The 144179-nt window shown below is 43.5% G+C and overlaps 1 protein-coding gene across 4 annotated transcripts; it reads left to right on the top strand.

Annotated features, from left to right (window-relative positions):
- Positions 1 to 7450: 7450 nt before the first annotated feature.
- Positions 7451 to 94546, top strand: brip1 (BRCA1 interacting helicase 1). 4 transcript variants are annotated; one of them, XM_061681635.1, is made up of 20 exons: positions 7451 to 7663; positions 13146 to 13257; positions 22986 to 23192; positions 25237 to 25364; positions 26677 to 26787; positions 28943 to 29209; positions 33191 to 33412; positions 37830 to 38029; positions 38119 to 38251; positions 43342 to 43496; positions 49924 to 50101; positions 55141 to 55281; positions 61977 to 62138; positions 70968 to 71127; positions 71378 to 71499; positions 82394 to 82506; positions 82592 to 82674; positions 87775 to 88017; positions 93788 to 93871; positions 93958 to 94546. In XM_061681635.1, the coding sequence occupies exons 1-20, from the start codon at positions 7571 to 7573 to the stop codon at positions 94446 to 94448; spliced, it is 3405 nt and encodes a 1134-aa protein (XP_061537619.1). In that variant the 5' UTR covers positions 7451 to 7570; the 3' UTR covers positions 94449 to 94546. The 4 variants fall into 4 exon arrangements, with proteins under 4 accessions (XP_061537619.1, XP_061537620.1, XP_061537622.1 ...); XM_061681636.1 differs by lacking the exon at positions 55141 to 55281; XM_061681637.1 differs by lacking the exons at positions 7451 to 7663; positions 13146 to 13257 and adding an exon at positions 24069 to 24295 and having other exon boundaries at positions 23103 to 23962.
- The last annotated feature ends 49633 nt before the right edge of the window (positions 94547 to 144179 follow it).

Genomic DNA, 144179 nt, shown 5'->3' on the forward strand with positions numbered 1-144179 from the left:
ATGCCTCCCGGACGCCTCCCTGGTGAGGTGTTCCGGGCACTTCACACCGGGAGGAGACCCCGGGGATGACCCAGGACACGCTGGAGAGACTACGTCCTTCGGCTGGCCTGGGAACACCTCGGGATCCCCCCGGAAGAGCTGGATGAAGTGGCTGGGGAGAGAGAAGTCTGGGCGTCCCTGCTAAAGCTACTGCCCCCGCGACCCAACCCGGATAAGCGGTAGAAAATGGATGGATGGATGGCTGGAAAAACTTAAGCTAAATTATCACCTAGCTACAGTATCTCTCTCTCTCAGCAAACTCTCGAACACACGGTTTTGGTTGTGACTCGTAAACATGCGTGCAGCGAGCTCAGGTACCGAACATCCTTCCGCGTCCCCTTACGTCCAGCGAGGCTCTAGCTGGCCAGCGTGACTTTTCTGCATTACACAGCGGTCGACAGCGTCGCTGACACCAGCACCCGCCACCCGGGCTTTCTGCTCACTCACCTTATTGTCATCTGCTTAGTGTAAAAGATCTTTGAGTGTCTTGAGAAGCGCTATATAAGTTTAATGTATTATTATTATTATTATTAAATGAAAATATTTTATCATTGCATTAAAGACACAGAGGGAATGATATGTATATGTATGTGTACGTTTATACATTTATTATTCATTTACATTTATTTTAAATATGTGTGCTTGTTTTCATGTTCTTGACTTACTCAACATTAGCCGTTAGCGTGAAGAAACGGGTGCTAGAGTAAACTATACCCAGGAGGACGTCAGGCCTTGGGATTAAAATCACTCATGAAAACGTTCACTGCCTAGTACGTCGTTCCTTGCGCAAACAAATCACTCATCGTACTAGTACATCGCTCCTTAGGGGATCACAAACGAAGAAGTTCAACGAATTAATCACTCATCTTATAAAGACTTGCGAACGAAGAAGATCAACGAACAAATCACTCTTCAGTTCTTCAGTACACCAGTGCATTCAGTTCAATTAAGTCCCTCCCACGCCTGCACGGTGCTGCCTGACGCTGGCTGCTCATTGGTCATTCGCGGAAGTGAGTGATAAGGCTGGCGAATCACAAATCACATGGCAGTATGTTTAATGAAGTCCCGCCCCCACCTGCACGGTCATTCGCCAAAGATTCAGAAGTGAGTGACAGCACACTTCAGCAGTTCTGTTTCCGCTCCCAGCCGACTCGCTCACCTCACGGAGGCAGCCCAGCTCAAACAACAAATCATTTCATAAACTGATTCAGTTCAGTCCGTTCACTAAAAACACAACGTTCGCGAACAAAACAAAACTGATTGAGTGGTTCCTCCTGAAACCAAACCGCATTGGGGTGGAGCAGGCCTTCAGACTCTAGATGTTCTTTCAGCTGTTTGCCAACAAACCTTTCCACAGCTTTTGAGAGGATCAGGAGAGTACTGATTGGTCTGTAATTGCTGATTTCTACATTATCTCCTGCTTTGTGTATGGATTTAAAATGGCAGGTTTCAGGGCACTAGGAAAAGTGCTTTGCTATGTTGATTATCACCTTTATGGTGGACCATATAGATTGTCTTTGTTTTATTGTCTTTGAATAAAAACAGTCTAGTCCCTGTAGCGGACATGCTCCACGCAAACTGAGATGTCACAGTGACTCCCCCATGACTTGATAAACTGCTTTCTTCCAAGAAGCCCTGCTGCGAGACTACCACTAAGAGGACGCCTGGCATACTTTAAGTGGACCATAAACTAATTAACATCTACCCTAGAAATCTGAACTCCCAAGCATCAAAGGCCCCCAGATGTTTTCACCGGACCATTTGTCTTTGAATAGGAACAATTGCTGGGACAAGGCGACACCCGCTGCCGTTGAGAGGAACTGCAAAGCCAAACCGTGGACTCGCATTTGATGTTTAACCAAAGACAAATTTTTGTTTTGATATTTTACAAACTCTGCAGAATTATTCCAAATGTATGCCTTGATGTCTGTGTCAGTGTGTCAACTTTACAAGGGCAGCTGCAAGATTTTGAGAACTGTTTGTCTTGATTTGACTCCAAGCAGCATGAAATGTGATTTGAACCATAAACAGTTGATTTGCCAAGACTAAAGTTTAAACAATCATTCTATATACTTGGCCTGTGAGTAAAGAGTACAAAATTGGGAGTATTTTATATTAATGTATGATTTTAAACCCATTTTATGGGTCAAAATTGTAGACTAGATTAGAGCTGATGGGTGTGGTTTTATCTGGTCCTCGGTCCTCTTCGACACGCCCCTGGGGTATTTAACCCCTGACTTTTGATTGCCAGCCTCCTCTCTTGGCTCCTGTTGGTTCTTTGCTCTTGCTATCGGCTCCCCAGCTCCCCTTCGGCCACCCCTCTTTCCTTTTGTTCGGACACAGACTTCGCCCAACGCGAATGCCAGGATGAGAACAGACTCTGCTTCCCAGCCTCTACGTGGACCACCGCTACGTGATCAGAGCAGCTGCCACTAACAGTACTCGGTATGCTTCCAGCCAAGCGTGATCGCTGTGAAATAGCTAGCAAGTCCCAGAAAAGGCAGGAAAAGAACCTCTCACTGACCGCTCACTGAACGTGTGAAGAACAATTTCTTTCCCTTTTTCCGCCTGTTTTATTTTTGGGCATCTTTTTCGTCCACCAAACCTGTCTCCGTGCCTCCTGAGAAATGCGCAGAAATGCTAATCCCAAAGACCAGGAGCCTCATGTACAAAAGGTGCGTACGTACAAAAACGTGGCATCCGTTCTTTTTCACTGCAAAGTTCAGATGTATCAAGAGTGGCATGACCGTGGAAATGTGCGGTGCCTCACGCCAACTGCATGGCTGGCGTACGCACGTTTCTACAGCTTTTGGTGCTTTGGCAACACTTAGAGGTGATGCTGGGAAACTGTTCTCATAAATCGGCACACCAGAGACACATGAATAATTAGCACCGATGAACAATTCATGCCCGGCAACATTTGATTTCAACAATGCAATTGAGGCAAGGACTCAGAATTAATTTGTTAACCAGTGTATTTAATGAACCCCTGATATTTTTGAGGATTATTATTGTCATCTGCTTAGTGCAAAATATCTTTGTAATAAGATGATAATAATTTGTGGAGGAGCTCACAGTGCAGCATATAAAGGATGCAAAGTTTAGAGGCAAGCAAGAGAAGCCCAGAGAATTTAAATCATGGAAAAGGTCTCATTGCAGAAGCGGTCAACCAAGTTAGAATCTTCTTCTTTTCCTTTCTGCTTGTCCTGTTACGGGTCGCCAAAGCGTGTCGTCCTTTTCCATGGAAGCCTATCTCCTCCATCATTCTCTCTAACACCAACTGCCCACATGTCTTCCCTCACTACATTCATAAGCGTTCTCTTTGGGCTTCCTCGAGCTCTCTTGCCTGGCAGCTCCATCCTCATCACCCTTCTGCCTCTCTCCTCTGGATGTGTCCAAACACCGAAGTCTGCTCTCTGTAACTTTGTCTTCAAAACATCTAACCTTGACTGTCTCTCTGGTGAGCTCATTTCTAATCCTATCCAACCTGGTCACTCCAAGAGAGAACCTTAACAACTTAATTTCTGCCACCTCCAGCTCTGCTTCCTGTTGTCTCTTCAGTGCCACAGTCTGTAATCCGTACATCATGGCTGGCCTCACCACTGTCTTACAGACTTTTCTCTTCATTCTAGTAGAGACTTCTGTCACATAACATACCTGATACCTTCCTTCACCTGTTCCAACCTACTTGGACCAGTTTCTTCACTTCCGTACAACACTCACCATTACTCAAGACTGTTGACCCCAAGTATTGAAAGTCCTCCCCCCTCACTATCTCTTCTTCCTGTAGCCTCACTCTCCCCCCTCAAACTCTCTCATTCATGCACATACTGTATATTTTGTCTTACTTCGACAAATCTTCATTCCTCTTCTTTTCAGTGCATGTCTCCACCTTTCTAACTGTTCCTCCACCTGTTCCCTGCTTTCACTGCAGATCACAATGTGGTTTGAAGTTTTAATCATGGTTTTACATATACTCCAATGGAATGCCAGAAGCTTAATAGCAAATGGTCAGGAGCTAAAAAAGTGGCTGTTAGGCACTGGGTCCCTACGGCCTCCTCTGGGTGGTCGGTTGTCATGGCGTCTTGGTGGGGGCGGCGGACCGCCCTGGGTCCCTCAGTGTGGGATATGTCCTGTCCGCTGGGCTGCTCTCGGTGGACTCCTGGGCCCGATCCCGCCTCTCGATTGATTTGTGTGGGTTCCTCAGCCAACGCAGTACAGGCACAGCAATTACAGGACACTTGTGTCATTCATTGTGCATGCAAAATGGTGTCCATTCACTTGCATGTCTCCGCAGGCACACATCCCTGGGACTTTTTCGCTAGGTGTGGAGCCACTCATTTATTGTGACAAATAACTCATGAATATGCGAATTGCTTGGGTTTCCCCTCACTCACACTCTCATCCGATAGACTTTGATAATTTACACAGTCACTCCCACCACACTTCAGTTGTACAGCCGGGTTCACGACCCTTGTCCTGCAAGCTTCTGCTATTGTCCTTGTCCTGTCCTATCTTGTCCTGTCCTTCCCTCACAGGGTGTAGCACTACAACACTCATATCTAATGTTTCATTGTTCTAGATATATAATTTACTTTTCTCATCTTGTTGACAATTAATGCTTTGTCTTTTGTCTTCTTTTCTCACTCCCCTCTAGAAACCTTTTTCTGTTCGACTGATCGACTCTGATTCTCAATAAATATCCATTATAATACTAAGAAACCACAGTGGCAGCTTAAAAACTCCACTGTGATACAGTAAAACTGTTCCGGCATAAAAGGGATACAGATCCTCCATTTTGCATGACCTAACAGCCGAACAGGACAACAAAAAACAAAAAAGATTTGCTAGAGATAATAATCTGGGATAGCCTACACAGAGATCCCAGCACCTAATGAGATGAAGTGTGTTGTAGTGGAGATTTGGAGCACAAGGAAAAATGGAAATATTATGATATTATTATGATAATAAATTACTGTAATCCATGTAAAAATATACCAGGAGAAAGATTAAAGAAAACAGCTGGCACAAAGTATAAAAGAGATATGGTGTGGAGATTTTAATGTTCATTATAACTTATGGGGCAGCAATCATACAGATAACAATGGGAGTATAGTTGAAGAAATGATGGATGAAAGAGATTTGGGTTGTATTAATGATGGAAAAGGAACTACAATAAATGTAAATAGAGGCACGGTAACAAGCCTGGATCTCACACTGGTGTCAGATAAAATAGTGAATAAATGTGAAAAAAAAATTTCAGAGAAAACAAAAGGCAGCGGAATATGGTTCTATATCAACGAAAAATGATGTACCAACATCTCAGAGCTCAACACACACTGCAGCCCGGACTTCGAGTCGCTGTTTTTGAACTGTAAGCCATTCTATTTGACACGCAAGTTTGCCTATTTCATCCTCGCGGGTGTCTACATTTCTGCTGACACGAAGGCCGCACTGCTAATGCTCGGTGATAAAGTAAATGACCTTGAAAAAAAGCACCCAGATTCACCTGACATTATTCTTGGGGAGTTTAACAAAGCTAAACTCAACCACAAACTCCTTAAATACAAGCAACACATTGACTGCCCCATCCTGCCTCAAAGTCTGCCCGGACCACCTCGCTCCAGTCTTAACACAGATCTTCAATAGATCTCTGGAAATGTGTGAAGTACTCCATTTCACCCTAGAACACCTCGACTGGGGCGGGGACCTACGCCAGGATCCTGTTTGTGGACTTCAGCTTCAACACCATCCCCGAACTCCTCTTCTCCAAGCTTCTCCAGCTCATCGTCTCGCCTGCCATCTGCCAATGGATCTACAGCTTCCTGACGGCCAGGACACAGCAGGAGAATCTGGGGGACACCACCTCATCCACACGCATCATCAGCACCGGGGCACCCCAAGGATGTATCCTCTCTCCACTGCGCTTCTCTCTCTTCACGAACGACTGCATCTCAACGCACTCGGCTGTCAAACTCCTGAAGTTTGCAGACGACACCAGAGTCATCGGCCTTATCAAAGAGGGTGACGAGTCTGCGTATCGACAGGAAGTGGATCGGCTGGAGCTTTGGTGCGGCCGACACAACCTGGAGCTTAAAAAGCTCAAGACAGATGATCGTGGACTTCAGGAATCAACCTTCGCCACAGCTGCCCCTCACGCTGTCCAACTGCCCTGTGTCAAAGGTTGAAACCTTCATGTTCCTGTGAATTACAGTCTCTCAGGACCTGAAGTGCGAGACCAACATCAACTCCATCCTCAAAAAGGCCCAGCAGAGGATATACTTCCTACGGCTTCTGAGGAAGGACGGCCTGCCACAGGAACTGTTGAGGCAGTTCTACACAGCAGTCATCGAATCAGTCCTGTGTTCATCAATCACAGTCTGGTTTGGTGCTACTATAAAAAAAGGACGAATTCTGACTGCAACGGAAAATCAAAACTGCTGAAAAGATTGTCGGTACCCCCCTACGCACCCTTGAGGACTTGCACGCTGCCAGAACTAAGACAAAAGCATGCAAGATCTTCTTGAACCCTCCACATCCAGGTCACCACCTCTTCCAGCTCCTTCCCTCAGGTCGGCGCTATGGATCAATGCAAAATATAACCAGCTGACATTCCTACAGCTTCTTCCCTCTTGCCATTAAATTGCTAGAGGCTAGGTGATTCTCCGTAGTGTGTTTGTATGTCTCAAAAGTATTTATTGTCAAAATGGCTGTCTACTGTTGTACTAGAGCGGACTACCGGCGACAAATTCCTTGTGTGTTTTTGACATACAAAAAGATTTTGATTCTGATTCATGTATCGGAAGAGAAACTACATTATAATACGGTTGGCGATAAACATAGGCAGAAGAAAGTAATGGCAAAAAAGATGGGAAGGTAACCAGAAAGGAAAAAAATATTTTAACTTACAAAAATCCGTAATGATAAAAAAATAATTAAAGAAAGGAATAGAAGAGAGGAAGTTGCCATTACAAGTCTTGGTCATACGGGTTGGAATGATATAATGTATATACTTTGGAAAAATAGTGTGAGAGATGTCGACAAGAAAATGTGGATCATGTAATTATGCACTGTGTAAAGTACATATCGGGGAGAGATAGGCTGCACGATTGGAGGAGATTAAATGTGTGAGGAAAGCATTTTTCATTTTTTTGAGGGAAACTAAATTACCTCTTCCGCACCATAATAATAGATATATTTATTAGTGTCACAGTTTCCGGGGCACTTTGAATGATTGAAATTGCACGAAGAAGCGAGGGAGTTACGGTAATGTGAAATACACGTGCGCCGCAGTATCACCGGTGATCCCCCGTCGTTTTAAAACAATTCAGGCGGTGACATGAGTGATGCAGACACTTGTACAGTAGGTGGCGGTGTGCACCTAAACGTTGCTTGCTCCAATAATTGGAAGACGAAGAAGAAGAAGAAGAAGAAGAAGAAGAAGGGGAAAACAAGAAAAATAATGCGAGAGAATATAAAACGTTGAGCACATGCGGGTGCGTGTTCAACTGACTTCATAAAGACAAGCAACATGACTGCATCCTCGGTGGAGTACACTATTGGAGGAGTTCGGATCCAGTTCCCCTGCAAAGCGTATCCATCCCAGCTGGCCATGATGAATTCAGTATGTAAAACGTATCATTAACAAACGCGTTCAAGTTAGCTCAAAACAAAACAAAAACAGTACTCTTCACAAGTATTTGGTGTCTGCCTACGCATTATGTTTTGCGTTATTAGATTCACACATGATCAACAGAACCGTAACTTAGAAAAACACGTTTATGTTAACAACTAAATAGTACACAAGTGTGGAGACTCGAGGGTGACATGGAAGAAAAAAAAGTTTGCATTCCCTTGCAATTTGTTTTTGGTTTTTTTGCGCGTATTATCCTTCGGCGTTATTAGGAATCCCACGCGAATTCCTGGCAGGACACACCCTTCTCCAACATTATTGGCTTCAGGACACTGATTGGCTGTTGTGTCCGCTAGAACACGCCCTACTGTTTCCGGACGGGGAAATATTTGTGATTTAAGGCATTGATACACTAAGCAATAGTGATGGCGAGATGAAGCTTCATGAAGCATTGTAACACTTCCGCCATTGGTTGGAGTAATGGTTCATTTCTTGATGTATTACAAAACAATGTTTGACCAAGTAATTACCCAACATAAAGTGTAAAATTTAATTGAATGTATTCTGTGTGCTTAAAATGTTCCTCATCCCTGGTATGACAGGTTGCATAATGTTTTTCTGTCACTTCGGGATAATGGCATGGGCTTAAGAGGGCAGAGGATTTTGAAAGTGCTTATTTAGAAATCACAGTTTATCATCATTTTTGTCTTAAGTGATTCATTCAAGAGCAATATTTTTAAATTGCGGTACAGTAATTTCTCCTCTCCCAGTGAGGTTTTATTTCACCTTACTTTCTGTGAATACAATAACTACTTTCCCCATGAGTAAAATAAGAAACGGTGGAAAATGCCGTTTTTGATAAACAAATGTAATGGACAAACCTCAATTATAATTCAATATGCAGTGCAGTCCCACTTGGGGTTTGAACTTAGGTGACCACTGTACCCCAGGTTGAGAGTGAGAGCACCAACGGCAGCGCGGCTTCGGACGTCATCGCTTCCGGGTCCGCGCCCCTAAATGAAGCAAGCCTCGATACGCGCTTTGCGGAAACGCCCCCCTCCATTCCTCGGCACACGCTTCGAAGACTTGGCACATCACGTAACATCACGACAAAGCAAATGTTCGGACAACATGACTACATTCATCCGACTGTCGCATCGGCACGTCTGCTCGTCAAAGTCGACCGTGACGCCAAGTACCTACGTTCTGCGCAAGCGTGGCTAGTAATATCTTTCCAAAGAGTTGGCACTGGCGTCGTCAGCCCGTGATCATTTGCGTGTGGAAAAAGAAACAACACTGATGCAAAGGAAGCAAAGCACCGGCTACTGTGACTGTATATCCGTGGGAGAACGGCGCTTCTTTACAACCGGTAAGCCAGTTAAATGTACTAGTTTCAAATCAAACCTCTATATAGTACATGTACCTGTACATCGGTTTCTTTTTTGTTGTTTTTCTGCTTTCAGTGAAACACCAAATGCTATTTGATGTCTTTGGCACCAGTTCTGAATACTAGGATGACCAACAATTCATTCTTAAAACTTGTGCAGCGATGTGATAGGTTAGGACAGAGACATTGCTGAAGCTATGTGTGACTCTAAAGATATATAGGCCTGATAAGTTGCAATAATGTTGGTGTCTTTGTTTTTGGTAGAGGACAGACTGCACCAGCAAACCACGTTGATTCTGAAATCAAACAGTGTTTTACATTGTACTTTATTTTTCCACAGAAGAGTCGCAGAAGGTTGCTGATGAATTCTGGGCTCAGTGGAACATTTGCCACCCAGCAGGAACTGATGTGATGGTCACGCTACGCTTGTCTTGGTCAAATGGGAAGTGAGATTAAGGATTTGATACGTTTAAAATGAAACATTTATTTATTGATAGACTTTTTGTTGTTTTCCTCATGTGAAGCACCAAATGAGGTATTAGTTTTAGTAAAGTGTTATATAGATGGATGAAGATATAGAAGTAGAATCTTTTGTCATTGCACAGTGTACAGTTACGATGCACAAGCAGGTGACACATTGGAAAATATTCGATGTTTGTCATTTGCGCAGTAACAATGTAACACTGAACAATGAAATTCTGACTTTGCTAGTCTCCCTCCACTTACACAAAGAGTACAAGAAATCGCAGAGTAATTGATTTTGACAGAATTGTTTTGTTCGTGCAAAATATACAAATATTTACATTATATATAAAGATGTCGGCATTCAACTATTCAAGCATTGTGAGTTGCAAGATTACAAAAATACACATTGCAGAGTGTACAAGAGTCTTGATGGATATGATAACTGAGTTACAGTATGTGCTGCTTAATATTTACAAGGAAAATCTTCAGAAGCCTTCGGACTATTTCTGATTCTGAAATAAGCCTTAATGTGTTTGACACTGTATTTTCTTTGGTTTCAGTTCATGGACATGTTTTGAAGAGTGTCAGAAATGCTGCTGATTGATTCTGCGCTCAGTGGAATGTCCCTAACTGTCTTTGTGTTCTGGATGAAGCAACATTAACATGCGCCACCCAACAGAAATTGGATCAACATTCTACAGTTGCAAGCACTCATTTGCCAAAAATAAAATCTTTTTTTCCCCTGACAATGGTGTGCTGTAATCAAGGACTAAAATGGTATCTTTCAAGACTTGTTTTCTTGTATAGGAAATAGATCATGTATTCTTATCAGTCAGAATCATCTTGATTTGCCAAGTATGTCCAAAAAACACACAAGGAATTTGTCTCCGGTAATTGGACCCGCTCTAGTACGACAACAGACAGTCAATTGACAGAGAACACTTTGGAGACAGAAAGACATAAAAAAACACAGTCACTGAGCAATAAAGGGTTGCTCGTTAAAGCTGTAAATCCACTGGCAGATGGCAGGTGAGACGCTGAGCTGGAGAAGCTTGGAGGAAAGGAGTTCAGGGATGATGGTGTTGAACGCTGAGCTGAAGTCAACGAACAGGATCCTCGCGTAGGTCCCTGCACTGTCGAGGTGTTCTAGGATGAAGTGCAGTCCCATGTTGACGGCATCATCCGCAGACTTGTTCGCTCGGTAGGCAAACTGCAGGGGGTCCAACAGGGGATCTGTGACGCTCTTAAGGTGGTCCAGCACGAGACGTTCAAAGGACTTCATGACCCCAGATGTCAAGGCGACAGGCCTGTAGTCAATTAAACCAGAGATTGTAGGTTTCTTGGCGAATGGAATGATGGTGGAGCCTAACAGCATACAATAACAATAGTTACCTGCTTTTCCATACCGGATCGGGTGTGGAGTGGGTTAACAAAGTCTACCACTGGAGCCGTCCACCTGCAGGGCGAAATTCAGCTGCTGTGGGTCGAAGATGAAGGAGAGTTGATCAGCGGGTTCTTAGGCAGAAGGAGAAGAGGAAAGCACAGAGCCTAGAACTGAATGTGGGGACTTTGAATGTTGGGACTATAACAGGATAATCTCGGGAGTTGGTTGACATGATGATTAGGAGAAAGGTTTATATATTGTGTGTCCAGGAGAGCAGGTGGAAAGGCAGTAAGGCTAGAGGTTTAGGCAGTTTTTACCACAACGGATCGATACAAAGTCCGCATCACTGCAGACGCTGCACCGATCCGCCTGTCTATCTCCCGTTCCATTCTTCCCTCACTCGTGAACAGGACCCCAAGATACTTGAACTCCTCCGAACTGCTCTAATGAGAGTTTGAGGTCACTGCTTGATGAAGCCAACAGAACCACATCTGCAAAAAGCAGAGATGCAATACTGAGGCCACCAAACCGGACCCCCTCCACGCCTCGACTGTGCCTAGAAATTCTGTCCATAAAAGTTATGAACAGAATCGGTGACAAAGGGCAGCCTTGGCGGAGTCCAACCCTCACCGGAAACGAGTCCGACTTACTGCCGGATATGCGGACTAAACTCTGACTCCGGTCGTACAGGGACTGAACAGCCCGTATCAGGGGATTCGGTACCCCATAGTTCCGAAGCACCCCCCACAGGACCACCCGAGGGACACAGTCAAACGTCTTCTCCAAGTCCACAAAACACATGGGCGAACTCCCATGCACCCTCGAGGACCCTGCCAAGGGTGTAGAGCTGGTTCACTGTTCCACGGCCAGGACGAAAACCACATTGCTCCTCCTGAATCTGGGATTCAACTTCCCGACGGACCCTCCTCTCCAGCACCCCTGAATAGACCTTACCAGGGAGGCTGAGGAGTGTGATCCCCCTGTCGTTGGAACACAGCCTCCGGTCCCCCTTCTTAAAAAGGCGGACCACCACCCCAGTCTGCCAATCCAGAGGCACTGTCCCCGATGTCCACGCGATGTTGCAGAGGTGTGTCAACCAGGACAGCCCCACAACATCCAGAGCCTTGAGGAACTCCGGGCGAATCTCATCCACCCCCGGGGCCCTGCCACCGAGGAGCTTTTTAACCACCTCGGTGACTTCAACCCTAGAGATGGGAGAGCCCGCATCAGAGAACCCAGACTCTGCTCCCTCATGGGAAGGCGTGTCTGTGGAATTGAGGAGGTCTTCAAAGTACTCTCCCCACCGGCTCACAACGTCCCGAGTCGAGGTCAGCAGCGCCCCATCCGCACTATACACAGTGTTGATGGTGCACTGCTTTCCCCTCCTGAGACGTCGGATGGTGGACCAGAATTTCCTCGAAGCCGTCCGGAAGTCTTTCTCCATTGCCTCACCGAACTCCTCCAATGCCCGAGTTTTTGCTTCAGCGACCACCAAAACTGCATTCCGCTTGGCCAGCCGGTACCCATCAGCTGCCTCAGGAGTCCCACAGGCCAGACGTTACAAGACGTTATTTATTCATGATTATAAAGAATGGTTGTGCAATTGAACAGTATGAAGATTAATTTTTATCCTATTACATAATATACTGCAACAACTGTCCTGTGGTAATGTTCTTGACAAAATGTTTAAAATGGGGAAATTCAAATTGCTCTGGAAGTGAATTTCTATCAGTTCGGAGCACTGTATACCGTCTACAGAGTATACTGTTTTATACCAAGCACCCCTAATTTCATCTCTTGTTGTGACAGATGTTGTTTTGTGCATGTTTCCAATGTGAATTAATGTGGAATCAATGATATCGTCACGAGGTAAAGGGGTAGGTCCTCAAGGGTACCTCGACAGTTGTCAGGGAGGCAGACGAGCAGCTCTCCAACAACATGTTGGGATTTAACATTTGTCCGCAACTCGACTCAGTTCGTGACCCTCCGGTTTCAAAGCCCAAATACCGTACATACAAATGAGGTGCTGATGGCCGTTGGTGAAAATTGTCCAACATTTGTCAAAGTAACTTCTAAACTTCTGATACTTTTCCGATTTAAATGTTTTGAGTAACTTTTCAATAAAGATTTAGCTCTTTAGATGGACAGCAGGTCTGTTAATTATCTTCTTAATCCCCTTATGATCAACAATGTTTTATTGCAAACAGGATAAAAAATTTAACTTGTCAAATTTACAGATCATACGAGGGTTGAACTATGGGCAGCATTGTTTGCTGGAAAGTCCTACTGGAAGTGGCAAGAGTTTAGCCTTGCTGTGTTCAGCACTGGGATGGCAGCAGGCACAGTTTGGTAAGTAAAAAATGGTCTGCTGAATTTTATTTGGGTTTAATCAGGTTTACTTTAATTGTGGGCAGGTTTGTACTGAATACTAGGGATGTCCCGATTTACTCGTCCGATCTTCACTTTTCACGTTTTCACTTCCGATCTGATACCGATATTGCAGCCTTGAGTTTTGGCCGTTACCGATATCGGTTTACTCCGATATCGGCAATAATCATACATAATTTACTTATTTTGTAGCATGGTGTGTTAGAAAAGGCTTAAGTGATATTACTCGAACAGAACAATAATCAGCAACGGTAGGTATGAGGAAAAACTGACCCATTTATTATTTACCAATTGGTTACAAAAAATAAATGTGCGGTGCACATCTTGATCTCCTAAGGGGACAGTATTGTGCACACAATGAGAGGGAAAGAATGTAGACGCAATGATCGAATTGTTAATAGAACTAATTTTTCACACAGTTTGAAGAATATATGCCTGAGAGTATTGTTATATTGCCAGTTTGTATGTGTTTATACAGCATTTATGTACCAATATTCATTATTTTGCGAGATTTGTGCCGCAAGTTCTATGCTAATTTTCGTTAGCTCGTGAGTGGTGTTTTTATTTCTTGTGTGTTAGCTTTGAGCTGGCGATTTTTGTGAACAAAAACGAAAAAACTATATCTGTAGCGTATTTGAACCTTTAATAGGTGTAATTCTTTTCCGTGTGTTTAGTTTTACAGTGAACTTCAACTGTGTCAATAAACGACTTTAAGCAAACGAAATTCACTCTTACTCCTTACTACGATGTTAGCACCTTAGCAATCAGTTGTTGTGATCACGTGGGATCTGCACTGCTAGATAGAAGTGCTGAAGCGGAGCATGGAATGGATAATAATCCTTAAATGGAAGACATTTGGGACAACCAGAACCCTTCCTAGAGCTGTCCGTCCGGCCAAACTGAACAATCAGGGGAGAAGAGTCTTGGTGAGAGAGGTAAAGAAGAACCCAAAGATCACTGTGGCTGAGCTCCAGAGATGCAGTCGGGAGATGGGAGAAAGTTCTAGAAAGTCAACCACCACTGCAGTCCTCCACCAGATGGGGCTTTACGGCAGAGTGGCCCGACGGAAGCCTCTCCTCAGTGCAAGACACACGAAAGCCCGCATGGAGTTTGCTAAAAAACACCTGAAGGACTCCAAGATGGTGAGAAATACAATTCTCTGGTCTGATGCGACAAAGAGAACTTTTTGGCCTTAATTCTAAGCGGTATGTGTGGAGAAAACCAGTCACTGCTCATCACCTGTCCAACAGTGAAGCATGGTGGTGGCAGAATCATGCTGTGGGGGTGTTTTTCAGCTGCAGGGACAGAACGACTGGTTGCAATTGAAGGAAAGATGAAAGATAAATGCGGCCAAGTACAGGAATATCCTGGACGAAAACCTTCTCCAGAGTGCCCAGGACCTCAGGCTGGGCCGAAGGTTCACCTTCCAGCAAGGCAATTACCCTAGCACACAGCTAAAATAACGAAGGAGTGGCTTCAGAACAATTCCGTGACTCTTCTTGAATGGCCCAGCCAGAGCCCTGACTTAAACCCAATTGAGCATCTCTGGAGAGACCTGAAAATAGCTGTCCATCAACGTTCACCATCCAACTTCCAACCATCCTACATCCAACTGAGAACTGGAGAAGATCTGCAAGGAGAAATGACGATCTCCAAAACCCAGGTGTGAAAAACGTTTTGCATCATTACCAAACAGACTCATGGCTGTAGTAGCTCAAACGGGTGCTTCTACTAAATACTGAGTAAAGGGTCTGAATACTTATGACTGTGTGATATTTCAGTTTTTCTTTTTTAATCTGCAAAAAAATCAACAATTCAGATTTTTCTGTCAATATGGGGTGCTGTGTGTACATTAATGAGGGGAAAAATTTATTTTAACAAATGGCTGCAATGTAACATAGTGAAAAATTTAAGGGGTCTGAATACTTTTCATACCCACTGTAAAATCTATCAATAATTAAACAGCAATCCAGCCCCTTGTCAGTGCAAATGAATATTTGCTGGTTCAGTCCTAATTGATGGCATACAAAAAGGTCTCATTGCCAAGGTGTAAGGCAAGACATTTCTCATGATGGCAAAGAGCAAAGACCTGTCTCAAGACCATCGCAAAGTAATTGTTGCAAAACATAGCGATGGCATTGGTTATAGGCGCATATCCAAGCTTCTGAATAGTCCAGTGAGCCACGGTCGAGGCCATAATACCTTAGTGCATAGCCAATCATACCACCATAAATTTGCCTCGATCAAGATTTCTGACAGAGGAGTGCAAAGAATAATCAGAAGAGGTGTCCAAGAGCCAAGGACCACCTGTGGAAGCTTCAAAAAGGTAGCAGGTACTGTTGTCACTAGGAAAACATTGAGTAATGCACTCCGCCGCCATGGACTGTATGCACGCTCGGCACACAAGACCCCATTGCCGGAAAAAAAAAGTGTGTTAAAGCTTGCTTAAAGTTTGTTGAATACTGGGAGAATATAGTCTGGTCTGAGAGCAAAATTGAACTGTTTGGATGCCATAATGCACACCACGTTTGGAGGAGAAATGGCACTGCACATCACCCTAAAAACACCATACCAACAGTGAAATTCGGAGGTGGTAACATGATGGTAATGGGGCCGCTTTTCTGGAAATGGTACTGGTAAACCTCACATTATTGAAGGAAGGATGAATGGGCAAATGTACCGTGACATTCTTGACAAACATCTGCTGCCATCTATGAGGATGATGAAAATGAAACATGGGTGGACATTTCAGCAGGATAATGATCCAAAACACACTGCCAAGGACACTCTCAATTGGTTTCAAAGAAAAAAAATAGTGATTGTGATTTATTTTATTTTTATTTATTTTTAAAATTTTATTACGAGAGAGAGAAATCTTTGGAAAGAGAGGAAAAGGTACAATTTGTCATGAGTTGTTACCCCTCACTGAAGAGCAAGCAGAAATCATGTTCCTTATACAGAAATGAGAGAGACAGGAAAAAAATACATCCCTCTCATTCCCACAACATTCTCACACAAACGGCTTCCCAGCGGCACTCAAACTTATATTTATGGGAATGGGTGTATGCATAGCATGAAAAAGAACGAGAAATCCAGGAAGTAGTCAAAATAATCCTGAGCACATTTGCAAGGACGCACAGAAGTACAGTGCTGTCTAAGAGCTATGGAACATCCATCCATCTATTTTCTGAGCTACTTCGCCTCACTAGGGTCGCGGGCGTGCTGGAGCCTATCCCAGCTATCATCGGGAAGGAGGCGGGGTACACCCTGAACTGGTTGCCAGCCAATCGCAGGGCACATACAAACAAACCACCATTCGCACTCACATTCACACGTACGGGCAATTTAGAGTGTTCAATTAACATGCATGTTTTTGAGATGTGGGAGGAAACCGGAGTGCCCGGAGAAAACCCACGCAAGCACGGGGAGATGGAGGTTTGTGGGCATTGTGATGGAGGTTTGCACTGCAATCTGGAAAGTGTTGCAGCTTGAATTCGTCCCTCGGACCGACTGGAGCTCAATGGGAAACAGTCGCAGTGGATTTCTGGAGGTTGTAGAACTACCCAAATTGTGTTGGAAGTGTGGACGGGAAACATGTAAACATTCTGGCCCCGTAGCACGTACTACAACTACAAGGGAAGTCATTCTATTGTTTTAATGGCCATTTGCGATGCGTGGGACCGATTCACAACGATAGATGTCGGTGCCTACGGTTGGGAGAGTGATGGAGAGGTGTTCAGACAGACCAGTTTGGGTCCATGCTCCTGCGACATGAAGCCAACTTCCCTCTGGCAGCCAGTCTCCCAGGGACTGAAGTCATGGTGCCCAATGTCATTGTCAGTGATGCGGCATTCCCCCTCACCAAGAACTTAATGCGTCCCTATCCTGGTAGGTGATTGTTTTTTTTTTCCCTCCATGACCTTGTACTATTTGTCTTGTCACCAGTGACATCTCTACACTTCTGTTTACTTAAAACACTGTAGCTTGTTATGTACTATGCAACAAAACCGCATACTATTTCATGCTTGTATGAGTGAGAAGTAGACTTTACACCGTTCTGATCGGCCGATAATTCGCCTTTGTCATAATCCGCCGATCGTCATTTATCGACAAAAGACATTTACTCCACACCGCCGTCATGTACAGTATATTCAAATCAAAAAGCTAGTTTATTTTTAGCCTTGTCGCCTGTCGTTTGACGTAGTACTGTAAATATCTGACCACCAATAATAATACGTAATGCCCAGATCAGACTACGACAAATTTGGTCTTTCACAATTGTCAGACGACTGCAATAAAATCTTGTTCCGATACCACCGCATCCCTCTTTTCACCATCACTGGGCTTCATCTTGTCAACTCAAACGCGACCGGATACACTCGTTACCATAGCGAAGACAACAATAATGGATCACGCCGTGTGTTTATAAGAAGAAAGAGAGGAAAATGTGTGTTGCTGGTCACCGGTGCTCGGGAGAGGAGGTTCTTTTAAGGCTTGCTTGCGGTATGTTTACGTACTTTTAATACGATACCGCTCGCAAGCAGGCAACAAAACGTTATGTAGCCTAGCAAGCTAGTGCTAGCCGTAACGGTTTGCAAACATGCAGGCGTTCTGTCGAATCATGCTCTGTTTTGGTGTGTGTGAAGTAATTTAATTACAGTAAGTTAGCACCCATTATTTCTGTCATCTTGTAATGTTGGTTTGACCTGAGTACCAAGATGGTGCCTACCAGTGTGGTCGCCTCGGTTACGCGCTCTCTAGTATTGTTTTTTGGAGACATTACACGACTCACTTAAACAAGAGGAGACTTGCTAACCATCAAGGAGGCTACTCCGGAGTTTCTTTCACCAACTTTCGCAATTCCGCTCAGTTTTTTCCCTGAGTTACTCATCGGAGCGGCGTCTGCGGTCTTTGGCGCATGGAAGCGGCACCACAGAGGGAAGCGAGCCGGCATCCAGGTGAAACTCACTCAGGATACAGATTGGCGTTCCCGTCGATCCACCTCGCGAATGTACGCTCCCTACCCAACAAAATGGACGAGCTTCATCTTCTGATAAAGACCAGTAAAGACTTCGGACGTTCCGCCGCCATGTGCTTTACGGAGACCTGGCTTTGTGACGCTGTACCCTATGGCGCAGTCTTGCTTTCCGGCTTCCATCTTCACTGAGCAGACCGCGACATGGAATCATTGGGGAAAACAAAAGTCGGCGGGATATGCTTCTATAGCAACGAAAAATGGTGTACGGACGTCACTGATCTCAGCACACACTGCAGCGCGCATTTGGAGTCACTGTTTTTGAACTGTAAGCCATTCTACTCGCCGCGTGAGTTCGCATCATTCATTCTCTCTGGCGCCTACGTTCCGCCTCAAGCTAACACGAATGCCGCACTGCTAATGCTCGCCGAACAAGTCAACGAAATTGGGAAAAAAAAACACCCGGACTCACCCCTCATTATTCTCAGGGACTTTAACAAAGCTAAACTCAACGACGAACTCCCTAAATACAAGCAGCACATCGACTGTCCTACCAGGGAAAATAACATTTTAGAACACTGCGATACTATGCTAAAAAACGCATACTGTGCCCAAATTTGTGCACCACTGGTCTCGTCTGATCACTGCTTAATTCACTTAATACCGACGTACAGGCAAGAACTTAAATGGGCGAAGCCTACAGTGAAAATAGTGAAAAATTGGACCAATGAAGCAAAGATGGAACTTCAAAGCTGTTGAGACTGCACAGACTGGAGTGTCTTTGAAAATTCAGCTGGCAGCCTGGATGAATATACGGACACTGTTGGTACACACACATCTTCACAGAAACCGATGTAGGATGTGACAAAGTCATTTCGCACATTCGACAACAACAAGCCGTGGTTCACTGCTAAACTTACGCAGCTTTGCCAAGCTAAGGAGGACGCATATCAAAGTGGGGAGAGGGCCCTGTATAAGCGAGCTAGAAACCAGCTGACTAAAGAAATTAACATTGCAAAGAGGAACTATGCAGCAAAGTTGGAATAACAGTCTAGTGCTAACGACTCTAAATCAGTCTGGCATGCATTCCAATCGCTGACAAATTAAAAGCGACGATCCCCACAAGCTGAGAACAATAGCACACAAGCCAACGACTTGAACACCTTCTACTGCAGATTTGAAAAGGACACTTTCACACCCCACACCCACCCAGCCACAGCACCGACTTCTGCGTTAACCATGCGCGAACAGGATGTGAGACGCATCTTAAAACAACAAAAGATTAACAAAGCAGCAGGCCCAGACCATGTGTCCCCATCCTGCCTCAAAGTCTGCGCAGACCAGCTCGCTCCAGTCTTCACTCAGATCTTCAATAGATCTCTGGAACGGTGCGAAGTACCATCCTGTTTCAAATGCTCCACCGTCAATGCTCCACCGTCATTCCAGTCCCCAAGAAACCTGCAATCTCGGGTCTAAATGACTTCAGGCCTGTCGCCTTGACATCTTTGGTCATGAAGTCCTTTGAACGTCTCGTGCTGGACCACCTCAAGAGCGTCACAGGCCCCATGCTGGACCCCCTGCAGTTTGCCTACCAAGCGAACAGGTCTGCGGATGATGCAGTCAACATGGGACTGCACTTCATCCTAGAACACCTCGACAGTGCAGGGACCTACGCGAGGATCCTGTTCGTGGACTCATCATCCCTGAACTCATTTTCATTCAAGCTTCTTCAGCTCAGCGTCTCACCTGCCATCTGCCAGTGGATTTACAGCTTCCTGACGGGCAGGACACAGCAGGTGAGGCTGGGAGAGTCCACCTCATCCACACGCAGCATCAGCACTGGGGCGCCCCAAGGTTGTGTCCTCGCTCCGCTGCTCTTCTCTCTACGCGAATGACTGCACCTCAACGCACCCGGCTGTCAAACTCCTGAAGTGTGCAGATGACACCACTGTCATCGGCCTCATCTAGGACGGTGACGAGTCTGCATATCGACAGGAAGCGGAGCGGCTGGAGCTGCGGTGCGGCCGACACAACCTGGAGCTGAACACGCTCAAGACTGTAGACATGATTGTGGATTTCAGGAGGCATCCTTCGCCACAGCTGCCCCTCACGCTGTCCGGCTGCCTTGTCTCAACCGTAGAGACCTTCAAATTCCTGGGAATTACAGTCTCTCAGGACCTGAAGTGGGCGACCAACATCAACTCCGTCCTCAAAAAGGCCCAGCAGAGGATGTACTTTTGTATTACACAAAATGTAATGTCTTTGTTACGGCAATAATTCAAATTTGCATGTCACAATGAATTGTGGGAACTGCGTGGCTTTATCGTCATTATGCTAGCCAGCGGCTCGTCCAAACTGCAGCTTCTCTAATGTCGACAAAACTTGCTGCTTTCCGCTACTAAGGTGCAATGCTTGTTGTGACGCCCCAGCTATCTACGAGCTACAACTAATGCGGCCAAATAAGATGCTGAGCCGTGGAGGCGAATGCGGCTAAATACGATGCCGAGCTGCCGAGGCGAAACTGTGCGCATTGCGTCCGTTGTCAACGCAGCGTCCCTAATCATCGCCTCCATAACCGTGAATAAACTACATTTATTTATCTACAATTATCCTTTTCACGAAGGACGGAGGGAGTATAAGACAGCAGACAGACGGCGGGAAAGCGAGTTGCTAAGCTGTTGTGAGCTGAAGTCGCAAAATAAGTGATACATAAATGTGGGACAGTACACTTGCCACATTGGTCTGGCTGGAACCACTTTATAGCGGAGATTAGCAAATTGTGAGGATCAAAATACAGTAGCATGCAAATTAGTGTCGATAGAAGGAAATACTGAAATGTACTGTACGATAATGCTAGACAGCGACATAAACACAAGGACTGGAAATCCAAACTGAACACGTCACCACTGCGACGTCATTTGAGAAAATGGGCCTATAATTATGAAAGTACAATTAATATAACAAATATTTAGAGTAAACTGTATAAGGTAATGGCGCCACGGTGGGCGACTAATTAGCACATTTGCCTCACAGTTCTGAAGACCCGGGTTCAAATCCAGCCTTACCTGTGTGGAATTTGCATGTTCTCCCCTTGCCTGTGTGAGTTTTCTCCGGGTAATCCGGTTTCCTCCCACATCCCAAAAACATGCATGATAGATTAATTGAAGCCTCTAAATTGCCCGTAGGTGTGAATGTGAGTGCGAATGGTTGGTTGTTTATATGTGCCCTGCTATTGGTTGGCGACCAGTTCAGGGTGTACCCCGCCTTTTGACCAGAGTCAGCTGGGATAGGCTCCAGCACGCCCGCGACCCTAGCGAGGATAAGTGGTGCGGAAGATGAATGAATGAATGCATAAAATAACCTTTATTGGTCCCACAATGGGAAATTTGTATCATTTCAGCAGTAATTTTGGGGACAGGAAATGCAAAAAGAGTTTTCAAGAGAAGACATTTGGCTGCAAATACTTCCACCATTACAAGATTGATGCAATAAATACAGCAAAATAACAAATATTGAATCCACAATTTATTAACTATAACAATTATAAGGTAATTATTATTTGGTGAAACTGAACATTATGCATAATAATTATTATTTTTTATCCTACCACAAAACACACTGCAATAATTGGTCCATGGTAATGTTCTTAATAATAATTTTTAAAAATCTGGAAGTGAATTTCTATAGGTTGACAGCTTTGCAGTCATAGCCATAAATGCAATTTTACTTACGGTTGGCATAGTTTCATAAATAATAATTGGATTAATTTTATAATAATAGTTTGATTAACTTTTATATTTTAATTAATGGAAAGCATTTTGTGTCGAATTCTCTGCATGCGCTTAAAAATGCAATTTGATTAATACGGTGTTTTTTCGGTTTTCAGCCTAAGGCTCCCCAGTTTCAGTCAAGAATTTTCATTTCGGTACGTCACTAAAAATAAGTGAATTAAACTTTGTTATTTTGCACACTATAAGTATAATTTGTGTTTATTATTTATAGAGATTCTTTTTCATGCTTTCATGCTTCTCATTTATTTTTTATTCTATTCAAATGTAGAATATGCTTAAGCAGTGGTTATGTTACATTTAAAAGTGTTTTTGTGACTGGTTTTATTGAAGTTATTTTTCAGGATTTCCTAATATCATTTTTATTAATTTTATTATTGTACATTCTTATTTTTATATTACCCGTTGTTTAACAATAAATGGGTCCATTTTTCTCGTACCTACTGTTGCTGATTGTTGTTCTCTGTTTGAGTGATATTACTTGATCAAGCCTTTAGCACTCCATACTACAAAATAAGTATGAACAGTAATTGCTGATATAAGATCGGACTGATATTGGTATCGGCCAAAATTCAAGGCTGCAATATCTGTATCGGATCGGAAGTGAAAAAGTTGGATAGGGACAACCCTAGTGAATAGCCACAGTCAGTCAAGTCATGATTTTTGAAGGGGTGGCATTACTTTTTCACACAAGGTCAGGTAGCCTTGAATATTTTTCCCTTAATAAATAAAATCACTATTTAGAAATTGCATTTTATGTTTACTTGGGTTATCTTTGTCTGACATCTTAAACATTGAAGTGGGGAACGATGCAAAAATAGAAGAATTTGAGAAGGGAGACAATACTTTATGGCACTGTATACACATAGAAACTGATGAATTGCTGGCGCAGTTGAATACATTTTTGTTTCAATGTGTGATTGCAGATAAAATGCAAAGAGAAGAAAGCTCTGGAGATGAGAGCCACTCTTGTACAATCTCTGATGTTACAAATTCAAATGTGACCATTCCATGCCAGTGTCTGTGCCATAGCAAAGTCAGATGGGCCTCAAATGCCACATTGACCAAAGCTCCTGTTGTTGACCTTACAGTTAAAGAGATGTCAGAACAGCTGCATACCGGATATCAGACCAGTAAGTATCTTATCTATGTTCAAGTCAATTGTTTGAAGAAACTATAATAATGTATATTAATGTATATAAACACAACACAATAATTAAGGACGTGTGTTTGGTAGATTTATTGTGTCATGCTTCTTCAATATATTTTACACCGTTGGAAAACCTGTTTGTTTCCCTTTTTATTTTGTGCCACATATGTAAAGAATATGCATTTGCGATATGAGCAGCGGAGATGAGTATGTGCGCCCATGCCAATTTTGTGAAATCCTCTCTGCCAAGGCCAAACAGCTTTTGTTGCCATCGACTCTTGTTTTCAGCCATTCAGGCACCTGATTGACAACACCTTTTGAGCATGGGTCCTTCTACAGTGGTCAATAGGTGTCTGCTCCAAGAATTGGCATGCTGCATTTGACTGATGTGTTTAGGGGCCTCACGATAGGGCGACTTTAAACTGGGGTTTTGCAAAACCAAGTTGCAGCATTGTTTGATATGAGCCCTAGTACCAGCTCCACACTGAAGGCCAAGTTCCCTCTGATGGGGGGATGTCAGAGATAGGCGGTAAGTGGGTGTCCTAAGAAGACAGCGCCCCAAGAAGTCAGTTTCCTCACCCGGTCAGTATTTCGGTACCGTAGACTGTCTTCAACAGTTTTGCAGTCAAGGTTTGCAGGACGATGTGGCCAAGGGTTCACTGCCAATTATCCGAAACAGCACACAATCTCCGGTCTTAGGGCTGCCAGGAGTCCTGCCATGACATCCCATCACTGTCAGGTCCGTTTGCACAGGTGACGGCAACGTGCACTGGAACCTAAATATGTGATGGCACATTATGTTGAGCAAATGCAAAAAAAAATAATAAAAAAAAGCAATGACAATCCCATATCTCTACAGTCTGAGACCAAACTCTACCCTCCAAGATGACAACGCCTGCCTCCAAAGAGCAGGGTTTATCAGAGACTTCCTCCAAAATTTTGGATTGGTGACGAGGGAATGGTCTTACCTTAACCCCATTGTACCATTGCGGGATCTTGGACATACTGTTCGTGCCAGAGTGATCAACACAACCACGATTTGCAAGAGAATACTGGTTGAAGAATGGGATGTGTGTAACCAGACAGGTGACAAGCATGAACAGGAGGTGCCAGGCTGTTTTGGCTGTGTCTGGTTCATTTACACGCTACTGACTAAGGCTCCTGATTGTTAAATGAATAAATTGTTAAATTGCCAATATGTCTTGTTTATTCAAACTTCCGACTTCAACTTCAGAATACAGATAAACACATGCATGTCTGTGGTTTTGCTTTGTCTTTAATTGGAAAACATTTTTGCTGTCTTTTAAAATTATATTAGAGAGAGAACCTGTTGAGGAAATGGGGGGGACGAGAGTCAAATTACTCGAGTTTACTCATTGCCACTTTTATGACTTGCAACTTGCTTGCCAAATACTTCAGACTTTCACTTTGACTGAGTCGCCAAGAGACTTGACTTTGACTTGAACTTCATAATTCGACATGTCGTCTCGTTTAGAAAATCTGGAATTTTTTCAATTCAACCTTATCCAGGTAAGGTATTTGTAATGCCAACCTGGCTGCAGACAGCAGAGTAAAACAAAGCGAAATCGAAGCAAATACATACACAAACTGTACAATGTAATATAGTAACAAGTTAAATTGTGTTGCCATTGTCTGACCAAGATACGGCAAGATCTCATGGCAGTGGTCTGACACGGTGCAATTGTGAAAGACCAAATTTGTTTTATGGCGTGATCCAGGCATTAGCAGTTAGCACTGCTCATCCTCATGATATTGTTGCTTATTTACTGCAATGGATACTTAGATTGGTGACTACGCAAGCGTGAAATGCTAGTTCCTCGGCGGCTTTTCCCCCACTTTTCACTTCTCAATATTCACAATATTATGTTAGCCAAAAATTAGAGCGGGAAAGAGATTATCGATTGTTATAGTACTCTTACCAGGTTGCCATTCAACAGCGACAATGCAAGATACACACATTCCACAGTATATTTATCAAATATACTCTCTTCATTTGTGTCTTTCAGCCAAGTCAGTTCCTGGAAAAAGGTTACTCTCTGAACTGGGTGACACAATCCAGCTTTCCAACAACACTGACCATGACAAAGCAGATTTCCAGCCTGAGAGGAAACTCATTCGCACTGCTGTAACCAAGGTAGCGTTAGTATATATATTTTTTTTAAATTACACTGTTACCTTACATTTACAGCATGTTCAGTTACTGACTCAGAACGCTATTTTGGCTCCTGCAGCCTTTTGGTTGTGCCTGATTTTGTTCTGTAATTTTATCAGACCCTTTGTTTATTTTTCTTTTATGTAAGTATACCTGGTGATTGTTGTGCACCAACTCGGGGAGTGACTGGTTAAGTTACAAATACATAGAGGCACAACGTCCGGTATTTTGGACTTAAACGAGATCCTTACATAAAGAGTGTCATGAAAAACTGTTTGCCCTTTTCAAATTCTTCATTTTTTGCAGTTTCCCCACTTTTACATTTAAGAACATAAAACAAATGTAAATATCAGACAAAGATTACCCAAGTGCAGTTGACAAAACAAGACCAAATGCAGTTTTGAAATGGTTTATTTATTGAGGGTAAGAGAACTTCCAAAGCTATGTGACCCTGTGTGAAAACGTAATTGCCCCCCTGTTGATGAGGGTGGCCCAACCAGGTTTCAAAGATTCATAACTTTCTCAGTATTTATCACAGGAAAATGACACTTAGATAAAATCGTCTATTAATGATCAGTCTGATAATGCTAGTGCTTATGTCACTGAATCTTTGAAATTTGCCACACATACCTACTTTAAGTACTACTCTCTTTATCCTCTGGCTGGAGCTCCTCCTGCACCATACTGAGTCGGCTTAAATGCATTGCCTGTTTTGAAAATGATTGCTCATTTGCTCTAAGATACCTTATATAATTCAACATCATGAATTTGTAGCTGTTTTATTGTTACTTACACACCGACGGTGGCTTGCGAAAGTATTCTTACACCACTTTTTGTCACGTAAATTGATTTATTGTATTGGGAATTTTTGGGTGATAGACTAACACAAAGTGGCACATCATTGTCAAGTGAAAGTAAAATATGTGGTTTTCAAGTGTTGCCACAGATTCTAAATGGGATTTAGCTCTTTACTATGACACACTTTTTATTTAGGTGTGTCATAGTAAAGGGGGCTGAATACTTATGCATACCACAATTTTAAGATTACAGATTATTTAAAAAAAAAAAAAAAATTAAAAATCTTATTATTTTTCTTCTCACAATTATGTGCCACTTTGTGTTTGTCTATCAGATGAAGTCCCAAATAAGATTAACCTACCTTTGTGGTATGTGGAAAAAATGAGGATACATTCAACGGCTATACTGTAAATCCTTTTGCAAGCCAGTCTGGTCCTGCATTTCTGATAGTTTGACACTTATTCTTCAGATGAGTAAAACACAAGGTCTGTTGTAGGGAGTTGTATTTTCAGAAGACGTGCCAGAGCTGGAAAATCACCCTACAAGCCCTCAGAGTTCAATTATGGAGTCAAAAGTCCATGGAGCTGGATTATTGTCCTCGTGCCTTGTGAGTATAGATGGGGTAAATGCCCCACCAGCCATATTACATTTTATTGATTTCTTTTAAGATGGGCAAAAATGTCATCTTCATTTGGAATGAAGTTAAGACAAATATTTTTCTCATATAAACTAGAGATGACACATGACATTTGCATGTCACAATTATCATGACCACGTGTCGTGGTCAGTATTGTGTCAATTACTTGAATTAATTAGTTATAGTTAGTAATTAATATATATATATATATATATATATAACATATATGACCACATATATGTACATTTGTGTGCATACGTTTACATACCCAGGCAGAATTTGTGAATGTTTTTTTTTTAATTGAATTTTTTTTTTTTTAATATATATATATATATATATATATATATATATATATATATACACGACTGATGACTGAACAACAACCAACATTCATTTCTTTATGGTTGTTTTGTTTAATGTTAATGCTTTTCTGAAATGCTTGACAATTTAATTTGAATCCCATTAAAATAAAATTCAATGTTTCAGAATTGTACATATCTTACAAATTCTGCCTGGGTAATCAAACAAATGAGCACAACTGTGTGTTTTCTCATTTACGAAATAAAAGTAGGCCTTTGAATTTCAAAATGAGAGCAAGTAAATAGAAACCATTTAGTGTTCAATTAAAGTGCTTAACTTCAGAATAATTATTTGAAAAAAGCTAACAAAATACAGATAATACTTTGCAGGTTTTTCCAAAGTATTCATAAAAAAAAAAATAATAATTTTTTAAAGTACAGCCATATCGGCAGCCATATTGCGGAAAGACGCGTCGTTTCATGTTGATGCGCGTGAGAGAAGGTTTCCCTGCATGCCAAACAAAGAGATGAGTTGACTCAGAGGCTTTGTACATCCCTGTACTGTACGGGCACTCATACAAGGTGCGTGATTGGCTCCCGGCGCGACATCGACCAATGAGAGCATGAGTGGATTTATCCTGCGAACTGATTGGCTGCGCATCATCGCAGCCTCACCCAGCATCTTCCGTTGTTGTGTCTCGCCAGTCTCGTCCACGCTGTTCTGTTCGCAATAATGTTTTTGTTTGAGCGATCATTTTTTTGATTAGTTCAGCAAGCCCTTACATTGCCGCCTAAGCGCTGTGCCCCTGTGAAAGTTTCCTCCAGGGGACCCAAGAGGAAGAAGATGATGACCATCAGCGAAAAAGTGAAACTTTTAGATTTGATCAAAGAGGGCAGAAGTTATGCAGCTGTGGCACGCCATTATGGCGTGAATGAATCTACAGTGCGGTACATAAAGAAAGAGGAAGCAAACATCCGCAAAACTGCTTCAATAACCTTCAATAAGGAAGCGAAACGTGTGATAACTCCGTGTAATAAGAGAATTGTGAAAATGGAAGCAGCATTGGCATTGCGGATTGCAGGGAAAATACTGAGTTTGGAGACTAATATTATCAGGACAAAGTCAATGTTAATTACTGTATAAGGTTTGATAATGAAATATTTCAGTAAATACGTGTACTGTTGTAATCTTTGTCTCAAATATGTAAAATATAAACACTCTTTACATATTTTAAACATTCTGGTACCCACATACATGAAAATTCCTGATGGGGGGGGCAAATCCTGCTTTGCGGTTTTTCACCTTTCGCAGGGGGTTCTGGTCCCTATTAACCGCGGAAAAACGAGGGAACACTGTACTTCGTTTTGATCGTATGGGTAGAAGCAAAATCATGCATTGTAAAAATGCATTATACATAGGTAGAAGGGTTTTCCAGAATTTTGAGGTCCACTTTGGGGGTGCGTTTTATACATGGGTGTGCATTATACACAAGAAATTACAGTAATTCCTTTGAGTTCATACGAAGGTCGAATACTAATCAATGCATTGTGGCCTGTCTAGCTACTAAATCCATTGCCGCACTGTCAAATTTGATCCCCCCCCCAGATTCTTGGTCATTGGGTCAGGTCCGCAGAAAAATTTCTTTGTTGGGGGAAACATTAAAATGGCCGGGAGGAGGACTTTTAACTAGGTCACCAGCTCTTGGGGGTGCTGTCGACCAATGTATTTTTAAAGGGCGTATTCGTTACAGGGACCCACCCTGATGTATCTTTTTTTTTTTTGTACTCTAATTCATTATTTTCTTTTTCTTCAAATTTTATTTCAGTCCCCTGAATCATGCATCCAGTGCCCATGTGCATCAGCCAAGGACACTGTGAAGGATAAAGATGCCAAAAGGAAGATCCCCAAGATTTACTTTGGCACACGCACACACAAACAAATAACTCAAATTGTTCATGAGATGAAGCGTACTGCATACTCCACTGCTCCAATGACCATATTATCCAGCAGAGATCATACCTGTATCAACCCAGATGTGGCGCCTCACTCCAACCGGAATGAACTCTGCAAGGATCTACTCACGGCCAAAGATGTGAGATCTCACCAGCACCCCATACACATAACAGCCATCTTTTCAATTATTATATGTAAGCGGGCTTTCCATTACCACCTGAGCTCAGTGGGAGTCTCTACAATAGTAGAAGTGAACATGTATGTGTATGCACACACAGGTTTGGGTAGGTGATAGTGTTACCTCCTTTGATACAGTTGTAGTATAGACAATACAAGCCTTGGTCCGTAGACTTGATTACTTAAACCTTGTCAAATAATATAAATAATACAACAACAACAACCTCCATCCATCCATTTTCTGAGCCGCTTCTCCTCACTAGGGTCGCGGGCGTGCTGGAGCCTATCCCTGCTATCATCGGGCAGAAGGCTGGGTACACCCTGAACTGGTTGCCAACCAATCGCAGGGCACATACAAACAAACAAACAACCATTCGCACTCACATTCACACCTACGGGCAATTTAGAGTCTCCAATTCATGCATGTTTTTGGGATGTGGTAGGAGAAAACCCACGCAGGCACGGGGAGAACATGCAAACTCCACACAGGCGGAGCCGGGGATTGAACCCGGGTCCTCAGAACTGTGAGGCTGACGCTCTAACCGGTCGCCCACCGTGCCGCCACAACAACAACTAGTTGATAATGTAAAAAAAGCTCATAGTCCATTCGGGAACCTTTTTGGCAAAGAGAGCCATGTAAGCCACATATTTTAAAATGTATTTCTGTGAAACCCATATTTTTTAACCCTGAATACAACTAACAGCTTGCATTTTTAAGCAAGATCAACAATTTTAGAATATGTCTCCGAATATATTCTTTTTAACAACATTATTATACTGTAGCTAACCAATAATAAATATTTCTTCATCATTAATGCGACTTTGGTTCTGCACGGTTTTGCTGATGGCTATTTAGTCTGGTTGATACAAGGTGAGGTTAAGCTTAATGCAGGCGTTGAGGCTTCCATCCGTTAAACGTGATCGTAGGTTGGTCTAGATCTTTTATAGATGTGAGAACGACTGCTTACATGCATACGTAGTGACAAACATGGTCAATACAGCAATACTCACGCTGTAGTGTGTGGTATGTGACAAGAAGCATGTTCTAGGTTTTGACAATCAGCTGGTCTGCGGGTTGATGTTTTTTCATTTCTGTCCACTTGTTTGTTAGCCAACTCTGCTTAGTGTTGTGCAAGTCAATTTAGAATGGAATGATAACTTGGGAAGGGTCTATTTTCATGAAGAAGCGCAACAAATCCAGAGTTTATCCATTGTTAGACTTTTTTGTAATTGTATCGCAAGCTCAATGAAAGACTTTTTGGCAAAACAGCAAGATTTTCCTCATGCAGTGTCGACCGGTTAGGCTTTCATCCATCCGTCCGTCCATCCATCCATCCATCCATTCATTCATTTTCTTTCGCTTATCCCTGGTGGGGTCGCGGAGGGGCAGCAGCTTAAGAAGGGAAGCCCAGACTTCCCTCTCCCCAGCCACGTCGTCCAGCTCTTCCAGGGGGATCCTGTGGCATTCCCCCTGTGCCAAACTTGGCCTTACCTCAGCACCTTCTTTACCACGACAGACCAATGGAGTATCCGCATCACTTCAGATGTTGCACCGCTCTCCTGCTCCTTTCTTCCCTCACTTGTGAGCAAGACCCTGAGATACTTGAACTCCTCCACTTGAGACAGGATCTCTTCCTCGACCCGGAGAGGGCACGCCATGCTTCTCCGACTGAGGACCATGGCCTCAAATTTGGAGGTACGGATTTTCATCCAAGCTGCTTCACACTCTGCTACATCCTCTGCTGGGCCTTTTTAAGGATGGAGTTGATGTTGGTCTCCCACTTCAGAAGAGAAGAAGAAGAAGAATCACCTTTTATTGTCATAAACATGCATGCATGCAGACGAAATTTGTTTTCTGCATTTAACCCATCACAGTAAACACATACACATGTTAGTGGAACACACTGGAGCAGGGGGCAGCTGAAGCGCCTGGGGAGCATTTTGGGGTATCAGTGTCTTGCGAGTCCGGGGCATATTGGCGGATGGTCCAGTCGGGGTCTTGAACCCACGGTGGCAGGCGACGATTTTAACCATTTGGCCACGACTGCCCAGGTCCTGAAAGACTGTAATTCCCAGGAACTTGAAGGCCTCGACGGTTGTCACAGGGCAGTTGGACAGTGTGAGGAGCAGCTGTGGCAAAGGATGCCAAAGTCCATGATCATCTCTACAGTCGTGAGCGTGTTCAGCTCCAGGTTGTGTCGGGCACACCAAAGTTCCAACCACTCCACTTCCTGTTGATATGAAGACTTTGATGAGGCCGATGACTGTGGTGTCGTCTGCAAGCTTCAGGAATTTGACAACTGGGTGTGCTTAGGTGCAGTCGTTCGTGTAGAGAGAGGAGAGCAGCAGAGAGAAGACAGATCCTTGGGCACCCCGGTGCTGATGGTGCGTGGGGATGAGGTGGTGTCCCGCAGCCTCACCTGCTGTGTCCTGCCCGTCGGGAAGCTGTGAATCTACCGGCAGATGGCAGGTGAGACGCTGAGTTGGAGAAGCTTGGAGGAGAGGCGTTTCAGGGGAGATGGTGTTGAACACAGAGCTGAAATCCACAAACAGGATCCTCGCGTAGGTCCCTGCGCCGTCGAGGTGTTCTAGGATGAAGCGCGATCCCATGTTGACCACATAATCCACAGACCTGTTTGATCAGTAGGCAAACTGCAGGGGGTCCAGGAGTGGTTCTGTGACGCTCTTGAGGTGGTCCAGTACGATGCGTTTCATGAACACAGATGTCCTGGCGACAATCCTGTAGTTATTCAGACCAGAGATTGTAGATTTCTTGGGGACTGGGATGATGGTGGAGCGTTTGAAACAGGATGGTACTTCAGACAGTTCCAGAGATCTATTGATCTGTGTGAAGACTGGAGCCAGCGAGTCCACACAGACTTTGAGGCACGATGGGGCCCGCCGTTGTGTTGAACGCTTGACAAAAAACTAGCAAGGTTAGCCTAAAAATTGACCCTTATCCACGCTCCCAAATGTAAAATGTTATTAATTAAAAACAAAGGTTAAATGTAAAAGCGTAGGTAATAAATGAGAAAAGTGGTACGAGTCAGTCTTCTCAGGCATGTACTGTGTGTTATGACTCACGTCACAGACAAGATTATCTTGCATGGTGGTGAGTGATAAAACTGGACATTTTATAGTGGCCTTTTATTATGGGCAGCCGAAGGCACACTTGTGCAATAATCATGCTGTTTATTCAGAATCTTAATATGCCACACCTGTGAGGTCAAAGGAATATCTTGGCAAAGGGTAAGTGCTCACTAACAGATTTAGACAGATCTGGGAAGAATCTTTGAGAGAAATGAGCCTTTTGTGTACAAAGGGGGAAAAAAGAAGTGTTGAGTTCAGCTTATTAAAAATGTGAGCAAAACCAAGTGTCTTTGTACTTTTAAGTATATGTATTTGGGGACACAATTATTGCGCAGACATAACCACAACATGGCATGAAATATAAGACTATTTCAATACAATGAGTTCCACGACTGATAAGACAGAGGCTCTATGCTCAAGGTGGGAGGGAGAATACTGTATTAAGAGTAAGGACAACCCCAATTCCAATGAAGTGGTGTCCTCAGTTTATTGAATGTTGTTAAAAGAAAAGGTGATGCAACACAGTGGTAAACATGACCCTGTCCCAGATTTTTTAGAACGTGTTGCAGCCATAAAATTCTACGTTAATGATTATTTGCTAAAAACAATTAAGTTTATCAGTTTGAACATTAAATATCTTTTCTTTGTACCGTATTCAATTAATTATAGGTTGAACATTATTTTCAAATCATTGTATTCTGTTTTTATTTATGTTTAACACAACCTCCCAACTTCATTGGAATTAGGGTTGTAAGTAAGTTATGTCTCAAGCTGTGCCAATTAAAAAATATAATTCGATGTGAATGTCTTACTACTTACTTACCCATATCACAAAATTGTTTTTACATCTTAGGCAAGATCATGCCGTTACTTCCATGCAGTACAGAAAATGGCCAACCACAACACTCTGCAGTTGATCCATGGAATGTGCCAAGCTTGGGACATTGAGGATCTGGTTTCATTGGGCAAACGGCTTCGCTCATGTTCATACTATGCTGCTCGTGAACTCATGCAAGGCTCCTACATCATCTTCTGTCCATATAACTACCTGTTAGATCCAGTGATCAGAGAAAGTGTGAGTAGATGTTTGGAAATTGAGATGTTACTATTCCATGCGCAATGTTTAAGCGTGAAATATGCAAGTTTTCAAAATGCGAGCAAGATTTGTGTAGCCTCATTTCAGTCCCCACCCCCACCGCCTCACGTGTCTGCCCAAAGAAACGCTCCCAGCTCACTCAACGAAAAAGAACCAGGAAGAGAGCACGGTCATCCTGCTCGCCTGGCCTCTTCAGAGTGGACCACTAGAACGCAACGTTACACAAAATTTTACTGATATGGTTTGCTAATTTTCTGGGAATGTACAATCATAAATATGAGAGCTGATCAACTTACTTGACGACTCAGTGATAATGGTGACGTGACATACAGTATACAGCGGCTGAAATAAGTACTTATGAGATCATAATTTTTCTCACTAAATATGTTTCCAAAGGTGCTATTGACATGAAATCACCTGATGTTGGGAATAACCCAAGTACGGTATTTTCACGACCATAAGGCGCACCGTATTAAAAGGTGCAGTCTCATTTACGGGGCCTATTTCTGTATTTAACACACACGTAAGGCGCACCGTATTATTGGGCGCAGGCATGGTAAAACATACGCTAGCTTAAAACATACGGGAGCACGCGTGCACGCTAAAACAATGTTTTTAAAAAGGCAGCAGGAGCTAAACTGAGTTCGGTTGTATTTTATGGAAGTATTTAACAATGTACCCACGTTATTTTTTTTTATCAATCCTCATCCACAAATCCATCAAAGTCCTCATCTTCTGTATCCAAAATGAACAGCCGGGCAAGTTCTCAATCAAACACGGCAGGTTCCCTCTCGTCATTGTCGGAGTTGGTCTCGTTGCCGTGCGGCTCCTCAGAAATGATGCCGGCTTTTGCGAAAGCTCGAAGAACAGTGCAAGCAGACACGTGAGCCCAAGTATCCACAATCCATTCACAAATTGTGGCGTAACTCGCCCGGCGCTGCCGCCTAGTCTTAGTATCTGTCATCCATCGCTCCCACGCCGCTCGCAACTTCACTTTGAACGCCCTGTTTACACGGATGTCCAGCGGTTCGTCAAGCCTCCCAGAATGATGGCAAGCTCCAAGTTATTGCACTCAGTCGAAAAGTGACTGTAGAGACGCTTCTCCCGGCTGTTCTTTGCTCATTAATCCATTGCTCGAGTTGGTCATCCAACTCGGGCCACTTCGCCTTGTTTCCGCATTTTGTTTTTCTTTTTTTTCCACGGAAACTCAGCTTTGTCTTCTTGACTTGGCGAAGCTCGTTTTCCTGCTTCCTCCACTTGCGAACCATGGATTCGTTGATCTTGAATTCTCTCGCGGCTGCTCGATTCCCATGTTCCTCTGTCTAACTAATAGCTTGCAGTTTAAACTGTGCTTCATAAGCGTGTCTCTTCGTTGGTGCCATTTTCGGGGGTCCTTAGCCAAACCAATGCACATACCGGAACTATATACCTACTGGGGGCGTGTCTTTAGCCTCCTCTATCACGCGCACCCTTCCCCCTTTACGTCCGCATGCTGTCCTCAGTCACAGATTTTGGAACTCGGTGCACACATAAGGTTCGCCGCATTATAAGGCCCCCCGTCCATTTTGGAGAAAATTCAATACTTTTAAGTGCGCCTTATGGCCGTGAAAGTACGGTAATCCATACATACAACGAAAGTAGAACAAATAAGATCAGGAATTAAGTTGTGTGTAATAATGTGAAATGACACAGGGAAAAAGTATTGAACACATGAAGAAAAGGAGGTGCAAAAAAGTCATGGAAAGCCAAGACAACACCTAAAATCTATCAATAATCAAACAGCAATCCAGCCCCTTGTCAGTGCAAATTAATATCAGCTGGTTCAGTCCTAATTGATGGCCTACATAAAGGTCTCATTGCCAAGGTGTGAGTCAAGACACATCTCATGATGGGTAAGAGCTAAGCGCTTCCTCAAGACCATCGCTAAGTAATTGTTGCAAAATATAATGATGGCATTGGTTACAGGCACATATCTAAACTTCTGAATGTTCCAGTGAGCACGATTGGGCCCATAATATGTAAGTGAAAAGCCAATCATACCACCATAAATTTGCCTTGATCAGGTGCTACTCGCAAGATTTCTGACAGAGTAGTGCAAAGAATAATCAGAATAGTTGACCAAGAGCCAAGGACCACCTGTGGAGAGCTTCAAAAAGACATGGAATTAGCAGGTACTGTTGTCACAAGGAAAACGGTGAGTAATGCACTCCGCCGCCATGGCCTGTATGCACGCGCATCACTTAAGACCCCATTGCTGGGGAAAAAAAAAGCATGTCAAAGCTCGTTTAAAGTTTGCTGAACATTTGGACAAGCCAGTGAAATACTAGGAGGCTATAGTTGAACTCTGTTGATGCCATCATGCACACCACGTTTGGAGGAGAAATGGCACTACACATCACCTTAAGAGCACCATACCAACAGTGAAATTCGGAGGTGGGACCATGATGGTGTGGGGCTGCTTTTCAGCAAATGGAACTGGAAAACTTCACATTATTGAAGGAAGGATGAATCAGAATCATCTTTATTTGCCAAGTATGCCCAAAAAACAAACAAGGAATTTGTCTCCGGTAGTTGGAGCCGCTCTAGTACGACAAGACAGTCAATTGACAGAGAACACTTTTGAGACATAAAGAAATTGAGAAAAACAGTCATTGAATAAAGGGTTGCTAGTTATCATTCTTGAAAAAATCTGTTGCCATCTACGAGGATGATGAAAATTGAACGAAGGTGGACATTTTAGCAGGATAATGATCCAAAACATACTGCCAAGGAAACTCTCAATTGGGCTCAAAGAAAAAAAATAATGCTGCTAGAATGGCCCAGCCAATCACCTGACTTGCATCCAATTGAAAATGTATGGAAAGAACTGAAACTCAAGGTACATAAAAGAAGCCAATGGAACTTTCAAGATTTGAAGACTGCTTGTGTAGAGGAATGGGGCAAAATCACACCAGAGCAATGCATGCAACTAGTTTCTCCATACAGAAGATTTTTGTACAAAGTATTCAATAAATACCAGTTGGCATGCTCAATACTTTTCCCCTGTGTCATTTCACATTATTATAGACAACTTAATTTTTGAGCTTATTTGTTCTACTTTCTTTGTATGTATGGATTACTTGGGTTGTTCCCAACATCTGGTAAAATCTTCATCAATAGCACCTTTGGAAATATATTTATTGAGAAAAATGGTGACGTTAAATACTTGTTTCAGCCGCTGTATATTTTTAAGTACATGCGCTGTGGCAGAATTGCAGTTCTTGTCATAATAAATTGTACAATATTCTTTGATTCATGATGATTTGAATTATTATATTATTATCGGCTTTTTTTTTTTTTTTTTTTTTAATGCACCACCGAGTCACCACCGATTAATTTGTTGCCCTACTGTCAGGTCATAGTAACAGTATTAACCGATGGAAAAAAAAGTGTTGTTGTAAACTCCAGCTTTAATGCATGTGCGAAGTAAATAAAGTACCGTAATTTCCCGTTTATAATGCACATCCGCCCCCCCCACCCCAAAAAAAAGTAAAAATGTCAATGGTGCGCATTATACATGGGTAAAGGAGAAAAAAAAAAAAACTTTTATAAATAGATGCCGCCATCAAGAGGGTATGAAAAAGCTGCACACTTTCATTCCAATATGCCACCGCCCCCTGGAGGTTATGAAAAAGGTGTAGCCTACACTTTCATTCCAATATGACAGGGCTACATGTGACTGCATAATACGTATAGTTGTGCTCATAAGTTCACGTACCCTGGCAGAATTTGTGAAATATATGCTATTTGGGAAATATTGTTTTTTTAAATAGGACTGATGACTGAACAACAACCATCATTTTCTTTATGGTTATGTTTTGTTTTATGATCATGTTTTTATGAAATGCTTGACAGTTTAATTTGAATCCCATTAAAATAAAATTAAATGTGTTTCGCCTGGCCCTTAATGTTTTCTTTAAAGAATTGTACACGTTACAAATTCTGACTGGGTAATCAAACATATGAGCACAACTGCGTGTTTTGTCATTTACAAAATAAAAGTATGTCTGTGAATTTCAAAATAAGAGCAAGTAAATAAAAATAAAGCATGACTTCTTCAAATAAAGTGATTAACTTCAGAATAATTATTTGAAAAAAACCAAACAAAATACAGATACTTCATATTTTGATCATATGGGTAGAAGCAAAGTCATGCATTGTAAAAAATCATTATACATGGGTAGAAGGGTTTTCCAGAATTTTAGGTCAACTTTGGGGGTGCATATTATACATGGGTGCGCATTATAAACGAGAAATTACGGCAGCAGTATATGATTGGAAGCAAATACCGGTTATAGCAGCATCGTTTACAGTCAATATTTGACAGTCCCTAATCCAATTTTATGATGTCTACCAGATGGAGATTGATCTTGCAGGCCACATCTTGGTGCTGGATGAAGCCCATAATATTGAAGACTGTGCTAGGGAAAGTGCCAGCTTCATTTTAGACCACAATAGTTTGCTGATGTGCAGGGACGAGTTGGACAGCATGGTCAACAACAACATACGGAGGTTGAAACATGAGCCTCTGAGGGATTTTTGCTATTGTCTAGCCAAGTGAGTAACTTGGAAATGTGTTTATTTACGTCTCATGTCTCTAATCATTTGTGCACCTATTTTATTGTGATGCATTTTTGTCCTTGTAGCTGGATCCAGGAAAGCCAAAGCCTGATGTCTGATAGGGGATATGAAGAGGCATGTAAAATTTGGAGTGGAAAGGAAATACTGAGCATTTTTGACACCCTGGGTATTACTTCTGACAGCTTCCGGATGCTGAAGGTACGCTATTACTGTTGTACATACTGTACAGTTGAAACCAGTTTACTTACACAATATGAAAAGACGTAACCTTTTTTTCCTCACCGTCTGACATGAACTCAGATAAAATCTTTCGTGTTTTAGGTCAATTAGTATTACCAAAATTATTTGAGAATATTTTTACACGTTTCATTACTTTCTTCAAAGTAAGAAGTTTACATACATTTCATTTTGTGACGCACCACAATTTCGGCCACTGAAATGTCTCAGCCGAAGATAGCCAAAAATGCTATTTTTGGTTTCGGACAGAGACTTTTTTTTCACTGAAATAACATCACATGTTGAACACTGACGGCTGGCGCGCGTGTACACTTCAGAGTAAAGAATCAATTACTATAACTCAATAATGCCCTTCAGATCATTGCTGAAAGTCCAGTTGAATTGACTGGGAGGTCACTTTATTACACACAACCTACACTCACGGTTTGATAATGACCATACTGCCATCAATGAACCATAAATGTGAACAAAGCATAAATGTTAAATAACACATGCATTGAACAATCTACTGGTAACGTAAACACATAATAACAAAGATACTGTAATAATTCAAATTTCCGTGTTGCAATGATTTATGGGAACCGGCTGGCTTTTCCGTCATCATGCAAGCACCTACTAGCCCAAAGCATATCCCTATCGTCGCCCAAGCTCGCTGCTTTCTGCTGTTCTTGGGAGGTGTCATTGTTGCATGCTATTTTGAGGCAGCTGCCCTCAGCTACCTGCGAGCTACAGCTAACGCGGCTAAATACAATGCCAAGCCGCGGAGGCGAACGTGCAGCATATGTCACTATTCATCACCTCCATGACAGCGTATAAACTACACTGAGACAAAGTATCATAATAACAGAAGACAGGTGGAGGATAAGACAAGGAAAATGAGAACACCATGCTAATCAACAAGCTTATCACAAGATGTCGCAACACACCAAAATAAGCGATTGGGTGGTACAGTACACTTGTCACATTGGTCTGGCTGGAACTGTGTTATAGCGGAAATTAGCCAACTTTGAAGAGCAAAGTAGCAGGCAAATTAGTACACATTTATGGAGGAAAATACTTTTATATTCAGTGCTAAACAGCCGTACAGGGACTAGAAACGGGAAATGAACTAGTACGTCACCTGCTGCATCACTTGAGAAAATGAAACTGTCATTTATAAATCTTCGTAATATAACCTTTATTAGTCCCACAATGGGAAAATTAGCATAGTTTCAGCAGCAATAGTGGATACAGCATATACAAAAAGAGCATGCAAGAGAAGACATTTTGCTGCAAATGTGTCCGGCATTACAAGGTTGAATAATAACAACCTTGTAATAATATAATAACAATAAATACATTGGAATATAAATATTGAAGCCATAATTTAGTAACGATTATCGAGGAATAATTTTGTTGGGAAATTGAACAGTAAGTAATTTATTTTTCCGATCACATAGTGTTGTTGTAATTGTTGTAAGGTGTTTGTGACTGTTGTTGTTTTTGTCTGTTTTTTTATTTTTATTTTTTTTTAATGGTGTATTGCAGTGTAAAGATGGCAATGGTGAATGTGGACTCCAGGAAGAGTAGCGTTGGCGTTAGCCAAAGATAATGGGAAATAATATACTGCAATAACTGTCCCGCAGTCATGTTCTTGACATGATTTATTTAAAAAAAACGAAATTTAGACAAATTGTTCTGAAAGTCAATTTCTATAGTTTGGCAGCTCTCCAGTCATAGCCATAGATGCATAGTTTTATCATTAATAATTTGTGGATTTGATTTACTTGTATATTTTAATTAATGTTGGCAGCTTTAGCGCTCTCTGTTGCATTTTTTGTATGAAAATAATACACCAAATACAAATAAAGTTCGATTGATTGATTGATTATTTCTTTCTGTGTTTTTGCTTTCGGCCGTGGTTTCTTCAGTTTCAGCCTAAACTTTTCATTTCGGTGCATCACTAATTTCATTAGTATTTGGTACCATAGCCTTAAAACTGAATGTCTTGGGTCAAACGTTTTGTATATCCTTCCTCCAGCTTCTCACAATAGTTGCTAGGAATTTTGGCCCATTCCTCCTGACAGAACTGGTGTATGCCATGCATTTTATGGTCTGCCGATAAATTTTCTATAGGATTGAGGTCAGAGCTTTGCGATGACCACTCCGAAACATTGACTTTGTTATCCTTTTTAACCAGTTTGGTAGTATGTTTTGGGCCATTGTCGATTTGAAAGGGCCATTTGTGCCGCAGCTTTAACTGACTGGCTAATGTCGAGAGATGTTGCTTCAGTATTTCCACATAATGTTTTCCTCATAATGCCATCTATTTTGTAAAGAGCACCAGTCCCTCCTGAATCAAAACAAGCCTACAACATGATGCTGCCACCCTCATATTTCAGAGTTGGGATGGTGTTCTCTGGCTGGCAAGTGCCCCTCTTTTTCCTCCAAACGTAGCATTGCTCATTATGGCCAAACAGTTCAATTCTAGTTTCGTCAGATGTCTCATGTCTCACATGTCTCCAAAAAGTATGGTTTTTGTCCCTGTGTGCATTTGCAAACTGTAGCTTAGCTTTTTTATGTTTCTTTTGGAGTAATGGCTTCTTCCTGGCAGAGTTGCCTTTCAACTAGTGCTGGGCGATATATCGAGAATCTGGATTCGATCAATGTTTTATTAATGCTCTTTGGAAAACAGGGATCATTGATTTTATTTTATCGCTATTCCGCGAGGTTTGGTTGCCCCGCGCCAGCTCTTATTGCACGGAAACAATATGGATGACATGCTAGTGACGAGCGAGCAAGAACGTCCCAAAAAAATGGCATTCAGCACATGGTCGCAGAGAAGGAGGCTCTTTTTCTCGGTCGTTGGAGAGAGAAATGAGGCAGTTGAAACATTCAGGAAAAAGATGGGCAAACGGGAGGAAAACAGGGAAAGACCAAAATTGGAAAATTGGTGGTCACACGGAAGCGTAAAGTTGCGCTCGTAGATCTTCCTGCCGTTTGTGCTTGTTGGTGGGCCACGGTTTTACACTTGGTTGAGAGCGTAACTTGTGGGAATGCTACCGATTCCTCTAGTTGCCTGACAAATTAGAAAGGCTGGGAAAAACAAAAGCATCACTGCACTCTTGTTGCCAGACTGAGTCTTTCTCGGGGTCCGGGCAACCGCGTGGCGACCACAAAGGCAAAGGGGGGGGAAACGGCTGGAACCAGGAGAGTCAGATAGACGAGATTGTAGCAGCAATAGCAGGAACAAGAGAGGGCAGACAAAGTATGGGTCTGCTTTTATACTCCTGAGACGTGGGAGAAAAGAGATCACACCTCTGACTTGGATTTCTGTTCTTATACAAAACGAGTTTATTTCCATCATATTTCTGGCCCGTCAAATAATATTGTTCAACACGTTATTTTATATTTTTGTCTTAAAACACTTTTGAACAGTCCTCATGAACAGAGTCATCGACAAACCTGCAGAATCAACACATTACTGTTACGGTAATCAAGGCGCACATTCAGGGTACTCATGCATGCCTGTGCCTGTTCGTACAGACGTGGGATTTCCTTAACACATTCACTGTCATTGACAGTTTTAGAAATCAAGTATCCATGTTAACTTTGAGGGCTAGCAGTGATTAATTTCATTGTTCATTCTCGACACATATGACATAAGGAGACAAGGGGTCCATCTTGCAGTGTTTTCGATCACCACTGGGGGATGTCCGTGTTCCATCAATGAGGGGTTCCCACTCGTCCTAAGAGTTGGGAGTCTGGCATTGCTTAATCTGCTGAGAGAGCCTTTCAAAGGCTGATCAAAAGGGGAATTGTTCTGTGGTGAACAGTCATTACTCAATCTTGTTTAATTGTCCTGGTTATCAAAGACAGGCATTCTGCCGGCCTGTGGGCCCCATCCAAGGAATGCTCGGGGACTTGCAGAGTGGACTGAGAAAAGCAGGGCAGGCCAGTCTTATGTAGTCGTTCTGTTGAGAGTCGATATCCATTACATTAGCAAGCTTCATAACAAAGTTTTATATCTTTTCCACATGACTAGGTCTTTTTTTTTTTATAAGGAGTGAACTGGAAAAAAAACATCAAACTTTACACACGCACACATACTTGTAATTTTGTTACGATGACGTCATGACCGCAAAACTATTTTATTCCCGGTGACAAGTTTAGCAGCAGGTACAGATGTTAACTGTCACGTGACTACATCCAGGTAACTTTCACCATCGGTGCCATACTGGATGGCTGGAGCCTTCACATTGCCACCACAAATACAGCTTTACAGTGACAAATAATGGCTCGTATGTTTTTGGGAAGTTATCAGAGAGGATTTGTTCTTATTTCAGATGTGATGTCGTACAACTTCCGCTTTTAAAGCCGGTCTCCGTATTGGTTGTGTGAATGCAAGTAATCGGCACAAAGGCTGCAGTACCGAACACCAATCAGCTTGGTCCAACCCGACTGAGCTGTCGCGCAGTGTGCAGGGTTTGGCAACTGTGTCCTTTAGTGGCTGATGAGTCTGACACTGGTTTTGGGCGCACACTGTCGCAGTTTACAGCCAATGCAAACTCACTCACACTGGAAAATACATTTTCAGCCGTGCCGCCTCAAGCCAGCTAAGTATTATATAAAGCATCAAATATTGTTTTACATCAATAATTAACTATATTCATAATGTATTATGTGCCTGTGGATGAAAAAGCGAAGCTTGTGACCAAAATGTACAAGACACGCTGGGTACGTTCAAATGAATCAGTGAGACGCCTTTCTGTGAGTATATCAGCTTTGTGTTCAACTAAACAGGCCGGAATTACACACTAAAGTCAATTTTTTTTGTGAATTGAGATGCCATCTCTATTTCAGTGCTTTTATTTGATAGTGTGTCCTGAAAATGTTCTTATGTGGAATCGGTGCCTTGGCTCATTAAAGGTTGGGAAACAATATTTGAATGTGTTAGATTCCCCATGGGTGGTGCATTTGCATTTTTTCCAATTAGATGTATTCATCAAACTGTTATCAGCAAAATCACATTGGTCACAGATTGCAATTAATATTTATGTCTCACACTGTAGCAGCATATGGCTGCAGTGCTAGCAAAGGAGGAGATTGCGGGAGTACTAAATGGTAAAGAAGAAATTATGCAAGTCCCAACCATCAGCTCATCAACATCCAGTATCCTGAAAGGCCTCTTCATGGTTCTTGACTTCCTCTACAGAGACAACTGCAGGTTTGAGGCAACTTCAAAACATAAAAACAAAATTACTGTATTTTAATCAATGTATTATTTTTGTTCATATTTTCATATGCTTAAAAGTTAGTGACAATCCACATTTTCATATATATATATATATATATATATATATATATATATATATATATATATATATATATATACAGTGGGTACGGAACGTATTCAGACCCCCTTAAATGTTTCACTCTTTGTTATATTGCAGCCATTTGCTAAAATAATTTGTTCAGTTTTTTTCCCTCATTAATGTACACAGGACCCCATATTGACAGAAAAAAACGGAATTTTGCAGTTTTATGAAAAACGAAAACCTGATATATCACACAGCCATAAGTATTCAGACCCTTGGTTGTGACACTCATATATTTAACTCGGGTACTGCCATTTCGTCTGATCATCCTTGAGATGGTTCTACACCTTCATTGGAGTCCAGCTGTGTTTGATTATACTGATTGGACTTGATTAGGAAATCCACACACCTGTCTATATGAGACCATCCAGCTCACAGTGTATGTCACAGCAAATGAGAATCATGAGGTCAAAGGAACTGCCTGAAGAGCTCAGAGACAGAATTGTGGCAAGGCACACATCTGGCCAAGGTTACAAAACAATGTCTGCTGCACTTAAGGTAAATCTGTAAAACCTTCAACAATTCTGTTTTTTTTTTTGTCAATACATTAATGGATAAAAAAATGAACTTAAGTGATTTTAGCAAATGGCTGCAATATAACAAAGAGTGGAAAATTTAAAGGGGTCTTGAATACTTTCCGTACCCACTGTATATACACACACACACACACACCCACACACCCACACGCACTTTTACTTGAGGACAATGTTTGGCTCCTCTACCCACCTCTGGAGCGGACATCCTCCTATCCTCTTACATTTAAGAAACATTTTTGCTCATCAGATCAGCCAGTATGGTATTTGTTGCGGTGGTCTTTTGTATTTTCGCGTTGAGGTGCTGTAGGTCAGGGCCCTGGTTGTGGTCCCAAGTGGAACCGCGAAGCACACGTAACATCGGCAACAAGAGCTGATCCGCTTGTACATTTTGTATTTATTAGGAAACGGAGCTACAATTGTCCAATTAGTTTACTCATGTTAATGTTAAATGTATTAAGCGATGGAGTGCTGTTAAGGATTATTACACAGAAAGAACTAACTTCAAATTCAGAACTGGACAATGAAAACAGAAAAATATTGTACTTAATATTTTCCTGGAGGATGCAGGCTAACCCCAAGCCTTTGAAGTTGGTAATCGTGAAAGATGAAGTGAAACTGACAATGATTTTAGTCAATTATTTTCCACAATGAGAGTGCTTAAAGAGGAGGATGCTATTCATGTGGCACAGCTTGAAGCAGGGATCAGGTGCAGGTGGAGATGGGCCTGGCTCAAGTTGGAGGCCAGAACAAAAAAATCAATAAAGAAATGAGGCAAATTTAATTTTAATCTTAAATTTGTACATCAACATGTACTTGAGCGGTGTAGATAAGTTTTTCTGCGTGAAGAATTCATTTATTTATGTATTTTTTTGCCGTAATCTTTAAGAGTCTTCCAGATTGCTTACTTTATGTTAAAATTAAAAACAATTCTCTGCGGGGCATCCCCCCAGAACCCCCCCCCCCCCCCCTAATATTTTATTGTATCTTTGGTCACCTTTTTCATGCCTTTGGTGTTTGATTGTCTGAAAATAAAGTTTTCATCACTCCTACATATTGTATTCACTGTTGTGGCAGTGGTGCACACTATTGTTATAGATTTGATATATATTTATATAGGTTTAAATGCAGGTAATCTCCACTGCCACAAGTCATTGACACTAGCCACATACTACCCTTGGTAACAACGAGGCAGGTCATCGGTTTCGATGTGAGACTCACTATTTACTGTTAGCACTATTTACGGGGTAATTAACACGAACTGACAGAACACAGCATTCTGAACAACTATTCACAAGGACGCTCAGAATGCTGGGAATAGCTTCTGCGCTGAGCGGTGACATAATTGTTTATGTACTTGAAAACATGGCGAGTCACAATCAGAGCTGGTCTGCGGCGAAGATGTTTTTACCTACTTGTTACTTGTTTTTATCGATGTCAACATCACGTAATTTATCAAGATGGAGGTTGTGATTGGTTTAGAATATTAGTTCAAGTAACAACTTGACCCCTCCTTGAGCCGTCACCTTATCGTGGTGGAGGGGTTTGTGTGTCCCAATGATTCGAGGAGCTACGTTGTCTGGGGCTTCACGCCCCTGGTAGGGTCACCCATGGCAAACAGGTCCTAGGTGAGGGACCAGACAAAGCACGGCTCAAAGACCCCTTATGAAGAAGACAAATTATGGACTCAGGTTTCCCTTGCCCGGACGCGGGTCACCGGGGCCCCCCTCTGGAGCCAGGCCTGGAGGTGGGGTTCGAAGGAGAGCGCCTGGTGGCCGGGCCTGCACCCATGGGGCCCGGCCGGGCACAGCCCGAAAAGGTAACGTGGGTCCCCCTTCCCATGGGCTCACCACCTGTGGGAGGGGCCATAGGGGTTGGGTGCAGTGCGAGCTGGGCGGTGTCCGAAGGCGGGGACCTTGGCGATCCGATCCCTGGATACAGAATGTGGCTCTAGGGACGTGGAATGTCACCTGTCTGGCAGGGAAGGACCCCGAGGTGGTGTGTGAGGTCGAGAAGTTCCGACTAGATACAGTCGGACTCGCCTCCATGCACAGCTTGGGCTCTGGTACCAGTCCTCTCGAGAGGGTTTGGACTCTCTTCCACTCTGGAGTTGCCCATGGTGAGAGGCGCCGAACATGTGTGGGTATACTTATTGCTCCCCGGCTCGGCGCCTGTATGTTGGGGTTCACCCCGGTGGACGAGAGGGTAGCCTCGCTCCGCCTTCGGGTGGGGGGGACGGGTCCTTTGTGCCTATGCACCAAACAGCAGTTCAGAGTACCCACCCTTTTTGGAGTCCTTTGAGGGGGTGCTGGAGAGCGCTCCCGCTGAAGAATCCATCGTTCTGCTGGGGGACTTCAATGCTCACGTGGGCAATGACAGTGAGACCTGGAAGGGCGTGATTGGGAGGAACGGCCCCCCGATCAGAACCCGAGCGGTGTTCTGTTGTTGGACGTCTGTGCTTATCACGGCTTGTCCATAACGAACACCATGTTCAAGCATAAGGGTGTCCACGTGTGCACTTGGCACAAGGACACCCTAGGTCGCAGTTCGATGATCGACTTTGTGGTTGTGTCATCGGACTTGCGACCGCATGTCTTTGACACTCGGGTAAATAGAGGGGCAAAGCTGTCAACTGATCACCACCTGGTAGTGAGTTGGCTCCAATGGTGGGGGAAGATGCCAGTCCGACGTGGCAGGCCCAAACGTATTGTGATGGTCTGCTGGGAACGTCTGGCGGAATCCCCTGTCAGAAGGATGAGAGAACTCTGCTCATGTTCTGGGGGAGGCTGGGGACATCGAGTCCGAGTGGACCATGTTCCGCGCCTCCATTGCTGCGGCGGCCGCCCGGAGCTGTAGCCGTAAGGTGGTTGTACCTGTCGTGGCGGCAATACCCGAACCTGTTGCTGGACACCAACAGTGAGGGATGCCGTCAAGCTGAAGAAGGAGTCCTATCGGGCCTTTTTGGCCTGTGGGACTCCTGAGGCAGCTGATGGGTACCGGCTGGCCAAGCTTCGACCGGCTTCGAGGAAATTCTAGTCCACCATCCGACGTCTCAGGAGAGGAAAGCAGTGCACCACCAACACTGTGTATAGTGGGGATGGGGCGCTGCTGACCTCGACTCAGGACGTTGTGAGCCGGTGGGGAGAATACTTCGAAGACCTCCTCAATTCCACCCACACGCCTTCCCATGAGGCAGCAGAGTCTGGGTTATCTGAGACGGTCTCTCCTATCTCTGGGGTTGAGGTCACCGATGTGGTTAAAAAGCTTCCCGGTGGCAAGGCCCCGGGGGTGGATGAGATTCGCCCGGAGTTCCTCAAGGCTCTGGATGTTGTAGGGCTGTCCTGGTTGACACGCCTCTGCAACATCGCGTGGACATCGGGGACAGTGCCTCTGGACTGGAGAGGAGGGTCCGTCGGGAAGTTGAATCTCAGATTCAGGAGGAGCATTGTGGTTTTCGAGGGTGCATGGGAGTTCCAGTCTACATGTGTTTTGTGGACTTGGAAAAGGCGTTCGACCGTGTCCCTCGGGGTGTCCTGTGGGGGGTGCTTTGGGAGTATGGGGTACCGAACCCCCTGATACGGGCTATTCGGTCCCTGTACGACCGGAGTCAGAGTTTGGTCCGCATATCCGGCAGTAAGTCGGACTCGTTTCCGGTGAAGGTTGGACTCCATCAAGGCTGCCCTTTGTCACCGATTCTGTTCATAACTTTTATGGACAGAATTTCTAGGCGCAGCCGAGGCATAGAGGGGGTCCGGTTTGGTGGCCTCAGTATTGCATCTCTGCTTTTTGCAGATGATGTAGTTCTTTTGGCTTCATCGAACCGTAACCTCCAACTCTCACTGGAGCAGTTCGCAGCTGAGTGTGAAGCGCCTGGGATGAGATTCAGCACCTCCAAATCTGAGACCATGGTCCTTAGTCGGAAAAGGGTGGCATGCTCTTTCCAGGCCGGGGTTGATATCCTGCCTCAAGTAGAGGAGTTCAAGTATCTTGGGGTCTTGTTCACGAGTGAGGGAAGAATGGAACGGGAGATCGACAGGCGGATCGGTGCAGCGACTGCAGTGATGCGGACTTTGTATCGATCCGTTGTGGTAAAGAAGGAGCTAAGCTGGAAGGCAAAACTCTTGACTTACCAGTCGATCTACGTTCCTACCCTCACCTATGGTCACGAGCTGTGGGTTGTGACTGAAAGCAGACGATCCCGGATACAAGCGGCCGAAATGAGTTTCCTCTGCAGGGTGTCCAGGCTCTCCCTTGGAGATAGAGTGAGAAGCTCGGTCATCCGGGAGGATCTCAGAGTAGAGCCGTTGCTCCTCCACACCGAGAGGAGCCAGATGAGGTGGTTGGGGAATCTGATTCGGATGCCTCCCGGACACCTCCCTGGTGAGGTGTTCTGGGCACATCCCACCGGGAGGAGACCCCGGGGACGACCCAGGACACGCTGGAGAGACTACGTCCTTCGGCTGGCCTTGGAACGCCTCGGGATCCCCCCGGAAGAGCTAGATGAAGTGGCTGGGGAAAGGGAAGTCTGGGCGTCCCTGCTAAAACTACTGCCCCCGCGACCCCACCTTGTATAAGCGGTAGAAAATGGATGGATGGCAACAACTTGATGAAAACAAGTTACAAGTAAAAAAAAAATTCGCCTCCGCAGACCATCTTTGATAGCAAGCAGCCACGTTTTCAAGTGCGTAAACCATGACGTCACCGCTCAGCATTGGAGATATATTCCCAGCATGCCAAGCGTTAAGAATGCTGTTATGTCAGTTAGTGTAACTATCCCTACATAGTGTTAAAAGACCTCGTGTGTTTATCCTCCCCGCTTCATCTTGTGTTACTATTCTTTAATTGGTACCACGAGTGAGTCTTGCATCGTGACTGATGACCTTCCTCGTTGTCACCGATTTGAGCAGGTAAGTGGTATGTATCTGAGTTGTTGAAGTGGAGCGATTTTTCATGAATCCTGCAATGTGTCTTTCTCCAGTAATTGATTGTCTGGAGGATATGATTCTCAGATGAATGTATAACGATGGAAATATCTATAAAATTGTATCTATAGACAGTATATTAAGTAAGTATTAATATATCCAGTTTATTAAAATGAATGCAAGCGTTTTAAAAATATATATGCACGAGTATACCTTATTTCAATGTGGAGGATTGTTTTTTTACTTTTCTCATACACGAGAATTTATGGGACTAATTATTGCTGACAAATTCCATCTGTCCATCCGTTTTCTGTACTACTTATCTTTTCACTGATGTTAAGGTTCTTTGACTTTTGGTGGCACCAGTTCCCAGAACACAGTATTCTGGGGTAGACTAAAGCCAAAGATGCATGTAAATACCGTAACTAATTAATAATGGGCGGCCAGTGGTTTCGAACATCTGCCTCACAGTTCTGAAGGCCTGGGTTCAAATCCGGCCACGCCTGTGTGGAGTTTGCATGTTCTCCCCATGCCTGCGTGGTTTTCTCTGGGTACTCTGGTTTCCTCCCACATTCCAAAAACATGTTTGTTAGCTTGATTGACGACTCTAAATTGGCCGTAGTTGTGAATGTGACTGTGAATGGTTGTTATTTTGTGCCCTGCCATTGGCTGGCGACCAGTTCAGGGTGTACCCCGCCTCTCACCCGAGGATAGCGAGGATAGACTCCAGCATGCCCGCGACCCTTGTGAGGATAAGCGGTACGGAAAATTAATGAATGAAATATAATTATGTCTGTGTGCGTGTGTCTGGGTATCTGTAGGTATTCCGAAGACTACAGAGTTGCACTTCGGAAGACATATTCTTGGATGAGCAAAGCCCCGGATAGCATGAGGGATACACAGGGCTTCATGGCCAAACCAGGCCACAGACAACACCAAAGAATCAGAGTAAAGACTGGATTTCTGACATTGAGTTTCTGGTGCCTCAACCCTGCTGTGGTGAGATTGAATCTGTGGTTTCTTTGAAGTTTGCTACATGAATAGTTTATATACTAAGTCTGCACACCCCTGTTCAAATGTCAGTTTTTTGTGCATCTCAAAATCTTTTGTGTCATTAATCTGACCTATAACCTGGACAAATCAATTAAAAAAAATATTAAAGAAATATTTTAGCGAGGAGATCGTCATAGTCTGTTTCGTACTCCTTGAACGCTAGCAGCTAGATCCATTCCACACATCCACCATCCACACACAGATATAATTGTGAATATTACTCCGCGGCAGACTAATACGCGAGCGCATTGGGCTGAGGTTCTGCCTGTGCGCTCGGGAACTGCTTTGGACAAGTCAAAGGAGTTGGTGAGACCAGAAAAAAAAATTCCCCCACTTCTGCTGTGAAAAAGTCACGGTACTTTTACTTCGTTACAATGATCTAAATGTCGCACGCTACTTTTATTTATCAGTGATTGCTTATTAATCAGCTATTTTGTGCGCGAGATTACGACTTCAACTTCCGCATCAGGCGCTGTTTGCGGCAATCAAATTTAAGCGCTAGTGATGTTTAAGTCTATTTCACCAATCAAACGGCACAAGAAAGTCACATGACCTCACACAACCTCTTCTATTGGGCTTCCCGGGCAGAGGTATTAACACTAGATAAGCCAGCCCGACTGATTGCCGTGCCTACATGGCAGCCATGTTGGGAAGGTCGTCGTTACCATGAAGGGAACGGGCGAGCTACTCGTGTTTACATTTAGACGAACAAAAACAACTATCATGGATTGTAGTATTTGTCTGGCACTGGTCTGCCCAAACGTGGATATTTCAGCTCACTTATAACTTTAGAAAACACCGTGCAGTAAATTGCAGCTATGCAGTCCATTTACCACACACACACACACACACACTCACAGCAACATGAGAATTTGTTTTTCTTGATGTTCATGCTATGGTTAAAAAATCTGAAATTACTCACTATTTACTCAGTACTTGAGTAATTAGTTCACTGTGTACTTTCTACTCTTCCTCAAGTCATATTTTGGAGGACTACTTTTTACTTGAGTCACATTATTGTCAAGTAACAGTACTCTTACTTGAGTACAATGTTTGGCTCCTCTTCCCAAATCTAGAGCGGACATCCTCTATTGCTACTCTTACCTTACAGTTAAGCAACATTTTTGCTCATCAAATCAACCAGTGTCGTATTTGTTGCACTGGTCTTTTGTATTTTTACGGGTTAGGTTGTGGTGCTGCGGGTCGTGGCCCTGGTTGTGGTCCCAGTGGAACCAGGAAACACACGTAGCATCGGCGACAAGAGTTGATCCGCTAAAACATTTTGTATTAATTAGGAAACACGCCTACAATTACCTAATTAGTTTGTCTGTTGGGTAATTTCAAAGTTAGAGATCTTCCAAATAAACATCCTCAACCAATACTTTAATAATTTTAACTATCGCTAAAAAAACAAAAAAACAAAACAATACTATTAAACTGGAAAAATAAACAAGCTATCAACATGAGCCAATGGCAAAACCTTGTCATAGAGTATATAACACTTGAAAATACCTTTGGAGGAGGGACTGCATCAGAGATCAGCCCTGAGCCCCTTCCGGTTAGCAGTGGTGATGGATAGCCTGACAGATGAGGTTAGACATGAATCCCCGTGGACCATGATGTTTGCAGATGACGTGATCTGCAGTGAAAGCAGGGAGCAGGTGGAGGAACAGTTAGAAAGGTGGAGGCATGCACTGGAAAGCAGAGGAATGAAGATTAGCCGAAGTAAGACAGAATATTTGTGCATGAATGAGAGGGTTAGTGGGGGAAGAGTGAGGCTACAGGGAGAAGAGATAGCAAAGGTGGAGGACTTTAAATACTTGGGGTCAACCGTCCAGAGCAATGGGGAGTGTGGTCAGGAAGTGAAGAAACTGGTCCAAGCAGGTTGGAACGGTTGGAGGAAGGTTATGTGATAGAAGAGTCTTTGCTTAGATGAAGGCCAAAGTTTCTCAGACTATGGTGCGGCCAGCCATGATGTACGGATTAGAGACAGTGGCACTGAAGAGACAACAGGAAGCAGAGCTGGAGGTGGCGGAAATGAAGATGTTGAGGTTCGCTCTCGGAGGGACAGCCAAGGTTCGATCTTTTGGAGACAAAGTTAGAGAGAGCAGACTTCGATGGTTTGGACACATCCAGAGGAGAAATACTGAGTATATTGGTAGAAGGATGATGAGGGACGAGCTGCCAGGCAAGAGAGCTAGAGGAAGGCCAAAGAGAAGGTTGATTGATGTCGTGAGGGAAGACATGAGGGCAGTTGGTCTTCGAGAGGAAGATGCAGGAGATAGGCTTACATGGAAAAGGATGATGCGCTGTGGCGACCCCTAAAGGGACAAGCCGAAAGGAAAAGAAGTAGATCTGCACCCATGGGGCCCGGCCGGGCACAGCCTGAAAGGGTAACGTGATCCGGGATTGGCGTTCCCATCCCCGGCTACATAAGCTGACTCTAAGTATGTGGAACGTCACGTCTCTGGCAGGGAAGGAGCCCGAGCTGGTGTTCGAGGTCGAGAAGTTCCGACTAGGTATAGTCGGGCTTGCCTCCACACAAAGCTTGGGCTCTCGTACCAGTCCCCTTGAGAGGAGTTGGACTGTCTTCCACTCTGGAGTTGCCCACAATGAGAGGTGTGGGTATACTTATTGCCCCCCGGCTTGGCGCCTGTACATTGGGGTTCACAAGAGGGTAGCCTCCCTTCGGGTTGGGGGACGGGTCCTGACTGTTGTTTGTGCCTATGCGCCAAACAGCAGTTCAGAGTACCCACCCTTCTCCTGAGAGGGGGTGCTGGAGAGCGCTCCCACTGAGGACTGCATCTTTCTGCTGGGGGACTTCAATGCTCACATGGGCAATGACAGTGAGACCTGGAAGGGCGGAATTGGGAGGAATGGGATGGGATGAGATTCACCCGGAGTTCCTAAAGGCTTTGGATGTTGTGGGGCTGTCCCGGTTGACACGCCTCTGCAACATCGCGTGGACATCGGAGACAGTGCCTCTGGATTGGCAGTCTGGGGTGGTGGTCCCCCTTTTTAAGAAAGGGGACCAGAGGGTGCGTTCCAACTACAGGGGGATCACACTCCACAGCCTCCCTGAAAAGCTCTATTCAGGGGTGCTGGAGAGGAGGGTCCGTCTGGAACTTGAATCTCAGATTCAGGAGGAGCAGTGTGCTTTTCGTCCTGGCCGTGGAACAGTGGACCGGCTCTACACCCTCGGCAGGGTCATCGAGGGTGCATGGTAGTTCGCCCAACCAGTCTACATGTGTTTTGTGGACTTGGAGAAGGCGTTCGACCGTGTCCTTCGGGGAGTCCTATTGGGGGTACTTCGGGAGTATAGGTACTGAACCCCCTGATACGGGCTGTTCGGTCTCTGTACAGAAAACCCACGCACGCACGGGGAGAGCATGCAAACTCCATATGGCGGGGCCGGGGATTGAACCCCGGTCCTCAGAACTGTGAGGCCGACGCTCTAACCTGTTGACCGCCGTGCCGCCTCATTCACCTTTTAAACAATACAAATAGCTGGAAATTATTGGTGTGCATTATGCAGTACATGGGGAGAATAGTTTTCCTGATTTTTGGGGTTGATTTTGGGAATGTGCATTATCCACGAGAACATATTAAACAAGAAATTATAGTACATCAAATATAGCAGAAACCAAAAAGAAAGAAGCACTCATAAAAATGGCCTTCGTCGCAAAGAAGTTGTTTGGGGGGTTGTCATCTATAAATTCTGGAAATGTTGTCTGAGCATTATAAAATGTGTACTTGAGCTTTCGAGACATTTGGAACTTGTTCTATGTCATCAGTAGTGATGTATAGTGGTAAGTTGAATATTGCAAACGCAGTGAAACACGGAAAATAGTGGTTCCATCGCGACTCAGAATGCACAACAGCTTGTTTAGTGACCACTTCTGACAGCCAGTCAGCGGTGGATACACACACACACCTACATAATGTCAACACACTTTAGAAATAGAGAAAAATATCTCATGTTTTATGTGGATGTTGATTAAATAGTGATTTAATGTTAATTTGTGTATTCTGTCATTTCAATGTGACTGATCATATTTTTTTAAGTTTTTATTTTCATTTTATTTCCTAATCATAACATATACCATAGCTACACAAGTAGCAGCTGAATTTAAACAATACAGTTTACTGCTTTTTAAAGACATTAAATTCATATTTCACACAATTGAGGTTTGCATGTTAGTGTGACCCTCAACAACCCTTTCGGTTTCTCATTCAGCACCTTGGGGGGAAATGTTTTTTTTCCCACCCCTGTCTTGCAGTATGGGACTGCGCGATCAGCTGATTTGACGCAGTTCTCTTGGGCTGTGTTTTCAACCAGTGTACCACGGCCCACTCGTGTGCTGCGGGAGATTGTCCTGTGTGCAGTGGGAAATTTCCCATTTTTTTTAAATCCAATTTGTTGAAGAAAAATTAACTTTATTAACACAAATAAATCTCTGTTGAGTGATTGTGCCTACATTGCAGTTGCAGGCAGTGTACAGTAGGGGTTGAACGACTTCATATTTTTTGTCTCGACGCGAAGGTGATGATAGTCAAGTCGACGTCGACTGATTAATGACATTATTTTTCTCAAGTCGCACACCAATGTAAAAACAAATTTTAAAAATAAATCGCCTTCTCCACACTGGCTGCTTTGCTTAACACAAAAAAAAGGCATATTGGATTAAAGGTGAAACAGTTGACTTGTCAACTGCCTCAATTCAACTTTTGCGCTACACACAACTGAGAATCTACAGAAACAGCACTGCGCAGCAATCCATGTGGACCTCTTGGTTGGTTTTGTGTGTACCATCTCAGCCACAGGTTGTGTAAAATGGTAGCTAACTTGGCAATGCCCTTCACAAAATGATGATAATAACACCAATACACAGGAATAATTGGAGCTCTGAGTTGATTTATAATAAGCTATTCAATGAAATCATCAATCAATCACTTTACTGTTGTGTATATTGTGTGTCTTTTAGGCCTTTTCTGACTTAAGTGGGACAGTGCATAGCATTGTTCTGACATCAGGGACACTGTCACCGATGGGGTCCTTCTCCTCAGAACTTGGGGTGAAATTTTCTCTTCAACTGGAGGCCAGTCATGTCATCAACAAATCACAGGTCAATATCCTACATATAGGTTTTCTTGATCTTTTTGTGCTTTTCTCAACAAGTTACACAATATACAAGGTATCCCAAAAGTAGCTATACACTTCGTTTTTTTTATTTTTTTTTTATTTCATTTCTGGTATCATTTGGACAGATCTGAGGCCTTCAGCATCTGACTGCTTAGGCTTTACAGTTTTTGTAATCACATAATTCCTTTGCCCATGGCTGGCCAATTGACATTGGAACATTGACATTCAAATTTCCTCCGTGCTAGACATGTTTCTGTTCTTGGCTGCATTTCAGCACCAGTTTTAGAATATCTATGCCTATCATACACTGCTCCAACACATATTACAATTTACCCTTTCCATGACAAACTTCTCAAAACAGTGTCTGTTCTGGAAAAAACATCCAGCGTAAGTCCAGCTACTGCCACCACTGATGAAAACACCAACTTCTAGAGCAGGCATTTGTGCAAAGCCAGGGAAATTTTATCCGAAGAGGCTGCACTAGAACTCATCAACAAACGTTTGAGTCAGCGAATGCCTCCGAGGTTGTTTCAAGAGCTTCATGCGGAAGATTCAGATGCTCAAAAACATTAACTATATTACACTAGACATTTGAGCATTTATGACGGCCATCAAGCTTCTCAAACTGGCACTGAACTGCAGTCAGGGACAGTAAAACTTATTGGTAGGCGTCTATTTTGCAGTGCTACCCCACTGTCAATTGACAAGCCATAGGCAAGGTTAAACACATGCTTAAAAAAAACCTGCAAAGCCTAAACTGTCAAATGCTGATGGCATCACGTCTGTTCAAATGATACATGAATTGAAATGGTGAAAAGGGTGTTTATAGTGACATTTGAGATAGCCTGCATTCTTCTTCTTATCCTTTTGGCTTGTCCCGTCAGGGGTCGCCACAGTGCGTCATCCTTTTCCATGTAAGCTTATCTTTTGCATCCTCCTCTCTGACTGCCCTCACCTCTTCCCTCACTACATCTATCAACCTTCTCTTAGGTCTTCCTCTCGCTCTCTTGCCTGGCAGCTCCAAATCATCATCATCTCTCCTCTGGATGTGTCCAAACCATCTAAATTTGTTCTCTCTACCTTTGTCTCTAAAACACTGTGAAGGTCCTCACTTGTTATTTGTCCTATATCAGGCTTTTTATTCCAAGGGCTGCATAGAGAAAAATCAAAGGATGTAAAGGGAACTTTGACATTCTTCTCAGATTGATTGAACAACCTAAAACCAATCCATCAGTGTAGGTAAAGATATGTTTAGCAATTATATATTGTTGAAGTATGTATATTTTTTAATAAAAAAAAAACAGATGATAAAGTAACAGGTGAATGAATGAGTATTGTTGCAATGGTGAAACTGCCCAGTTACCAGCACGCATTACACCATGTAGTGCTGAACCTTTGCCGTACTAAGAACAATCTTTTTCGTACATGTGTATTTATGTTTGTTGAATATGTGTCCTATTTAACTGTCGTGATACTATTATGTTGCACTTCGTTTTTATGAATCCCCGACTATCGATTTTGTGCAATACAATGACCTCCTGGTCAGTTACGCAGTAAGCTAAACGAAGGTTAGCCAAGCGTTGCCTGGCGACTTAACCAGCTGACAAAGATGTAAGTGTATTCTTCCTGGACATCACTCCATGAAACCTTGTACCGGTACTTCCCGCAGTTAAAAGAGCTGCTTTCTTATTCAACCGCAATATTTAATTTCAAAGTCACCAGAGAGCCACATCAGCGGGATGAAAGAGCCACATGTGGAGCCACACAGGTTGCCGAATGCCAGGAGGTTTAAAGTTGCGAGAGATGGCCCCAAAACCTTCATAACTTAATCTTTATCCTATTTTCAAGTGAAGTTTATTTGTGTAGCCTTTCATCACAAAAGACTCTCAAAGGGCCAAAGAGGCCCACAGTTCACAAAGATTGATGACACCACCTGATCTAAAACCCCAATCAGGCAAGGAAAAATTCAAGACCCATTTGGGGAGAAATAAGAAAGGATGACCAGTACTGTACAATATTAATTGAGACTGCATAAGAATACATTTAAACAGCCTCAGAAAAGTGGTTCTGCCTCAGGACCTGGCACGGTTGGTCAGAACAGAATCCTCCACAGCAACGCCTCCGTGAACGTGATCCACTTCAAATCTTGTCAAAGTTGGTCGGTGCACTAATCTTTACAGCAACAGCCTCAGATTCCTTCCTAGCCCCCTCTCTGAGCAGGAGAGGAGAAATGGCAGTAACACAGGCCTAAATGTACTTGAACTACAGTGGGTACGGAAAGTATTCAGACCCCCTTAAATTTTCCACTCTGTTATAGTGCCACCATTTGCTAAAATCATTTAAGTTATTTTTTTTCCCCTCAATGTACACACAGCACCCAGTGCAGCCCTATGAAGGGCACAAGCCAGTGCAAACGGTCCCAAGCCCGGATAAATGCAGAGGGTTGCGTCAGGAAGGGTATCCGTCTTAAAACTTTGCCAAACAAATATGAGCGTTCATCCAAAGAATTCTATACAGGATCGGTCATGGCCCTGGTTAACAACGTCCGCCACCGGCACCGTCAACCTACAGGTTGGAAATTCAGTTACTGTGGGTCGAAGTCGAAGAAGAAGAAGTGGTGGAAAGCGGGTTCTTCGGCAGAAAGAGAAGAGGAAAGCACAGAGCCTAGAACTGAATGTGGGGACTTTGAATGTTGGGACTACGACAGGAAGATCTCGGGAGTTGTTTGACATGATGATTAGGAGAAAGTTTGATATATTGAGACCAGGTGGAAAGGCAGTAAGGCTAGAAGTTTAGGGGCAGGGTTTAAATTATTTTACCATGGTGTAGATGGGAAGAGAAATGGAGTCGGGGTTATTTTAAAAGAAGAGTTGGCTAAGAATGTCTTGGAGGTGAAAAGAGTATCGGATCGAGTGATGAGGCTGAAACTTGAAATTGAGGGTGTTATGTGTAATGTGATTCGGGGCTATGCCCCACAGGTAGGATGTGACCTAGAGGTGAAAGAGAAATTCTGGAAGGAGCTAGACGAAGTAGATGAAGTAGTTCATCCCAGACAGAGAGAGAGTCGTAATTGGTAAAGATTGTAATGGACATGTTGGTGAAGGAAATAGGGGTGATGAAGAAGTGATTGGTAAGTACGGCATCCAGGAAAGGAACTTGGAGGGACAGATGGTGGTAGACTTTGCAACAAGGATGCAAATTGCTGGAGTGAACACTTTTTTCCAGAAGAGGCATGAACATAGGGTAGGGTGACCTCCAACAGCGGAGGTAGAAGCATGCAGGTGGATTATATCTTGTGCAGACAATGTAATCTGAAGGAGGACTGTAAGGCCGTGGTAGGGGAGACTGTGGCTAGACAGCATAGGATGGTGGTGTGTATGCTGACTCTGGTGGTGGTGAGGAAAATTAGGAAGACAAAGGCAGAGCAGAGAACCATGTGGTGGAAGCTGAGACAGGACGTGTGTTGTGCAGCTTTTCGGGAAGAGGTGAGACAGGCTCTCGGTGGACGTGAGGAGCTTCCAGAAGACTGGACCACTGCAGCCAAGGTGATCAGAGATGCAGGCAGGAGAGTACTTGGTGTATCTTCTGGCAGGAAAGGAGAGAAGGAGACTTGGTGGTGGAACCTCACAGTACAGGAAATCATACAAGGAAAAAGGTTGGCTCAGAAGAAATGGGACACTGAGAGGACCGAGGAGAGGCGAAAGGAATACATTGAGATGCGACACAGGGCAAAGGTAGAGGTGGCAAAGGCAAAACAAGAGGCATATGATGAAATGTATGCCAGGTTGGACACTAAAGAAGTAGAAAAATAATATCTACATGTTGGCCAGACAGAGGGATAGAGATGGGAAGGATGTGCAGCAGGTTAGGGTGATTAGGGAGAGAGATGGAAATGTGTTGACTGGTGCCAGTAGTGTGCTAGATAGATGGAAAGAATACTTTGAGGAGTTGATGAATGAGGAAAATGAGAGAGAAGGGAGAGCAGAAGAGGCAAGTGTGTTGGACCAGAAAGTGGCAATGATTAGTAAGGGGGAAGTTAGAAAGGCATTAATGAGGATGAAAAATGGAAAGGCAGTTGGTGCTGATGACATTCCTGTGGAGGCATGGAAGCATCTAGGAGAGTTTTTGACCAGCTTGTTCAATAGAAGTTGATGAGCCACACAATTAAGTTATGGGAAAGAGTAGTGGGGGCTAGACTCAGGACAGAAGTGAGTATTTGCAAGCAACAGTATGGTTTCATGCCGAGAAAGAGTACTACAGATGCATTATTTGCCTTGAGGATGTTGATGGAAAAGTACAGAGAAGGTCAGAATGATCTACATTGTGTCTTTGTAGATTTAGCAAAAGCCTATGACAGAGTACCCAGAGAGGAACTGTGGTACTGCATGCGGAAGTCTGGAGTGGCAGAGAATTATGTTAGAATAGTACAGGACATGTACGAGGGCAACAGAACAGCGGTGAGGTGTGCTGTAGGCGTGACAGACGAATTTAAGGTGGAGGTGGGACTGCATCAGGGATCATCCCTGAGCCCCTTCCTGTTAGCAGTGGTGATGGATAGGCTGACAGATGAGGTTAGACTGGAATCCCCGTGGACCATGATGTTTGCAGATGACATTGTGATCTGCAGTGAAAGCAGGGAGCAGGTGGAGGAACAGTTAGAAAGATGGAGGCATGCACTGGAAAGCAGAGGAATGAAGATTAGCCGAAGTAAGACAGAATATATGTGAAGGACTGAAGGACTCCAAAATTCTCTGCTCTGATGAGACCAAGATACAACCATTTGGCCTTAATTCTAAGTTGTATGTGTGGAGAAAACCAGGCACTGCTCAACACCTGTCCAATACAGTCCCAACAGCGAACCATGGTGGTGGCAGAATCATGCTGTGGGGGTGTTTTTCAGCTGCAGGGACAGGACGACTGGTTGCAATCGAAGGAAAGATGAATGCGGCCAAGTACAGGGATATCCTGGACGAAAACCTTCTCTGAGCTCGGGGCCTCAGACTGGGCTGAAGGTTCACTTTCCAACAAGACAATGACCCTAAGCACACAGCTAAAATAACGTAGTGGCTTCAGAACAACTCTGTGACTGTTCTTGAATGGCCCAGCCAGAGCCCTGACTTAATACCAATTGAGCATCTCTAGAGAGACCTGAAAATGGCTGTCCACCAATCTTCACCATCCAACCTGACAGAACTGGAGAGGATCTGGAAGGAGGAAGGGCAGAGGAAAAATTTGTTGCATCATTCCCAAAGAGTCTCATGGCTGTATTAGCGCAAAAGGGTGCTTCTACTAAAGACTGAGCAAAGGGTCTGAATACTTATGGCTGTGTGATATTTCAGTTTCTCTTTTTTCATAAATCTGCAAAAATTTCAACAAGGGGGTCTGAATACTTTCCGTACCCACTGTAAATGCCAAAGTGTACAAATAAGTTTGAAGTCGAGATTTAAAAATTTCTTCTCACCTTTTCAAAAGTTTGGTATCATAAGAGATCTTGCTAAACAGAAACTGACAACATATCCAGCATCTTTCCAATGCGTAGATATAACTACATGTTTCAGCTGTGACAATTTGTGCGCACTCAGGGCTGACAACAAGGCGCTCTAAAGCGGCCACGCCAGAGGACTATCTGAAAGGAAGATGCATTTTTGGGGCGTAGGCCTAGCTCGCTAGCTAAATTCATGTCGCAATTGCGCCACACCGGAGGTGGTCAAGTTGTTTCATCGTGCAGGAGTTGGGCAACAGCCCAAGTGCGTCACTGGGCCCCATTTTAGTCATGCCCAAAGAAATCGGAAACCTAAAATGAAGAAAAACAATTCAGAATCAGCTTTATTGGCCAATACACACAAGGAATTTGTCTCAGGGAGTTGGAACCTCTCCAGTATGACAGCAAACGGCCACAATGGCAAGACGAACGAAAAAGACAAAAACATCGACAATACTAGAAAGCGTCTTACCGAGACGTCCACCGGTGTAGGCGCCATCTTGTTTTTGTGCGTGTGTGTTTGTGCAGTCTTCCAGATAAATGGTCTTCAATGATCATAATTATCAAATGTTAAAAATGTTTGGTGTTCGCTTTACAGGCTCTTTAAGTTTCTGTTTTTCAATAGAATCACTCGTTATTTAATAGAGAATAATGTCTTGCTTGATCGAAAGCAGGACGTCACCGCCCGACTTCCACTCGATCGCCCAATCAAATATTTTGCTCAATAAGTTTAATTAAAAGCTGTTTTAACACAATAAATAACCTCGAGGCACCACTCTGCATTTAAAAGGCATTTACAGTGATCAAAGATACACTGGTAATAATATCAAGAATTTATCTGATGGGGTGGTACACACGAATATACCCATGCCATATAATAATAATACGTCCATTTTCCATAGCGCTTATCCTCATTAGGGTCGCAGGCGTGCTGGTTCCTATCTCAGCTGAGGTGAGAGGTGAGGTACACCCTGAAGTGTTCGCACGGGGAGAACATGCAAAACTCCACACAGGTGAGGCCGGATTTGAACCCGGGTCCTCACTGTGAGGCACATGCGCTAACCAGTCACCCACAGTGCTGCCACAACTTTTAATATAATGCATAAATTCAATCAAACTTTACATTTGATAGCACGAGAGCAGACAACCTTCCCACAGTAAATTAAGAATGAAGAACCAAAAAAATCTCTCTGCAGGTTTGGGTTGGCACTCTTGGTGTAGGACCTCAAGGCAGAAAGCTCTGTGCCACCTTCCAATATGCTGAAACCTATGCCTTCCAGGATGAAGTTGGTGACCTGCTACTGCATCTCTGCCAAGTTGTGCCAAAGGGTGTTCTCTGCTTCTTGCCTTCCTACAAGGTAAATATGGATACATACTGATTGAAATGAAAAAATCTGGTCATTTGATATGAGTCCATTGGAGCGTCGCGTTTTCGCAGGGCGAGGATGGTAACTGTCAGGAAGGCTGGCTAAAAAAACCGAGGTTCCACTATCACAACAGGGCTGCCACGTTAGTGACAGGGCTACAACCAGAGGCGGGTCGAGTAGCCACAAATTGTACTCAAGTAAGAGTACTGTTACTTTCGAATAATGTGACGGAAGTAAAAGTTCAATGTAGTCCTCCAAATAATTACTTGAGTACTAGTAGTATTCAGTGAAAAACTACTCAAGTACTGAGGAATTGCTGAGTAACTGAGTTTTTTTAATCCTAGCAAGAACATCAACTCGACAAAAATGTAAAATGGGAATGTGCAAATTCAGATATTGCCCAACAATAATAAATATAATCTTTATATAATAATTTAACAAGATTAATTCTGCCACAAGAAATTGTGGCATGAGTGTAAACAAGTCTTTGTTTACACTCATGGAACAGCACAGTAGGCTCACCCGATTTCATAGCTGTTCTTTTCTCTAGTTTTTACCAGGTTTCAAGAAAATGTCACAAGTAGCGCCGTTGGATTGGTGAAAACGTTGTATGCTAGTGCCCAAGGAGGAGGTCTCTCTGACAAACCAAAACATAGATTTGTCAAGCAATAATAGATAATAATAATAATTCCCAAATTGGTCGCTGTTGTTTACTGGCACTGTGGCGCAATGCAGTCAGAGAATGGGAATTACATATTTACGGGTCACAGATATACAATAATACTCGATCCTCCCGTGCCTACGTGGCGGCCATGCCACAAATTCGATATACCAGCTCGTTGGTGTTAGCGGTATGGGATTGGCTATGCCCAATCTTTGTGCAGTAGCTCTGACCGATTTTCCCTCTTCTCTCAGCTTCAAAATGGTTTGCTTTTCTCCCATAGACAGCTCTCTGGTCTTCGTTTGCTGGACAGCAAATGTAGTTTTCACAGGTGAAACCCTAAGCCAAAAACAAGCACTCTCTCATGTTTAAGAAATCAATCTAAAAGGCATCACCTGAGCAACTAGAAATACCAGTCAGTCACATGTTCCAAGACTTTTGCTCACTTTAAGTTAATTTAATGATGTCTGTTCCAATACTTTTGCTCACTTGAAAAGCGGGTGGCTTCAAACACGGGTGTGCACTGTCCTAAGTTGTTTAACACATTTAGATGTAAATCCCATGAAATAAAAGATGGAATTCTGATTTTCTCATTTTCATCTTTTGATCTGAAACCCAAATGTCTTCAGTCTACAAAAAAACAAACAAAGGAAACGACCTTGGCGTTCCAATACTTTTAGAGAGGACTATCGACACTGTATATATAAATTGTGCCTTTGGCAGTAAAGATACAGTCTACATAATTACATAGATACATTTTCTGAACCGCTTATCCTCAATAGGGTGTGCGGGCGCCTATCTCGGCTGACTTCGTGCGAGAAGCGTGGTACACCTTGAACTGGTCGCCAGACAATTGCAGGGCACACAGATACAATCAACCATTCACACCTACAGACAATTCAGAGACGTCAATTAACCTACCTTTAGGCTTTACACGATCAGGATTTTTGGGGCCAATCACCGATCAGCAAGTTTAAAAAAAACGATAACCGATCCGATCACAAGATGGAGCTAACTTACTATAATTTAATTACTTTAACAAATACTGTTAATGACATGCTTACTCTAACTTTCTCACTGTCCTGGCTATATAGATGGGAATTGTCCAGAGTTTGCCTCCGTTTGACTTTTCCTTTGTTTTTTTGGTTTTTTTTCCCACGCTGCGTTGCTCGAACACGGCATGCTTCTCCTTGTGTACATTCTTCAGGTGCCCGATCAAATTTGTTGTTGATTTAGATGACGTTCCCCACTACGTACTTCAGTTATGCAGCGACTGCAAGTGTTGTTTGTCTGAGACACCGCAAAATTCTCCCACACCGACGACAAAAACTTTATTGGCCGTCAGATAGTTACAGTACAGCGCCACAAGACACGTGACAAGGCTAAAAATAATCTAGCTTTTGGATTCATACGCAATAAAGATGCGGAGTTAAATGTCTTGTGCGGAGCCGATCGATGACGTCATTGATCGGATCAGCGAATTATGACATGAAAGCCAATCAGCATAAAATGCTAATTATCGGCCGATATCGATCACACCGATCAGATCGGCGTAAAATCTACCTATCATATATGGGAGTATATGGTAGGTAGGTGTATTTTTTTAAGGTGTTATTGAGTGGGCCAGTCTGAGAAGCAAACCACATCTCCCATGATCCCCTGCGCACCTTGCAGGGGATCATGGGAGATGCACATGTGCAGTGCAAGAAATATCACAGTGCACTGAGCACGGCGCTAAATTTAACAAGTCGAAGGTCCTGCAAGCTTAAATCAGAAATACGGACGTGTTTTGGTTCTGCAGTAATCAAAAATGATTGAGGATAAAGCATGACGGACATGCAAAAAACTGTTGTTGTTTTTTTTCCTTTTGTGCACTTTTGGGCCATTTATCGGTGATCTAAGAATTTGTAGTGGCCTCGTCAGGCAACCACCGACCTACCTAACAGCATACTAGACCCAGGTCATGGGACCCTATAAATTCCCTTTTTAAGGATGTGATCCAGTATTAAGCTGGCCTTGTTTGTCAGAGACTGAGCATTAAAAAGTTCACCTTTAATGCTTGGGGTGGTAACACATTTTTTTCTATTTTCTATATTTAACATTTCGTTCCAGTGCTGCCCTCCGCAGAGACTTTCCCTGGCTTCTCGGAGTTTAGTGTTGAGTTCCAAAAAAAATCCAAGATGGCGCCTACCAGTGTGGTCGCCTCGGTAACGCGCTCTCTAGTATTGTCTTTGTTTTTGTGTTTTTCGTCCGTCTTTGGAGACCTTACACGACTCACTTACACAAGGGGAGACCTGCTAACCATCAAGGAGGCTACTCCGGACTTTCTGTCACCGACTTTTGAAAATCCGCTCAGTTTTTTCCCCGAGTTACTCACCGGAGCGGCGTCCGCGGTTTTCGGCGCATGGATGCGGAAGCAGCGCCACAGAGGAAAACGAGCCGGAATTCAGGTGAAACTCCGCAAGAGAGGACACAGATTGGCGTTCCCGTCGATCCACCTCGCGAATGTACGCTCCCTACCCAACAAAATGGACGAGCTTCATCTTCTGTTAAAGACCAGTAAAGACTTCGGACGTTCCGCGGCCATGTGCTTCACGGAGACCTGGCTTTGCGACGCTGTACCCGATGGCGCCGTCATGCTTCCCGGCTTCAACATTCATCGAGCGGACCGCGGCATGGAATCATCGGGGAAAACGAAGGGCGGCGGGATATGCCTCCATATAAACGAAAAATGGTGTACGGACGTCACGGTGCTCAGCACACACTGCAGCCCGCATTTGGAGTCGCTGTTTTTGAACTGTAAACCATTTTACTCGCCACGTGAGTTTGCATCGTTTATACTGGCTGGAGTCTATATTACACCGCAAGCTAACATGAACGCCGCATTGCTAACGCTCGCCGAACAAGTCAACGAAATTGAAAAAAAACACCCTGACTCACCCCTCATTATTCTCGGGGACTTTAACAAAGCTAAACTCAACCACGAACTCCCTAAATACAAGCAGCACATCGACTGTCCTACCAGGGAAAATAATACTTTAGACCACTGCTACACTACGGTAAAAAACGCATACCGTGCTATACCTCGTGCAGCCCTGGGGTCGTCCGATCACTGCTTAATTCACTTAATACCGACGTACAGGCGAGAACTTAAATGCGCGAAGCCTACAGTGAAAAACAGTCAAAAAGTGGACCAATGATGGATGATGCAGTCAACATGGGACTGCACTTCATCCTAGAACACCTCGACAGTGCAGGGACCTACGCGAGGATCCTGTTCGTGGACTTCAGCTCAGCGTTCAACACCATCATCCCTGAACTCCTTTCAACCAAGCTTCTCCAGCTCAGCGTCTCACCTGCCATCTGCCAGTGGATTTAGAGCTTTCTGACGGGCAGGACACAGCAGGTCAGGCTGGGGGAGGCCACCTCATCCACACGCAGCATCAGCACTGGGGCGCCCCAAGGTTGTGTCCTCTCTCCGCTGCTCTTCTCTCTCTACACGAACGACTACACCTCAGCGAACCCGACTGTCAAGCTCCTGAAGTTTGCAGATGACACCACTGTCATCGGCCTCATCAAGGACTGTGACGAGTCTGCATATCGACAGGAAGCGGAGCGGCTGGAGCTGTGGTGCGGGCGACACAACCTGGAGCTGAACACGCTCAAGACAGTAGAGATGATCGTGGACTTCAGGAGGCATCCTTCGCCACAGCTGCCCCTCACGTTGTCCAGCTGCCTTGTGTCAACCGTCGAGACCTTCAAGTTCCTGGGAATTACAATCTGTCAGGACCTGAAGTGGGCGAACAACATCAACTCCGTCCTCAAAAAGGCCAAGCAGAGGATGTACTTCCTGCGGCTTCTGAGAAAGCACGGCCTGCCACCGGAGCTGCTGAGACAGTTCTACACAGCGGTCATCGAATCGGTCCTGTGTTCTTCCATCACAGTCTGGTTTGGTGCTGCTACAAAAAAGGACAAACTCCGACTGCAACGGACAATCAAAACTGCTGAAAGGATTGTCGGTACCCCCCTACCCACCATTGAGGACTTGCACGCTGCCAGAACTAAGACAAGGGCGTGCAAAATCCTCTCGGACCGTCTGCACCCCGGTCACCAGCTCTTCCAGCTCCTTCCCTCAGGTAGGCGCTACCGATCAACGCAAACTAGAACTAGTAGACATTCCAACAGCTTCTTCCCTCTTGCGATCAACTTCTTAAACACCTAACCTATAATTCCATTACAACAAGCTGGCAATTTTTTGACTTGAGTTCGTTGTCACATTTCTGTGGGGCCAATTATGTATTACTCGTGCACTCACTGTAGTTGTCTCGCCATGCTGCACTATTTGCATATACTGGCCACTCATGCCAGAGTAGCATCTGCTCCATTTGCACACTGATTGAGGAGTATCTGTAACATTTGCACAACCGACATTGTCCCAGATGATCGCACTACTCGTCACTTTAAACCGCATACACTCCTTGAAGTCTCAGCGCCCTTTGCACAATGGTCATTGCACCGGACTATTGCAATATTAGTCGTTCGAACTGCTCTAAGTGCTAGAGGACTCTGCATCTTTTTGCACAATTGTTTTTTGTCAATGTCTTTATGTCCCCAAAGTGTTCTGTAAATTGACTGTTTGTTGTACTAGAGCGGCTCCAACTACCGGAGACAAATTCCTTGTGTGTTTTGGACATACTTGGCAAATAAAGATGATTCTGATTCTGATTTTTAACATTCCCTTGGGCAAATGTACAGCGGCTGAAATAAGTATTGAACTATTGACCTGAAAATTTCACCACATGTTGGGAACAACCCAGGTAATCCATACAAACAAATAAAGTAGAACAAATAAGATCAGAAATTAAGTTGTGTGTAAAAATGTGAAATTACACAGGGAAAAAGTATTGAACACATGAAGAAAAGGAGGTGAAAAATGGCATGGAAAGCCAAGACAGCACCTAAAATCTATCAATAATCAAACAGCAATCCAGCGGTTTGTCGGTGCAAATGAATATCAACTGGTTCAGTCCCAATTGATGGCCGACAAAAAGGTCTCATTGCCAAGGTGTGCGTCAAGACACATCTCATGATGAGTAAGAGCTTAAGAGCATCGCAAAGTAATTGTTGCAAAACATAACGATGGTATTGGTTACAGGCGCATATCTAAGCTTCTGAATGTTCCAGTGAGCACGATTGGGCCCATAATACATAAGTGGAAAGCCAATCATACCACCATAAATTTGCCTCGATCAGGTGCTCCTTGCAAGATTTCTGACAGAGGAGTGCAAAGAATAATCAGAAGAGTTGTGCAAGAGACAGTGACCACCTGTGGAGAGCTTCAAAAAGACCTTGAATCATCAGGTACGGTTGTCACAAGGAAAACTGTGAGTAATATACTCCGCCGCCATGGCCTGTATCCACGCTCGCCACTCAAGACCCCATTCCTGGAAAAAAAGCATGTCAAAGCTCGTTTAAAGTTTGCTGAACATTTGGACAGGCCAGTTATATACTGGGAGAATATAGTCTGGTCTAATGACGGCAAAGTTGAACTCTTTGGATGCCATAATGCAAACCACGTTTGGAGGATAAATGGCACTGCACATCACCCTAAAAACACCATACCAACAGTGAAGTTCGGAGGTGGGAACATGGTGGTGTGGGGCTGCTTTTCAGCAAATGGTACTGTTAAACGTCACATTATTGAAGGAAGGATGAATGGGTAAATGTACCGAGGCATTCTTGACAAAAATCTGCTGCCATCTACGAGAATGATGAAAATGAAATGAGGGTGGACATTTCAGCAGTATAATGATCCAAAACATACTGCCAAGGAAACTCTCAATTGGTTTCAAAGAAAGAGAAAAAAAAAAAAAAAGCTGATAGAATGGGCCAGTCAATCACCTGACTTGAATCCAATTGGAAATCTATGGGAAGAACTGAAACTCAAGTAACATTCAAGATTTGAAGACGGTACTTTCAAAACGTTTCATATCGTTTTGAAAGTACCATATTTTGATTGATTTAATGTGACCCTGATTTGTTTCTCTTTTTTTTCTCCAAAACCTGAGAAGTACTTCACACACCTTTCTTCACAGTGTTAAAATTTTTTGACTTCCTGATTTTGTGGGTTGTATGAGCTTGAAGCCAAAATTATGTAAAAATAAACAAATACTTGGGAATGATCCAACACGTTTTTCACACCTGGATTTGGGGATCCTCTGCCATTCCTCCATTTGCTAAAATTATTTCAGTATTTTTTTTCCTCATTAATGTACAAACAGCACCCCATATTGACAGAAAGAAACTCAATTGTAGAAATGTTTTCAGATTTATTAAAAAAGAAAAACAAGACATATCACACGGCCATAAGTATTCAGACCCGTTGCTGTGACGCTCATATTTAACTCGGGTGCTGTCCATTTCTTCTGATTATCCTTGAGATGGTTCTACACCTTCATTGGAGTCCAGCTGTGTTTGATTATACTGATTGGACTTGCTGAGGAAAGCCACACACCTGTCGATATCAGACCTTCCAGCTCACAGTGCATGTCGGAGCAAATGAGAATCGTGAGGTCAAAGAAACTGCCTGAAGAGCTCAGAGACAGAATTGTGGCAAGGCACAGATCTGGCCAAGGTTACAAAAACAATTTCTGCTGCACTTAAGGTTCCTAAGAGCACAGTGGCCTCCATAATCCTTAAGTGGAAGACGTTTGGGACGATCAGAACCCTTCCTAGAGCTGGCCGTCTGGCCAAAATGAGCAATCGGGGGAGAAGAGCCTTGGTGAGAAAGGTAAAGAAGAACCCAAAGATCACTGTGGCTGAGCTCCAGAGATGCAGTCGGGAGATGTTAGAATCTTCGAGAAAGTCAACTATCACTGCAGCCCTCCACCAGTCGGGGCTTTATGGCAGAGTGGCCCGGCAGAAGCCTCTCCTCAGTGCAAGAAACATGAAAGCCTGCAATGGAGTTTGATAAAAAAAAAACACCTGAAGGACTCCAGGCTGGTGTGAAATACGATTCTCTGGTCTGATGAGACCACGATAGAACTTTTTGGCCTTAATTCTCAGCGGTATGTGTGGAGAAAACCAGGCACTGCTCATCATCTGTCCAATACAGTCCCAACAGTGAAACATGGTGGTGGCAGCATCATGCTGTGGGGGTGTTTTTCAGCTGCAGGGACAGGAAGACTAGTTGCAATCGAAGGAAAGATGAATGCAGCCAAGTACAGGGATCTCCTAAACGAAAACCTTCTCCAGAGTGCTCAGGACCTCAGACTGGACCGCAGGTTCACCTTCCTACAAGACAATGATCCTAAGCTTACAGCTAAAATAATGAAAGAGGGGCCTCAGAACAACTCCGTGAATGTTCTTGAATGGCCCAGCTAGAGCCCTGACTTAATACCAATTGAGCATCTCTGTAGAGACCAGAAAATGGCTGTCCACCAACGTTCACCACCCAACCTGACATAACTGGAGAGAGGTTCTGCAAGGAGGAATGGCAGAGGATCCCCAAATCCAGGTGTGAAAAACTTGTTGCATCATTCCCCAAAAAAACTCATGGCGTTATTACCTCAAAAGAGTACTTCTACTAAATACTGAGCAAAGGGTCTCAGAACTTAATGGCTGTGTGATATTTCAGTTTTTGTTTTTTAATAAATCCGCCAAAAATTCAACAATTCTGTTTTTTTTTTCTGTCAGTATGAGGTGCTGTGTGCACATTAATGAGGAAAACATTAACTTAAATGATTTTAGCAAATGGCTGCAATATAACAGAGTGAAAATGTTAAGGGGGTCTGAATGCTTTCCGTACCCACTGTGTGTGTGTGTGTATACACCGACGGTGTGTGTGTACATATGTACATATATATATAATTTTTTTTTAAGTGTGTGTGCGAATTCTACTTATTCAAAAAATCAAAATCAACAAAAAAAACTCTGTTTGTCATAAAGTAGTCATCACAACCAAGGTTGTGGGTTCGATTCTCAGCGCTTGTGACCATTTCGAAGTGTCCTTTCACAAGATACTGAACCCACAGTTGCTCCTGATGCTGCATCATCAGTTGGTGAATGATAAGACCGTGTTAAAGCGCTTCGAGTACCTTGAGGTAGAAAAGCCCATTTACGCACTACCATTTCCAATGTGATGCTACTGATTGATTCAGATGCTGGATAAGCTGCGGGATCGATGGAACATCACTGGTGTTTGGGAGAAACTTGACAAACAAAAGAAAGTGATAACAGAGCCTCGTGGTGGCGGCAAGGGTGATTTTGATGGACTACTTCAGGCTTACTACAACGCAATTAAATCCTGTGAGAAAAGAGGTGAGATATTATTTGTCTGTACTCATTTTGTTCTCTCAAGGGGGAATTCTACCCACTCTCTGCTGTATACAGTATTTGTGTTGTACACCATACAGACACGTCATGTACCTGTCCGAGTGAAAGGGGCACACAAATAGTGCTGCAACCCTCGAGCTGAAAGGTGGAGTCAGTGATGGCCTCGACAGCCATCAAAGCAAAATGCTTCTTCTTTAAAGTGCAAAATCTTTCTCTCTCGGTTGTGTTGCCATAGATGGTGCCCTCCTGATGGCTGTGTGTCGGGGAAAAGTGAGCGAAGGACTAGACTTCACAGATGACAATGCAAGAGCAGTGATCACTATTGGGATCCCCTTCCCAAATATTAAAGACCTCCAGGTAAGTAGTGGGTGATGAACTATTGCTCTTTGTCTATGATGCATTTAAAAACTCATTCAATGCCAGCTGTTTTCCGAAAAACAATCCCTACAGTGCCGGCCATTTTATAGCATTTTGACGGATTTTTCAAGACACCGAATGTACCAAATAAAAGAATAGATTCCCTTCTTACGCCAGAAAAAAAAAGTTAGATTCTACTCTTATTGTTAAGAGGCTCCATTATATATGATGAACATGCTTCGCACATATGTCCAGATCTCTGTTGTGTCACAATTATAACACGCACATTATTCTGCTGTCTACCACAACACGTACATTGCAAACTCTATACCAGTGATTTGCAACCTTTATGGAGCCAAGGCACATATTTTACAATTGAAAAATGTCATGGCACACCAACAACCAAAATGTCACAAAAAGTTGATACATTATTTACTGTATGAACTTCCTGCCAACTAATAGGAGACCATTTATTTGATCTGTCTGTCACTATGCCTCACTGCCATAAATAGAGGAACAAAGATACATTATTTCTTGTAAATAAATAATTTTATGAGCAATTAAGTAAAATTTTATAATTTCCCACGGCACACCTGAAGAGCGCTCATGGCACACTGTGCCCCGGCACACTGGCTGGGAGTCACTGCTCCATACATATACATTATCTGTTCAAGTGGAAAATGCTTCAACTCCGACTGACAGCAGGCGATGGCAGCCATTTCCTGGTTGTGACGTGGGTGGGACAGAGAAAACTGGTTTGCTCTTGATTCTAAAATGGTGCATCACTGCGCTCTGCTGGTGTTTCTGCCTCATTAACATTGTTTGCAAGTTTGACAATGACAATCCAGTGAGAGTCTCCTACAGCCCTTCCCGTGAAAAAAAATAATCATAAATAAACATTAAAACACGTTCTTGGCACTAAATGATACTCTGATACTAGAATAGAATCATAGAATAGAATCATAACATTGGCGCTTATTTTATAGTTCTGGACTGAAAAAGGATTCGCATGGTCATGAAAAACCTGGAAAAGTTATAGAAGTCCAAAATGCATTTTCCAGGTCCTTGAGAAGTTAAGGGAAAATGAAATTTTCTGTAACGCTATAGAAAAGTCATGAAAATATTGCGTGGATAATATTTAAGGTTGGACATCGAACCGGGACAAACATTCACGGAATCATCCATCCATTTTCTACCGCTTATCCGGGTCGGGTCGCGGGAGCAGTAGCTTTAGCAAGGACGCCCAGACTTCCCGCTCCCCAGCCACTTCATCCAGCTCTTCCGGGGGGATCCCGAGGCATTCACAGGCCAGCCGAGAGACGTAGTCTCTCCAGTTTGTCCTGGGCCGTCCCTGGGGTCTCCTCCCGGTGGGACGTGCCCGGAACACCTCACCAGGGAGGCGTCCGGGAGGCATCCAAATCAGATTGCCCCAGGCACCACATCTGGCTCCTCTCAATGTGGAGGAGCAGCGGCTCTATCTCTAAGGGAGAGCCCGGACACCCTGCGGAGAAAACTCATTTCGGCCGGATCATGTTCTTTCGGTCATGACCCACAGCTCGTGACCATAGGTGATGGTAGGAATGAAGATCGACCGGTAAATTGAGAGCTTCGCCTTTCGGCTTAGCTCCTTCTTTACCACAACGGACCGATACAAAGTCCACATCATTGCAGACGCTGCACCTATCCGCCGCCTGTCTATCTCCCGTTCCATTCTTCCATCAGTCGTGAACAAGACCCCAAGATACTTGAACTCCTCCACTTGGGGCAGGATCTCATCCCCGACTTGGAGAGGGCACGCCACCCTTTTCCGACTGAGGACCATGCTCTCAGATTTGGAGGTGCTGATTCTCATCCCAGCCGCTTCACACTCGCCTGCGAACTGCTCCAGTGAGAGTTGGAGGTCACAGCTTGATGAAGCCAACAGAACTTTTCAAAAAAGCATGATCGTCTTGAGGCTTCTGACAATTTTAGGTGGATCTGCTCAATGTGCACAGTACATTCAAATGGGAAGGAAGATATTTGTTGTCACCACTAGGTGGTGCTATATGTATTGCAAAATATTGTCATACAGATGTGTTCAGGGTGTGACTTTAATGAAACGTGAAGTTTGGGATTGTTTTGGAGCATGTGCAGGGATTTTATTCAGCATTTCCCGTTTTGTGGCAAAGAAAATTTGATTTGCTAAATTTGATGCCCAACCCCTCATGTAGTATGGCAAAATTAAAAGCTTTTGACAACTTTTAATGTCCGATGACTGGAGATGCTACACACCAAGTTTGAAGTCAATTGGATGAAAGCTGTCGTAGAAGTTCGCAAAAGTATGAGAATGAGGGCTGTAAATGTGGAAAAAATGATCCAAAAAGGTCCAAAATTGTATTTTCCAAAAATCAAAGCTCTCTTCCTTTTCATTTTAGGATACAGTGCATCCGAAAAGTATTCACAGCGCTTCACTTTTTTTTTTTTTTTTTTTTTTTTTTACATTTTATGTTACAGCCTCATCTCAAGATGGAATAAATTCATTGTATTCTCAAAATTCTCCAAACAACACCCCATAATGACAATGTGAAAAACTTGTTTTTTTAATTTTCTGCTGGCGACCAGTTCAGGGTGTAGTCCGCCTTTCGCCCGTAGTCAGCTGGGATAGGCTCCAGCGCCCCGCGACCCTAACCAGGATAAGCGGTGTTGAAAATGGAATGGAATCTAAGACATCATATGTACATAAGTATTCACAGCCTTTGCTGTGAATACTTCGTTGATGCACCTTTGGCAGTAATTACACCCTCAACTATTTTTAAATATGATGCCACAAGCTTGGCACACCTTTGTTTGGGCAGTTTTGCCCATTCCTCTTTGCGGCACCTCTCAAGCTCCATCAGGTTGGATGGGGAGTGTCGGTGCACAGCCATTTTCAGATCTCTCCAGAGATGTTCAATCGGATTCAAGTCTGTGCTCTGGCAGGGGCACTTAAGGACATTCACAGAGTTGTCTTGAAGCCACTCCTTCGTTGTCTCAGCTGTGTGCTTAGGGTCGTTATCTTGTTGGAATGTAAACCTTCGCCCCAGTCTGAGGTCCTGACCACTCCGGAGCAGGTTTTCATCCAGGATTTCTCTGTACATTGCTGCATTCATCTTTCCTTCAATCCTGACTAGTCTCCCACTTTCTACCACTGAAAAACATCTCCACAGCATGATGCTGCCACCACCATGCTTCACTGTAGGGATGGTATTGGTCAGGTGATGAGCTGTGCCTGGTTTCCTCCAAACATGACGCATGGCTTTCACGGCAAAGAGTTCAATCTTTTTTTATCATCAGACCAGAGAATTTCTCATGGTCTGAGAATCATTCAGGTGGCTTTGGTAAGTTTAAACAGGCGGCCAGCTGTAGGAAGAGTCCTGGTGGTTTGGAATTTCTTCCATTTACGGATGATGGAGGCCACTGCGCTCATTGGAACCTTTAAAGCAGCAGAAATGTTTCTGTACCCTTCCCCAGATTTGTGCCTCAGGGCAATCCTGTTTCCGAGGGCTCCAGACAATTCCTTTGACTTCATGCTTGGTTTGTGCTCTGACATGCACTGTCACCTTAGGGACCTTAAATAGACGTGTGTCCTTTTCCAAATCATGTCCAATCAACTGAATTTACCACAGGTGGACTCCAATTGTAGGAACCGCTCAAGAATGATCAGTGGAAACATGATGCACCTGAATCCAATTTTGAGCTTCGTGGCAAAGGCTGGGAACACTGTATGTGCACATGATTTCTTAGTTTTTTTATTTTTAATTAATCTGCAAAACTTTCCCCAAAAAGTGTGTAGAATTGTGAGAGGAAAAAAAATATTTATTCAATTTTGGAATGAAGCTATAACGTCACAAAATGTGAAAAAAGTGAAGCGCTTTGAATACATTCCAGATGCATTGTATGGCTTCTGCTGACTTTTCTTTTTGTACGTCTCAAGGTGATACACATGCCTCCCAATTTTTGTAGCCGTAGGTGACACGTAGTGTGAGAACCGTTGATTTTTAAATTTGTAGATGTGACACCCAAAGTTTGAAATCAATTGGAAAAAATCTGTGGGAAGAGTTTGTAAAAATATGACAACTGTAAAAGGGGAAAAAACAGATCAGAATTTGAAAGTAAATAAAAATGGCGGACTTCCTGTTGGGTTTAGGGTATGGCTCCGAGAGACTTTTTAGTAGGTCTTGGTCTGTTACATATGCAATACAGCACTATGGAGGGCACAAGCCAGTGCAAACTGTAGTTCGGTGCCAAGCCCGGATAAATGCAGAGAGTTGCGTCAGGAAGGGCGTCCGGCTTAAAAATTTGGCCAAACAAATATGAGTGTTCAACTAAAGAATTCCATATCGGATCGGTCGTGGCCCGGGTTAACAACATCCGCCACTGGCACCTTAACCTACAAGGCGCCGGTGGAGATTTAGCTCCTGTAGGTCAGAGACAAAGCAGAGGTGGAAAGCGGGTTCTTTGGTAGAAAGAGAAGAGGAAAGCCTAGAGCTGAATGTTGGGACTATGACAGGAAAAACTCGGGAGTTGGTGGACATAATGATTAGGAGAAAGGTTGATTATATTGTGTCCAGGAGAGCAGGTGTCAAGGCAGTTAGGCTAGAATTTAAGTGGCAGGGTTCAAATTATTTTAGTATGGTGGAGATGGGAAGAGGAATCAGAATCATCTTTATTTGCCAAGTATGTCAAAAACACACAAGGAATTTGTCTCCGGGAGTTGGAGCCGCTCTAGTACGACAACAGACAGTCAATTGACACAGAATACTTGTGAGACATAAAGACATAAAAAACGCAGTCACTGAGCAATACAAGGTTACTAGTAATGTGGTAATGCTGGTACAATTTTTAAATTTTTTGTTTGACAATTGTGCAAAAAGATGCAGAGTCCTCTAGCAATTAGAGCAGTTTGAAATGACAAATAGAACCATTTTTTGGGACATACTTCGCAAATAAAGATTATTCTGATTCTTCAATGACTGTGCAAAGGGCGCCGAGACTTCAAGAAATGTATGCAGTTTAAAGTGACTAGTAGTGCGGTAATCTGGGACAATATCGAAATGTTGCAGATGCTACTCAGGCACATGAGTGGCGAGTATTGGTCAACAACAGATATGCAAATAGTGCAGCGTGGTGAGACGACTGCAGTGAGTGCACGAGTAATATATAACTGGCCCCACAGAAATGTGACAACAAACTCAAGACAAAAGATTGGTAGCATGTTGCAAGAGGGAAGAAGCTGTTGGAATGTCTGCTTGTTTTAGTTTGCATTGTTCGATAGCGCCTACCTGAGGGAATGAGCTGGAAGAGGCGGTGACCAGGATGTGGAGGGTCCGAGAGGATTTTGCATGCTCTTGAAAAGTGTCCTTTTCAAATCTGCAGTAGAAGGTGTTCAAGTCGTCGGCTAGTCTTTTATTGTTCTCAGCTTTATGGGTTTGTCGCTTGTAATTGGTTAGCGATTTTAATGCATGCCAGACTGGTTAGAGTCGTTAGCAGTGAACTGTTTTTCTAACTTTACTGCATAGTTTCTTTTTGCAATGGTAATTTCTTTAGCTGGTTTTGAATGTGATTATACAGGGCCCTATCCCCACTTCGATATGCATCCTCTTTAGCCTGGAGAAGTTGCTTAAGTATGGCAGTGAACCACGGTTTGTTGTTATTGAACATGTGAAATTACTTTGTTGGTACACACACCTCTTCACAGAAACTGATATAGGATGTGACAGTGTCCGTATATTCATCCAGGAGATGGAAGAAGTGATGGGTACGTTCGGCATCCAGGTAAGGAACCTCAAGGGACAGATTGTGGTAGACTTTGCAAAAAGGATGGAAATGGCTGTAGTGAACACTTTCTTCCAGAAGAGGCATGAACATAGGTTGATCTACAAGAGCTGAAGTAGAAGCACGCAGGTGGATTACATCTTGTGCAGATGATTTAATCTGAAGGAGGTTACTGACTGACTGTGTAAAATGAGGGGAGGAAGAACCATGTGGTTGAAGGGGAGAAAGGAAGAGTGTTGTGCGACTTTTCGGGAAGCGGTAAGACAGAGACCGCCACACAGCAGTAAGACAGAGACCACCACACAATGAAGTTATGGGAAAGAGTAGTGGAGGCTAGACTCAGGACAGAAGTGAGTATTTGCGAGCAATAATATGGTTTCATGCCTAGAAAGAGTACCACAGATGCATTATTTGCCTTGAGGGTGTTGATGGAGAAGTACAGAGAAGGTCAGAAGGAGCAACTGTAAATTATGTCTTTGTAGATCTAGAGAAACCCTATGATAGAGTACCCAGAGAGGAACTGTGGTACTGCATGCGGAAGTCTGGAGTGGCAGAGAATTATGTTAGAATAGTACAGGACATGTATGAGGGCAGCAGAACAGTGGTGAGGTGTGCTTTAGGTGTGACAAACGTGTTTAAGGTGGAGGTGGGACTGCATCAGGGATCAGCCCTGAGCCCCTTCCTGTTTGCAGTGGTGGTGGATAGGCTGAAGAAGAGGTTAGACTGGAGTCCCCTTGGACCATGATGTTCGCAGATGACATTGTGATCTGCAGTGAAAGCAGGGAGTAGGTGGAGGAACAGTTAGAAAGGTGGAGCAGAGGATTGAAGATTAGCCGAAGTAAGAATAGAGAGAGGGGAGAGGGGTGGAGGAAGAAGAATGAGGCTACAGATTAGATGTTTTGGAGACAAAGTTAGAGAGAGCAGACTTCAATGGTTCGGACACGTCCAGAGGAGATAGTGAGTATACTGACGGGTGATGAGGATGGAGCTGCCAGGCAAGAGAGCGAGAGGAAGACCAAAGAGAAGGTTGATGGATGTCGTGAGGGAAGACATGAGGGCAGTTGGTGTTCGAGAGGAGGATGCAGGAGATAGGCTGACCTGGAAAAGGATGAGACGCTGTGGCGACTCCTAACGGGACAAGCCGAAAGGAAAAGATGATGATTTGACAGGGACAATGCAATCTGACATAGTTACAAGCTTGCAGCTGATATGATCTGAGTTCATAGCTACTGGTAATTCTCAACTCCAGTCCCAGGTTGGGGTCTTCCACAACATAGTAGTACAATTTAAAATATACATCAATACACCAAAAGAAAGATCAGACTCTCTTCTTTTCATCAGAAAAAAAAGTTTATACCGTTCTTTAGTAATCAGCAGTCTACTTTCAGCCAAATCTGTTTCTGGAGGAAACAAAAAACAGCCTTTTTGTGAAAGCAGACACATCGAGCAAAACAATGAATTTGACACCAATATTTTTTTTCTTGAGTGAAAATCTCAAACATCTGAACAACAACAAACAACACTGAGAAAGTATAACTATGTACAGAATTTACTTTAGACAAAAATGCATGAACAAATGGGGCTCCCACACTTGCACTTTCTTCCTCCAAATTCTCCTCCTCTCCCATTTGTTCAATAGTCCAGGTTTTTATTACCTTGCGTATAAAATGTAGCAAAGCTTTATCCACATCTGGATTTTATTCTTCTGTGGCAGTGAATGGGATCTTGTGTGGTTGTCATTCTCCTTGAAGCCAGTCCCTACCTTTGCTCGAAGCACAACCTGTGCAGTTTAGAAATATAACTATTACTATACAAATACTTAAAAATTGCTGTCGTGGGACGTGGAGAAAAAAAAAGTCAATTACCTTCTTGTCTGCACTGCGAACTGGAATGGGAGTCGAATTTTAAAAAATACATACGATTACTGGAGAATATGTTTTATTGATGATTATTTATTGCAAGGGTGAAAAAACAAACACTACTTTTCTTCGACGCAATCCTAAAAGACATTCGACTCACGGGTGTTGAATTCCTGCAAGATGGGCGAGCGGTAAATGCAAAATTCAAATCAGTACTGGCAACAGATGTTACATAGTAACGTGAACTCATGGGACTAAATTATGTTTTTATGTAACAAGGATTGAAGGAGCGTGTTTCACTCACTAAATGTAGCTAACGCGAGCTCTAAACGAGTTACCTTAGTCTTCGTCGGCTGAAGCTCGGGATGAAGCTCGGCTGGCTATCCAAAAGGGAGTTCACGATCTGACGATTCCGAATCCCATTTATTAAAATCCTGGTCGGCAGCGGCCGAGAGCATCTCGCCATATGTATGGGCCGGCATTTTGGGCGATAGCTTTGCAACAAAGCGATTGGCTCGGAGCGTCATGCTTTATTCCCCCGCATGATGTTAGGCAGGGGTGTCAAACTCAAATTCACGGTGGGCCAAAATTTAAAATTGGGAAAACGTCGCGGGCCGAACTCAATATTTAATGAAAAATCGCTGCGATATGCATGTTTCCCTTCTCTGCAGAAATGTAGCGTTAAAGTTCATCATATGACAACAAACTTAAATTTTGCTTAAACACTGAATCTGGAATGAACAAACTTTAAGATTATTAACACAAGAAATCAAATTTGCGATAAAATACATCAGTGGTATTTGTTTGCTGTTTTGTATTTCAATAATTCTTCTGTCTCTCCATCTTCTATTTATCTATCTCCAACTACATGTCTTTTTGATGTAAATCTTTTTTCAAAGGCCAACAACAAAACAACCCCAACAAATACGAATGTCCTTCAATAAAAACACGAACTTCAAACTATTAACAGTCCCTGCCTAGGAGTTGATAAAGGGCATTAAAAAAAACATTATTCAATTATGTTGAATATACGACAAAGAGGTTCTGTCTTTTACTTTAGTGAAAAGACAGTCTGCCTGTTTTGGAAGTTAACCGTTTTCCGTCTTTCGCTTGGCCATTTTTGGGAAGGAGAAGTGTAAATTTGCTCGAGGAGACTGGTAGCATAGTTACTAACGATTGCAACAGAAAGGGAAGGGGCGCTCGCGGGTCTAGACTGATGAGCCAACACACCAGCAAAGCATTCCGGGATTTGTAATATGAGTGGTGCCTGTGCTATATAGTGGCGGGCCAGCTCTAATACACATTTGATACGGTCTTGCGGGCCAAATATAATTACATTGTGGGCCAAATTTGGTCCCCGGGCCTGAGTTTGAGACATATGATCTAAGGTGTCATTCCTGTCAGTCGCAGGAATATTTTTCTTGTCTTGGCGCAATACATTTCGAGTACTGAAAGTTTTTTTTTTTTTTTTTTTTTTTTTTTTTTTTTTAATATAAATTTATTTTGTCTTTTCTCTTTTTTGCCAATATGTTTGCACGATACATTGTCTTCTCATTGCAGTTATCCAGAGGCTTGACGGTCACACATAAACTGCACAAGACCCTCCCCCTCCCATCCCCATTAAAAAAAAAACCCGCCATTGACGTCTTTTGACGGCATTGGCAGGGAATAGATGGATTCTTAATGACGTCTATGGATGGCATTGGCAGGGAATGAGCTAATGAGTCATACCGATGTCAGTTCTTTTCAGTAACAAATGAGGCTCTCACCAATGTCAGGGACACCAGATGCCCCAAACTGCTAGAGGCAGACACATCTACCTCAAAATCCACCTCCCACCCACCACCTCCAAAGTCCAGTTTAAAATAGTTTTTTAAATGTGCTTTGTTGACAGCCATGCCTAATAATAGAAAAATATATTTTGCAGGATGAACGGGTTACTCTAGAGGACAAGGCCAAAAGAAGCGGGTGATCTCTTGACATTTTAAGTAATCCCTTCTAGCTTGTGGTTTCTTTGCACATTGTGAGATTTGCTTCGAGCCAGAATTGGCTTTTTCACATATGTTACCTGTCATGTTAGATTGGAAGATGACAGTGTACAGCCCAGGTTTGTTAGCAGGCAGAATGCTAAAATGGGTCAGGATTGGATTTGGATGACATAATCCCTTTGGGCTTCTGGCCTTTTGTGCAGGAGCTGCAGGTTTAGAAGTTGCTTTTTTTCCATTGCTCAGCTGTCGTATGCGGTACATGGCAAACGCAAGCATTTAGCAGGACTTCTTATGACATTTATTGGATTGTTCAAGAGAATCACTTTGTGTTGACAATGCATGTGATTTTGTGTTTTTCCACAAGGCCAGGTCTATACAATGTGCTGCTTTCTGTACTTCAGCTCTGCTTGATCTTCGTCTTAACTTTTTTGGCAACAATTTGAATTTGGTCGAACTTTGTTTGAACAAAGGCGAGCCATGCTAGATTGACTTTGTGTCATGCACATGAAGGAACATGCTGTACCTGTCACATCTCTTTGGTGGCTCTGGGCGGACAAATAATACCTGTCAAAAGTAGTTATAGCGTTGTTCAGTTACCTGCCCTTCATGGCTAGCCCTCAGACGGCAGATGAACTTTTCACTTGTCCATTTCAAAATGTTGACGCTAACAGCCAGCATTGACAAATTCCAGTGGATGGAAGAATTCCTGTTATTTTGGGGGAGGAAGGCCTCATGCTACAGAGATTTCCTTCTCTTCCACCACTCAGTTTGTCATGGCATCTGTCTCAAACAGTGTCTGTGAGATAAGGTTAAACTCTCCATCGTATTTGTTCAGGTACGTGTTAAGGTTGAACTTACTTTCAAAATAAATCGAAGAGTAGCAGGCCTTTGTTGTTAACATATCTGCATAAATTATACATGTGCCCATTTATGAAATAAATTTGGGGGGGGGGGGGGCTCAACATAATACTCAGAGGGCTAAGATTATATTTTTGACTTCCAATAGACAGATTAAATATTTATAAATGTATTGTAAAATATAAATAATCAGTGTTTTACTGGATTTTGACTGAGAAGGTATGTGCCATTATCTTGATCTTAAATTATTTCCCTGGTACTGTATGTTCTTTTGAGTAATTTTAGTAAGCTATTATTTTTGTTTTTGTTTTTCAATGCTTTTAATCATGTAAAGCACATTGACTTACCTTCTGTATGAAATTGTTCCAATGTTTAGAAAACAACGTTGTGTTGCAGGTTGAACTCAAGATGAAGTATAATGATCAGCACTCAAAGAGCAGAGGTCTTCTCCCTGGCCATCGCTGGTATGAGATTCAGGCTTACCGCGCTCTAAACCAGGCCCTGGGAAGGTAAATATGGTATTGTCATTTAAATCCCAAAAAAGCTCATTTAATGTACAGCATGTTTTACCTGTGCCCTTTTCATGACTTTCAGGTGTATTCGTCACCGAAATGACTGGGGTGCCCTAATTCTAGTGGATGACCGTTATAGGAGTAATCCAAACAAGTACATCAAAGGTAAAATGGTAAATTTACAGCATCTTCATCGAGTTTAACCCAGATCCTGTGTCAGCTTTCACAACCCACCAACAATTTTAACTGGTTGGTTTCGACCGTGTCTTAAATTATCTTTCAATTAAACTAAAAACAATGGTCTATAATTTCTCATCTCGTTTACCTTGTTAGGTGTCATTAGCTATTGAAATGTTTATTTTAATGTATTCAATGCGATGTATTAGTATATCCCTTGATTTAAAATGTAACAAAAAAATTACAAAAGGAACCTCAAGAGAGTCAATAAAATAAAGAAAAGGTTATGTTACCTAATACTGAGCGTTATTAGAAAAATTTTCTATTTTTGCCATTTTGTGACCGTAACATCAGTGGTGTTATGGTGTTCAGTAATAGAACTTAACAACAAAAAATCAAAAAAGCAGAACAAGTAATAACACAAAATATAGATTTTCAAGGTCGTACAAACAAACAAAAAAACTATCAAGCAAATCAAACCAGTCTGTTTGTACAAGACCATGTATCTGTCTGCTTGTAATGAGACGCATGTGTGGCAAATAAATCTTTTATTCGATATATTTCTTGCAATGGAAGCACGACACATTTGTCTTTTCCTCCCGACTGCTTGGGCAGACCTGACACCTCTTTGTTCTACAATCAGTTGGTTCGAGTGGAGTTGCGGCTGTGGCTGTTCTGGTTTGGTGTTGAGGAGGCTGCTGCCATGGATGATGTGTACAGAGTGCTAACTGAGCTCTGCAGCGTCTGAGTCACACGGCACCGTTCTCACGTTCAATGTGTGGCTTGACAAGGGAATATCCTAGCTCCTCAATAAATAATTTCTACTAATATGTTTATTGTTGGTGGCGTTCCACGCTTGGTGGATGTGGGTCCACAACACAAATGCATTATTTGCAGACACATCAAGCATCTCCTGATCATTCACTGGGAAATGTTGGTGGCAGTTATCTTACAGAATCTAGGTTGTCCACTCCTCCTTTTTTTTGTTATAGTTGAGGGTAATTGTGGGCTTTTTGTCACTTCCTGATGACACAGCTACATCTGTGTAAAGACCAGACATAAGTAACACACTTTGTTTGTCATTTTGTTGTTGTAGTGTTGGACTATGTGACAGTACAGTGGTGGTTGTAAACACAAACTTTCAGGAAAGTGGGCCTATACCCGCAAGATTTTAGCAGGCAGCTCAGGTTTATTTTTTTCACTGTGCCCTTCTTCTTCTTTTCCTTTCTGCTTGTCCCGTTAGGGGTCGCCACAGCGCGTCATTCTTTTCCATGTAAGCCTATCTCCTGCATCCTCCTCTCCAACACCAACTGCCCTCTGGTCTTCCCTCACGACATCCATCAACCTTCTCTTTGGTCTTCCTCTCGCTCTCTTTCTTGCCTGGCAGCTCCATCCTCATCATCCTTCTACCAATATACTCACTATTTCTCCTCTGGACGTCTCCAAACCACCGAAGTCTGCTCTCTCTAACTTTGTCTCCAAAACATCGAACCTCGGCTGTCCCACTGATGAGCTCATTTCTAATTTTAGCCAACCCGGTCACTCCGAGAGCGAACCTCAACATCTTCATTTCCGCCACCTCCAGCTCTGCTTCCTGATGTCTCTTCAGTGCCACTGTCTCTAATCCGTACATCATGGCTGGCCTCACCACTGTTTTATAGACTTTGCCCTTCATCCTCGCAGAGACTCTTCTGTCACATAACACACCTGACACCTTCCTCCAACCGTTCCAATCTGCTTCGGACCCGTTTCTTCACTTCCTGACCACACTCACCATTGCTCTGGACTGTCGACCCCAAGTGTTTAAAGTCCTCCACCCTTGCTATCTCTTCTCCCTGTAGCCTCACTCTTCCCCCACCACCCCTCTCATTCATGCAAATATATTCTCAGGGAAGGGGCTCAGGGCCGATCCCTGATGCAGTCCCACGTCCACCTTAAATTCGTCTGTCACACCTATAGCACACCTCACCGCTGTTCTGCTGCCCTCGTACATGTCCTGTATTATTCTAACATAATTCTCGACCACGCCAGACCTCCGCATGCAGTACCACAGTTCCTTTCTGGGTACTCTGTCATAGGCTTTCTCCTGATCTACAAAGACACAATGGAGCTCCTTCTGACCTTCTCTGTACTTTTCCATCAACATCCTCAAGGCAAATAATGAATCTGTGGTACTCTTTCTTGGCATGAAACCATACTGTTGCTCGCAAATACTCAATTCTGTCCTGAGTTTCGCCTCCACTACTCTTTCCCATCACTTCATTGTGTGGCTCATCAACTTTATTCCTCTATAGTTCCCACAGCTCTGCACATCACCCTTGTTCTTAAAAATGGGCACCAGCACACTTTTCCTCCATTCCTCAGGCATCTTCTCACACGCTAGAGTTGAACAAAACTCCATAACCAATTCTCCTAGATGCTTCCATACCTCCACAGGAATGTCATCAGGACCAACTCCCTTTCCATTTTTGATCCTCTTTAATGCCTTTCTAACTTCCCCCTGACTAATCATTGCCACTTCCTGGTCCACCACACTTGCCTCTTCTACTCTCCCTTTGCTCTCATTTTCCTCATTCATCAACTCCTCGAAGTATTCTTTCCATCTAGCTAGCACACTGCTGGCACCAGTCAACATATTTCCATCTCTATCCTTAATCACCCTAACCTGTTGCACATCCTTCCCATCTCTATCCCTCTGTCTGCCCAGCCTGTATAGATCCTTTTACTCCTTCTGTAGTGTCCAACCTGCCATACCTGTCATCATATGCCTCTTGTTTGGCCTTTGCCACCTCTCCCTTTGCCCTGTGTCGCATCTCAATGTATTCCTTTTGCCTCTCCTCGGTCTTCTCAGTGTCCCACTTCTTCTTAGCTAACCTTTTTCCTTGTATGGTTTCCTGTAGTGTGAGGTTCCACCACCGAGTCTCCTTCTCACCTTTTCTGCCAGAAGATACACCAAGTACTCTCCTGCCTGCCTCTCTGTTCACCTTGGCTGCAGTGGTCCAGTCTTCTGGAAGCTCCTCCCGTCCACCGAGAGCCTGTCTCACCTCTTCTCGAAAAGATTCACAACACTCATCCTGTCTCAGCTTCCACCACATGGTTCTCCTCTCTGACTTTGTCTTCCTAATCTTCCTCCCCACCACCAGAGTCATCTTACACACCACCATCCTATGCTGTCTAGCCACACTCTCCCCTACCACTACCTTACAGTCGGTAACCTACTTCAGATTACATCGTCTGCACAAGATGTAATCCACCTGCGTGCTTCTACCTCCGCTCTTGTAGGTCACCCTATGTTCGTGCCTCTTCTGGAAAAAAGTGTTCACTGCAGCCATTTGCATCCTTGTTGCAAAGTCTACCACCATGTGTCCCTCCAAGTTTCTTTCCTGGTTGCCGTACATACCCATCACCCCTATTACCTTCACCAACATGTCCATTACAATCTGCACCAATTATGACTCTCTCTCTGTCTGGGATGCTCAGAACTACTTCGTCTAGCTCCTTCCAGAATTTCTCTTTCACCTCTAGGTCGCAGCCTACCTGTGGGGCATAGCCACTAATCACATTACACATAACACCCTCAATTTCAAGTTTCAGCCTCATCACTCGATCTGATACTCTTTTCACCTCCAAGACATTCTTAGCCAAATCTTCTGTTAAAATAACCCCAACTCCATTTCTCTTCCCATCTACACCATGGTAAAATAATTTAAACCGTGCCCCTAAACTTCTCGCCTTACTGCCTTTCCACCTGGTCTCCTGGACTCACAATATATCAACCTTTCTCCTTATCATCATGTCAACCAACTCCCAAGATTTTCCTGTCAAAGTCCCAACATTCAAAGTCCCCACATTCAGTTCTAGGCTCTGTGCTTTCCTCTTCTCTTTCTGCCGAAGAACCCGCTTTCCACCTCTTATTCTTCTCTGACTTCGACCCACAGTAGCTGAATTTCCAACGGCGCCCTGCAGGTTGACGGCGCCGGTGGCAGACGTTGTAAACCCGGGCCGCGACCGATCCGGTATGAAATTCTTTGGATGAACGCTCATATTTGTTTGGCAAAGTTTTAAGCCGGATGCCCTTCCTGACGTAACCCTCTGCATTTATCCGGGCTTGGGACCGGCCTACAGTTTGCACTGACTTGTACCCCCCATAGGGCTGCATGGTAAATTTCATTCTGAGAAGCTCTTGTCCAAGGTCAAACCTGGTGAGAAAAAATTGTTACAGGTGATATTGTGACCCTGCAGTGCAGTCGTCATATTCAGACGGTTACATTTTCCTTGTTTTTTCCTCTGGGATGCCACTTGTGTAATTTGTAGATTTAAAGGCTGCCCAAATTGTTTATGCCGCACTTCCCTGGTTTACTGGTCATGTATTGCTAGAAGGAGTATTTTCCTCGGAAAGGGACAAAACGTTCGTCCACTATCACAAAACACTTCTTGATATCACTTATTCTCACCACAGCAAACCTTGATTCCAGCTGCCCTGCCATGAGGTACATACCTACAGGTACTACATCATGAGGTACTGAGCTCCAACAGATCTTACCTTTATTAGACTTGAATCTTTAAGCAGGAGCAGCTACACCACCAGTGACCTCCTCATCAGATGCCTGACTCTTCTGGATTGTACTCTACATCGCTATACTGCTGTGTGTCCTCTCCCTCATTTTCACCAAAAATAATATCCCTAAATCTCACATGATTGTGGGTGGAGCTGGCTGTCAGTGTGTTGGTTGACAGTGCACTTGTGATATAAGTTTTGGCTGTTATAATTGCTTTGTCACCTTTTTTTTCGCCCAATGGGGTCGGCAGCAACCCTAACCAGAGAAGGACCATCATTTACAACCACAGCATTTTATAAATTTGTGATTTTTTCTTTTTTTTCTTTTAAAAAAGAGGTTCCTGACAAAGTAAAAAATAAATAATGCAACATATTTTATGTGGTTCTGTTACGTGTCTTAAAAAAAAAAAAAAATGGTTCGGTGCCAACCCGGCCACAAGTTGGGTCATCAAACTACACTGTGTCAAATTTACTTCAATTTGATGAAAGTTTTTCAAGTTATTTTTCTGATGTGGCTTTCTTGATCTTAGATCTGTCCAAATGGGTTCGCCAACTTGTACAGCATCATGACACCTTCACCAGCGCCATGCAGTCCATTGTAGCATTCTCTCAGACCCTACAGAAGTGTCACCTTCTGACAAAAAGCCAGAACTCAACCGTCTCCTTTCCAAGCAGCGTATCTGTAACTAAGGCGTTGCAGGATTTACCCAAACCAGTGGATTTTTATCTTTCATCCCACACACCAGTGAAAGCTGAACATCATGAATTACAAGGTAAGTGAAATTTAAGCATCGTTGTTAGTTCCAGGTTTCAAGATCAAAAGCACAATTTTGTTTGCAAAAACATGTTTAATGTATCTGTGATTGGCTGGCGACCAGTTCAGGGCTTACCCCGCCTCCCGCCCAGAGTCAGCTGAGCTAGATTCCAGCACGGCCGCGACCCTAGTGAGGATACGCAGTATGGAAAATGGATGTATACTGTGTCTTTATTGCTAAATGCACAATTAACCTCAATTCAACCTCCACCGAAAGAGTATTATAAAAGATATTGTTCCAAAGGAGCTATCTATTTGGTGATCTCAGCTTGCATACACAGGGGAATGGCCCATTATACATGGATGGTGATGCAGTGAGAAGGATCGAGAGAAGAGGGAAGGGAAGCATGGTGCATCATAGAAGATCCCCAGCAGTCTAGTCAGACTAAGGCGGCATAACTAAAAGATGAGCTCGGACAAGCCTGAGTCATCACTGACTGTAAGCTTTATCAAAAAGGAAAGTTTTAAAGACCCCCTAAAGACATTTTCAGGATTTGTTTCTAAATACATATGTTAATAAATACGTTTGAAGATAAGTGCTGAAAGCGTGCAAAGACTGAGAACAATTTATACTGAATTGTTCACCATCTCAGGTGTACATTTTTGGGGGGCGGAGCTAAAATGGGGCCCAGGTAAAAAAAAAAAAAGAACCCTAGAGTGTCACCTGAAGACTTACACAAATCACTGGCACATGCCAGCATCTCTGTTGACAAGTCTACCATACATAAAACATTAAACAAGAATTGGTTCAACTGTGAAGCAAGGTAGGGCTGGGTGATAAGTCAATATCAAAATGTATCGCGATAGACCCGTGATCAATATCAATAGAAAATACGTCCATACATCCATTTTCGTCCGCTTATCCAAGGTCGGCTCGTGGGGACAGTAGCTTTAGCCCAGATTTCACTCTCCCCGGCCACTTCCTCCAGCTCCTCTGAGGGGATCCCGAGGCCTTCCCAGGCCAGCCGAGTGATGTAGTCTCTCCAGCGTGTCCTGTGTCGTCCCCGGGGTCTCCTCCTGATGTGACGTGCCCGGAAAACCTCACCAGGGAGGCGTCCAGCAGGCATCCTAATCAGATGCCTGAGCCACCTCATATGGCTCCTTTCAATGTGGAGGAGCAGCAGCTCTACTCTGAGCCCCCTCCGAATGACAGAGCTTCTCACCCTGTCTCTAAGGGAGAGGACCGACTGAGACCATGGTCTCAGATTTGGAGGTGCTGATTCTCATCCCAGCCGCTTCACACTCTGCTGCGAACTGCTCCAGTGACAGCTGGAGATCACGGCTTGATCAAGCCAACAGAACCACATTGTCTGCAAAAACCAGAGATTAAATACTGAGGCCACCAAACCGGACCCCCTCAACGACTCGGCTGCACCTAGAAATTCTGTCCATAAAAGTTATGAACAGAATCTGTGACAAAGGGTAGCCTTGGCAGAGTCGAACCCTCACCGGAGTCCGACTTACTGCCAACATTGCAGAAAAACTCTGACACTAATCATACAGGGGCCGAACAACCCGTATCAGAGTGTTTGGTACTCCATACTCACGAAGCACCTCCCACAGGACTCCCCGAGGGACACAGTCAAACGCCTTCTCCAAGTCCACAAAACACATGTAGACTCATTGGGCAAACTCCCATGCACCCTCGAGGACCCTGCCGAGGATTTAAAGCTGGTCCACTGTTGCACGGCCAGGACGAAAACCACACTGCTCCTCCTGACTCTGAGATTCGACTTCCCGACGGACCCTCCTCTCCGGCACCCCTGAATAGACCTTACCAGGGAGGCTGAGGAGTGTGATCCCCCTTTAAAAAGGGGGGCTACCACCCCAATCCAGTGGCACTGTCCCTGATGTCCACGCAATATTGCAGCGGTGCGTCAACCACTTCAGCCCCACAACATCCAGAGCCTTTAGGAAGTCCGGGCGAATCTCATCCACCCCGGGGGCGTTGCCACCAAGGAGCTTTTTAACCACCTCAGTGAGCTCAACCTCGGTAGAGAGATAGGAGAGCCCGCCTAAGAGACCCCAGACTATGCTTCCTCATGGGAAGGCGTGTCGGTAGAATTGAGGAGTATTCTCCCCGAGTTGAGGTCAGCAGTGCCCCATCCTCACTATACACAGTGTTGATGGTGCACTGCTTCCCCTTCCTAAGACGGCAGATGGTGTACCAAAATTTCCTCAAAGCCATCCGGAAGTCGTTCTCCATGGCCACACCGAACTCCTCCCATGCCCGAATTTTGCCTCAGCGACCACCAAAGCTGCAACGCTTGTCCTGCTGGTACCCATCAGCTGCCACAGGGGTCCCACAGGCCAAAAAGCCCTGATAGGACTCCTTCTTCATCTTGACGGCATCCCTCACCGCTGTTGTCCACCAATAGGTTCGAGGATTGCAACCACGACAGGCACCGACTACCTTACGGCCACAGCTTCGGTCGGCCGCTTCGGCAATGGAGGCGAGGAACATGGTCCACTCGGACTCAATGTTTCCCGCCTCCCCTGAGACATGGGTGAAGTTCTGCCGGAGATGGGAGTTGAAACTCCTTCTGACAGGGGATTCTGCCAGACGTTCCCAGAAGACCCTCACAATACGTTTGGGCCTGCCAGGTGGAGATCAGTTGACAGCTCTGCCCCTCTCTTCACCCGAGCATCCAAGACGTGGCTGCAAGTCCGATGACACGACCACAAAGTCGATCATCGAACTGTGACCTAGGGTATCCTGGTGCACGTGTGGACACATGGTGTTCGTTATGGACAATCCGTGGTGAGCACAGAAGTCCAATAACAACACATCACTAAGGTTCTGATGGTGGCGTTCTTCCCAATCACGCCCTTCCAGGTTTCACTGTCATTGCCCGAGTGCGCATTGAAGTCCCCCAGCAGAATGTGGAGTCCCCAGTGGGAGCGCTCTCCAGCACCCCATCCAAAGACTCCAAAAAAGGTGGGTATTCTGAACTGCTGTTTGGCCCATAGACGCAAACAATAGTCAGAACCCGTCCCCCCACACGAAGGCGGAGTAAGGCTACCCTCTTGTCCACAGGGGTGAACCCCAATGTACAGGCGCCGAGCCAGGGGGCTATAAGTATACCCGCACCTTCTCTGCACCTCTCACTGTGGGCAACTCCAGAGTGTAAGAGAGTCCAACCCCTATCAAGAGGACTGGTACCAGATCCCAAGCCGTGTGTGGAGGCGAGCCCAACTATATCTAGTCAGAACTTTTCAACCTCACACACCAACTCGGGTTCCTTCCCTGCCAGCGAGGTGACGTTCCACGTCCCTAGAGCCAGCTTCTGTAGCCGGGGATCGGATCGCCAAGGTCCCCGCCTTTGGCCACTGCCCAGCTCACACTGCACCCGACCCCTATGGCCCCTCCCACAGGTGGTGAGCCCATGGAAAGGGGGACCCACGTTACCCTTTCAGGCTGTGCCCGGCCGGGCCCCATGGGTGCACCAGGCGCTCGCCTTCGAGTCCAACCTCCAGGCCTGGCTCCAGGGGAGGGCCCCGGTGACCCGCATCTGGGCAAGGGAAACCTACACTAATTTTTTTAATTCATCATAGGGGTTTTTGGAGCCGTGCTTTGTCTGGTCCCTCACCAAGGACCTGTTTTCCATGGGTGACACTACCAGGGGGGTGAAGCCCCAGACAACTTCGCTCCTAGGATCATTGGGACACACAAATTCCTCCACCACAATAACATGATGGCTCAATATATATATGTGTGTATATGTATATGTATATATATATATATATATATATATATTCTCCGTTTTGAACTCAAAATAGTCCATTTATATGAATCGTATCGATCTGCTGAGTTTTTCCTGGGGTGAGGCTCACCGTCGCTGTCATCATAGGCTGTTTCGTATCAGCCGGCCGCCGCCCGGCTGATCATTGTCCCTAAATGGCCTCCATTTGGGGAAGGTCATCATCGTTACCATAAAGGCAACGGCTCACTACTCTTGTTTACATTTAGACGAACAAAACAGTGGTTAAAGCAAAGGGATTCCCAACCAAGATTGCCAGATTAACATAGAATTTTGAAAGTACCATATTTTGATTGATTGAATGTGTTTTCTACAAAAACTGAGAAGTAAATGGGGATTTCGTCACAGTTTTCAAATTTTTTGAATTCCCGATTTTGTGGGTTTTATGAGCTGGAAGCCCAAATTATGTAAAAATAAACAAATAAATACTTGAAATTGTTTAAATTGTGATCCTTGAATCTATACTCGGATGAAAGTCTAACTTTTTGAACGGAATTATGGGAAAAAATAAACTTCCATGATATTAAAATTTTTTTTGAAAAGGGGCTGTACTGCTGAACTTTTTTTCCACTGTCCTGCATTAATATTAATGTGTTTTCTGAAGTCGATTATGTTTGACATTACAAGCAGTCGTACAAATATCGACAAGCCTTTCATCATCACATTGTGAGGTGACGTGTTTGGACTATACTTTGGTGAGCACCTATTGTTTGGGGTCATCACAAAGTTAAATTGTTAGCTCAGTTCCGATTGGTGATTGCAGAGTAAATGCAGACAGTGTTTCGCACACAGCCATGGTTGGGGGCCATGAGATCAGTTGACTGGTTCATTACTCATTACTGGAAGGCCTTTTGCGTGCCTGAGTGGTGCTGGAACAGATGTTGGACTGTTGCTTTTAATTAAATCTCCTTGATCTTTGTTTGAGTGATATCAAGTGTAAGACCATGGTTTGCAGAGGACCAATTTGGCCATGTTAATTTTTCTTTTTAAACAATGAAAGCAATAGATATGATTCCTTTCATTGTTCAGAGAAAAAGAACACGGCCAGATTGGTCCTGTGCAAACCAGGGTAATTTTATTTTGAGATTTGAATATACTGTGGACAGTAATCCCTCGCTATATCGCGGTTCACTTATTGTGGATTCAGTGGATCCGTATATGATCAGTACAGTGCACTTAGCATTGCTGGCTATTTGACTGTAATTTGGCAGCAATGACTCACATAAGGACAAATAGGCTCTTTTACTTTGCAGAAAAAGAAAGCTAACTGGGCAATTTCAACTCACACATTTGGTAAATTACCAAATTTCTTCCTAATGGAGTGAACATGACTGGCATGCCAGTGGCTAACACAAAAGCCACAGTGAGAGTTTCTTGAAGTAAATTCGCAAATACCAACGTGGCCCCAGCGTACAGTATAGCTAATGCACACACTCCTTGCAATATGGCACAATATGTAAATCTTTGGACCAACAGTATGGATCAAATGCAGGAAAAGAGCAATATTTAGCTTGACTTTTCTACAAGTCGTTGTTATAAGAGAGCACCGAAAGTAATTCGCAAGCACCATGATGCGTTGCGCTGCCTACAACGCTGAGACAGTAACTGTGCTAGCAAATCGCCAGTCTTTCGCGTTCACTTTCATGTCACTCAAGCAGAGCACGCATGCCTTTTTAAAGCATATGATTGTGTGAATGGCGACCTGAAGTGGACAAATAAATGAATGCACCTCTCTAAAGTATCAAATATTGACATTGAATTTCACATATGAAACATTCGCTAGTCGCTACTTCGTGGATTTTGTCTGTTGTGGGGAGGTTGTGGAACGGTTACCCCCACCATAAACGAGGGATTACTGTATTTACTTCACTACTCTGTGTCTTTATCACAGCTACAAGTGTGTTGTATGAAAATATAGCAACATTATTGTGTTTCGTAAAAATACAACATTTGGTTTCCTTGATCTAGATTGGCAGAGGATGACACATATTCCACATTCAGAGCCATCTTTCCATCCACCAGCCAACAGTCGGAACCTCATTTTGACCTCAGGTAAATGTTTAAAAATGTTTAAAAGAACCAGTGTTTGAAAGAAAAAAACATGGGGCGAAAACATGGGTTCTTTTCTCTCTTTGTAGAGAAACAACCAATCCTCTCGCTGCAAAATAAGAACAAGAACTCGGTCTTTGAATCATCAGCTGCAACGGGATCCAGTGAATTCAAAAGGGGGGGATACATTCCACATTTGGAGCCTTCAACAACACGAAGAACCCATTCGAACACAGATTGTGAATTGCCTCCAACCGACAATCGAAATGAAAAAGAAGAGGACCAGACTGTCTTTTATACCCCTGAACTTTTTAATGCTAAAGCCGGTGCCTGTGAAGGAACTGCGAAAACGTCACCATCCCTGGTCATTTTGGGAACAGAGAGTCAAGCCCTCCACCCACAGAATAATTTGGGATCTGAGCTCGCCCCAGACTCTGAAAAGAGGATGGTTTCATTCAACACGGAGAATATACAGTTATCAGGCAGAGTAGAGACAAAGGTGGGAGCAGAGCAGGTGAGAAACAAGATCCGGCTCTCAAGATCCAGACAGAGAGCTCACCTATCGCCAACAGATACCTAATATCCACGATAAATGCAGCTGAAAATGCATATTTCCCCTCATTATTCTTTAAAAAATGTTTTTTTTCAAACCACAATAAAGTAAACCTTTAACATTCATCAATGTCTTTTTATGACTTTCTTGTTTCTTATCAGCATCCAGCCAGTTCACAGCAGTCAACCTCTATCTAGTCGCGGTTTCATCTTCAAATTTTGTAATAACACAATTGCTTTCAGCTTTCAGCCTCTACGGCGCGGGTGTCAAACTCAAGGCCCAGGGGCAAGATCCGTCATCATGTCCGTCATGTGGCCTGCGAATGCAAATCATGTGTGGACTGCTTGCTAAAATACCATCCATCCATCTATTTTCCATGCCGCTTATCCTCACTGGGGTCGTGGGCGTGCTGGACCCTATCCCAGCTAGCTCTGGACGAAGGGCGGGGTACACCCTGAACTGGTCGCCAGCCAATCGCAGGGCACATACAAACAAACAACCATTCACAGTCACACCTACGGGCAATTCACCTACCATGCATGTTTTTGGGATGCGGGAGGAAACCGGAGTACCCGGAGAAAACCCACGCAAGCATGGGGAGACCATGCAAACTGGTCCTCAGAACTGTGCGGCAGATGTGATAACCAGTTGCCGCGAAAAGACCAAAATGGCAAATTGTCTTCACCTTTAATAACGTTGGGAATTGCAAGCCTTTTTTACGGTGGCCTGGAAGTGCAAAACAATATAAGAAATTGTGAAACACTTTTACATTTCAGAAAGCAAATGAACAAAAGCAGAAACACTTTTACATTTCAGAAAACCCATGAACAAAAGCAGAAACAGTTTTACCTAAGACGAACCAAATGACTGTTATGGGTGTGTGTTCTGGTTGTTGTCTCGTACACACCTGCTCCTGAGAGCCTCTTCCCCACCTGTGCCTCGTTTACCCGAATTAACCCCATGCATTTAGCGTCCTGTCTCCACATCGCCGACTCGACCCTGTTCCGATTATCGACCTTGCCTTTTTGCCTCACCTTTTTTGGATACTGTTGCCTTTGCGGATTGCCTGCCTGTGTACCGACCTCTGCCCGTTAATTAAACCTCTCCATTGGAATTGGAGTCGTGCATGTTGGGTCCTGTCATTTGTTCCGTTCATGACAATTACAATCGAGACAACCCGGAACGGCAACGTTCCATTTCCCAGACATTCGTAGAAATCCCACGCCCTTTCTCAGCAAGACCCGCCCCGCTTCAACATGATTGACTCCTGCATCGCGGGAAGGGTAGACTACGAAGATGTAACAAGATGTCCATCCCAAATATAATTTAAAAAAGTAAGTTTATTATGGGGTGGCACGGTGGGGGACTGGTTAGAGCGTCAGCCTCACAGTTCTGAGGACCGGGGTTCAATCCCCGTCCCCGCCTGTGTGGAGTTTGCATGTTCTCCCTGTGCCTGCGTGGGTTTTCTCCGGGCACTCCGGTTTCCTCCCACATCCCAAAAACATGCATGGTAGGTGAATTGCCCGTAGGTGTGACTGTGAGTGTGAATGGTTGTTTGTTTGTATGTGCCCTGCGATTGGCTGGCAACCAGTTGAGGGTGTACCCCGCCTCCTGTCCGATGAAAGCTGGGATAGGCTCCAGCACGCCCGCGACTCTAGTGAGGAGAAGCGGCTCAAAAAATGGATGGATGGAAGTTTATTATGGTTAGGTTTAGGGACCAGGGTTGGGGTTAAGGCAGTTTAGGATGAGTTGAGGTTCGGGTTAAGGTAGTTAAGGCTGGCGCACACCGAACAGTGTGCGTGGTTTTGCGTGGCAACTGTTTCCTTGAGCGACAGATCGGTCGGCCACTGGTTTTGACGCGATTGAAAATTATAATCACCGTTGCGCGCCATGTTCACGTCCCAGTTTACATTCGATCAAAATGCACAGAAGCTTTCCCCTACGGTGAAAATTACATTTCTGGGTTTGCGAGCCGTGCCGCGCCGCCCCTTTGCCTCAGCTCAAGCCTTATAAATAGTAGGTAAAGCATCAAATGTTGTTTTACATCAATACTAACCTATATACATAATGTATAATGTGCCTGTGCATGAAAAAGCAAAATTTGTGACCAGAATGTACGCTTCCGACTACTATCCACGTTCCCTTGAATTCTCGCTAGCATCCTCTCTCTTTAACAACCTGCTTCTTCCTTAACTCCTAATCTATCTTTTTCTGGTTTAAGAAATGTGATCAAGTACAATATATTGTATATACAGCACCAATCACCTATACAGGCTCGCTGTTCAGGGCATTCATACATACAATGTGCGGGGGTGCGTCGGCAACTCTTATTTTTCTGCGATGGTTCGGTCCAATCGGCTTCGACCACGTTTGCGCAGTGTTCGACAGGCTTTAGGGTTAATGACATTTATATTAACACCGGCAAACTTAATAAGTCACTTCTTTTATCCTCTGGAGGCAGTGGAGCGTGTTCTACCGGGATACAGCAGCCAATCATAGCGCAGTGGCACGTGTCCTCAAGCCAGTCATATTGGAGCAGAGCCTTGTCCTTCCAGGAAAATGCACTGGATTCCTAATAATGTTGGACGTTCCCTTTCCGGGTTGTCTCAATTAGAATTTCTTTCGTCCTTTGTCAAAGTGTTTCTGCTTTTGTTCGTGTTTTCTGAAATGTAAAAGTGTTTCACCATTTGTTATGTTGTTTTCCGTACTTTTTTGTTGCGAGTTCCCCTTTTAAAATAAAGTGAATAATAATTGAACTGTTTTCATTAGCTTCTTATTTAAAAACTACTTATCCATTTTTTGGGGTGTATTTGTAATAATATGAGGCGATTTTACATTTGTAGGATTTTAGTCGTCATAGCCCTCTTAAGGTAACCGTGACTACGACGTGGCCCGTAAAAAAAAAAAAAAAAAAAAAAAAATCAGGATGAAACCTCTTTTCTACTGGCTCTCCAACACACTTAAATGTGCAATTGTGAATGACAAAATCATCAAAAAACAACTGGGAAAGGCCTATGAATATTGAGAAAATCCTCTGAATTGGCATGTCACATAAATGAAAGAAATACAGTACGTTAAATCTACTAAAGATATTGTTTACCTTGGCTATAAATCCTAATGCTATAGAGTATGTCTTAAGATCAGTGGTTCTCAAACCGGTGGTCACGAGGTGCAATAAATTATTAAGTTGTATCCTTTAAAAGTGTGTGCGCTGCTCGGTCTGGTGTGCACTTGAGATAGAAGTTGCTTGAAGATTTGGAATTAGAATCCCTTTGCCGGTCCGTCTATGAAGTTTCTTCTGATATATTAGCATTAAGATAGAAGACTTGGGTTAGGCAAAACGTGGTTGGTTGAACATTTTGGTGTTGAAATAAACATAATTTCTTCAACTGGGAGTGACAAATAGCTTGAAGCAAATGCGTTACCGCTAATTTGGACAGCTGCTATCTGCTAAATAGCGCACAGCACGTTCAGTGAGGGCAGAATAAGTGCATGCTTACAGACGGTGCCATAAATATTGGGATATCGACACAATTCCCACGCACACTCAGTCCGCCGAAGACTGCAGTACGGCAGATGTGCGCTGATAGTTTTCATGGGCGCGTTATTGAACTCGAGTTAGCAACAAAAGTCAAAAAGAAGCTGTCAAGGAAAATCAAGGGTAAATATATTTATTGGGCGGATGGCTGCATATGGCTGGGGTTGGAAAACCACCGTGTACGTGATGTCGGGTAAGTTGATCACCTCTTATTTTGAACTGAGTGTACATTCCAAAAAAATACATCAAACCGGTAATATTTCGTGTTTGGCAATACTCCATCATAAGTCATGCTAGCAATGTAGCTGCCATGCATGTGCTTGAGTGAGCTGGGGTCATTTCTTTGGGCAGAGATGTGCGGGGCGGAATTCAGATCACATTCAGATCTTGCTAGCAGTTTGAAAACGGCATAGTCTTACCTTCAGCTGCAGATTTTCAGCTTTAATTTAAGGCTGTTTAAATCCGAATCAAGTGAACCTACAGGAATTATAACATACAGTATATATACAGCGACTGAAATAAGTATTTAACACCTCACCATTTTTCTCACTAAATATATTTCCATATGTGCTATTGACATGAAAATTCCACCAGGTGTTGGGAACGACCCAAATCATCCATACATGGAAAGAAAGTTGAATAAATAAGCTGTTTCAGTCCTAATGGCCTACAAAAAGGTCTCATTGCCAAGGTGTGAGTCAAGACAAATCTCATGGTGGGTAAGAGCAAAGAGCTGTCTTCAGACCATACTAATTGTTGCAAAACATAACGATGGCAATGGTTACAGATGCATATCTATTTATTTTGTATATATATATATTTTTGTCCTGTTCGGTTGTTAGGTCAAGCAAAATGGAAAATCTATATCCCTTTTATGCCGGAACAGTTTTCCTGTGTCACAGTGGAGTTTTTAAGCCTCTGGTGAGGTATTATAATTGAGGTTTATTGAGAATCAGACTTGATCAGTCGAACAGAACAAAGTTTCTAGAAGGGAGAGAGAAACAAAGACAAAAGATATAGCACGAATTGTAAACAGGATGAGAGAAGTAAATCATTACATTATCTACAACAATGAAACAATGGGACAGGGCCCTGTATAATCGCGCAAGAAACCAGCTGACTAAAGAAATTAACATTGCACAGTTTAGCGCTAACGACTCTAAATCAGTCTGGCAGGCATTCCAATCGCTGACTAATTACAAGCGACGATCAACCCTATCTGAGAACAATAGCACACTAGCCAACGACTTGAACACCTTCTACTGCAGATTTGAAAAGGACACTTTCACACCCCACACCCACCCAGCCGCACCACCGACCACTATCACACCACCGACTTCTGCGTTAACCATCCATGAACAGGATGTGAGACGCATCTTCAAACAACAAAAGATTAACAAAGCGGCAGGCCCAGACCATGTGTCCCCGTCCTGCCTCAAAGTCTGCACGGACCAGCTTGCTCCAGTCTTCTCACAGATCTTCAATAGATCTCTGGAACTGTGCGAAGTACCATCCTGTTTCAAACGCTCCACCATCATTCCAGTCCCCAAGAAATCTGCAATCTCAGGTCTAAATGACTACAGGCCTGTCACCTTGACATCTTTGGTCATGAAGTCCTTTGAACGTCTCATGCTGGACCACCTCAAGAGCGTCACAGGCCCCCTGCTGGACCCCCTGCAGTTTGCCTTCCGAGCAAACATGTCTGCACTTCATCCTGGAGCACCTCGACAGTGCAGGGACCTACGCGAGGATCCTGTTCGTGGACTTCAGTTCAGCGTTCAACACCATCATCCCAGAACTCCTTTCCTCCAGGCTTCTCCAGCTCAGCGTCTCACCTGCCATCTGCCAGTGGATTTACAACTTCCTGACGGGCAGGACACAGCAGGTGAGGCTCATCCGCACGCAGCATCAGCACTGGGGCACCCCAAGGTTTTGTCCTCTCTCCACTACTCTTCTCTCTCTACACGAACGACTGCACCTCAACGCACCCGGCTGTCAAACTCCTGAAGTTTGCAGATGACACCACTGTCATCGGCCTCATCAAGGACGGTGTCGAGTCTGCATATCGACAGGAAGCGGAGCGGCTGGAGCTGCGGTGCGGCCGACGCAACCTGGAGCTGAACACACTCAAGACTGTCGAGATGATCGTGGACTTCAGGAGGCATCCTTCGCCACAGCTGCCCCTCACGCTGTCCAGCTGCCTTGTCAACCGTCGAGACCTTCAGGTTCCTGGGAATTAGTCTCTCAGGACCTGAAGTGGGCGATCAACATAAACTCCGTCCTCAAAAAGGCCCAGCAGAGGATGTACTTCCTGCGACTTCTGAGAAAGCACGGCCTGCCACCGGAGCTGCTGAGGCAGTTCTACACAGCGGTTATCGAATCAGTCTTGTGTTCTTCCATCACAGTCTGGTTTGGGCCTGCTACAAAAAAGGACAAACTCCGACTACAACGGACAATCAAAACTGCTGAAAAGATTGTCGGTACTCCCCAACGACCCTTGAGGACTTGCAAGCTGCCAGAACTAAGACAAGAGCGTACAAAATCCTTTCGGACCCTCCAGATCCCGGTCACCATCTCCTTCCCTCGGGTAGGCGCTATCGATCGATGCAAACTAGAAATTGCAGACATTCCAACAGCTTCTTCCCTCTTGCGATCAACTTCTTAAACACCGAACCTACAATTCCATTCCAACATGCTGGCAATTTTTTTACTTGAGTTCGTTGTCACATTTCTGTGGGGCCAATTATATATTACTCGTGCACTCACTGTAGTTGTCTCGCCACGCTGCACTATTTGCATATCTGTTGTTGACCAATACTGGCCACTCATGCCAGAGTAGCATCTGCTCCATTTGCACACTGACTGAGGAGTATCTGCAACATTTACACAACCGACATTGTCCCAGATGATCGCACTACTCGTCACTTTAAACCGCATACACTCCTTGAAGTCTCAGCGCCCTTTGCCCAATGGTCATTGCACCGGACTATTGCAATATGAGTCATTCGAACTGCTCGAAGTGCTGGAGGACTCTTTTTGCACAATTGTCAAAAAATATATATATAAATAAATAATTATGTACCGGCATTACCAGATCCCTAGCAACCCTTTATTGCTCAGTGACCTTGTTTTTTTTTTTTTTTTTTTTTGGTCAATGTCTTTCTGTCAATCTGTTTTCTGTCAATTGACCGTCTGTTGTCTCCGGTAGTTGGAGCCGCTCACTAGCTCCAACAAATTCCTTGTGTGTGTTTTGGACACACTTGGCAAATAAATATATAAATAAATCGCTTGCTTCTCCGAATGTGTTGCACCATCATCGTTAATGCTCCCAGTTTCACGTTCCTTCATGTCACTGCTGTCCCTTTATTTCTGCCTCAAGTTCTCAATCAAATCGTCAATCAAGAGCTTTTCTCATCTGCGGGATTGAAAAACAGTAACTAGCCGATTTAGCACAAAGTAAGGACTAGAAAGCACAGATATCTCTTTTCAAATGTTGGGAGTAAAAATGAAAATTTGTCAGAAAAATAAATGATCAAGTCAATCTCTTGTTTGTCGTTCCAGAAAAGCTCTGCAATAAATGAAATCTGCAAAGTAGCAGCCGATTATTTACTGTCCTTTTATATTGATTTTTAATACAAATAAATGACTGAATAAATAAAATGTATTTTAAATTCAAAGTTTCATATACTGTATGCAATTCAAAACCAACATGTTATTCTAAACAGAGGTGCAGGTATTTTATTTGTCCACTTGAGGTCATCAGCCACACATTCTAAGCACTTGCATATTAAAGGCGGGGGTGCTCTGCCTGAATGACATGAACAATAGCCCATGCCGACATGGTATCAACAAGCGATTTCCTGCCTTAAGCATAGGCACCATTCCTCAGGGTCCTGGCAGTTTAGTCAGCGAAAACCATTACAGGAACCCCAAATTTACTGAGGTGATGTTTTTAACTACAGTGCGGTAGTTGTAGAAACTCAAGCTACACGTTGCCCTTTAATTGCATTTGTTCCTGTAGATCTTGATAGGAGTGTGCGCATTAGCTATTTGTTGGGCTAAGGTTCGTATTTTGGGAATTTTTTCATAAAACTCTGACTGTGGCTTGTGTTTAAAAAAAAATGGCATACTGGTCGTGTTCATTGTATTCTCAAGCAATTTGATGGCTGACCAAATGTATGGGTTGAGATTCCTCAGTAAGGTCTCTTTCTCTGCTAAGAATAAGAGTCCAATTGACCTTATGTGATTCATTGCTGCCACATTAAAATCATATAGCCAAGAAAGCGAACTGTACCAGAGATATGCAGGTGAGCAGCTGCACTACACTGACCAATAAAAAAAAAGAAAAAAAAAGATCTGCGATGCACTGAATCCGCAAGAACTTAACGGCAATATAGCAAGGGATTACTGTACCTGAAAAATCTACTTAAGTACAGTAACAATGTAGATGTACTTTGGTGCTTCCCACCACGGCCTGTTGATGGTCGATCATCCTAAATGTAAAAGGAGGCAAGTGTATATATACAGACCCTTTCCAAAAAAAAAATTTATATCATGGAAAAGTTCATTTATTTCTATAATTGCATTAAAAAAGTTGAACTTTCATAGATTATAGATTCAGGACCCAGAATTTAAACAATTTCAAGTATTTATTTGTTTATTTTTTTACATAATTTGGCCTCTCCATCTTATAAAACCCGCAAAATGAGGAATTAAAAAAAAAAAAAAAAAAAAGGCCATAAATATTTTAAACGGACTAATCATCTACTAAACTCAAAGCACCTGCACAGGTTTCCCCAGGTGTCATTAAATTGCTTCAATTTGGTTCAATTGTCTGAGTTGGGTTCAATATGGGGAAGACTGCAGACTTGACAACTGGCCAGAAGACCATCATTGTAAGCCACAAAAGTTCATAGCTAAGGAGTCTGGCTCTTCACAGAGTGTTGTGTCCAAACATACAATGGAAAAGTCTAGTGGAAGGACAAAATGTGGCAGAAGATAAACCAGCAAAAGAGATGACCGTGGGGTTCAGCGAATTATCAAATCGAGAAGATAGAGATCCAGAAAGAATGGAATGAGGCGGGAGTCACAACTTCAAAAACCACCACATTCAGACGCATCCGGGAGATGGGCTACAACTGGGCTACAAGCCACTTCTAAGCCTGAGCCAATGTAGGAAGCATCTCAACTGGGCCAAGGAGAAGAAGGACTGGACTGTTGGCCAGCGGTCCGAGGTCCTCTTTTCGGATGAAAGTAAAGTGTGCTTTTCATTCGGGAATCAAGGTCCAAGGGTTTGGAGGAAGATTGGTGAAGAGCAAAACCCAAGCTGCTTGAGGTCCAGTGTGAAATATCCACAGTCAGTCATGATTTGGGGTGCAATGTCCAGTGCAGGTGTTGGTCAAATTTCTTAAATCCAAGGTCACCGCAACAGTCTACCAGAATGTTAGAGAGGACTTCATGATTCCTTCTGCTGAGGATCTGTATGGAGATGCAGATTTCATCTTCCAGCAGGACCTGGCCCCTGCCCATACCACCAGAAGCACCAAAACCTGGTTTGGTGCCCATGCCATCACAATGCTTGACTGGCCAGCCAACATGCCGGATCTAAACAGGAAAAAGTTGGCACCAGACCCAAAAACAAAGAAGAACTGACAGCAAGCATCGAGGAAATCTGGGCTTCCATAACTCCCAGGCAATGATTAAGGCTAAGGGATTCCCAACCAAATATGGAAGATGAACATATCGTTTTGAAAGTACCATATATTGATTGATTTAATATGACCGTCATTTCTTTCTTTTTGTACAACAAAAACTGAGAAGTAAATGATTTCTTCACTGTATTATCATTTTTGGGGTGGGTTTTATGAGCTCGCAGCCCAAATTATGTGAAAATAAACAAACAAATACTTTACATTTTTTTGAATTGTGGATCCTGAATCTATAATTTAGGAAAGTTTCACTTTTTGAATGGAATTATGGAAATAAATGAACTTTTCCATCATATTCAATTTTTTTTTAGAAAGGGTCTGTCAGTAGCTTGTAGTGTATGCCAGTCAGATAATGGAGAGGGAAAAAAAACCCTCATATGTCCACATACTGTGCATACTGTATATTTCTCTGAAGAGATTTATTGAATTATTGTGTTCCCCATTTTACTATAACAGATTATTTGGTATCAATTGCCCCTTTCCTCCCTTCGTACTTGACAAAGTCGAACACATTAAGACCACAGTGGCATGTCAGATTAATAAAATGAACCCCATTGAAGACATGCGTTCAGATTAAACCACGGCTTAACAAATTTCCGAAAATGTTCATCAAAAAAAAAAAAGAAAATCCCCAAAAAATAAATAAATAAACGTACATCTTCCAAAATTTGACCGGCTGGTGTTTTGTTGATCGTTGTCATAGTCCGTGCCCTCACGATGAATTAACTACATTTGGATATAATCAGACAGTTTAGTTGATGGAATTGTTTGGTAAATAGCCTCAGTGCCATGGCCATCTGGATCACAGTGTGAATTGAACTAAGCCTTCCAGCGGCACACACATCTCTGATCAATTTAGCCGCAACGGTTTTAAGACACACTATAGTTCCTGCTACATTTTGGTTGTTGTCAAATTTAGCAGAGGCTATTTGCATGATGGCTTTGGAATGCACCAATACCAGTGACTGCATGCACTCGCTGGACTCAACGTGGTGGTGGAACCTGGCAAACACTTCAAATCACAAGTGCGATGTTGAACACTTCCTCTCAATATAGCCATATTGTTATGATGCCCCCCCGCCCTGACCCGAACGACAGCTACTCTCAAATCTCCAAGAACGTGCTACTTCCTAGGGTTGGTCTCAATTTCTAATTTGACATTGTTAATATGAGATGTAGACTTGGGGAGGGAAAATTGAATTCCACACATACAATACATAGGCACTGTTATTGCATTCGTAAATGTGTGTGTGTGTGTGGGGGGGGGGGGGGGGGGGGGGGGGGTTGAAAACCATCTTTAATGAAAGCCTATCTCAATGAGTGAGTGGGGTTTTTAATAGTGATTGCTTTCCTCTATCGTTTCTAGGGTATCTGCCGCAATAATACTGCACCGTAGAGTGACGTCAATAGATGCACTTAATAGTTCAGTAAAATGAGCAATTGTGTCGATTTCTGTTTTTAGTTTCGTCTTTTTTTTTTGAGACTTTTGACAAATACCTGTAAAATGTTTCGTTCAATCCATCATCGTGAGTGTTACTCTACCCCCGTTGTAAATTACAATTATTTGCACAATCTACGAACTTTCAATAGGTTTAAAAAAAAAAAGAATAAATGACCGCTTGTAATATTAGTTGTCTTGAGTTAGGAATTGTTCTTGATTTGTTTTCCTTGAAAATGAATGGAATTGTGTTTGATGTGAGCAGCATTACATTGAATCAAAACATAGTATAGATCCTAAAATTCCCCCAAATATTACATCGCCCTGGGCGCATGATGCACGACCGACCTCCGATTGATTGAAAATGTGCAGGATTATTGAGCTTGCAAAGAAAGTAAGTTTGTTGACTTTTACATAGGGTGGGGGGGACAAAATGGAATAAAAGTGCAGTCTCTAGTCAAGTTAAGATAAAAGTCCAATCATAAACCCGCCCACCCCTTACCCCCAAGCCCCTTCCAACACACACACACACACACACACACGTACACACTGCTGCCTTTCTAGCTTCTCGGAAGTTTGGAAGTGGTGTGCACAACATATCCATTCAGACAAATGAATGGATTTTGAATCGCTCTTGTTAAGGCCGCCATTTTACCACCAAACCCGTGTGCACATTTTTCAATCTTGAATAAACAGGGTGTGGCTGCATGGCAATCTTAAATGTGAAGCTTTTTCTTGGGATTGATTAGGAAAAAAAAAAAAAAGATCTTTTCCACATTTTTTTTTTTTTTTTTTTTTTTTTTTTGCCACCGTGCCGAAAGCTAATGAAATTGATTTCTTTAAGCGTATTTAACCTGTTAAGTATTGCTTGATCGGATCATCTGGCCTAAAGCAATCTGTCTACTGGAGCAGCTGTTAGAACTTGGCTTCAGTCATCACTTTGGAGCTACTTGAAAAATAAACCCAGATTTATTTGAGAGGGTCAGTAGAATTAGACCCTTAATCTGCCTGTGTGGTTTTATAAGTAAACTAATCTTGATATGGACATTCCTTGTTTGGTCTTATCTTCGTGCGGTTACAGCATTAGCCAGTTAATGCAATAAGTTATTGTGGCATTTGTCATCCGACAGTCTTTTGGTTTACACTGTAATAGGGGATTATTAAAGGAGTATTAAGCAGTTACCAATTATTCAAACCCCAATTTTTCAATGATATATTAGAAGTTATTTTCATACCACAAATTTCAATCATTGGATAGTGACACATTTATTAAATTATCAATTGTTTTATAATTAGATAAAAGAAATTAACATGCTTTGGTATGATATTTGTGCAGATTCTACTACACGTTTGTGTTAAATATGTATAGCCATTCCGTTTTAATGTAATATTTATTATGTATTGCGCTATAATAGAATCCCAGCAAGTAGCCCTATTGTGATCAAATAAGGAATGAGTGAAATTACAAATTTAAGAAATGAATTACTTTTTATTACATTGTCTATCACTGTAAGGGAATAAAAATATATACTGAAATGTTTATGAAGTATGTTTTCCTGTTCATTTTATTGAGTTGTCATACAATTGTTGTCTTCCACACCTAATATATATATACATATATATATGTTTTGTGTCTTTTCTCATTTGCCTCGTGAAGCACTTAGTGTTGCTTTTTAAGTATGAAAGGTCCTATACAAATAAATGTTTGATTGATTAATTGATATCATTTTATTGGGCAATTTATTGGACTGCACAATTGTCACTGCACCAGTTTATCGCTCTATTAGTCATTTTAATCTGCTCTAAATTGCTTGAAGAGCATCATTTCGCACTTACCAGTGCTGATCTTGATAATGCACACCGAAACGATCTTAATGTTTTTTCGAAGCACTATCACTATCTTTATTTGTTTACTTCTGCTAATTTAAATCTGTTAAATCGATCTGTTCTTTCTCTTCATGCTAGGGGTTTACAAAATAATACTAATGCAAAGCCTTGTTTGTTTTTGCCAAACAGTTCAAGACTAACTTTGTCTACTTACAAGAGACTCACTCTATTTCAAATGATACAAACATTTGGAAGTCACAATGGGGTAACTGTATTTGGTAGTCTGGCACAGAACACTCAGCTGCAATTAAAGAACACATTTAATCGGGCCGTTTTGTTTACTGAGTGTCACCCTACTGGTAATTTTGTCTGCCAAGCTATAAAATGAAGTGATCAAATTTATATAATAAGTCATAATTTTATGGGGCCCGGGAAAGCAAATCAGGTGCAACTTCCATGATACTTGATAAAATGTTCACCAAAATTTCCAGCACTTTTTGCTTTCCAAACCCCTCTCTACAGTAACTCGAGCAATAGCTTAACAAGCTATTATCCTTGAATTCCGATTTCTAAACTAGTTGTCCATCAATTTGTTGTGTCTATGTAATAATACGAGGAGGCGATGAAACATTTACCGTAATTTCTCGTGTATAATGCTGAAATGTTGACCTCAAAATTCTGGAAAACCCTTCTACCTATGTATAATGCATTTTTACAATAAATGATTTTGCTTCTACCCATATGATCAAAACATGAAGTATTATCTGTATTTTGTTCAGTTTTTCAAATAATTATTCTGAAGTTAAACAACTTATTCAAACACACAATACTTTCTTTTTATTTATTTGCTCTTATTTTGAAATTCACAGCCCTGCTTGTATTTAGTAAATGAGAAAACTCATGTTTGATTACCCAGGCAAGATTTGTAATTCAATTATTTTCAGAAAACATGAAGGACCAGGCGAAACACATTTAATTTTATTTGAATGGGATTCAAATTAAACTGTCAAGCATTTCAGAAAAGCATTATCATTGAACAAAACATAACCATAAAGAAATTAATGATTGTTGTTCAGTCATCAGTCGTATTAAAAAACAAAAAAAGTGAAACAATATTTTGCAAATTCTCCCTGGGTATGTAAACTCATTAGCACAATTGTGTGCTAATGATGCAGTCATATGTACCCGTCATATTGGAATGAAAGTGGAGGCTACACCTTTTACATAACCTCTAGGTGGCAAACTAGAATGAAAGTGTACAGCTTTTTCATAACCTCGAGATGGCGGCATACATTGGTAAAATGTGTCTTTTTCATTTTCTCCTATACCGATGTATAATGCGCGCATATTGAATGTTGACAATTACTTGGGGTAAAAAATGTGCATTATACACGAAAAATGGTTTCATGGTTTAATGATAATCGCTTTATGTTGCTCTCAGATTTCTGTAATGCTTTTGATACAGTGGAGCATCAGTTCATATTACAATAATTTGTCTTTGGTAATTATTTTTGCTCAGATATAAAAGCCCTCTATGCGAACAGCAATACCTCCATTAAATTATCAAATGGCACATCCCCAAGATTTAAGCTTTCTAGAGGTAAAAGACAGGGTTGTCCTGCTTCTCCCTATCTTTTTTTCGATAGTGCCACAATTTATGGCATACCATATTAAAACTAGTGCCGTTGAAGGTATCTCTCTCCTTTGTGAAGAATTATTCTTGATACAGCTAGCACACGATTCCACATTTAAAAAAAAAAAAAATGAAAGCCACGTCCCTGTAGCCATGCATGTAATTCAGGAATTCTCAAAGGTTTCCGGTTTGTGCTTAAATTTTAAAGGTGAAGTAAATCATATTCAAAATGCTAGCAAGATTTGAATGTGTACTCACTGCCCATCCCTCCGCGTCTCTGGCTGAAACCACGCTCATCGGCATGCACACGCAAGTCACCTTACAGCAAGGTTGTCATTTGCAGCGTGTCTCTTTCACCACTCAGTAAAAAGTCTTGGCATTATAGTTAAAAAGTTCTCAGCATGTACATTAAATTTGAATGATTAGCCGCTTATTTAGCAACGACTAGTTTTTGTAAAAGCTATAAATATCAATACTCCAAATTGTAATAGAGGAAATGTCAGGTGAATTTATTATATCGTTTGTTGTTCAGAGTTCCCAAGAGGAGAGCAGGGCTATTGGTGACCCCTGCTGACTACAACCCCTGGCTGAGCACATCTCTGGGAAGCAGACAAGGAGGTACGTTATGCACTGTGTAATAGTCACATGATTTGTACCCACCCATTTACACACAAACACGTTTTCAGAAGCTGTAAATCACAGGTGAAAGCAAATTGGCCATGATTCTTGCTAAAAAATTGTACCAAAACCTCCAAATTGTCATATGTAAAAAAATGTTGAGCTGTCGGAAAAGCATGTTTTGTTCAACAAACCCATTTTTGCAGTAGCTTGAAAAATGGCTGGTGGGGGCGGTGGTCCGGTGCCTGTGGACTGGTCGGGGCGCTTCGGTCGGGCTCGGGACCTCCCTGGGTCCTGGGGTTCGGTGGTGTCCCCGTGGATGGGTCCCCTGCTGGACGGGCTCGCTGACATGGGGCTGTGTTAGTGCCAATGGTATGAGTAACTTACACATCTGTGAAGTCACCATTAATGCTGAAAGGTACGTACAGGTTTTGGAGAAACATATGCTGCCATCCAAGCAACGTCTTTTTAATGGAGGCCCCTGCTCATTTCAGCAATAAAATGCCAAACCACATTCTTCACGTGTTACAACAGCAGGGCTTCGTAGTAAAAGAGTGCGGGTACTAGACTGGCCTGCCTGCAGTCCAGACCTGTCTCCCATTGAAAATGTCTGGCGCATTATGAAGCCCGGATCCATTCGGGTCTACCAAAAGCCAGATCTGCCGATGGGCAAACAAATCGTTCAGGTATTGCACCTTATCGACAAACCAATTTCAGGAAACAAGTCCAATCAGCTCTCCAATCAGCACTCCTGTTGAATTGTGTATTGATGCTCCCACTTTGACAGTTGACACAATTATGTACCTTACGAGACGTGACAATTATGACGAGCTGCTTTGGTTGTGAATTTCTGGATGACTGTAGGGTTGTTTTTTTTAATTAACTATTATTTATTTGTTTTAACTGTTAATTATTTTGTTAATACATATTATACTGTTATATTATTTTGATTAACCTTTAATGTTTTGATTATTTAGTGTTAACCTTTAGGTCGTAAGAAAATGGATTCGGATGTAATAATGTTTCGTCATTTTCCTTTTTTATGTGATTAACAATAGATTAATATAATCAAGAGTGGGGGAGCTGTGTTGGAAAATGTATGTTTTAGATATGTCAAATGCGACTTCTATTAGTTTGAGACAAGCTTCGCATGCTTTATTGTTATGTTGTGACTACTCGCTCTGTGTGTGTAATGCTTGCAGCTGGACATCATTATTTTGTTGTCTTTCTTTGTCTCTCTCACTTCGATATAACAAGGGGGATTTTTGTCTGGGCTTCAGAAAGGGCTGACAACTCGTAAGACTTGTACCTTTTCCTCTCTTTGCAAAGACTTTCTGTCTTTTTTTGTCAAAACAACCCACAAAGACAAGATTGCTTCCTCACTTATTCTGTAAGAAAAAATATTTGCCAAAACAGTCCGCAAAGAAAAAACTGTACACACACCGTGGCCCATCTATCCGTAGTGAATTAATTGTTTAACGTCCGCAAATAAACTGTACACACGCGGCCTTGCAACACTTCACTGCACTTTGTGACAGTTTGCAGCAGTTTGGGACGTTTTGCTGCACTGCTGCTAACAAGTGCACATGGAAAGATGCTTAAGATAAACAGCAGGAAGCAGTATGCTCACATTAAAAAAAAAAAAAAAAAAAAAATCCCTTGTGCCTGCTATGTTATGGTGTCTGCTCGGTTCTGCTCGGTCATCCAGTGACCCTTGTTCGAATCCCGGCTCCGACTGTCCGCATTTCGAAGTGTCCTTTGGCAAGACACTGAACCTTAATTTGCTCCCTGTGGGCCTGGCAGCTGCTTGCATGGCAGCCGCCGCTCATTGGTGTATGAATGTGTGTGTGACTGGGCGAATGTGAGGCTTTGTAAAGCGCTTTGGGCGCTGTGATGGTGTAGATAAAGCGCTATATAAATGCAGTCCATTTTACAATGTCCGACGACACTTCAAGACGACCCACGGCAACCTTTACAGCCACTATCCACCGGATTCAGATGCTCGGCAGATCAAACTGAAAAGACTTGCTTTTAAACTACCAACAAAGCTCTGCAATCTTCTCCTACACTTGCACGATGCAGCAGAAGGCAACCATAGCTTCTCTTGTCATTTACCGATGCGGAAACGGTGAAAGAATGCATAATTGCCGCTGTCGATGAGGTTGTAATATACAACAAAGTGAAACAACAGTATCTTCTATTATCTTCTATTAAGGGAATTCCTCTGTCGATACGACAACTGCAAGAAGGGTGGCTGTTTTAGCCACATATATGTTTTTGAGACTCTGCTTGTTCAATTGAGGAAAGCTGAATTCATGTCCCTGGCCGTGGATGAATCAACAGACAACGCGGATACAGTGCAACTTTGTTTGTTTGTACATTTTGGGACGGCGACTGGTTTAAGGAAGACATCCTGACACTAATACTGCTGGACACACGACAAGAGAAATGATCTTCCAATAGATTGTTGTTGTTTTTTAAAGACAATGGACTGGACTTGGGGCATGTTAACCTGCTTGTTACAGATGATGCTCCCTGGATGTCAGGAAAAAAACAAGGGTTCTGCACTACTGTCTGATCCCTCAACTGCCTCATTCATCACTGTCCTCTGCGCGCAAAATTACGTGGGAAAATGAAAAACACCATGGATTATACTCGCTGATATGGCAGAAGAGCACATTAACCGACGGTACTTCTCCATAACAATGTGAGATGGTTAAGTCAGGGGAATGCACTCGAGAGAGTCTGTGAGCTCAAATGTGCAACTGTCACTTTTCTTCATGATCGTAAGCGCAAGAAAGCTAGCACATTTCTGACGTATATGCTGGATCAGAAGTTTGTGTCGGAGATGTGCTTTTTGTGTGATACCCTTTATCATTTGAATGTGCTTAACCTGTGACTTAATGGAAGGGATAAAACAATTGTTGATTTGGTGGAAAGGTTAACTGCTTTTGAAAAGAAAAAAGATTTTCTCATCTGAGCTTCATGATAGGATGCTGCAAGTGCAAGTGTACTTCATTAAGTCATCACAGAGTGGCTTTAGCCACACAAGTTAATATCAGATTTTCTGGACAATTTGAGGCACAACTTTGCACAGTAAATACAGTTCGGCGCTACATCCGTAAGTGCAACTTGAAACTGTACTATGGAAATGTTGGATTTATCTTACCCAACATTATATAAAAAAGAGACACAAAAGGAATGAAGACGCTGGTTTCTTTTTCTCATGAGGGGGGCGTATGGGAGATTGTTCAGATTACAGCCTCTCAACACGCTCTAAACAATCTCTCCCGTCGCTCCTGCATTTATTTGAAAATAGGGAGGTTTCTAAGTTTACAAGACATAACGTACTAAACTACAAGACACAACACACTAAGGGTAGGGTTTCAAGGTGAAAACATGGGATCAACACCTGCCACGTCCCGGCCACGTCCTTCTCTCTGATGATTCCTGCTGAGTCATCTTCTTGAAGGCGAGACATCTTCCTTTATCAAAATCGTCCATATTACTAATGCAAGCTAAGCAAATAAATGATAACTTCTACAATATATTTAACAGAAAAGCAAAAGCCATTTATCAAAAACACCCAGAAACGCCGCCGGCTTCTTCTCGATCAAACTCCTGGTTAAACTCATGGTTAATTCCAATGATATAAATAAATTAACACAAATGTGAAAAGCAAAATGTTAACTTACTGTGAGGGGTGAGAATGTCGGTTTTGGAACATGTTGAAGCCATAAAATTTAATTTAAAAAAAGTTAATGATTATTTGCTAAAAACAGTAAGGTTTATCAGTTTGAACATTAAATATATTGTCTTTGTAGTGTATTTAATTAAATATAAGTTGAACATGATTTGCAAATCATTGTATTCTGTTTTTGTTTATGTTTAACACAACGTCCCAACTTCATTGGAATTGGAATTGGGGTTGTACATCCCAGTCAACATGGAAATGAGCGCATATGTTGGAGTAGCCGACTCCTCCCTGTCCATGCCCACATTTAATTTTGCAAATCATATTTAAAAGAACCCTGCACCTGTGATCCCAATCTCTGCACGATCAGAAAAAAATCAAATAAAATGAGCAAGGCAGTGAAAAAAAAGAATTTTTCTGAATGTGAAGTTGAGACGCTACTCAATGAAGTGGAGGCGCGCAAGAAAATCCTCTTTGGCATGCTGTCCTCCGGCATTAACAAAAGGAGTGAATGGGACAGCGTGTGTGTGGCTGTCAATGCTGTGGGGTCACAACAGCGCACACACGCTGAACTAAAAAAGAAGTGGTCAGACATAAAGATAGATGTGAAGCGGAGAACAGCTGCCCACTGCGAAAATGTGGCCAAAACAGGCAGAGGAACGGGCGCAGAGGGCCTCACCCCGTTCAAGGAGAAAGAATATATGTGCATGAATGAGAGGGGTGTGGGGGAAGAGTGAGGCTACAGGGAGAAGAGATAGCAAGGGTGGAGGACTTTAAATACTTGGGGTCCACAGTCCAGAGCAATGGTGAGTGTGGTAAGGAAGTGACAAAACAGGTCCAAGCAGGTTGGAACGGGTGGAGGAAGGTGTCAGGTGTGTTATGTGACAGAAGAGTCTCTGCTAGGATGAAGGGCAAAGTTTATAAAACAGTCGTGAGGCCAGCCATGATGTACAGATTAGAGACAGTGGCACTGAAGAGACAACAGGAAGCAGAGCTGGCGGAAATGAAGATGTTGAGGTTCGCTCTCGGAGTGACCAGGTTGGATAAAATTAGAAATGAGCTCATCAGAGGGACAGCCGAGGTTCGATGTTTTGGAGACAAAGTTAGAGAGAGCAGACTTCGATGGTTTGGACACGTCCAGAGGAGAAATAGTGAGTATATTGGTAGAAGGATGATGAGGATGGAGCTGCCAGGCAAGAGAGCGAGAGGAAGACCAAAGAGAAGGTTGATGGATGTCGTGAAGGAAGACACGAGGGCAGTTGGTGTTCGAGATAGGCTTACATGGAAAAGGATGACGCACTGTGGCGACCCCGAAAGGGACAAGGCGAAAGGAAAAGAAGAAGATATGCTATGTAATACATGCATGTCACTTCCAGGAAGTTGTCAACCTTAGTTTAGCTAAAATTAGGTTTTTATTACGCGTATTGAGCACTCCCCGAACATACCCGTTGCTCAAGACACCGGGGTGTGGTTACTCTATCCACCGCAAGGGGTACCGGAAGTGACGTTGCAATTGCCAAACACAGCACGCTACACTCTTTACGCGATGGCGAGCAACGTGTTGGAATATGAGGGGGAGGAGGAGGATTTCGACGTACAGGAGCACCCAACTGAACTTGGGATCGTCAAACCGTAGATGTTTGAGCCGATCAGGAGGTCGGAACCTGACAGTGACGACGACGACAGCCCAGGAGCAGCTGTACAACAGAAAAAGAGAGTGGCAGTGATGTGACAGTATGTCAAAAGCATGTTTTTTTTTATACAGTTATGGCTAGAAATAATGGCACCCTAGGGGTACCAATATTTATATATAATACTATACTAATACTATACTTATTATATATTAATATATGTTTCAGTGACACGGCACAAGCTTTTACATAGTATGCAGTCTTCCTTTATATTGTGTGCCCCTTGCTCGAGTCGCTTTATAACACGCCTCACAGAAAGTGTTTGTTGGTTTGTCATAGAGGCAAAAGTACAGACGACAGTGCTGAAAATTACTGCATGTTTTTTTTTTTTCCTGCTTCCCAGTGCATAGTAACTATAATAGAATCGTAGGTATATACAAGGAAATCCTCACCTCTTCTCTGCGACACTTTGCCGCTGCACCATGCGAGATATAGTTCTCTTGCTGGCGGTTGAGGTCCCGATGGCCGTAGGAATATTTATTTGACACCGCAGCTGGTTTCAGCCTCTGCCTAACTACACCTGTGTATCCAATGCTTCCTGCTGAGTCCTTCTCAAAACTCACCAGTTCGAAGTGATCAGCACAGAGTTTGGAATGCTTGCTCGGCACCCATAGCTGACCACGTTTCTTCCCCTGTTGATTGACTTCCCATATCCACTGGTCACGTATACCTTTTTCACTTGGAAACCCAAAGAAACTCTTGCCGATGCCTGAACCATTTGTACAACCAAATGCCACACAATAAACCATGGTGAAATTGCAAAATCATACGACAACAAATACACAAGGATTGGAACAACAGCAACGCTGAATGAACAGGCTGTGTGGCTAGTGTGACGTCACGGATAGAGCTGAAGACCGGAAGGCGCTAGATGCAAAAAGCAAAAGGCACATTCTGAATCATATTTATCGATTTAACTGCTGTATAACTGCTATATAATCACTTCGAAATGGCAGATGTGGTTTGTAAAGGGGTTGTATAGGTATCAAGAAAAACTTTAACATTTTTGTCCTCTGACCTTTAAATATTACCAATTTTGGGTGGTAGGAGGGAAAAGGGCATTAAGTAGTGTAATATTTAACTGTTTCTTGTGCCACAAATTTAGGGAAAAACAGCAAGGACAAATCATGGCTGACCTTCCTGCGGACAGATTACAGACATTGACCAATCCTTCACACGTCGGCCTTGATATATTTGGCCCAGGCCTGTCACAGGCAGCAAAACGTGGAGGTCAGGCAGTGGGCAGTCATCTTTACGTGCATGATTACACATGCCATACACATTGAAGAAATTGAATCAATGGAAACGTCATTAATGCTTTGCATCGCTTTTTCGCAATCAGAGGTGCAGCCAACTAGTCATGTCTGACTGCACAAACTGCACAAACTTTGTAAGTGCCCGTTGGAAGCTACAAAAAGACAAACAGGACTGAATAACCCCAAAATCGACTCTTTTCTAAAACACAATCACTGCATATGGGAGTTCCACCCTCCTCATGCATCCCATATGGCGGGCTCCTGGGAGCGAATGATTTGGGTCATGCGTCATATTCTGGATGCAACGCTGCTGGAGCACAAAAATGCAAAGCTCACACGAGGTTTTGGTGACATACCTGGCCGAAGTGACTGCAATAGTAAATGCAACAGTTCCCATAGATCCACAAAATCCAGTGATCCTTACACCTGCTATGTTGCTCGATCAAAAATTTGACACTCCTCCAATACCACCCACTCATTTTGAAGCCCGCGACTTTTTCAGATCACAGTGGAGACGCGTAGAGTACGAACATCTTCTCGAGCCGCTGGTACATTGCTGGACTCCAAGATCGTTGCAAGTGGAAAGTACTGAAACCTAATCTACAACCAGGATATGTAGTTCTGTTGAAAGAGTGCCTATAACACAGGAACAATTGGCCACTCAGATTCATCACAAAGACTTCCCTTCCCCAGTGAGGATGGGCGAGTCAGGAAGATAGAGGTGAAAATATTTCGTAAAGGAGAACACGGGCATTACCTGTGGCCTATTAGTGAGGTAGTGTTATTGGTGTCTAAAGACGATGCTTAGAGACCTTTGTGTTGTTCTTAATAATCTTAATATGTTGGTTTTTGATAAGTTAAATTGAAGACATCTTGCAAATGTCAGGCGGGGAGTGTTCTGTCCCTCATTTATGTAAATTGACTCTAATGCAAAGTTATCTTTTGTGAAAACTGGTTTTGTTCTTTGTGTCAGTAGATACCACTCTTGCCATTATTGTACCTGTCTTTGTGCATTTGATTGTTTATAACAGTGCGGCTAATGATTGTAAGCAGCAGCTAAGTAATTGGAAGCTTACACAGCACAACACGGGACGTCTAAAGGCAATGATTTAGCTCAGCACCGTTTATCATTTGGGAGCTTTGGCAAATCATAATATGTATATCATATCATACCCATCACAACGGAGTGTCATATTGTGTTTTACATTATTTTAGGATTATCAGTGACACGTTTTCTTTGTATTGGGTCTATATAGCCTAGATGTGTCACTCACAGTAGAACAATGTTATTTGTTTATGCAGATGCACTTATGCACGTTATTTGGTCAGTATGTTGCAGTTTTACACGAAAACAGAAATGATACAAGTGGTCTTCAGTAAAGACAAAGGCTACAACAACAACTTGTCCTTTTATTGCTGGAACCATTTAGAATAGACGTTTAGCTCGCTGTCTCGGTCATGTATTTTACACAAGCCGAGAGGAGAGTAGATGCTATACTCTTTATGACAACCAGTCTACTACGGACATATTTTAAAAATGTTTTTATTTTAGGAAATCAAAAGGAAAGTCAAGGAATGAATAGGGGAGATATTGTCGCTAACAGACAAAAACATTTATTACTTTGTCATGTTAATAGATGAGTAAGAAAGCAAAGACTCATCCTCAACTCTGTAAAATCAAACATGCACATTGAAGGTAGGCAGTTAACCTACCCCCACATCTAATTTGTAAATCCGTTTCCTTTGTTCTCTCGTCTACTGGTATTTTTTGACCAATTTTTTGACGTGGCGCATGGGGCAGTGGGGGTTGGCTGGGGGCGTGGCATTGGGTCCCTGCGGCCTCCTCCAGGTGGCCGGTTGTCGTGGCGCCTCAGTGGAGCCGATGGAACGCCCTGGGTCCCTTGGTGTGAGACGTGTCCCGTCCGCCGGGTTGCTCTCGGCTGGACTCCGGGGCCTCTCGATTGATTGGGTGGGGTCCTCAGCCACCGCGGTGCAGCAATTACAGGACACTTCTGTCAGTCATTGTTTATGTGAAATGAATTCACTTGCAAAATGAATTAATTCACTTGCACGTGCCCACGGGCACACACCCCTGGGACTTTTTCGCTGGGTGTGTGAACACTCACTTATTGTGACAAATAACTCATGAATATGAGTTATTTTTTATTTTTTTATATATTAATTGGGTATCCCCTCACTCACACTCTCGTCCTACAGACATTTATAATTTACATAGCCACTCCCACCACACTTCAATTGTACAGCCGGGTTCACGACCCTTGTCCTGCATGGTTTTTCTCCTTTCCTTGTCCTGTCCTATCTTGTCCTGTCCTTCCCTCACAGGGACTGTCCCTACTGCCCCATATAATACTCATATCTAATGTGTCATTGTTCTAGATATATATGGATTTACTTTTCAGATCTTGTTTACAGTTAGTGCTTTGTCTTTTGTCTTCTTTTCTCACTCCCGTCTAGAAACTTTGTTCTGTTCGACTGATCGACTCTGATTATCAATAAATATCCATTATATCACTAAGAAACCACAGCTGTAGTTTAAAAACGCTACTGTGATACAGTAAAACTGTTCCGGCATAAAAGGTATACAGATCCTCCATTCTGCTTGACCTAACAGCCGAAAGGACAAAACAAAAAACAAAAAAAACAAAAACGTTACAATCCAATTATCTTTGTCTCGTAAAAAGGGCACCACATCTCTTTTTATATTTGTAGGTTTTAGGAAAAGTGACGAAAAGCCTCTATCAGTCTCATAATCTGAAGGTTGCTACATGAAAATAAAAATTGTTCTCGATTACAGCGGATTCGCTGTTTTACTCATACACCTAAAAACGTCACAGGAAGTGGGATTTTATGGAAAATGTAATTAAATCGTTAAGGGAAAACTACAGGGAAACAATTAAGAGGGATTTTGCTTCAAGGTACAGACAACATTTGTAAAGGAGGCTGAACTTGGGATGTAAGCGTGGAATGAGGATGGGCAGTGAGCAATGCTTAGAGCTGGGAGTTTCTGTGACCGTTAGTATAAACCCAAATATACACCAATCTGTAATTAGTACACAGCACGTTGTACTCACATTGCGTTGAACAAAATTTCGGCAGGCTGGTCGAGCTTCCCGACGGTTGGGCAAGGGTGCCGAAAAGGGTGGTTTGAAGGAAAAGGAGAAGAAAAAAAAGTAAAAAGGAATTAAAGTGCAGGGTGGCCAGAGCTCTGGGGTGGCGTTGTTCGACACTTGCTCATAGCAAACTTGCAAAATTCCTTCTCAGTGCCGCTGAACCCACGCACAAAACAACCACACGGTTGTGGGGAGCTGGCATAGTGATACTGCCATCCGCGATCATCGGCACGGCAAGCCAGTCTTGGAGCACCTCCTGTCCTGACTGGCAGCCGGTGTCTTCAGCAAGCAGGAGAAAAGAAGAGCGAGAACAAAGGGGGCTCCGGCCTTTTACGTCCAGGTGAACGGGTTGGCCCAGGGACAAAGCAGGAAGACAGACCATGCCTCTTAGTTTTGAATTTAGGGTTATTTGTGGTTTTAAAACCAGTGAAATAAAAGATACATTAATTCCCAGCTTTTGCATTGTCTCACACACACACCCTGGTTAACCTTATGTGGTGGCTAAGAGCACTTAATATTTGTGATGAAACATTTGTGTTGTGTGAGGTAAAACATCTCATCTGATGCCGTTGACAAACAGATTTGACGGCAGACCTGTGGAAAACAATCCTCAGTGACATTGGTATCCTGGTATACACTTGGACATTTGTGCAGGGTTCGTGAAATATCAAAACAGACATTTAAATTTTGTGACTTGGCAGGCTTGGCAGGTACACACAACAATGTCAAAGGCCAAAGTTAGTGCATATAACCCCCTTTGTGGCTCTAACAGTTGTCCACGACAACGTCTTACTCAAAGTGTGCCTATATGTGAATTTTGGTGTCGGTGTTGGTATAGATGTGTGTGGATAGATGTATAATATGTACTGTATGAAAATATGGAAATAGAGATGGTTGGTAACCATGCACACCGTGAAAAGGTGATAGACCAGTGGATGCAGAGGGGAAGGAATTGTGAGAGAATTCGACCCAAACCAATTTCTGCATCTAGACCCTTAGTCGGCACAGCTTCTATCCATCTGCTGAATCTGTCAATCACCACCAAAATATACCTATATCCTCTGATTCTCTCTATCATGTCAATGTGATCCATCATTAAAGGCCTGAAAAGGGCCATCCGGCATTGGAATGTGACGTTATGGGTGCTGAGAGTGCTCTACGCACATTAAGTTGAGCACAGACCTGACATTCAAACAAAATTCTATCAACCATGTCTGCCAAATCAGGTCCCCACCACACAGATCTGAGATGCCTCAATACTCCCCCCCTTGCGCAATGGTCAGAGCCATGCGCATCAAGAACAACAATCCTGACCAATGCAATAGGTAACACAAAATATCCCTCAGGACCACGCCACAGATCCTTCTTGGGTGGTTTTGTGGGCACCTCATTTAAGCAACATACTATGTTCATAGACGCCAGACTGGCGCTGGGCATCAATGAAAACAAAGTAGTGAGAGGTTCCCAATCTTCCGCTACTAGCAGGGGAGCAATAGAATTACCTCATAGCATGTTCACCTGGCCTGATTTAACACAAAACGCGGGCTTGTCACTCGGGCATGAAGTTGATGAGATGTATACTGTAAGGCTGCCCCGTTGTGACTGAAGAAACTTTCTGAAAAGTGTACACGGAAGCGGCTAGGCCCTTACCAGGGCGGTTGTGCTGCCTCGACATTGTCAAGTTTGGTGCTGTAATAAGCTAGAGGCCCCTTCCCTATTGTCGTATCCTGCATCAATACCGCACAAGCATATCCAGATTTTTCTGCCACATACAACAGGAAAGGTTTAGAATAGTCCGGGTTGCCAAGTGCTATAGCCAGCTGAAGTGTCAGCTTATCCCACGGCACGGATCATGACACGCAATGGAGCGACCTTGATTGCTTAATTACTAATCCAGGCCCTGTGATATCCAGCCATTCCCAGAAAGATTTGCATCTGGCTTACAGACTGCGGTTGCGGTATATTAGCAATAGCTTCTCGATGAGAGTATGCTATTTGACGCTTATTACCACTTATTATCTGCCGAGATATTCAACTTCTTCTTTGCGAAATTGCAGCTTAGCTTTACTAACGTTGTGTCCACCTTTCTCAAGTGCATGCAATACACATTGAATCACATTGAATCCTGCTCACAGCACTCTTTAGTGGGGTGAACAATGAGGATGTCATCCATATATTGAATGACAGTACTTTGTACCTCCAGGTGACCTAAATCATTGGCAAGTCCTTTGTTGAAAATGGTTGGATTCTCAACATAGGCTTGTGGCAAACGGGTGTATGTATACTGTTGATTGTCATATGTAAATGCACTGCGAGTCTAGGTGTAATGGTACATTGAAAAATGCAGAGCAGAGACCTGTGTCCCATTGGAAATGTGTGGCGCACTGTAGACCGGAACTATATATGAGGGTCCGGAACTATAGGGGTCTCAGCATCAACAGTGGCATTGATAGGGCGCAGATCATGCACAAGACGATAATCAGGAGATTGAGGTTTTGGCACTGGATAAATTGGAATATTGCAGGAACTATTTGTTGTAATTAGGACACCGGCAGCTAATAGACCTTTGATGGTGGACCTAATACTGTCTGTAGCTTGTGGTTTCAATGGATATTGTTTTTCTGTGTGGCAAATTGCTTTGGGTTGTGCTGAAACAAAGCCAAAGCCAAAGTTTGTTGTTCATCAAGTCCAACCAGCACGCATCATAATCTTCATGACATTGCAAGGCATCATACAGGAGAGTGCAGTGTCCTCCTCATTTGGGCTCTCGAGCGTCTTCTATTTGACTGCGCACCCACATGAGCCATTCATTCCAATGAGGTTGAGGTCGATGGGAGCTCAATCCAAGCATGTAGACTGCAGCTGTAGTGCACAAATCATCGGTGTGTAGTGACCTCAGAGGCATCATTGATGTTGAAGCAGGCTCATCACTATCCAGACGCCATCAGGGGTGCACATGATGTTGGCGTTGAGTGCACACAAAATATCTCTTCCTAGTACAACACCAATTCCAATGAAGTTGGGACGTTGTGTTAAACATAAATAACAGAATACATCCATCCATCCAGCCATCCATTTTCTGAGCCACTTCTCCTCACTAGGGTCGCGGGCGTGCTGGAGCCTATCCCAGCTATCATCGGGCAGGAGGCGGGGTACACCCTGAACTGGTTGGCAGCCAATCGCAAGGTACATACAAACAAACAACCATTGGCACTCACATTCACACCTACGGGCAATTTAGAGTCTTCAATTAACCTACCTTCCATGTTGTGGGGATGTGGGAGGAAACCGGAATACCCGGAGAAAACCCACGCACTCACGGGGAGAACATGCAAACTCCACACAGGCGGGGATTGAACCCTGGTCCTCAGAGGCAGACGCTCTAACCAGTCGTCCACCATGCCGCCCTAACAGAATACAATCATTTGCAAATCATGTTCAACCTATATTTAATTGAATACACTACAAAGACAAAATATTTAATGTACAAACTGATAAACTTTATTATTTTTAGCAAATAATCATTAACTTTGAATTTTATGGCTGCTACACATGCCAAAAAAGCTGGGACAGGTGACAAAAAAGACTGAGAAAGTTGAGGAATGCTCATCAAACACACATCAAAAAGTTCAGGAGAAATCACGGCATGTAAGCGGCAAGGCCGAAAACCAACATTGAATGCCTGTGACCTTCGATCCCTCAGGCGGCACTGCATCAAAAACCGACATCAATGTGAAGAGGATATCACCACATGGACTCAGGAGCACTTCAGAAAACTAATGTCAATAAATACAATTCAGCGCTAAATCTGAAAGTGCAACTTGAAACTCGACGATGCGAAGCAATAACCATTTAGCAACAACACCCAGAAACGTCGCCGGCTTCTCTGGGCCCGAGGTCATCTGAGATGGAATGATGCAAAGTGGAAAAGTGTTGTGTGGTCCGACGAGTCCACATTTCAAATAGTTTTTGGAAATTGAGGACGTCTTGTCCTCCGGGCCAAAGAGGAAAAGAAACATCCGGACTGTTATGGACGAAAAAGCCAGCATCTGTGATGGTATGGGGCTGTGTTAGTGTCAGTGGCATGGGTAACTTACACATCTGTGAAGGTACCATTAATGCTGAAAGGTACATACAGGTTTTGGAGAAACATATGCTGCCATACAAGCAATGTCTTTTTCATGGATGCCCCTGCTTATTTCAGCAAGACCAAACCACATTCTGCACGTGTTACGACAGCGTGGCTTCATAGTAAAAGAGTGCGGGTACTCGACTGGCCTGCCTGCAGTCCAGACCTGTGTCCCATTGGAAATGTGTGGCGCACTGTAGACCTTACACGACTCACTTACACAAGGGGGGGGACCTGTTAACCGTCAAGGAGGCTACTCCGGACTTTCTGTCACCAACTTTCGCAAATCCGCTCAGTGTTTTCCCCGAGTTACTCACCGGCGCGGCGTCCGCGGTTTTCGGCGCATGGAGACGGAAGCGGCGCCACAGAGGGAAACGAGCCGGCATTCAGGTGAAACTCCGCAAGAGAGGACACAGATTGGCGTTCCCGTCGATCCACCTCGCGAATGTACGCTCCCTACCCAACAAAATGGACGAGCTTCATCTTCTGTTAAAGACCAGTAAAGACTTCGGACGTTCTGCCGCTATGTGCTTCACAGAGATTTGGCTTTGCGACGCTGTACCCGATGGCTCCGTCATGCTTCCCGGCTTCCACATTCATCGAGCGGACCGCGACATGGAATCATCGGGGAAAACAAAGGGCGGCGGGACTATATCAACAAAAAATGGTGTACGGACGTCACGGAGCTCAGCACACACTGCAGCCCGCATTTGGAGTCGCTGTTTTTGAACTGTAAACCATTCTACTTGCCACGTGAATTCGCATCATTCATACTGGCTGGAGTCTACATTCCGCATCAAGCTAACACGAACACCGCATTGCTAACGCTCGCCGAACAAGTCAACGTAATTGAAAAAAAACTCCCGGACTCACCCCTCATTATTCTCGGGGACTTTAACAAAGCTAAACTCAACCACGAACTCCCTAAATACAAGCAGCACATCGACTGTCCTACCAGGGAAAATAATACTTTAGACCACTGCTACACTATGGTAAAAAACACATACCGTAATATACCTCATGCAGCCCTGGGCTCCTCTGATCACTGCTTAATTCACTTAATATCGACGTACAGGCAAGAACTTAAATGCGCGAAGCCTACAGTGAAAACAGTGAAAAGGTGGACCAATGAAGCCAAGATGGAACTTCAAAGCTGTTTTGACTGCACAGACTGGAATGTCTTTGAAAATTCAGCTGGCAGCCTGGATGAATATACGGACATTGTCACATCCTATATCAGTTTCTGTGAAGATGTGTGTGTACCAACAAAATCATTTCTCACATTCAACAACAACAAGCCGTGGTTCACTGCTAAACTTAAGCAGCTTCGCCAAGCTAAGGAGGATGCATATCAGAGCGGGTACAGGGCCCTGTATAATCGAGCTAGAAACCAGCTGACTAAAGAAATTAACATTGCAAAGAGGAACTATGCAGCAAAGTTGGAAAAACAGTTTAGCGCTAACGACTCTAAATCAGTCTGGCATGCATTCCAATCGCTGACTAATTACAAGCGACGATCCCCCCAAGCCGAGAACAATAGCACACTAGCCAACGACTTGAATACCTTCTACTGCAGATTTGAAAAGGACAGTTTCAGGTTTTGCTGAGGTGCAGAGAGAAGAGCAGCGGAGAAAGGACACAACCTTGGTGCGCCCCAGTGCTGATGCTGCGTGTGGATGAGGTGGCCTCCCCCAGCCTCACCTGCTGTGTCCTGCCTGTCAGGAAGCTGTAAATCCACTGGCAAATGGCAGGTGAGACGCTGAGGTGGAGAAACTTGGAGGAAAGGAGTTCACGGATGATGGTGTTGAACGCTGAGCTGAAGTCCACGAACAGGATCCTCGCGTAGGTCCCTGCACTGTCGAGGTGTTCTAGGATGAAGTGCAGTTCCATGTTGACTGCTTCATCCGCAGACCTGTTTGCTTGGAAGGCAAACTGCGTTTGAAACAGGATGGTACTTCGCACAGTTCCAGAGATCTATTGAAGATCTGAGTGAAGATTGGAGCGAGCTGGTCTGCGCAGACTTTGAGGTAGGATGGGGACACATGATCTGGGCCTGCTGCTTTGGTAATCTTTTGTTGTTTGAAGATGCGTATCACATCCTGTTCGCGGATGGTTAACGCAGAAGTCGGTGGTGTGATAGTGGTTGGTGATGCGGCTGGGTGGGTGTGGGGTATGAAAGTGTCCTTTTCAAATCTGCAGTAGAAACCAAGCTCGTCCCGTTGGCTAGTGTGCTATTGTTCTCAGCTTGGGGGGATCGTCGTTTGTAATTTGTTAGCGATTGGAATGCATGCCAGACTGATTTAAAGTTGTTAGCGCTAAACTGTTTTTCCAACTTTGCTGCCTAGTTCCTTTTTGCGATGTTAATTTCTTGCGTCAACTGGTTTCTAGCTCGATTATACAGGGCCCTGTCCCCGCTCTGATATGCGTCCTCCTTAGTTTGGCGAAGCTGCTTAAGTTTGGCAGTGCACCACGGCTTGTTGTTGTTGAATGTGCGAAATGACTTTGTTGGTACACACACATCTTCACAGAAACTGATATAGGATGTGACAGTGTCCGTATATTCATCCAGGCTGCCAGCTGAATTTTCAAAGACACTCCAGTCTGTGCAGTGTAGTTCCATCTCTGCTTCATTGGTCCACTTTTTCACTGTTTTCACTGTAGGCTTCGCATATTTAAGTTATTGCCTGTACGTCGGTATTAAGAGAATTAAGCAGTGATCTGACGAGCCCAATGGTGCACGAAGTTTGGCACGGTATGCTTTTTTTAGCATAGTATAGCAGTGGTCTAAAATGTTATTTTCCCTGGTAGGACAGTCGATGTGCTGCTTGTATTTAGGAAGTTCGTGGTTGAGTTTAGCTTTGTTAAAGTCCCTGAGAATAATGAGGGGTGAGTCCGGGTGTTTGTTTTTTCAGTTTTGTTGACTTGTTCGGCGAGCGTCAGTGTTAGCTTGAGGCGAAATATAGGCACCAGCGAGAATGAATGATGTGAACTCACGCGGTGAGTAGAATGGCTTACAGTTCAAAAACAGCGACTCCAAATGCGGGCTGCAGTGTGTGCTGAGCTCCGTGACGTCCGTACACCATTTTTCATTGATATAGAAGCATATCCCACCGACTTTTGTTTCCCCCGATGATTCCATGTTGCGATCTGCTCGGGGAAGATGGAATCCGGGACGGCGCCATCGGGTACAGCATCACAAAGCCAGGTCTTCGTAAAGCACATGGCAGCGGAACGTCCGAAGTCTTTACTGGTCTTAGTCAGAAGATGAAGCTCCTCCATTTTGTTCGCTAGGGAGGGGGGGAGGGACCCGGGTCCTCAGAACTGTGAGGCTGACTTCAAGGAGTGTATGCAGTTTAAAGTGACGAGTAGTGTGATAATCTGGGACAATGTTGGTTGTGCAAATGTTGCATATACTCCTCAATCAGTGCGCAATGGAGCAGATGCTACTGTGGCATGAGTGGCCAGTATATGCAAATAGTGCAGCATGGCGAGACAACTACAGTGAGTGCACGAATAATGTACAATTGGCCCCACAGAAATGTGACAACGAACTCAAGTCAAAAAATTGCCAGCATGTTGTAATGGAATTGTAGGTTAGGTGTTTAAGAAGTTGATCGCAAGAGGGAAGAAACTGTTGAATGTCTGCTAGTTCTAGTTTGCATTGATCAGTAGCGCCTACCTGAGGGAAGGAGCTGGAAGAGCTGGTCCGAGAGGATTTTGCATGCTCTTGTCTTAGTTCTGGCAGCGTGCAAGTCCTCAATGGTAGGTCGGGGGGTATCGACAATCCTTTCAGCAGTTTTGATTGTCCGTTGCAGTCGGAGTTTGTCCTTTTTTGTAGCAGCAACAAACCAGACTGTGATGGAAGAACACAGGACTGATTCGATGACCGCTGTGCAGAACTGGGTAGTAATCCTACAGCTCCTTACGTCTTCAACTTGAGCATACAACTTTCAACTCCTTATTTCTCCAACTTGAATACACAACTTACAAACCTTTGTCCTCCTCCGTCGCACCAAACACAAATTAATACAACAGTATAGCAGCTTATTTACAATTTTGCTTTCCGGAAACATGCATACTATCCTATAAGCACAAAACAAGAAAATAATACAATTTTATATGCACTTTGCATGCAGATGTTAGCGCCACACCCGGCACCCTACAGAGATATCTTATATATATCAAACTGCTAGCACCTGCCACCCTGACAAGAATTTTGCGCACACAAAAGTTCAACTAGACTACTAGTGATCTGTATTCTTTTCCAAAATTAATAAAAAAAATATATTCAAAACCAGTGAATGCTACAGTTTGATGCGGCCCGCGAAAGGCGATATCACGTTTTTTCGTTAAACTCAAACTTGTCCATAACGTACACCGTGTTCGGACATGAGGGTGTACATATGTGTACTTGTCACCAGGACACCCTTGGCCGCAGTTTGATGATCGACTTTGTGGTCGTGTCATCGGCCGAATGTCTTGAACACCTGGGTGAAGAGAGGGGCGGCACTGTCAACTGGTCACCACCTGGTGATGAGTTGGTGAGGGGAGTTTCCGGTCCGACCTGTGTCGAGTGTTGGCATAATGCAATGAATGGTTGCATGTATGGTTTGATTGATGGTACAAAATATGTCTCAATTGTTGATCGGACACAGGTCCAGAAATCTATTAATATGATTGACCAGATGTATCACCAATGTCCACCAGATGGAACCAGAATAGATGTCCAACAGGTCATGACATATATCTTGTACACATACATGCATATACATTCTGATAATTTGCTTGCTCAATGCATATTAGCAAATATATATAATCATTAATCGATTTTGGTATCATATTATATATTTCTCTTTATGGTAACCAAGAGTTTGGACCCACAATCGTTTGTGTCCACACTATGATATGCGCGTTAGATGATGAGTAGGACCGTTTCATTGTAAAAATGGGAGTTTGTAAGGAAACGTTATTTATTAAACATATTGTGCCATGTTGTATGCCTTCAATGATGTTTGATGATATAATGAGTATATGTTCAGAATCAGAATAAGAATCATCTTTATTTGCCAAGTATGTCAAAAACACACAAGGAATTTGTCTCTGGCAGTTGGAGCCGCTCTAGTACGACAACAGACAGTCAATTAACAGACTGTTGTCGAGACTACTACAGTGAGTGCATGACTAATATATAAAAGGAAGACTTCACCACCAACTCTCCAAAAACCTCTCAACTCTTCAACTTCTCAGCTGCGGCCCTTTTTAATAGCCAGAGCGTATCATAAAGGGCCGTTTTACCCCCCCCCCCCCCGCCCCCTTTTCTAACACCTTCGCAAACACGGAGGGGCTGGACTGCGTTTTGGTGTTATTTTTCCATTTTAGGATTATTTTGTGGTGTAAAACCAGTGGAATAAAAATATTAATTTAAGATAAGACCATTTCCTCACCCTGCATTGGTCCACGCTCATCCTCTTTCATACCTGTAATCCATCCATCCATTTTCTGAGCCGCTTCTCCTCACTAGGGTCGCGGGCATGCTGGAGCCTATCCCAGCTGTCATCGGGCAGGAGGCGGGGTACACCCTGAACTGGTTGCCAGCCAATCGCAGGGCACATAGGAACGTACAACCATTCGCACTCACAGTCAAAAGACTCTAAATTGCCCAATTTAGAGTCTCCAATTCGTGCATGTTGTTGGGATGTGGGAGGAAACCGGAGTGCCCGGAGAAAACCCACACAGGCACGGGGAGAACATGCAAATTCCACATAGGCCGGGCCGGGGATTGAACCCGGGTCCTCAGAACTGTGAGGCTGGCGCTCTAACCAGTCGGCCACCATGCCGCCTCATACCTGTAGTGAATGTTTCAAATGTTGTGGGGTGTGTAAAAGTAACTCAGTCAAGATTTGCAAGGTCTGAGGGGACTTTTTCTCCATACACAAAAGGGCATTTCCCTCAAATATTGATGGATATGGAGGTCCTGGGCTGGTGTGGTTACACGTGGTCTGCGGTTGTGAGGCCGGTTGGATGTACTGCCAAATTGTCTGAAACGCCTTTGGAGACGGCTTATGGTAGAGAAATGAACATTCAATTCACGGGCAACAGCTCTGGTAGACATTCCTGCAGTCAGCATACCAATTGCAGACCTTGCGACAACTGTGGCATTGTGCTGTGTGATAAAACTCCACATTTCAGAGTGGCCTTTTATTGTGGCCAGCCTATGGCACACCTGTGCAATAATCATGCTGTCGAATCAGCATCTTGATATGCCACACCTGTGAGGTGGGATCGATTATCTCGAAAAATGAGAAATGCTCACTCACACAGATTTAGACAGATTTGCGAGCAATATTTGAGGGAAATGGCCTTTTGTGTATGGAGAAAAAGTTTTAGAGCTTTGAGTCCAGCTCACGAAAAATGGGAGCAAAAACAAAAGTATTGCGTTTATATTTTTGTTGTTGTTTGTTTTGCGATGAACTCCAACTCTTTCGGGTTGGAGGATCTCCTTGACATCACCCTGATCTTTAGCTCCCTCCACAGATTCTCAATTGGATTCAAGTCAGGACTCTGGCTGGCCCAATGTAAAACATTGTTTTGTCCACTAACCATTTCATCTTTTGTAGTGTGTTTTGAGTTGTTGTCGTGCTGAAATGTCCACTGGTGAGCTTTTTTTATGGTGCCGTTTTCTGTGATTCGATTCCCTGGATCATTAGCTGAAAAACACCCCAAAGCATAAGGTTCCCCCCGCTATGGTTGACAGTGGGGATGGTGTTCTTAGGGCTGAAGGGGTCCACTTTTTTAAGCCAAATAAAGGATACATCATGGTGCCCAAACAATTCAATTTTTGTTTCATCTGACCATAAAACAGAAGACCACAATTTTGTTCTTTGTTCGGATGAACAAAGGCCAAGCGGGCTTTCGAATGCCATTTGTGGAGCAGTGTGGTCCTCCTTGGTCTGCTTCTATGGAACCCAGCAGTGTGCAGTGTCTGTTGGACTATCTGCCTTGAGATGTTGCCACCAGCATAGCCCAGATTCACCAGGACGGCCTTAGTGGTGAGCCTTGGATTCTTTTTCACAATGTCGCTATCCTCCTGGCCAGCGCAGGTGTCACTTTTGGATTCCGGCCACATCCTCTGAGATTTTCCACAGTCCAGGTCTTGTATTTTAATAATACTTTTTAATAATACTTTCCACTGTAGACCACTGGAACTTGAAAACATGGCCTTATAGCTCTTTCCTGACTTGTGAGCAGTCACAATGCACAAACAGTTCCTTTGTCTTTGCCATGACTGTCCACAAACCAACTTTTTCACCTGTTAAGTTCATTAAAATAGCTGTTCCCAATCAATCAGGGAAATTAGGATGCTCTAGAACGGCTTCAACTATTTAGAATGGTATAGAACTTTGCACTTTTTTTTTCACTTTACCCACAGACTGACAATTTGCAAAGGGTGTAAATAATTTTGGCCATGTCATTTTTTTGTTCAAATGTAAATCCATCCATCCATCCATCCATTTTCTTTACCGCTTCTCCTCACTAGGGTCGCAGGCTGCTGGAGCCTATCCCAGCTATCTTCGGTCGGGAGGCGGGGTACATCCTGAACTGGTTGCCAGGCAATCGCAGGGCACATACAAACAAACAACCATTCACACTCACAGTTACACCTACGAGCAATCGAGTCTTCAATCAACCTACCACGCATGTTTTTGGAATGTGGGAGGAAACCGGAGTGCCCAGAGAAAACCCACGCAGGCACGGGGAGAACATGCAAACTCCACACAGGCGGGGCCGGGATTTGAACCCCGGTCCCCAGAACTGTGAGGCAGATGTGCTAACCAGGTGCACCGTGCCGGCTCAAATGTAGATAAAAGCTGTAAAATATTTTTTCCCCAAAGCGATGCTTCCTGTAAATTGTCTTATTATCTTCTGGCAAATGCAATTTCGAAGAAAAATGCTGGTTTAATAAAAGTAACTCAGTCAAGATTTGCAAGAGTTATAAATCATTTCGGCCTTGACTGTGTATGCCATCAAATACACAGTCCACAGTAAATCCCATCTCTCTCTCTCTCTCTCTCTCTCTCTCATTCACTATTGAAATTGTGCTCTACAGCACTTCACCAAGCACTTCACCAAGCAGCAACCAAATATTTTTAAAGGTTTGAAAGTCACAGTTTTACATGTCTGGTTTTGAGTTGAAAAACATCAAACAAAACATTGTGGTATTGACAATGAATGGTGATAAGAGATGACAGTGAAAGTGTGTTTGATTAAGTCTTTCGTAAAATTTGAGGTTCTCTAGAATCAATAAAAACAGCCTCTATATAGCTAGCCATCCATTCTCAGTGTTGTCTTCCACTGCTGCTCACAATCCTTTCTTAACCTCTTTTGGAACACATTACTCAGCTTTCAATCATACATAATGGGATCACCCTATAAATGCAATTTGAAAGGAATACATTGTCCAATTAGCGAGTTCTTCTTCAGCTGTCTCTTAGAGCAACCTGGCTGTGTGCGTTAAGAAAACACTTAATTTCATGAGCGAACTTTGCCAGATCGTCACAGCCTAAATCTCAAGTGGATTAGGTACAAATCACCTATTAAGACTCTTTGCAGTCGGAGCTGAGGAGCTTAATCCCCAAGTTTACCTTTCTTACCTGTGCCTAGTCCTCTTACTGTTACGACAATTTAGCAGGACACTAGGTTACGTACCGGGAAAGATTGTTTAGTAATCCAACACCTGCTGTAAAGACACCCGGTGTCCAGATTACCTGAGATCGCAATTTCAAGATAAAGGCAGTTTATTACACCCAACGTGGTTGTCGTAATTACTCAAGTATTCATCATATACTGAGCATAGACATTCAGGCTGATTTCCCTTGACATGATTTTACCTGAATTGCCGTAAAATGTAAAAAGTACTTTGCTATTGTCTACTGGTCAACCCAAACCATTTTCATCGATGTGTACTACTATACTCTTATAGAACTATGTAAATATTGACATTATTGCATGGCCAATATTTATTCACATTTCAGTTAACGTAGCCTTGTTCCTCCGATTGTTGTTCTTTCAATGAAGCAGCAACTGAAATTTGTCTCAAAATATTACAAAATATAAAAAATTAAATCTGTTCCATTTGTATGTTGACTTTTTTGTTTGCACCGTCCTTGAGATTCAACAGGTGTTGCCAAAGGGCTGTCGTGGTGTACATTTTGTTACATGGCTTGCAAATGAGGTCTCATAAATTTGATGTGACATCTGCTGGTGGGTGTGGATGAATCCACAGAATAGTTTTGTTTTGTTCCGTTCATCTTCAAATTGCATTGGACAGCCAAATGATAGCTGCACTTATTTTTTGCTGTTTTTTTGTTTTGTGACTGGAACGTTTTCCAGACAGACTATTGTTTACTCGAACAGTGGTATACACGCTTGAAATTGTCATGCATTTGCATGACTTAATGCTTTGCTCTGGGCAAAGCTGACTGCAAATTTTGGGGTGCTCATTTTGGCAATTATAGACTAATTCTATTATAAATGTAGAGAAGATTCACACAGATACACACACACACAAACACACACACGCATACAAAAACAATATACTGTTAACAAAATGTGTAACACTCTAATGTGACCAACCTAATTTGTACACATGTATCCACTTTCAGGTCTGATACTGTGCATTGGTATACCGTATTTGTCCAGTGGTCTTGTTATCTTTGACGTGTCTAGAGCATGACCTGTACAGTATGCACAAGGCAAGTAGGCTGATCCTCCTCACCCAGCCTTTATTTAGGTACTTAATCACCTTCAGAAGGATTGTTCCTGCTTTGGCTAACCTGCTATCAGCAGCATCTGGTAAACTGTACTTATCAAACTAAATACTTGAGCCGGACAAAGCTGGCAACTAAAGATGAAGCTGTAGGGAGACAGCAGCATTGTGATTACAGATTGTGATTACAGATTTGATGGCTGACACGTGACAGTAGTGGGCACTGTCAGCAAGTGGCATTAGCTCAGCCCTTACTATGCGCACTCGAATGTTACCCCTTTGTTTGAAGAAATGGGTTTATCTTCAGGCACTTCTTTTATATATATATAAAATCCCATGTCTGCTAAGAGTAGCTTTCATGAGCCGTGTGCTTCCTAGTTCCAAATCCATTGGCAAAGATAAAAGGCTCGACAAAAACAAAACAAAACAAAAAACTGTTACTGTACTAAAAATAGCATATACCACTCTATTATGTATTCTTTAGAGTTAAAACCACCATCATGCCTCTCTCTCTCTCTCTCTCTCTCTCTCTCTCTCGCTCTCTCTTTCTCTTTCTCTCTCTCTCTCTCTCTCTCTGCGCAGCACTCTGTGCACAATAGACAATAGATCATCATCATCACCTTTGCCCCCACGTCAAATGCATGGCCAGGAAATGTGCAATATTCAACATGGCTGTCATGTAGGCGTGAGAGGTTATGGTTAGGTCTAGTCATATTGTACATCTGACTCCGAAATAAGTATGCCTCATTCTCTGCTAGTGTTGTTTCGTTCACAAATGTTTCGTTCAAAAAAACACATCTTTTAGTGAGCGTACTGGGAACTATACTCAAACCTATACGACCAGAGCAGAAGTGAGCAGAGCAGGTTGCTAGCGTAAGACGGCTAGGCGCGGAACTCGCAGTGATTTGTGTTGTCAGCGAAAGACCAGCGGGAGGGTAACTCACCCTCCATTCGTGGTAAGTGTCCACACGATCGAAGGGCTCGAGCCGAAGTTAGCAGGATATCTGAGGAGCCGGGTCGGGTCGGGATTGCATGTGACTGGTCCTCTACTGTCTTCTGGCCGGAGCAGCAAGAAAACGTGGCAGCGGGGATGAAAACATAGCGGTCGGTGTGCTAACAAAGCTAACGGAGACAAGGAGGAGAGTGACTTACCCTTCCTTCACGGTGAGTCTTCCACACCATTGGAGGCTTTGTGACGAAGGCAGTGGCTATCTCGAGGGAGAATCCGGGGAGAACGTGTCACTGGTCCGCAGCCGTTTCTCCAACAGCAGCGAGTACGAGCGAAGGCGGGAACAAAAGCCACTTTTATGCGTATTACGCATAAAAGTGGCAGAAATACACTGACTGTTATAATTCCTTCACAGTTTACCTGATTTGGATGTAAATACCTTCAAATTAAAGCCAAAAGTATGCAGTTAAAGCACATCGTTTGTTTTAATTTAAATCCATTGTGGTGGTGTTTAGAGCCAAACACGAGTCCGATGAATGAAGAGACCAAAGTTTATGGAGTGAACTTTATGCATAAACTGAGTTCATGGTATAATTTTCATTAGACAGAAAATATAATCACTCCTCTACCCCTATTGGATATGGATTATGAAACATGTCTATGTATGTCATAATATTTAATATTCTGAGCTTTTATTTAGAACATTTAGACCAGAGTTTTCCAACCTTTGTTGAGCCAAGGCACCTATTTTACGTTAGAAAAATCACACAGTAAACCACCAAACAAAAATACAAAAAGTATCAACGTTGTTTAAAAGTGAGCACAAAGCTGATATATTTGCAGGAACCCATGACTTATTCTGTTGTATGAATAGCAACAGGTGGATGCACAGCTTTATTGTAAGCTTTGCCATCCAATGGTGGAGCATTTAATAGTTCTGCCTATCACTATTTGCTGCTGGCATAGATAGACCAGCAAATATACTATATATTTCAGATTTTTTAAAAATTTCTTTTTTTTTTTTTTTTTTTTTTTTTTTTTTATAACCTGTCTTGTTCAGCTGAATGGTAATGCAGCCCTATGGGTGGCACAAGTCAGTGCAAACTGTAGGCCGGTCCCAAGCCCGGATAAATGCAGAGGGTTGCGTCAGGAAGGGCATCCGGCTTAAAACCTTGCCAAACAAATATGAGCGTTCATCCAAAGAATTCCATACCGGATCGGTCGTGGCCCGGGTTAACAACGTCCGCCACCGGCGCCGTCAACCTGCGGGGCGCCGTTGGAAATTCAGCTACTGTGGGTCGAAGTCAAAGAAGAAGAGGAGGTGGAAAGCGGGTTCTTCGGCAGAAAGAGAAGAGGAAAACACAGAGCCTAGAACTGAATGTGGGGACTTTGAATGTTGGGACTATGACAGGAAAATCTCGGGAGTTGGTTGACATGATGATTAGGAGAAAGGTTGATATATTGTGTGTCCAGGAGACCAGGTGGAAAGGCAGTAAGGCTAGAAGTTTAGGGGCAGGGTTTAAATTATTTTACCATGGTGTAGATGGGAAGAGAAATGGAGTCGGGGTTATTTTGAAAGAAGAGTTGGCTAAGAATGTCTTGGAGGTGAAAATAGTATCAGATCGAGTGATGAGGCTGAAATTTGAAATTGAGGGTGTTATGTGTAATGTGATTAGTGGCTATGCCCCACAGGTAGGGTGTGACCTAGAGGTGAAAGAGAAATTCTGGAAGGAGCTAGATGATGTAGTTCTGAGCATCCCAGACAGAGAGAGAGTCGTAATTGGTGCAGATTGTAATGGACATGTTGGTGAAGGTAATAGGGGTGATGAAGAAGTGATGGGTAAGTACGGCATCCAGGAAAGGAACTTGGAGGGACAGATGGTGGTAGACTTTGCAACAAGGATGGAAATGGCTGTAGTGAACACTTTTTTTCAGAAGAGGCACGAACATAGGGTGACCTACAAGAGCGGAGGTAGAAGCACACAGGTGGATTACATCTTGTGCAGACGATGTCATCTGAAGGAGGTTACCAACTGTAAGGTAGTGGTAGGGGAGAGTGTGGCTAGACAGCATAGGATGGTGGTCTGTAAGATGACTCTGGTGGTGGGGAGGACAATTAGGAAGACAAAGGCAGAGAAGAGAACCATGTGGTGGAAGCTGAGACAGGACGAGTGTTGTGCAGCTTTTCGGGAAGAGGTGATACAGGCTCTCGGTGGACGGCAGGAGCTTCCAGAAGACTGGACCACTGCAGCCAAAGTGATCAGAGAAGCAGGCAGGAGGTGGTGTATCTTCTGGCAGGAAAGGAGAGCAGGAGACTTGGTGGTGGAACCTCACAGTACAGGAAATCATACAAGGAAAAAGGTTAGCTAAGAAGAAGTGGGACACTGAGAGGACCGAGGAGAGGCGAAAGGAATACATTGAGATGCGACACAGGGCAAAGGTAGAGGTGGCAAAGGCAAAACAAGAGGCATATGATGACATGTATGGCAGGTTGGACACTAAAGGAGAAAAGGATCTATACAGGCTGGCCAGACAGAGGGATAGAGATGTGAAGGATGTGCAGCAGGTTAGGGTGATTAAGGATAGAGATGGAAATACGTGACTGGTGCCAGCAGTGTGCTTGCTAGATGGAAAGAATACTTCGAGGAGTTGATGAATGAGGAAAATGATAGAGAAGGGAGAGTAGAAGAGGTAAGTGCGGTGGACCAGGAAGTGGCAATGATTAGTAAGGGGGAAGTTAGAAAGGCATTAAAGAGGATGAAAAATGGAAAGGCAGTTGGTCCTGATGACATTCCTGTGGAGGTATGGAAGCATCTAGGAGAGGTGGCTGTGAAGTTTTTGACCAGCTTGTTCAATAGAATTCTAGTGCGTGAGAAGATGCCTGAGGAGTGGAGGAAAAGTGTACTGGTGCCCATTTTTAAGAACAAAGGTGATGTGCAGAGCTGTGGCAACTATAGAGGAATAAAGTTGATGAGCCACACAATGAAGTTATGGGAAAGAGTAGTGGAGGCTAGACTCAGGACAGAAGTGAGTATTGGCGAGCAACAGTATGGTTTCATGCCTAGAAATAGTACCACAGATGCATTATTTGCCTTGAGGATGTTGATGGAAAAGTACAGAGAAGGTAAGAAAGAGCTACATTGTGTCTTTGTAGATCTAGAGAAAGCCTATGACAGAGTACCCAGAGAGGAACTGTGGCACTGCATGCGGACGTCTGGAGTGGCAGAGAAGTATGTTAGAATAATACAGGACATGTACGAGGGCAGCAGAACAGCGGTGAGGTGTGCTGTAGGTGTGACAGAAGAATTTAAGGTGGACGTGGGACTGCATCAGGGATCGGCCCTGAGCCCCTTCCTTTTTGCAGTGGTGATGGATAGGCTGACAGATGAGGTTAGACTGGAATCCCCGTGGACCATGATTTTTGCAGATGACATTGTGATCTGCAGTGAAAGCAGGGAGCAGCTGGAGGAACAGTTCGAAAGATGGAGGCATGCACTGGAAAGAAGAGGAATGAAGATTAGCCGAAGTAAAACAGAATATATGTGCATGAATGAGAGGGCTGGTGGGGGAAGAATGAGGCTACAGGGAGAAGCGATAGCAAGGGTGGAGGACTTTAAATACTTGGGGTCAACCCTCCAGAGCAATGGTGAGTGTGGTCAGGAAGTGAAGAAACGGGTCAAAGCAGGTTGGAACGGGTGGAGGAAGGTGTCAGGTGTGTTATGTGACAGAAGAGTCTCTGCTAGGATGAAGGGCAAAGTTTATAAAACAGTAGAGAGGCCAGCCATGATGTATGGATTAGAGACAGTGGCACTGAAGAGACAACAGGAAGCAGAGCTGGAGGTGGCGGAAATGAAGATGTTGAGGTTCACTCTCGGAGTGACCAGGTTGGATAAAATTAGAAATGAGCTCATCAGAGGGACAGCCAAGGTTCGATGTTTTGGAGACAAAGTTAGAGAGTGCAGACTTCAATGGTTTGGACACGTCCAGAGGAGAAATAGTGAGTATATTGGAAGAAGGATGATGAGGATGGAGCTGCCAGGCAAGAGAGCTCGAGGAAAACCAAAGAGAAGGTTGATGGATGTCGTGAGGGAAGACATGATGGCAGTTGGTGTTCGAGAGGAGGATGCAGGAGATAGGCTTACATGGAAAAGGATGACGCGCTGTGGCGACCCCTAACGGGACAAGCCGAAAGGAAAAGAAGAAGAAGTTCAGCTGAATGGTCATGCAGAATTGGGGATCTGTATGCCTTTTGTGGGGGAACAACAACACAACAACAGGGGAGTTTGAAATACTTCCTCTGCTTATTTTTTTTTTTTTTTTTATCATTCTGATGTTTATTTAAAATGCAACTGGACAGAAAAGGGTTTTAGGGGATAGACCGAGGGACAGAACGGAGAAGGGGAATAGGGATGCGAACCACAGGACAACAATAGTTAGTGTTGCTATTTGACCACAAGTAACATTACAAAGTCAAATCGTGTTCTTCTTTGTGGACGGAGGAGACACCCAGTGAGGACATGTATACAGTATTTCTGATTAATAGAAAATCCATTCATCCATTTTCTGTTCCGCTCATCCTCATTATGGTCGCGGGCGTGCTGGAACCTATGCCAGCTGACTTTGGGCGAGATGCGGGGTACACCCTGAACTGGTCGGTAGCCAATCGCAGGGCACATATATACAAATAACCATTCGCACTCACATTCACACCAAATTTAGGGTTTTCAATTAACCTACCATGCACGTTTTTGGGAAGAAACCGCAATACCCAGAGAAAAGCCACGCAGTCACAGGGAGAACATGCAAACTCCCCACAGGCGAACCCGGGTTGTCAGAACTGTGAGGCACATGTGCTAAAAAGTTGACCACCGTGCCTCCTTCATAAAAAATAATTTAAATAATAATACAAACCTAACAATTATTATTAATGCTGTGAAAATATACTTTCAGTTTGTAATTTTCCTAATAATCAATGTGTACAGAACCGAAACAAAAACCGTGACCACAAAACCCAGATACAAACCGAAACGTGGATTTTGTGAACCGTTTCGCCTCTAAAATAAATAAATAAATATTATATATAATAGCTTCAGCCGCACCACTGCTGGAACCCGATGAGGCTCTTCGGCTGCCACAGACGTCACCTCCAGTATTCCGACCAAATAAACGTGAGTATGGACTCATGCACTACTTGCACCCTTCTCCTTAAGAGGCTTTGCCTGCTAGAGGGACGTGTCCGCCAGCTAGAGCAGAATAGTTTTGTAACTGTAGATGTGGTGGGCACACCTGATAGTGTAAGTTGCAGCGGACCTTATAGTCCTGTTAGCATTAGCCCCAATTGGCTAGTTAACCGCTGCGAGCCTGTTCAGATGCATAACAGATTCACTCCTTTAGCTAGTAGCGTTCCAATTGTAAAGATTAGGCAAATGTTTCATCTAATGAAACAATCATACAATATTCCAGTTAATCAAATAATCATAACAGCTAACATTGTTTGCAATAAGTAGATTTAATTTCAAATGATTCTGGCCATAAACACAGATGCCAATTGTATTTTTATCTTGTTTGTCACAGAAGGGCAGAAGTCGCAGGATGTCTCAGATGTTGCAAGAAGTGGCCCCGGATAACAGCAGACGAACCGAAAACAAGTCAGGCTCTTGACAACACCGGCAAAAGTACCTGCGTCACCCGCTCTCGGGTTGTGCTTATCACCAACAACCAGATGGGGCGTGGGCACAGCAGCAACATCTAGAAGTGTCTAAGCATAAACTATAAATTTCAGGGTTATGAGGGAGCGGCACTCTTTTATCCTCTCTACTCCGTGGACAAGAGGTTTGGTAGCAGGGAAAAAAGGCCCGGAATTCTGTGACTTTGTACTGAGCTCTGGAACATAAATACGGATCAAATTGCAACGAGTGGGAGTTAATTCTTTGGTTGCCTGTCATTGGAAAAACAACAAACACGCAGCAGGAGTTGTGGCGATAGTTGTTAAATAAGGCAAACTTCGAACAAATTGGTGACCCCAACGTGATTTTCCAATGAAAAGCTTCCTTCTGGGATCTAGCCGTCTAGCCACTCTTCTCTACGCCACTAATAATCCCGGCCGGCCAATAAAGGGCCTGTTCATTAAATTCTCCTGATTTGCTGCTAAGCGAAATTGGGGTATTCTGGAATGAGGAGTGTGGCCGAAGGAGGAGTGTGGCCAAACTTTGTTAAAAGTAATCCAGAGTTCAGTATAGTTCATTAGTAGAAATTGCGAACGGATCGCGTACGGATCTGGGACACAATATTTGGGAGGTTTATTTTAGGCCAACAGTAACCTCAGATGTCTGGGACTTTGTGCCAGCGGCACAACCAGCCAGTGGGCTAGCCATCTGCCTGCCGGTAGTCAGTCCCAATAGGCAGTGGTTACGGCCTATACTAGTACACGTGGGTCGATTCTGGGCTCCGCTGACGCTGGACAATTCTTCGAGCCATGTTATTAGGTAGGTGATAACAGCGCTGTGCCTTCGTGGAGAGTGATTGTTTATTGATTGTTCGTGGTATTGTTTGTTACAAGGGAGTTTGTGTGGAAGGGTGAAAAGATGAGGGTTAGCTTTGAGAATGTGGGGAATGATCAAATTATTTTGAGAGAACAAATCAAAGTAATGTGGCTTTATTTCAGGGATAATATCTCTGGAGATGAGAAAGAAAAGTCAAAGGCCATTCAAAAGATGAAAAGAATGTTGGAAAAATGTCAGGATGCTGGCTTCTTTCCTAAAAAATTATGAGAGAACATTACATGTTTTGGTTCGAATTTGTGATGCTTTTGCGGCACGAGAGCAGGAATTGCAGAATGTAAGTTGGTGAGACAAGAATTAGCTGGTGAGTTCTGCCTCCTGTAACTTTGAGATGGATTAGTCCTCGCCACATTGCATCAGCTTGCTTCGCCAGAACGCACCCCCCCGCCAACCTGAATGGACCAGGCCAACTCCTCAGCCTGCGATGTTCCACCAGCCACCAAATGCTTACCTGGCACCGCCACCTCCAGGCCAGTACCCCGCTCGCCAATAGGGGTGCTCGGGAAGCCTCGACGTGGAGAGTTTGACAGACCCCTGCATTCTGGTGACTGTAGATGTGACAGTGTCAACCATCTCTCCATGATGGTCGACACTGGTGCTCGCTATTCTACACTCAGCGAATTGCCTCCTCGTGTTCCAATTAGCGACAGGAAACTCACCCTGGTCAGCTTTTTGGGTGTACCCAAGCTTCTGCCGTTGATGAAACCTACACCCGTGCAGGTGGGAAAACAGACACTGACTCATTCATTTATCTACTCCCCCAACTGTCCAGTGAACATTATGGGCTGCGACATGCTAATTAAGTGTGGAGCCAGCATCTTTTGTGTGTGACCTTCCCGGATGGGACTGAAATTGACTGTGATTATGTACCAGGGGCACCACATGTTATGGTTTCCACTGTCCCCACGGCAGGAGGGCATCTGGGACGCCATCGCAGGTTTAACGGAATTGGGGTCTTGGAGCCCTCATCGTCCTCCTGGACTACTCCGAGTATGCCTGTGGAAAAGGTGCATGGGAAGTATCGCATGGCACACGATCTCAGACGCATTAATTAAATTGTTACAACACCTACTATTCCGGTCCCAAATCCTTTTACTGCTTTGACTGTAATGACCATACCCATAAATCTTGTACTGTTATTGATTCAGCGAACGCTTTCCTGTGTTTGCCATTGGCTGAGAAACTTCGTGACATTTTTTTATTTACTCATGATGGTGAACAGCTTCATTACCCACGTTTACCTCAAGGGTAAACGTATATTTAATAAAGAACTCAAAGCGTTGCTATCATCTCCTGCCCTGCCAGAGTGTGTCGTCCTCATCCAGTATTTAGATGATTTGTTACTGGCAGCACCCACGGATGTGGACTGTTTGAAAGCTACATATTTGTTGTTGCGACGCCTTTTAGGCTGTGGGGTTAAGGTGTTCAGGGCCAAGGTTCAATGTTCTCATCCCACGGTGACTTTTCTGAGCCGTGTGGTCTCCATTTTGTCCCATCCAAAACCGCGCACAAACCTAAAAAGGACAGCAGCCAAAATTACGTAGCTGACTATGGGGAGTTGACTGCCCCCTTGAGGGCTACGATTGCTGTTCACGGCATGCGCAATTTGTCCGCCATTTTGGATTGGACTACCGAGGTGTGTCAAGACAATCACTCGCCTCGGCAGTAGACTTACGCAGACCTAAATATTCTTAACTGTTTTATTTACATGTTTCTGAAAAATGGTACCACTATGTGCGGTGTGCTTTTTCAGAGCGGGGATGGTGAGAGACATGTCCTGATGTACAAGCGTACAGTTGGACCAGACTGAAAAAAGACACCCACCCTTTACTAGATATGTGCCTGGATTAGCTAAAATATTACAAAAGACTCCACGTCACATCCTCTGACAGTACTCACGACATATGGCGTAATTGGATGCATAACCTCATCAGCATTTACATTGTCATCTTTAAAACAGATTATTTTAGAGAAATTTTGAACGCACCACACATCACATGGAGGCATTAATATGGAAGATACTATCCAGGAAGGCGAGCCCCAATAAATGTGCGGCAAAAACAGAAGAGCAATCAGGAATCAGAAAGGATTTGCAAGGTACGCCCGACTCGGATGCTGAGATGGTTTTGTATACATTGTTGTTGTATTGTTCTTTCAGGGATCCAGAGAGAGGCCTACAGGTAGCGTATGCAGTGGTACAGCGGTCAAGTAGAGGTGAGGGAATCAGAGAAGTTTGTCGGGAAGCAATGGGCACAATCAGCAGAATTGAGAGTGGTGGTAAGGGATTTGGAGTTAGCAGAAGGGAAAATTGTGAACATTTACAAAGATTCAGCATACATGTGTAATGTAGTGCATATATAACTGCCACAATGGTTAAGAGCAGGTTTTCTCACAGCCACAGGAATGCCAAGAAAGCATCAAGATGAGATCCTTTGCCTGTGTGAGGCTTTAATGAAGCTTGAAGGTGGCTGTGATAAAATGTAAGAGACATGGTACAGGTGATGCCGCCGCAAAGCAGAAGGCGGGCTATTTTCCAGTAGATCAGATGGTGTGTGCAGAATCAGGATCAGTTGAATTATTTCCAAAAGTGACAGAAACATTGCTAGAGGACCAAAAATGGACTAACCCATCCCCAGAAGAGAAAACTATTTGGAAGGCCAATAAGGACTCTCGCGACGCCACAGGCTTGTGGCGACACCCTGATGGTCGTCCTGTTCCCTCGGCAGTTCGGCTCCGGGTCCTGGTGGGGGAGGCTCACGGAACAGCACATGTGGGTAAGGCAGAAATGACACGAGCATTCATACATTGGTGGCAAAATCATCTGAAAGTGCTCCAAAGGATGTGGTCTGAACCACAGTGGACTGGTCCGTTTGAGGTTATAGCTCGGACATCTCATGCTCTGTGCGTCTCTTTGGAAAGAGGGACAAGTGGTACCACGTATCACAGACACGGCCTGCGCAGGCCTCTATTGAAGAGTGGAAAAAAAAGAGAATGCCTCTCGTACCTCAGTGACTTTCTGCTGTATTGTGTATGCTGGATGTTTCTTTTTGCGTACTGTTATTCGCTGAGGTCGTTTTTTACCTAGTCTACCTAGTTTCATTCATTTTTTATTTCTTTCATCTTTGTGTATTGCGTTTTGGTGTTAAATTGATCATTTAACACGGGGGGGAAATATGTACTTCCTGTATGTCTGGCCGAAGAACGTCATAATCATGACTCTGGTGATCTCTCTGATTATCTATTTCGGAATGCCCTCAAACCAGGAAGAACGAGTGGGAAAGAGAGCCGTGAAGCCAACAGGGGCCCTAGTGTTGAACTACACGCTGGGGGAAAGTACGGTATACCAATTTGATTTGTGTAAGGTGATATATAGATAGGTAAACTGGGGCGATCCGGCAGGAAATGACATTTACTTGTGCGGTTTGAGTATGGGACATGGAGGAGCTAACCGGTACCCGGTGAACCATAAGTTCAAAGCGAACCACCAGGTGGATTTGTGTTACAGCTGGAAGCAGGTGATTATCCACTCGAAACCGGGATACTGGGAGCCGATGAATGATAGAAATCTGCAGTTGAAGGACAGGATCAAACTGGAAAAAGGTAGTAACCCCAGGGGAGCGACTGGCCCGTACTTGCCCGTACTGCTGACCTTGTATAATATAAATAGCCCCCCATTGAAAGAGTGGGGCGAACCAGTGCCAACCTTTACGGTCCTAACCTTGGGAATAGATGTCTCAGGGGCCGACCCCCTAGGACAGATTATTATTAATTGGCTACGACTGACAAAAAAATTCATCTAATCCGATAATGAGAAAATGTG

The sequence above is a fragment of the Phycodurus eques genome, chromosome 7 (genome assembly GCF_024500275.1).
Source record: "Phycodurus eques isolate BA_2022a chromosome 7, UOR_Pequ_1.1, whole genome shotgun sequence".
Classification (NCBI taxonomy): domain Eukaryota; kingdom Metazoa; phylum Chordata; class Actinopteri; order Syngnathiformes; family Syngnathidae; genus Phycodurus; species Phycodurus eques.

Excerpts from the sequence above, each read along its gene's own strand:
- brip1 (XM_061681635.1), top strand. The coding sequence starts at position 7,571 with ATGACTGCATCCTCGGTGGAGTACACTATTGGAGGAGTTCGGATCCAG. Across the intron at positions 55,282-61,976 it reads ATGTCATCAACAAATCACAG|GTTTGGGTTGGCACTCTTGG; the intron begins GTCAATATCCTA and ends ATCTCTCTGCAG. Across the intron at positions 93,872-93,957 it reads GAACCTCATTTTGACCTCAG|AGAAACAACCAATCCTCTCG; the intron begins GTAAATGTTTAA and ends CTCTCTTTGTAG.